This window comes from Chamaea fasciata, unplaced genomic scaffold, assembly GCF_029207755.1.
Source record: "Chamaea fasciata isolate MVZ Bird 193981 ecotype frontalis unplaced genomic scaffold, bChaFas1.0.hap1 SCAF_12, whole genome shotgun sequence".
Taxonomy (NCBI): Eukaryota; Metazoa; Chordata; class Aves; order Passeriformes; family Sylviidae; genus Chamaea; species Chamaea fasciata.
Window position 1 is genome coordinate 23423538 of NW_027094097.1, and position 144179 is coordinate 23567716.

Here is a 144179-nt window from a genome sequence, read left to right on the forward strand (position 1 = left end):
CCATGGCAGAAAAAGAAGTTACTGCAAGCTATTTGAGCTTAGATTATGGCATATTTTTAATATAAACTAATGGGAACTCTACTAGCAATTGCATCAAGGTGCAATTTGCTCAGGATTTCCTATAGGCAAGCTTGTTTCTAGCAGAAGCTGCTGTCTTACACAGTGAGTTTATCTGGCAATTTCCCTGTAATAAAAACGCAGAGGCTTTTTTTTCTAAATTAGCATACAGAAAAAAGAATGCAAAAAATTCCAGGACTGCAGGCTAGTGCTCTGCCATAAGACCTCGAACCCTTCAGATCATGGAAGCAACATGAAGAGCAAGCACCCTGAGTTCTCAGAAGCAATTATGACCCTGGTAACTGCAGATGAAATGAAGCAAAATGTGAAAAATTTATCTTCATGTACATTTTCTACATAACAGAATGGTCTCCATTTATCTTACTTCTTTCACTGATAGACTGATTAGTTAACTGGCTTCAGAAGCAAAATAAAAATGAGCTGACAAATTGTTCTCTTTGACTTTTGCACAGTCCGAGTGTAAATACCAGATTTAACATTTACTCATTTAAAACATCAGATCTGGCTCCAAGTTAAGATGTAAGTATATTACCCCAAGTGTGCTGCCAGTACAGAGAGGAGTTTTACTTTTTACATGTACTTTAAAGGCATTATGAGGATAAATAGGTATCAGCACTTTAATTTTATTCTACATGTGACCCTACTGAATTCAGACACAAGAAAAACACACAAATCCATTTATTGTTCAATTCATTAAAAAACACAGAGGCTTTCAAGGATAATAAAGGAAATCTCAGTGCAGGGCATAGTAGATGTCAAAACACAAGCCCTACTTACTTTGCCCCCAGTTAAAGGTAATCACTCATCTGGATTTTTAAAATAGTTGACCAATCATCACCTGCCTTTATTTTTATGAACAATCTCTTTGAGGACTCCCAGTGTACATCTCTTAATCATATCTTTAGAGAAAGGAGTTCAAATAAATCCCGATTATGTCAACAGAAAAATAAACATCTTTGTCTCATGACAATACCTGGTAAGCAGTGGCTGCATCACTGAATATAGGAATAATTAAAATTAAATTATCAGTGTTTGCCCAAGATGGGTTATAGGGACACATAAAATTCATGGCTATTTTAATTTTTGTGTGTCTAATTTTGAGATGTCTCAAAAGATTTAATCATGCAAACTTTTCAGCCCTTAAAAATTCAGATTTTTCAGAGATAGTCGCAAGTATAAGCACAAAGCTGTTAAAAATCCTTCCAGGTGTATGAAGATCTTTACCTTCTCTTTCAAGTTTTGATATACAGTTGTATAGGCTGATATGTTTAACATTTTGCTCATGCTTCTGGCTCATAATTACATATAATATTAGATATCTAAACATTTTTATTCAGGTGTTGATGAACACTTTCAACTTTATCATTGATCAGTTGAACATCAAAGATGAACACCTCCCTCCATATACACATTCAGCAGGTGTGAATCCTTAGGTTTGGTACTGTCCATGGTTCCAAAAGTCTCTCTAATGCCCACAAACTCCATTTGGGTCTGTGTCATGGTAGATTTTATCTTCATACATGCTGCGTGTCCTGCTGCTTGGTGATATCATCCTTTATTTATCACCCTTAACATCTGTGCTCCCAAAGAGTTAAATCTTCTCAGACTCTATTCCTGGCTTGCTAAGAATCTCTCAAAACAGGAATTTAAAAAAAGATTGCAACCCTATTCCTCCAATCCCTCATGCATTGTCAAAAGAGCTATTAAAAATCTGTTATAGAAATCTACAGGCTCTCCTGGAATGCTCTGGAGCTATGCCGTGAATTTAACTTACAAAGGAGACGTTCCGGTCTGATTGCTCCAGCCTGTGATTTTCTGTACCATAAACTGAAAATTCTGTTTCTGTTTTAGACATTTTAATCTCAACTCCCCATGAGCCCTGGAAACTGGGCTGACCAGACAGATATTTTCCAGGCCTCTGTTCATTTCCTTCCACTGTATTTTGCTTGTCCAACTGCTTCTCTTCTTGATCTCTTGCTATTTTTATTCACTGAAATTCTTTTTCCTGACATTTTTAGTTTCTATCATCTGATATTAAAAAAAACCAAACCAAACAACAACAGTCAAGCCTGTCTCATTCCCTCTTGAACAGTCTGACTTTTAATATTTGTGTGCAGAGCTCTGACTTCCAAATCTGTTCAGAGGGAAACTCTTCCAGAGGCAGCGAGGTCCAGGGGCCATCCCACCAGCCTGGGGAGCAGGACGCTGGAGCTCCCTTCCAGCTGACCTTCCCTGCAAGAGACTGCTAGAAAATTATTTTGTGTTCTTCTGACTCTGCGTGCCTGACTCCCGGATCTTTTTTTTAGAAATCTGTAGGGACCTGCATGGATTGAGGGTTTTTTTCTTTCCAATCAGAATTTTTCCATCATGAGCACAGAGAGCCCATGACCTCACTGGAGTGTTACTGGGCTGAAGCACTGAGGGACCTGTGACATAAACAGAGAGATGCTTTTGCTCTGGAAACAAGCAGATCCCATACCACTTTCCCAGAATCCACTGAATTTGGAACATATTTTTCATAAATGATGTTTATAGAAAAAAATTATACAACATTACCTCTGGAATGAGACACAAAGAAAGCTGTTTCAATAAATACACACACACGCACACACACACAAGTTCAAGATTCTTTTTCCCTTCTTCCCCATCCATTTGTTTTCTCTTTTTCCATTTTTTTTTTTTTTCTATTTTATATTTTAATAAAGCCCTAAGAAAGGCTTTCTTTTCCTCCAGGTCAACTTTTTACTATGGAAATGTTAACACAAGCCTAGAAACTTGATTTGGTAGCAAACAGGTTCTTGCAGAGCTGTGGATTCCTCCTCCTGAGCTGCCAGGCACCCACCACCATGGCCCCAGTCCAGAGGGAAGTGGGGTCTGTCCCTGGCAGGGGGGCTGCTGAATTGGAGATTTGCTGTGGCACCTGCAGCCGGCCACAAGGAGAGGCCAAAACCACACACGTAGATGGGATGGACAAAACCCAAGCAGGTTTTCCTTTTCCCTTCCTGTTCCCCAGGATCTCTGAGCAAGTCCTGGGCTCTGCCAGCAGCAATGCTGATTAAGGCTGACATTCCAAACTGAATACACAGAAGGCTCCCAGAGCCTGTGTTTTCATTATCGAATGTGGGCACTGGCCTTAGCATCAGCTCTCTCCAACTTCCCTGAGAGCTGAACAAACTCATTCCTTTTAAAACCAGATCACTCTGACAGCCAGGGGCTGGTTGTCTAAATGAAAATGCAGTGTTATTTCCCCATATTTGTAGTTTATACATCCAAATTTGTATCTGGAAAGCAATTTATAGTGCAGACACCTTTTGAATTACTTCTACTCATCAGTGATTCAGTAAATGGGACTGTTGATTATAAAATCTGGGTTCTGTTTATCAGACTTTTCCAATGACAGGCCCTAGCTCATTCAAGAACTGGATTAAGGTCACACTCAAAAGTCTTGATCACTAAATTATCCTACCCATAAAGTGAAAATGTTGAATGAAATTAAAAGCACTACAAAACAATAACATAATTTTTAAAGACTATTGTAGCAAAAAATTGGTCAAAGTAAAAATTTGCCATTTTGTAGAAAGTTTGTTTTTTTTTTTCTTAGAATATTCTTCCACCTCAACATATGCACCAGTCTTCTTTAAATACAAGCAGTGAGGAAAATCCTTCCCTTATAAATTCTACATCAAAATATCAATACCATCATAACCTCAAAAGATTAGGGTTTTTTAATTGTTTCACAAAAATAGTGCCATTTTTACTGCCTAAATCTAGTTTTCTATATCAAAATTCCCTTTTTTTTGTGCTGCAATGGAACAATTTTATACTTTTGTCGTGAATATAAAAGAATTATAAATTTAAACAGAACACATATTTAGGAATGAAAGTTTTTTTTAAATAAGATAGTTCAAAATTACCTTTTTAAGGCATTTTTCATATCTGTCAGCATTTTATAAAAGTGATTCTTACTTAAATTGTTACAGTAATTGCTTACAGATTCTTAAGGAAATTCGTAGCCAAGCATTATTTTGACAAGAATGAACAGGAAAAGAGGTGTTCTGATCAGCTTCTCTGAAGACAGCTTTCAAAAGGGTTTTTTACTGTACCAGGAAATGTTTCACAGGGAAAAAGCTCACAGGGAGAAATACATCTTTTTGAAAGTATAGTTAGACTGCAAAATAGTACCCTGGGGCAAAGGCAGAAGTTACAATACTTATGAGGAGCATTCAATGGTTGGATTGGGAAACAAAATATCCTGAAATACCAGAATGATGGAAAACACATTGCTCTCCCCATCTGAGCTCCCTCTTCCTGCCTGAGTTTTCCCCTTGTATATATACATTTCCCTATCTGTCATCTAAATCTGATTGCAATGCTTCATTCTGGTGGGGAATTACAGATGCAGTGAATTATGCAAGGAAGCAAAAAGACAAATATCTGAGCACCTTAATTTCATCTGTACCTCAAAAAAAATATGCTGGTGCACATTTAAAATTCTGATGTAAACAGCTCTTAATGCTTGGAGTATGGTAATGTGCATACAGGTTTAGTGATTTTTAAATGTTTTTAAAATCTTCCAGGAAGTTAAATTTGTAAATCTCTCCAGCTCCAGGTAGCAGACTTATAAAAGAAAAAGATATGGTATTGTTTGAATTTCACTTGACATGTAATTTGGTCTATAATTTAAGACATCAGGTTGTAATTTGCTGCAGGAAGCACCACATAGGCCTGGTGTTTTAACATGTCACCTCAGGAAAAAAGTCATAAAGCACTATGGCTTTTCAAATATTTGGTCATATTTCTTTATAAATATCAGAAATAGTAAGAAAATGTTTTCCATTCCACAGCTATTTGTTTGACATTTCCCACAATGAATATCTTCTATTTTATATTATTACAGCTGGAATCTAACTTGACAATGATATCACCTGAGAGCTTTTCTTCACCCACCCAGGTCCGTACTTAATAGGCAGCTGAGATCATAGAAATTTTTATTATATAATGCAATAGATAATCAAACCCAGTGAAATTACCAGCATTGGAAATTATCTCCACCTTTATAGCAGAGACTCTTGAGGTTAAAAAAAGAATCATAATGCCATGTAATGGAGAAACATAAATTTCAGACACACTAAAAAATGCATATGGATAATGTCTTTAAGGTGCTTTTATATTCATCTAAAATGAAAGCAAACAAAGTAATACATTTTCTAGAGAGGCTGAACATACTAATTTTCCTGAGAATGTTAAATTTATCTCTAACCTGTTTTCTCCAATTGTGCTGGTTGATGTGAATTGGAAAAAAACAAGCAATCCTCTGATCAGCTTTCACAGCACTTTTGTGGTCCCAAGCCAAGAAAGGAAAGGCAGGATTCTCTTCTGCTCCGTTCCCAAAGAAAAAGAGAATACTAAGTATATTAATGTAAAATGTAGAGAATGAACACTCTAAATATAACTATGTTTGTCAAGACCTGGAAAGTCAATGTTGGAAGGAAGCCTGTGTTAACTGGTGGGATGAGGAATGTGTAGGAATTAGCAAAGCACACGAAAGGTTTAACTTCAGAAAGCTTCAGATTGCCTTGCTCCTTTTCTGAGCCAGCGAACCTCTTCAGCTTCACAGCTAAAACCCACCCTAAACTCCCCCTCTCCTTATAAAAGCACATTTAGATTCCTTGTGGCAATCCACCTCCATGATCTTTTGGGTATGAGGAAAACCCTTTTCCTGACAGATCTTCCACCCGGGTCTGAGAGTCCAGCCACAGTTCTTCTACCAGCAGCCCACCAGTTCCTCCCCAGGGCCAGTTTCCAAGGGAAACCTTTTTGGGTCAGGCTGCAGAGCAGGGAAGGCTCTTCCCCCAGAGGGTTCAGGCACTGCCCAGGCTCCCCAGGGAATGGGCACAGCCCCGAGGCTGCCAGAGCTCCAGGAGCCCTTGGACAGCTCTGCCACGGATGCACAGGAGGGATTGTTGGGGTGTCTGGGCAGGGACAGGAGCTGGGTCAATGATCCCTGTAGGTCCCTTCCAACCCAGAAAATTCCGTGATTCCACCATCTGTAATGGTCCAGGCTGGTCCATCCTCTGACACCTTCAGATGCCTTTTACACTTATATTAATTACAAATATTACAAACTTATATACTTCTAAGCTTTAACTTATAAACTAGCATTAGTTTAAAAACCTTAAACTTATAAACTTACATTAGTTTAATGGCATTAAGATGGCTAAACTAATGAGTCACAATGTGAAGAAATACAAGGGATTTTATAAACTTTGGCTTTTTGTGGAGCTCTGTGTGCTGAAGGATTCATGGGCAGTGTGTGTGGTCACAGGGCTGCTCTGGAGGAGCCAGAGTCACCTGGCCTTCAACCACAGAGCCAGTACTGGACAGAACGTGCTTTGCTGTCACTGCCAGCACATCCAAGGTCACACAGCCACCCTCCAGAAGCGTGAAGGACAAGCCATGCCAGGCCATTTGCACTGGAGATGCCTTTAGTCTGCAAAAGAGGTCCAGAAGCAGTTCTGAGCAGCAGCACAACCAGCTAACATCCAAAGGAGTGCTGGGACTCCTCTGCCAGTGCTCACCCTGTGATTTCCCTGCTGAGGTGTGAACGGCACAGGAGTGGATTGGAGTCCTCCTTGAACATTTGGTTCTTCTCAGGAGCAGCTGAACATGCTGTTGACACACTACCAAGGTCAATAATTACTGCTTTTTATAAGTGCTCCCACTCCTAACCTTCTACCTCTAATTTTTTTCCCCATTCTGGCAGTCAAATAGTACACAGATGGAACAAAGAGTGATACCAGCTAATTTTAGTCTTAAGTGGGCATTTTCCCACAGTCTTCAGAATATCTCAGATTTAATAGCCAAGCAAATATGAAATACATTTTAAATTATTTAAATCCTGTCCTAATGAATCAATTTGAAAACTTTTGGGAAGATGGAATTATGCCTTGCTTTCTGAGATGAAAAGATGGCCAATCTGAATGTCTTACATAAAACAAGTTCTTTTCATTTCTTCAAGCTCAGATGGTTGAAATGTAAGTCATTCTACAAGATGTCTCTTGGCCTTAAAGAACTATAAAAGTTCAACATTAATCAGGCAACAGAGTAGTCTTCTTGAGAGGAGTTTGAGAGGACAGCAAGCTGATTATTTTAGAAATTTTCTAATTTCCAAAAGAACTCCATTTTCGCAATGAAAATGAACACAGATGATCAAATATTCTTACATGCATAAAATCCCAGTGAACTGCCAAGAGGATTTTATTCATATAATGCAATGATTTATTGTCTCCCATGTTACATGTGTGCTCTAAAATTGGGGCTGTCATGGCATAAAAGGAAATTTGGGCACCATATATAGGAATTATTTTGTATCTGTGTGCCTATTTTTGCCTGTATGAAAAAGTCACACCAAATATCCAAATCTGGGGCTCAAGCAATTTAGTGCATTCATTTAAAGTAATGTAAATTTTAGAAACCTTTTTCCCCAAACATATGTACGTAAATCCATTCCTCTCCTTAGGAATGACATAATGCCACAGTATAAATCTTTATTCTGGGGAGAACAAATGGCTGGAGAAAGAGATCCAGTCCTGATCAAGTATTTCACAGCAGAATGGCTCTCAGTGACTTGAAAGAGCAACAACATCTGGTGCACATTAAAAGAAAATTGTTCATCCCCAGTCCTGGTAATTCAAGCAAACAAGCAGCACTTTGGTCACTTCTTTACTTTGGTTAAAGACTGGATTTTTAAGCACACCCTACACCCTTCACCCAGACCAGACCTGAGACCCCACAAATAACCACCCCTTCCCAAGATTCTCCAAGCCCAACTGAGTTATTATAAAGCAGCAAGGCTTAGAAAATTCATTTTTGCTGCTCTTATCTAACTGGAATTAAGAAGTCAATCCCAAATTAGCTAATTTCAGTAACAATAACAAAACTTCAAAACAAGTTATTTCAACCGCCTCCCAAAAATTTGAAAAATCACCATTTAACTTTCCTGTATGCTGGAGTCAAATTACATTTCTCTAATAAAATGTGTACTTGGTCCTAAGCATGTACTCCTTATTTATTACCACCTGGGAGCCTCAGGGTCATTACTTTGCTTGTGTGCAATTGGTGTGTGTGATGCACAACATCATTGCATTCTGAGCATGAGACAGCCTGGATCTAAAGTCTTATTTCTTCAAGAGCATGCAATTACGGAGTATGATTAAACTACTTTTAAATTTATTAGAGGACTTATAAAGCCAGCAAGCATTGAAAACATATTACCCCAGCATTCTTTCATAGTGAGCAGTGCTTTTCCCTTTTCTCCCCAGTGCACATCCATATGTACGCAGCAAACGGGTTTTTTTGCTAAAACCCCTAAAAAAAAGTTTTAAAGTATTTTTATTGAGACTGGAATGTTGCTAATGCTGAAATGCCACCACAGATTATTTATTTGTATGAAATTTAATCAGCATCAACCCAAAACTCCCAGGACTCTTATCCATGACTATACTTTTTTAAAAATACTGTGTCAACAGATTCTGATGAACAGAACTTTCTTTTCTCTCTTGGCAGACTTTCATTCACAGCAAAAGATAAGAAAAAAGGAGCTTTATTATAAGTGTTTCAAACTGTGGTTTATACAAACTCTCCTCCTCCCCCCCTCCCGCCCGCCAAATTCTATTTATTGTATTACTAAGTTATAAAGTGAGGAGACTATAAATAAATCTGAATTTTGCTGTTCCGAACTCTCACCTCAGCTTGTTAAAAAGGTGATAGAAGAACAAATGAAGTATTAAGTTGTGTTCCTCTACAATTATTCCTTTGGTCCAATTCATCAGAATAAACATAAAGTAGAATTTAGATCTAATTCCTACATGCCTCTACACCCTCACACTGTATAACAGATCTGATTAATGTGAGCACCCTTTATCAGCCAAAAAAACTTCCCCAAACCCAAGAATATTTGATTCAGCACAGGTTTTCTTATTTTCATAAGCAAGAATATCTACTTTTTAAATTTTCTTTTCTTCAGAGAAATTTTATGGGGAAATAAGAGCAATAACAGAGAAAAAAGGAAATGGAATGTGTATTAATGAGAATGAGACAGTTCTCATTTCCTCAGCGTAGAACTTTCTAAAGCTTAAATTTCCTTCCCTAAATAAGTAAAGTGTTAGTCCTGCCTGGTGCTAACTGCAGAAAGCTTTAAACAGATGCAGAAGATAAAGGCTGATCATCTGTCAAAAGTGGAAGGGTTCATCCACATAATTGTTGACTTCAGAAATCTTCCAACCAGATGGATAATTTCAAGCAGAAATTATTGATCCACTTTGCTACTTAGGCAGGACCTTAAATGCTTGCCTAATTATTCTGAATTACGTCTCTAAAAAGGCAAACAAGATGTAAAAACAGCCTGACGGTGCAAGGCCATGTTTTCTATATCTGGACAGCTCAAATACCACCATCTGTTGCTTTCCCTAAAACAATCCAAAGTAATAAAGAAACTCTGCTTATTCTGATTATGTGCGAGTCACTTTTGGAGGAAATATCAGTAAAATGTGGGCAGTAAAAATGTGCCAGTTATAATGATCCTCCTCTAGAACAACTTCTTTCAAAGTGAAAATGAAACTCATTCATAAGTTCTTGAAATTCAGGGATGCAAATACACAGAGACCAAGAGGTTGATTATACTTGTGGTCAGCCTTCAAACAAAATTAGTTTAAATTAGTCCAAATAATATTTTTTAACCAAAAATGTGTCTTCTAATATAATGTTACATTTTAGCTCAGCCTTTCTAAAATACATAAACATTGTAAGTTTTGCATAATTTTTCAAAGCAAGATATTTATTATGTAATCACTTGGATACAATGGGTTTCTGCTTTGTTCTCCTACCTGGTTTCTACACCACATTTAGAGCTTTAAAGAATTGCTTTAATCACATACATCAACTGCAGGTGTATCGGTTAAATATAATTAAATATGAAGTACACACAGTGTTTCAAATGTCCCTGAAGACTCTCTCCTCAGTCCAGTTTTTCCAGCATTGCTTCTTGATATTAAATAAATATTCCGGGCTTCTGTCTCTTCCTCCAGCATGAATTCTTTCACCAGATGAGGAACATCATAGAAATCCAGACGATCTAAGGCAGCAGTTAGGACAGCAAATTATTTCAGAGCAATTGTGCCCCTGAACTGGAGCTGGATGGGACTGAAGGTACCTCACTGGTTCCTGCTTCTGCATTAATTGTTGATTTTTTTAATCAGTCTGGTTTTTACTCCCAGACTTAATGCTCTCTTTTCCCTTTTGTCTGCTGCTGAACAGGAAGAAACCCACCCTTACTTCACATCTTTTTCTCATTGCAAAGAAGAAAATGCAGAGTCCTTTACCTGGAATTTACTAAGTCCTCCACTGGAGATGGCTATGCCTTTCTCCACTTCCATTTGTCCACTTCCTCCTGCTTTTCCATCTCTTCAGCTGACCCTCTTTTTTTTAAAAGAGCACATATACACACATGCCCAAGTGTCCTGAAGCTGTGTCTGGATCCACTGTGACTCACATAAACCCTTCTCCCATTAAATATATTTCAAATTTTAATTCAACACACTAAAAAGTTCCCTACAACTTACAGAATATATTTTTTACCAGCTAAATATTAGAAGATTATGATGATATGATGTTGTCTCTATACTACTCCTCATCAGAAGTAGAAATGAAAGCCATACTCACTTCAGTTAACCTACTTAATCTGGACATACAAAAAGGATAAATGATTAAAAATTAGTATGTGCACTTTGAGGAGCCTCTTAAAGATGTTACAGTTCCCAAGTTTCTGTCTTGTCTAAAATAGGATTTACAGGATTTTAATAGAATTTAGATGGGTTTAAAATCTCCATATATGAGTTGTACTTTTACTGATTTATTGCACGAACTTCCTGTTGAATTTTTATGTGACACTTGATCACCCCTGGGGGACCTGTTCAGTTCTGATTGGCTAATGGAAATTTCCAATGGAGACAACACAAATGAGTATGAAATTGATTTATTATAATAAGGGAAATTGAAGTCTGAGGTCCTGCTTCTCTTTTTTTCTCTCCCTGCCAACTCAAGACTGTCGAATGAAGAGGTTTTTTGTAATAGTTTGCCAACAAAGAATAAAGAAAATTAAAGGCACATTTCTCACTTACACATTGGAAATTAGATAAATATTGTTTCAAACGTGTTTAACTTCATGTGCACAAGAGAGTTTTTGGAATAGTTTAACACAGTTATAACCACATCACCATGGACCCAGTGGATTGTCTTACATGATTTCTGCCAAAATTCAAAGTCATTATCAATTTAATGAGAAACAGCCTTTGGCAAAATCTTGTGTTCACCTTTGATGACAAATTCTAAAGAGGTGACTTGGGGCACTGCTGTAAATGGAAATGATGGACTGCAGTAAAGGGTGTTTGGTGTCACTCACAGTTGCAGCTTCATGGGCACACAGACCTTCACCCGCAAAATATCAGCCTTGGCTATGCTGAAGCATTTCCAAAGGATTTGTGGTCTCCAGTGCTCCTTGATGGACACACAAAAGCTGGCTCTGGAGATACTTAACTGCTGTGAAATATCTCCCCGCAGCCCCCCGTGGCTAGCTCAGTTTCTTGAGAGGTTTTGGAGGGATATCTCAGGGGACAGGATAAAAGATTCCAAAGAGGCTCTTACCCCAGGATTATTCCAAGGCATCTTCTCTTTGAAGCAACAGCTACTTGCCTCTCATCCCCTTCTGCTTGAGCTGGATTTTTGGGGACAAAAGGTTTCACCCACTTCTGGGGAATCCACCAAGGGCCTGAGGGAGTAGCCACATGCGTATAGCCACGACCCCAGGTCATGAGCTCATAGGGACCTTTGGTTTCCCAAGTTTCTGGATCCCTAATCAAGACTGGTGGACGCTGAGACAATTTGAACTGATTACCACTGTTAAAATGACGTACCACTGGTGGACTCATGTTTTCAAATGAACAGTTCAGAAAGTTGATGGTAAACATGGCTTTGCAGAGCTTCTGCTGTGGAGACATCCATGCAGTTGAACTGCTTTGGCTAGCCAAGACCTGCTTGAGAGTCTTGTGTGCACACTCAACCACAGCTTGACCTGTGAGGGAGTGAGGGATGCCAGTTTTACCTTTCACTCCCCACTGCTGGACAAATTCCAGGAACTCCTTGGACACATATGCTGGGCCGTTATCAGTTTTGATTTCTTTTGGGATCCTCAACACTGAAAAAGCCTGCACTAGACATGCTGCTTGGCATGCACAGACTTTTCTCCTGCATGGGAAGAGGCATAGACTGCGTCTGAATATGTGTCAATGCTTACATGAACATATTTAAGGTGACCAAAACTAGGAATGTGTTTGATGTCTGTCTGCCACACTTCACAACGGCCAAGGCCCCGGGGGTTAACCCCCATGCCCATCGATAGTATGGCCTGGAGCTGGCAGTTGGGACAGGTAGCCACAATGGCTTGAGCCTGGCTCCATGTTAGCTGGAACTGACGGATCAGACCTGGCACATTTTAAAGATATTGTTGGTGACTCAGCTTTGCCTGTTGGAAGATGTCAGGGAGACGTGCTTTTTCAACTGGTGCAGCAAGGGAGTCTGCCTGATGATTCCCCTCTGCAATTTCACCTGGCAAATCAGTGTGTGACCTTACATGCATCACATAGAACAGATCGTCTTGATGAGAAACTAAATAAATTAGCTTTGAAAGCAATCTGAAGAGATGCTCATTCTCTATTTCTTTGAGCATGGCCTGCTCCGCTCTGGACACTACCCCCGCTACATAGGCAGAGTCCATTACCAAATTAATTGGTTCCGAGAACTTCTCAAAAGCTCTTACCACTGCGACCAGCTCAGACACTTGGGGGGATCCCTCCACAAACTCAACATCAGCTTCCCAGTGCTGAGTCTGTGGATTTCTCCAAGTCATCACCGACTTGTGGGAAACCCCGGATGTGTCCGTGAACACCCTGAGAGCCTTGAGTGGTCTCCGACTCCTGTTCTCACGAGGAATGAGGTGGAATTCCTCATTGAACAACTTGTGAGACGTGGCAGGGACCGCTATCTGTCTGCTGTAGCTGTCCAGAGATAATTGGAGACTGGCATTGCCTGCAGCAAATGCTCAAACATCTCTTTGGTCAGTCTCTCAGGAGAGCTCTTTCCCTCCTCAGAAAGTTTGACCGGAAGATGAATACATGTAAAGTCACAACCAGCCAGTTCACACAATCTCACCCTGGCCTTCTGGATCAGCTGAGCCATCAACTCTTGTGGCTCAGTGATGGTCTTGGATCTTTGGTGAGAGAGGAAAACCCACTCTATGATCAAGAGTGATCCATTGGAAAATCAAGCCATGCAAATGTGGCAGCTTTCATAGAACAATGAAATGGAAAGGCACATTTGGCTCACACCGATGACCCTGCCTCTCCAACAAGGCCTTCTGTACATCTTTGATTGCAGTCTTTGCCTCTGGGGTCAGTTCCCTGGGAGAAACCAGCTCCCTCTCCCCCTTCAATAAATTGAACAGGGGGCCTAGATCCTCATTTGTGAGGCCTAGCCAGGGTCTTACCCAATTCAAAGACCCACACAAGGAGTGAAGATCTGCTAGGGTTTTGGGATTGCACTCAATTTCCAATTTCTGTGGAACAATGGTCCTTGCAGTGATTTCCAAACCCAGGTATTTCCAAGGTGGCATCCTTTGAACTTTGTCTTCCTGCAGTTGAAATCCAGCAGAGGCTAAAACCTTAACCTTAGGTCAAGCGTGTGTTGGAGTATAGAGTCATTGGGGGCACACATAAGCACATCATCCCTGTAGTGAAGGATGATGGTGTCCTTTCACTTAGCATGTACCGGGGACAGCAATGAGGCTACATGCTGTTGGCATATGAAAGGGCTTGATTTAAGACCTTGCGGCAAAACTCTCCAGTGATAGCGCTTCATTGGGGCTTCTCGATTAATGGTGAGAAATGAGAATGCACAACGTGGGGCATCTTCTGGGTGCAATGGAATTTGGAAAAAGCAGTCCTTGATATCTAGGACAACCAATTGCCAATCTCAAGGGAGCATTTTTGGAGTAGGCATCCCTGGTTGGAGTGGTCCCATGTCCTCTATAATTTTGTTTATTTCCCGGAGATCATGGAGCAACCTCCACTTGTCCTTCCCCAGTTTCCTTATTACAAAGACTTGGGAATTCCAAGGGTTTGTTGTCTCTTCTAGGTGTCCTTTAGCCAATTGCTCCTCCATGAGCTCCTCAAGTGCCTTGAGCTTCTCTTTACTCAATGGCCACTGTGCTACCCATCTTGGGGTATCATCCAACCACGTTAACTTTTGGGTAGGGTGCTCCTCAGTGGCTATTTTCAAAAATCCTGGGGTGTCTTAGGAATGACCAATTGGACTCCCCACCGGGACATGGTGTCTCTCCCCCACAGGGAGGCCTCATATTTTGCAATGAATGGACGGACACTTGCCAATTTTCTGTCAGGTCCCTCTATTTGAACAATGCTTTTTGAAATTTTTGCTAATGTGAGTCCACCTATGCCCTGAAGTTTGCCTGCTACAGGTTCCAGTTCCCAATGTGATGGCCACATGGTCTTAGGTATAATCATAACATCCACTCTGGTGTCCAGCACCTTCTCCACATGGAGGCGGTCTGACCCACAGGCTAGGTTGCATTCCATAGAAGGTTTATTCTCTCCCACCACCTCCGCCCAGTAGACTTCCGGTAATTTTCCATCTGCTATGACCTCTGCTGGAACAGGAATAGCCTGGGCAAGAATTTGCCCCTCTACCAGCTAAAATGGCAGGTGCATGCAGCGTGCCAACAGCATAAGGCCTGCTACCTTTCACTTAATGATCACGGGAGCTACCTCAATCTCTAAGGGTGTGCCTGCTGTGTCCCCAGTAACAAAATACTCACTCTCCGGTGCCATGTGGTAAACCGTCAGGTCCAGTGGGATGTTTGACAGGTGCACTGTAATGACTGTCCAATCAGTAGACATGAAATGAAAACCTTTGGTAGTCACGAGCCTAAATCGGCCTCGCGGCTGCCAAACCTTGTTAATTGAACATTTGACATTTTTATTTTTCTGCACCCCCACACTGTGTGTCCTGTCCTCCCTCTTCTTTGTAAAGAGAGAGGCATTTGCCAGTGTGGGTCCCGCTATATTTATATCTTTGCGTGTAGTTGTATTAACTGCGGGTACGTGCTGTAAGCTCAGTTTGTTTGTTGAACTTCTTCTGTTTCTGGTTTTGTGGGCAGGCTCTGGCGAAGTGTCCTGGCTTTTTGCAATGGAGGCAGATGATGTGCTGCAGCTGGTCTTGTGACATTGGTTGCCTCCTTGGTCCTGGTACCGCAGCTGCCGCAGGCTGTGGGTGTGCCAGTCCTGGATTCCTTTCAGGTGCACTGAACAGTTCTGTTTTCCTGATACAGGCTTCTATCATCTGTGCGAGACTAGGAAATGGGTCGAGGGGAAGGCTGAGAATAATTCTACGACAGGTCTCATTAGCATTCCTCTGAGCCATCTCCTTGATCAATTCTGCCTGCACCACCAGGTCTTGCACTTGTCTTTCCACTTGTGTTCTCAGATGGTCCACAAACTGCAAGAAATTCTCTGAAGGAAACTGTTTAATGTTAACATAACTGCCCTTGACTACAATTGTTAGTAGCTGATAAAATGTTTTTTCTGCAACATTACAGATCTTATCTAAAACTGATTTGGATAACACTCGAGTTTGCTTTTCTGGACAGTGCCAATCACTTTCACAACGCAGATGCTCATGCGTAATATCATAACCATCATTGTCTTGCTTCGCCAGGAGTTTGGTGAATCTCATGTAATAGTGTTGTCAAAGCTCTTTTCCACCTGATTTTCGACAGATCATATTCTGAAGGAGTTAACAAGCATCTGAATAGGTCTTTTTGCCCTCATTTGAAATAAAAGTTGCCCTCATCATGCCTTTAAAAATTTCACTGGTCGTTCAAATTCTCTCTGTATTTTGCAAATCCTGTTTTTATCTTGATAGGATAACAGCTGATAGGTTCTCGTGTGGTTTCTCCTACCAAGGTAAATGACAAGTGCCACAGAAGATATGCATTCATCAATATTTTTCTGAGTTCTTAAAATTTCTACTGCTCTTCCAGTGCCCAGGGAGGCAGGAGGTATTCCCTCTCTCATCCGCTGGGGTCTGGCAAGAGGCAGCTCCCACCCCCTCTCCTGGGGTCCTGGGGGAGGCTGCTCATGTTCCCTTGCCACGAGGGAATCGCCCCCCTCCCAGCTGGGGCTGCGGGCTGGGAGCTGCCCACCCCCATCTCCACCGGGGCTGGAGGCTGCAAGGGGCACTCCCCCATCCCCGTGGTAGCTCGGAGGGAGGGGGAGGTGCTGGGAGGAAGGATGGGGCGGGACAGCCAAAGGCATGAATGGATTGGGCAAAGGATATGGAGTAGGGGCAGTGATTAGGGGGGAGAAGGGGTTGTGGGGAGAATAAACAAGCACATGGTGTCTGCCATTCTCTCCCACCATGCAGTGCTGTGGGATGTTCAGGAGTCCCAGGCTGGTGTGGTCAGTCTTGGAGTCCTGTTTCTGTTGGGGAGACTCGTTAAGCCCCTCCATTTCAGGGACAGAGGAATTAGGGAAAAGGCAAAGATTATTTGGAGATTTATCTGTGACTGTCTGCTTAGTTCTGCTTGTAACAGCTGCTTGAGAGCTTGCAAGAATATTGGGATAAATAGAGAAGCTTTCTCATCACCATTTTCGACTTTTAAAGTTAATAATTGTCCAATTTTATCCCAAAATGAAACGGAATTCAAATCTTGCAAGGCAGAATCTGGTATCTCAGCTGACAGCCAGCAGACAAAATGTGTTAGTAACTTTTTAGGGATTCTAACATTAACTAAAATATTTTTAAGCTGTTTTAGTACACTCTTTTGGTGAACAGATAACCGTACGCCCATGCTTGGGATGTTTTAAGAGCTATCTGTCCAATATCTACCTCCTGATGCAAAAAAAACCCCACAGCACAACCTTTCCCTGATAGCCGCTCTCAGCCGAGAGAGCAGGGACCCGCAGGGAAACCCCAGAACCGAGAGAGCATCATTGGTCTGCTTCTTGCAGTCTCCGGGGACACTGGGGGGGGTCCAGTCACCGTAATCTGGCTTCTGGGACCTGACCTATGCTGTGTTCACCCCCAAAACGCAGGCTCTGCCAGCTGGGGCAGCCCTGCTTGCAGCAGAGCTCTGGCCAGCAAAAAAAATAACCAAAGAAATCACGTTTTACAAACTGCGCCACTGGTTCCTAGCACACCCCCACAGAACACAGTTTCCATGACCACTGGCAAGACTCCCCATCCAGCTAGGGGCTATTCCCAGGGTAGCCACAATACGAAGGGGATCTCACCTATCTCCCGTGGACCGGGGGTGGTCGTGCAGCAGCATCAGAAGTCCCTGTCTCAGAGCCGACTTGTGTGTGGCATGGAGCAAGCTACTGACCCTTCCCCTACCCCGCAGCCATGTGAAAAGCAGCTGATAAGTGTGAGGGTAGTTGAACCACTCAAAAAGCTTTTTGAGACCCCTTAACAGGGCTCCAGCTATTGCATAGGCTTTTAATATTTCATTAAAACCTACACTGAGCACCAACTGAAATATCGCCCTGCAGCCCCCCCTAGGCTAGCTTAGTTTCTTGAGGGGCTTTGGAGGGATATCTCAGGGGACAGGATAAAAGATTCCAAAAGAGGCTCTTACTCCAGGATTATTCCAAGGTGTTTATTCTCGAAGGGTTCCAGGGGGCAAGAGAAAGAACAAGGAAGTAAAGGGCCTTATCTAGTCTCCTACTCAGGAAAGGATGGCTGGAACTCGGCCAATTAGGTCAAGAAAGGAAGGAAAGTCAAACTACATAGTTACAGGCTCTAGGGGGTCCTGAGGAAAAAGCATTCCCCAGAGAAACACAACACTCCTGCACAGACAGAAACACTTCTCCTTAGATTTATGTGTCACAAAAAATTAGAGGGCTGTGATTTGTCTAAAGAGCAATTATGAACAGGGACTCATTGTCAGCCATACTATGCAATCCAGGGATGAAATATCACTTCCATAATGGATGAAACATCCAGTGTCTCTTCCATGGACCCACAACAAAGGCTGAAAAAAATCTGCTTTCTTGAGTATGAACATTCTCACACTAATGAAGACGCACATATGCAGGAAGTTATGCACCCTGAGACAACTGCTGCAATTTGTGTGTGACAGTCCCAATATATCTTCAAAAATAGTAGAAATACCAATCCTCTGTCAGAGAGGTTTCGGCAGAAATTCCATCAATTTCACAGCATTCACACATACCTTTTAGCTGAAGTGAATTAACAATGTGAAACATTCAATGCCATGGGAAGGGCCAGGCTTCTGTTGTGTGGGGAAGGAGCTGACAAGATGGAGAGAGAATGTTTGCAAGGGCTGGAGGGACAGGATACAGGGAATGGTTCCCAGCGCCAGAGGACAGGGATAGATGGGATATTGGGAAGGAATTGTTCCCTGGGAGGGTGGGGAGGCCCTGAAACAGGATGTTCAGAGAACCTGTTGCTACCCCTGGATCCCGGCAGTGTCCAAGGCCAGGTGGGACACTGGGGCTTGGAGCAGCCTGGGACAATGGAAGGTGTCCCTGCCCACGGCAGGGGTGGCACTGGATGGGTTTTAAGGTCTGTTCCAACCCAAACCATTCTGTGGTTCTGTGTTACTTGGCCCAGAAAACTTTAACTTCAGTGATCAGGCACATCCATGACCCACAAGCCCAAGCTACTAAAGCATTAACTGAGTTTACTCTGAATTGTTGATGTAATTTTAAGAAAAACTCCTGTTTATTCAAGAAAACCAAAAGGAAAAAAATAGAACTTGCATGAAGAGCCATCCTGTGAAATCGGCATTTGATTTATCCTATTTATGTTTTCCTTTGGTTTAATTCCACTGACTTGATCATGAGTAGGTACAATTGTAAAGATCATACAGATCCCATCCACCCAAATTCTCTCCGTGCATATTGGGAATGATGAATAAGGTCTACAACATAAAATAGCTTTGCTGATAAGTAATCTTGCACATATTTTCTTGTAATTAATTCCCTTTCCTACAGTTTTAACAGAAACTTGCTGTTTGTTAAGTTTTGAACAGCAGCTCCATCAGTGGATGCAATATTTATGCTTCTTGCAACCATGTCCTGAAATCAATACTGCCACTTCTAAACACAAAAGACCTGTATTAAAAGAGAGATAAGAATGTGAGTAAAAAACCCCTCAGAACACAGCCCTTGATCTCTTTGGTGGGTTTTCAAAGGGTTTCAAATCCTCTCTTGAAACATTCACCAAAGTTGGGCCAGAAGAAATTGAAGTAATTTAGATCCAATCTCTCTTCCAAGAATGAAATGAGCAGAAGTTTTATTAAAAGGAAATGAAGAGGAAATTGAACTTTCATATTTCATGGTGCAATTGTGATGACAGAAAACAATATTCATTGATAGAAAGTTTAGAAGATAGTTATTTATATGTCTGTGCTGCTCTGCTGGGGGAGTTTTTTTCACAGTGAAGGGCAGATAATTTTTAAGGATGGAGTGGATCTGTAGCAGAGTTATCTGTTGGATAATCCACTAGTATTCTGAATACAAGACTTTTCCATGCTTAAGGTGAGGAAGGAAAAACTTTAATTAAAATGTGTACTTCATGAAAAATTTCAACAAGAGATGCTTATGGGTAATGGAAATTTCACCTGCATAAAAGTTGCATAGACCTTTAGTTCTCTGACATGGAAAAACTAAGTCTCTTGAACTGAAACCTTGGGGCTGACGAATATTCGGAACATAATGGAAATACCATCATTCTGCCCAGCAGAACAGCCATGAGGACAAATAGAAAACTCAGCCAGGCACAGGTGGGAATCACAAGTTAGCACAGAGGAAAAAGAGAGATGTACATTTAGTTCCTAAAGGAGATGGTTCCACAATTCATCATGGGAGGGGAAGCAATGGCTTGAGAAGATGATTCTTGTTCAGGGGCTGCTCATCATGATTTTTGAACTCACAGTTGTCACCTCCCTTTCCACCCCTTCCACAGTAAACTGCTGTGAACAACTTTTCTTGGACACTATAGTGGGTGTTTAGGCCCAACTTTTCACAAATGTCCAGTAATTTTGATCCTCTCCAATTCAGGCTACTGAAGCAGTACTTAAATGCAACACATCAAGGTAAGTGATTATTAAAAAGTGGCTTGGGTGACTCAGTCTGGGCCTTTTTGAACCCAACGTCTGAAAAGATTGGGCCTCCTAGAGGGAAATGTAAGCTACTATTTTTTTCCTCTAACTGCAATGGAGCACAGCCTAAAAATGTTCATCTATGATAGGCGAAAGGGATGAAATTTCATTCTCACACTTTCTGCAATGCAAACATAGGTAAAGCTCTCAGTTTAGAAAAAAAAAAGAATTAGTTTTAAAGTTTCCCAGTGCGGAAAAAAGTTCAAAGCTAAACCTTTTCCATAAAATATTGCCTAAGAAAATTAGTCAAAATATTCTTTGATGAGAAAAGAGACAAATCTATCCTGACTCACACGATTCAAAAGAAAATAATGTGCTTTCCCTAATACACATCTATAACACCATTACAGCTGACAGAGAAAAGGCAAAAAATATATATGTAATCAAGATTTACCATTGCAAACTAATGTTCTTAATGCTTCCATTTTAAGTGTGTACCTTGAAAATGTTCTTTCTAGTTAGCAGAAGAATTTGCAAATACATTAAATACTTTTAATACACCTATGATGAAAAAAATAACCCTTGACTTCAAGGCTGTTCCAGCTCATACAATAAACAGACGGTGGTGCCTGAGAGTTGATGGTGAGTGGTGGAAAGGAAGAATTGAATTTTGATTTTTGTTATAAAAATATAGACAAAAATGCTGCATGATGTTACTAACTTTCCCCGAGACAACTGTGAGTTAATTACATCTATAGTCACTACGAAAATGTTGGAAACACTGTCTCATATATTTGTCTATTTAGTAGTTGGGTTTGGATAAGTGGAGGGCATCAAGAATCACAGCAAAAAATAACATTAAGGCAAGACTTGCAGAGGAGTGTGGGAGTTGAACTAGTTGGGATGGACAAGGGCCTGGCCTCAACTGATTGCCCAAGAGGCATCAACTTCCATGGCCATGGGAAATGGGAGCATAGGCAGGGAAACTTGTGTTCGTTCAGGTTATGGTGAGAAGAAAGGGATCATGGGAATTGTTATGCAGATTAGGCTGTTGCAAATAAAGTTATGTGCTAATAATTGGTCAGTTGCTTTTCTGTATATGATTACGTTGTTTTTCACAGGTTCCATGTTCTGTTACCAAGGTTATATAATGTTCTGTTCCCTGTAATATTTATCTTCTGTTGGCTGCCCACCTCAGGGCTTCATCCCCTGGTGCTACGCGGTATGGCCTTAATAAATTGCTTGTCGGACAACCACAGTCATACCTGCACCTTGTACTTCACTGGTAGCCGTGGCAGGCCCACAGTGACGGTTGTCTTGGTTAAAGCCAGTAGCCTATCTTTATGGCTGGATCACGGTAAAACCATTGACCCTGTTCACCCAAATCAGGGGGAACCCTGTTCCTCAAGTTGGGTTGATCAGACCATGACAGAGGAGGCCATGCAGGAAGATGGGAGAATGATAGCAGCTGAAAATCACCTGGCTGACACCAATTAATAAAAATACAACCAAAATTCAGTGACAGAGAAATGAACCTACAGAAGCACTTCTATATTATTTTTAAACTAATGAAAAGAGCAAGAATAGATTTTCCAGGTCTTCCAAATACAGAAGAACCTTGGGTGCATCATCATTCAGACATTTTTAAAACATCAGGTTGTACGGGTCAATTGCAGTTTTCCCAGGCATCTGAAAATATTCCAGAATGGAATGGATTTCGACATTTTGTTCTGTAGCATCACTGTGAACACAACCAGCTTATTAAATTTTTCAAAATTATTTTTATCCACATGCAAACGTCTCACTCACACTATGTTTATTTAGTAGTGAGGTTCATTATTTTCCCATTGAATCCTTATGAAATATTGTCTTTCATGGGTAGAGGCACAAGAGGGAATTTAAAGGAGATGAAGGAATTGGGACCCGACTGAGGATAACTGGGTGATAAACACTTGTCCTGTGGTGGTTGGACAGAGAAAAAATTTCTGATGCTCACAGACTCTAAAATAGCGGGACTCTTTCCCAAGTCTCTTTTGCATGCAAAGATTCCAGAATAATCACATACATAAAGTCAGAGTCAGAAAGCAAAAAAATAAAAATGCTCAATAAACAAAGTTTTAATCACTCCCTCTGATCTGGAGAAAGAGGCCCCATTCTAAACTCCCTTAATATGAAATTAATTCCAAGCATGAAGAATGTCTCTGATATCTCAGTCACCGTTTTTCAGTTTGTAAATTATGAGGTGCTCACACGTCTCTGGGGACTGAGTTTTTAATCATACAGATGTCCATTATAAATCCTCTGTTTACTTCAGAGTATAATAGGTGAACTCACAGCATCTTTGTGCTACAATAAATCTGCAGGCTCAGACAGAATGCTCATGATTACCTTTTAAATTCTTTCAAGGTCATTCTACATGATTTCATGCTACATAACATCCTTTCTCAGTCCATTTCACACTGAGAAAAGATCATGGTAAACATTGATTTTTCCCTGCTGGTATTCCTGAATTCCATCACATCACCTCACCACATGCACACTCTGATACAGCACATTTTAGTAATTTGATTCTAAACTCTTCTGTAGAAACTGAAAATTCAAAAAGCCAAACATGCTAAGAAATAAAAGAACCTTATTTGGTGCAATTATCTGAAGATTAGATTGAAAAAAATAAGAAGAAATGGGTGTTTCTTCCAGTGGGAAAAGCATTACTGGAAGTAGGTAAATGCACAAAAAGCCACTCTTCATATTGCTGAGGAATTCAAATGTTCAAACAAATAGCCAAATTTAGATGGAATGTTTGTTTGACATGTTTCTAGTAGCAAATGCTCTTCATTAATTATTCAGCATCAAAAAAAAGACATGAATGCCTGAAAGTGCACAGAGATCCAGCCCTGCATGTGGCTCCTCCAGCATTCTGGCATGAAAGGAGTGCAGAAGGTGCTAATAATACTCCTCTCAAGAGAAAGAGATAGGATTCTTGCAAGAAATATTCACAGGCACAGACAAAAATTAGCTGCTTGATTTCTACTGAATCTTATTGCCTCAGGTGACTCATTATCTGAATGACTGCCTGTCTATGCAGAGATTTAAGATTAATGGATTAAATTCCCTAAATTCTTGGTGAATTTATTAGTTAATAAGATGCTGCTATTTGCCATTTGATTAAAAATTGTTAAGAGTTCATTTTATCCTTTTATAAAGACCAGAATTATCTTCTTTTTGTGCAAATACCCATTTCTGCCTGCCTTGGGAATAACAGGAACAACGTCCCTCCTGTGATTTTCCTAATGTGCTACTGCCATTCCTCATTGAAAAAGTGCAACTGTTTCTGTCATGCAATGAGGGAATCACAGAGATGGATATTCTCATCTCATATCCTGAGTGGAAAGGACCAACCAGGATCATTGATCCAGCTCCTGTCCCTGCCCAGACCCCACAGCAAAACCCCTGTGCATCCCTGGAGCAGTATCCTGGCTCCTGGAGCTCTCGCAGCCTCAGGGCCATGCCCATTCCCTGGGAAGCCTGGGCTCAGTACGCTCTGGGGGGAGGAGAATCTTTCCCTGCAGAACCTTTCCCTGCTCTGCAGCCTAAGCCTGCCCTGGCCCAGCTCCAGCCACTCCCTGGGTGCTGTCCCTGGCCCAGAGCAGAGCTCGGAGCTGCCCCTGCAGCCCTGGGGAGCTCTGCCCTCAGCTCCTCTGTTCCAGCTGAACCAGTCCAGTGCCCTCAGCTGCTCCTCCAGGCCCTTCACCATCTTCATGGCCTCTTTTGGAAACTCTCAAATGGCTTAATGTCTTTTATTTTACCTCATGGTGCCCAGAGCTGCCCCAGCAATGCGGGTGAGGCTGCCCCAGCCCAGAGGCACCATCCCTCCCTGGCCCAGCTGGCATTGCTGGGCCTCATCCTCCAGGACGGGGATGTCCCTCTTGGCTCCAGGGCACTGCTGACTCAGATCCACCTGGCCATCTACCAGGACCCCTGGGTCCCTTCCCATGGCCACTCTCCAGCCTCTCATCCCCAGTCTGTCCATACATCCATGTTACCCCATCCCAGGTGCAGAATCCAGCACTTGCCATTGCTGTATGTCATACCACTGGTGATTCACAGTCCTCTCATTTGCCAAGGTCTCTCTGCAGGGCCTCCCTGTCTTCCAATCAACAACTCCTCTCAATCTAGTATCATCTGCTAACTTACTCGATATTCCTTCAAGTTGTAAAAATGGTTTGCTAAAACTGAAATGGTTTCACTTTCCATGCGACTACCTTAGGAATGGGGCTTTACCCCTAGTGTTGTACTACTCACATGCTGTTTTTTACTCACTTCTTGCCATACTCAAGCAAAACTGATACCAGACCTGTTTGTGGAATATCTCTGTGTGAGGGAAGACACATTTCTTCTCACTATCCCATGAAACCAATCTTTCCACAGGGTATTTCTCAGCTTCAATGACAAGTTTAGGAACTCTCAGAGCTGGCACTTGCTTTGTAGATCATTGTGTTTAGTAGCAACCAACAGATTTAGATAAACCCTTTTTAGAACCATTTATGCTTTCAGGCGCCACAGTCTCTTACGGCAATAAATTAAACTTAACAACATGCTGTGGAAAAGGTAGTTCCTTTTATCTGCTTGAACCAGGAGATGTATTTGGGATAGTATATAAGCCTGGGACAGTCTTCATCTGTTATTTAAGAACCGATTAACAGTAGCTTTCAAATATATCAGAAAACAGTATTTTAACTAAATGACAGACAGAATTCAAGTCTTTGGCGATGAACAAAAAGCAATTCCAGCACCCCAGAGCAAACATTTGACTCCATAACTTGCATTTTCTCTCCTTCAGCACAGGGATGTGCTCTGAATAAAAAACAGTGCATTTTCTATTGATTTCCAGAGCCAAAAAATTCTTTTCTAGAGTTCTAAGTTGAAGACTGCCCTCCAGAGCAGACAGATGTGGGCCTCGGATACACAATGAGAGCATGGAATGGCAACTCTGCCAACCACTAAAATCCAACTGAGCTTATCACAGCTTCAGAGAGCTGAAGTCTGAGGGGCTCCAGGTGCTGGTGACAACAGCACCCAGTGGGTGACATCTTCAAAGGGGACTGTAGAGTTCCAGTGCAATGCCATGAATTTGACTGCAGCCACCCCTGCTGATCCGTGTCTTCTCCTGCCTGGATCCGCCAGAAACCTCTGTGTTAGTCACACTGCTCCAAAATTAATACAGAAACATTTATAAAGAAGACATTTTTAGCACTGGACAATCTTCTCCAGTTGTTTTTCACATGTTAAAGTGGATTAAAGAAACTGCAGCAGAGGTTTTATAGAGTGGAAATTTATATTCTCAGGATGATGGGGGAAGTTTTGGGAACCCATTGCCCAGTTTATTATCTGGATACATCAAGTACCCATTTTTAAAACAATGAATATTTGAGTTAAAACTATGACTTGGTTTGGAAAGACAGGTGTCTGCTAAGGAGGGCAGGAACCTCCCTTGGAATGGAGAATGCAAACCCTCTCCCTCCGAATTATTATAATTTCGAAATTAAGGGAGTCTCAGGCAAAGATAGGAGGATAGGAATAGCACTTCTTTACTAGTATGTATAACAAGGCAAACAAACAACAGTAACTATGGCATTAACAACAAAAGCAGACCTAGGAACCTCGTGGCAGCCTTCTCGTCCGAGATGGGAAGGGATGGAGGAGAGACTTTGCTCCACAAAACCCCGAGGCAGTCTCACCCCGGTGCCCCTGCAGGCCTCTGAGGAGCACTAAGCTGGAACGGCAGGAATGAGCAGAAATCACGAGCTGGTGGATGAGATGTACCAGAAGCTCTGTGGTGGTAGCTGGAACTGCAGGACGTCCCGGCAGGGCAGGGCGTGTGGGGCTACAGCGTAGAAAGATCCAGAGCAGTGCTGAAGAAAGCGGCGGGGGCAGGACAGCGGCGGCCCAGCTCGCAGCAGGGCAGCAAAACAAAGGCAAGCTCAGGACTCCTGAGCACACGAGCAGATGGTCCCCGGGACTGGACCCCAGTGGTGACAGTGTATTCTCCCTGCAGTAAGCAACAGCTTGACCATGCTCCTTCTGATGCCGAGAACGAGAGAGCAGCTGCCCCGAGCCCCGTCCTTTTTACCTGTCCCCCGCAAAACTCACGGTATCTTCCCCCTCCAAGAGAAACTCCCAGAGACAAAAGAAGTGTAGCCCAATGCCACACTCCTCTCCTGACTTTGGCCACTTCTTTTGTTTTTTCTTAAGTACCCATAAGTACCCAGCAATTAAAATTTCCAAGCAACTTATGGGAAAAAATTCTGTTAGTAAATAAGAGAGAAATCTAACCCCCAACAAACTATGTCTGAAAATGTGCAGGACCATTCAAATGAGCCAAGGTTCATTTAGAATCATAGAATCTTAGAATGGTTTGGGTTGGAACGGACATTGAAGATCATCTGGTTCCATCCCCTGCCATGGCAGGGACACCTTCCACTGTCCCAGGCTGCTCCAAGCCCCAATGTCCAACCTGGCCTTGGACACTGCCAGGGATCCAGTGGTAGCCACAGCTTCTCTGGGCACCCTGTTCCAGGGCCTCCCCACTCTCCCAGGGAACAACTCCTTCCCAATATCCCATCTAAATTTCCCCTCTGGCAGTTTGAACCCGTTCTGCCTTGTCCTGTCACTCCAATTCCTGAAGAATTGTCCCTCGCCAATTTCTCTGTAGCACCTTCTGATACTGAAAATCTGCCATCAGGTCTTCACTTTACCTTCTCTTCCCTAGGCTGAACAGCCCCTGTGCTGTCAGCCTGTCAAAAAAAAAATTGGAAATCAAGAGTGGTTTCAATCTGGTAACTGATGTGATCCATTATGTCTTTACTGGGAATATTTCTTAGAGTCCTGCCTGGGTTAAAGCATTTGCAGGACCAGGACACTCACTGAGTGATCAGAGATCACAACTGATGACAAACACTACCCCTGGATGTGTAGAGTATGAACTAGGTAATTTATAGTTATTCCTTTGGCATTTTTTATTTCCTTGACTTTGGTCCTGGAAGGGAGGGATGCTTTGCAAGTCCAAAAATCAGATTATCTTTTCTGAGCCCTTTCAACTTCCTAGAGCTGAAATTACAGCAGGGACTTCAGCTCCTGTAGAAAATAAAGAGATGCACAATAAATGTACAGAGAATTCTATATTGAATATATTATTATTTTCTACATTCCAAGTCAATTTTAGAAATATACTCCTACTGTGCCAGGGACACATTCCATACCCTACACTGAAATTCAGTGTTGGAATACGTGCATTTTGAGGTAGAGTCCTGAACACACAAACAAACAGACACCACTATTCCTCTCAGGGTGGAAGCTTTCATTCTTCATCCTATCAAATCTCCCACTCCTGTTAATTATCTTAATCTGATTTGCACTCTGGCACAAAACTACTGCACACAGAGCCCACCAAATAGCCCAGATTCTGCCTGAATAAAGACATCTTTGTGAAAGATCTGTCTGGAACCACAGAAACCACTGATGAAGGAATTTGTGATGTAGGTCCTGTGTTAACACACAAGCACATCCCTGGCATTGGGAAGAGGGGCAAGAACGGTTAAACCCAATTACTCCAACACAAGAAAGATTTATGAAGCAGAAGTGCTGCAAACTTCGGATGAGAGACCCCACATGGCAGTGGAAAAACAATTCCCTCCTAGCCAGGAACCTATCCCAAACCGGAAAGGATCCTGCTTGAGCTGCAGGACAAAGAGTGAGACAATTACTGCTGAAAAGTGGAATTCAACCATTGCTGAGAGCTACAGTTGGAGAAGCAGGTCCTGGGGTCCTTTGAAAGGAGGCTGGGAAGAGATAATGCAACAGATAAGGAGGGAGAGGCGTTCACTGACGCATCAATTCATGTTCTGCTACTATGCAATTTTCTCCCCAGTTTTGAAAAGTCCTTCCTGGAGGTGAGCGATTCAGAATCTCAAATTTTATGCACTGGAGGGCAAACCATGACGTTGTAAAGATGGGGGCTACAAAATTAAACCCTGTCCTAACAACTTTAACTCAGTTAAACCTTTCATAATAATAAGGAGCTCTGAAAGTTTTAAGGGCTAAAAAAATTGAATGGTTCCCAGGAGGATTAATTCAACAAATAGAAAATAATAAGATCTACAGCCCTGGGGAAATTCAGCAAGTTTCCTGTGTTCATAGACTGAACAGGCCCCTTTACAGAGCACACAAAGTATAGGATGTAATTTTCTAAACCTACAATGAAATTCAAAGTGAAAACTAACAACATTAAAAACCATGAAGTTCCTGGTAAGGAACTTCATACCTTGCAAAGAAGCAGATGAAACTCTAAATGATTTTGAGAAGGCAAGTAAAAATGTTCTTCTGAAGGCCATCCTTAGCCATGAACAGATGTAACACCCCCACATCCCCTGGTGATTTCTGCCAAATTTCTGGAAGACAAGCGATTCAAATCATTGCCAGAGAACTCTGGTGACGTATGAGTGCTTGCAGAAAATACATCAACCCCTTGAGCAATTATTTCACTTCAGTGCAGTCTCTGTTCCAGTCTCCCACCAAGGCTGGTCTCTCAAGTGCTTACCAGAAAACACTCCACCGTTTGGAATATTTATTTCTCTCAGTAATCTCTTGCTTTGAAGTAAGTATCTGTGGATTGCTTTCTGCAGAGCCCAGTTCAAGGAGCAGATCCCAGTGATTCTCTGACTACAAGACTGAGCACTACTAGTAATAAATCTTTGCTTCCCCTCCAGACCATATTCATGGCATCAGCATGAGCAACATCTGATATAACTACAAATGCCCAAGGAAGCAGCTGTGGCCAATTATCAGTATTATCATTTCTTAAACAGTTTTGCAGTGATATAGTGAAGGGTTTTCTGTGACTTAACAAGTTTTTTTTCTAACTTCCAAAGCAAGCGAGGTGCAAGGACAGAAATTTTATCTCTATTGATGCTTCAGACAGCATAAAATTTGAGAATATTGAAGTCAGGCAACAAGATAGAGCACTGAAACGTGCAGCTGTAAAATTCAGCTCCACTTGATGGACTTTATAGCATTGCCCATGTTTGTGGGGCTGCAGTGCAGCTGCAGAGCCTGTTTGGATCCTTGCTTATTTTATTTCTCAGAGTTAAGACAATTGTAACATTATATAAATGACATCTCTTTGGCTCTTAAATCACTTGGCTGTCTATAATGGCTCTAATAAATGTTTCCTATTCCGCTGTTACAAAAAACAGCCTGGGCAGTTTTAGCCATTTGGCCATGGCACCCACTGGCCCATGATTCATGACACACTTGTTATTTATTTGCAGAGGCTACAAGGCAAATGTGCTAGATGAGAATAGTTCTTTAATGTAAAGCATTAAATTATAAGCTCACACTCAGGATTTTACTGCCAATAGTAGTAAATGGATGCCCAAGATAACACCGGGGCTGTTACTATTTAAAAATAAGATGTTTGATATTAAACTTTTCTATTTTACAGCAGATTTCCAATCCTGCTCCTTTTCTTTCAGTGCTTTAGTCTATATCCTTCCCATGCAAGTTTGCATGGATGCTGGGAACAACATTCACTTCATTATACAGATACATGTCAGATCATATTCTTTCATATTTTTTCTTTTTTTTGTAATTTCAGGGCTTCTAGCTCAGGTGTTGCAATGGCTCCTGTTAATGCAACATTTGTAATTGTTACAGTTTTGAAAGATCTCACCCAGAGGGTAGCACTGCTATCTTTCTGTAGTGCATGGACTGCAGCTGAGGCACAACGACGGTAATGCTCCAATTTTTAGGCAGCCTTGCTCATCCTCTAGTTCAAGGGCTAAACCAGCTTTGGAATATTTTTCCTGAGGACTGACAGATGTCTTCAGATTGTTCAGGAACATCCCCTGAACTACAAGACCTCCCATCCCACTTAATGATGTACTGCTCCACCCAAATTGTCCCAGAGCAAAGAGCTGACCCAAGGGTTCCCAGCTCATGAATCACAGCAAAAGGAGCACATCCATTCCCATCTTATAAAGACCTCAAATCATTTTGCCATCAGTGTGACTTTTATACTATTTAAGTAGGGAAAAAAAACAGTTTGTCAAGTAATTCAAGCAAATCAGAATCCAGTAGTGTAGAAAGAAGTGCTATAATTAAGCTAACAAACAAAAAAACCCAAACATCCTAAATCCTGTAAGACAACATGTCAAATCCTTATGAGACACCATAAATCAGGGCTTTTCTTTATTGCTCAGGTGAGAAGGAAACCATTAAATAAAACACTTGAAATATTAATGAGATCATTTGATAGAACATCACAAAACTCTTCACTTTGTCTTTTCAAAATTACTTTTCAAGGTACAGAATTTAAAAAAACCCAACAAAGACCCCAACACCTCAAAACTGGCAAGTGATCAATTTGTTTAATAATTTCATTTATTATCTTACTCATTTGTTAAAAAACCCCACAGCAGAGACATTGTACAGCAGTATGTTTATAAACTCAGTTATCTGCTCTTGTTATCACCTAACATTTATCACCACAGGGCTCGAACTTTCCAAGTGTGATTCTGTGCAATATATGCATATTAACAGGAAACCTGAAACATTAAAACAATGCCATTATCTTCCAAAGCCTGTCAGCTGAACAAGATAAATCTGATTTTTTTTTTCTCCTTGAAAGAAGCTGCAACAAAAATGTAAGTTTTCAGGTTTCTGTTGGGGAATAAACTACTGCAGAAATTTCAATTCTTTCCGTTTGTTTTATATTTGAAGTAAAGCTGCCGAATGTGGAAACAAGACTGGTTTGGCTGTGTTGATGCAGTTATTACAGAAGTTTTCTACTGTTAGCTGGATGTGTGATGACACTTGGAAATACAGCCAAAATCTGACCTTAGTTAAGGAAAAAAAACCCCACAACCCCAGCTATTACAGACTTCTCCCTGCAAAAGGCTCATTTTCTTTATTATCAGTTCTAGTAATTCAGTGAGCTGTAGCAACCTGAGAAAGATTTGAAGGAATGTGAGAATTTTCTGCAAGGCCAAGATTTAAAATTCCCTGGAAGAGGAGCACCGTGGAATCCAATCCTTGGGGAATAATTACTTTTTCAGTGAAGAACAAGCCACAGAGATAAATGGAGGCAAACACAGAATTTATTCTGCATGAAGACTGAAATGGAGTCTCAATATCTAAATTTAACTGCACCAACTTGTTCCTAGCCCTCTTATCCCAGTCTAGTGATAAACCAAGGGATGCTCCACAGGAATGCACCACTGCAGGGTGTGCCACACCATGGGGTTTGGGGAGCAAGAGGTGGAGGCACTCAGAATAATCCCAGAACCACAAACAGATGAGGAAACCAGAAAAATTTGGAGTCCTGGCCATGATACAAATCTGGCCAAAGACAGAGTGCTGCAATCCCTGCCGGCAGGGACAGGGAGAGGAGGGCACTGCAGGCCATAAAGTAGGAAAACCCCAAAGCACAGGCAATGGAGAGTGATCAGTGCTGTGGACACTCCTGCCACTGCCACAGTGAAAGATCTAAAGTGCATCAGGGTTCACCTTGCTGGGGCTTCACTGCTCTTGCAGATTAACTCACCCTGAGCTTGGGGCTGAATTTCCCAACTGAACCCTAAATAAAATGTTCTTTAGCCACTATTACAGGGTACAGGTAAATGGAAGAAAATACCAGCGTAGCAAACACAAGCAAACTCCAATATTTACCCCAGAGGAGTTGTTAAAGTCATCATTTCAGTCATCACAGACCAGCAGCAGTTTGGAAAACAATCCCCTTGGTGGATGGGCTGGAGGAACAGAGAGCTGATACAAATTCCCCATAGGAAGTTCTCAGGTATGCAAGATTCTAAATATTAACTAAAACCTGGCCACTTTACCAAGAATAGCTCCTGAAATTTGATCAATAGCTTTTTTTTCTAATACTTCTTCAAAATGCATAGGAAGTTTTGATTCCTTTATTTCTAATTATAGAAAATTTAATTCTGTTGTTTTATTTTGTCAGGACACAAAACAAAGAAACAAACCATTACTTAGAGTATTTTATCTTCTTATTTATTTTCAAAAGAGATGGAAAGGTGTTTTCAATATTCAGAATAGCTATGAGTAAGATTAGGTTAAATCTGAATCATGGTTTGATTTCATTCCTCCAGCAGTTCTCATAAAGATCCATCAAAATTACCACTCACTGGTAATCACATTACTGAAATCCATATCTAATAACGTTTCTGCTGCAAATAGCGGAGAAATGAAGTTAGAAAGCAGTTGATCTTGTAGTACATCATCCAAATTGAATGTTGGAAACCTTGTGGGAATCTGGGCATTCTGGCCAAATTCTGCCTAATTTTGCAAACTTCTCTATTTGCAAATCAAGTGTAAAACAATCTTAGATTTAGGATCACAGCCAGAGTTAAATGTAAGGATGAAAATCTAATACATGTGGTTTATAAATCTTTTATTTATTTGTCTGTTACTTTTTTAAATTTCTATGGTCTCGGTGTGGCTGGAGACAGAGTGGAGATCCTGCTGCTGCACTCTCCATCATACAACCCTGTCAGTAGTGGTGTGGTTTTGGTTTTATCAGTTCTATGTATGTATTTGTTCCTTGCTTTTATGCGGTTTTATATAGGTAGTAGTGGTTTGTTCCATGTACCCCCATGTTTAGCCCTTCATGGTTTACCCCGGTTATTGCTATCAGTCAATCATAATTATGGGTCCAGTCCATCACTTTGAAGCCTCACCCTGTGTCTAGAAAGTTCCAGTGAGGGCATTGAGTGATTGGGCAGGATTCCTGTTATTCCCTCCCTTGCCTCCTTGATTTGCTCTAATATTTGTCCTTTATGTACAGAGTCACTCCCTTCAGATTGGTCCCACTCTGTACCCTTCCCCTTGCTCCTCCCCTGCTTTTAAGGTGTTGCACAGAGAGGATCCCTGCTCTTTTGGGCAGCTCTCTGGTGGTGAGGTGGTCCCGCAAGGACATCAATAAACCCCAGCTGAAGTTCACCCATTAGAGTCCTTCCTTTTCTTCCTCATCTCTGCTCACACTTCTGCGGGACTGTCCTGGGTTAAAGTATATTCTATCACCATCTTCAAGAACCGTTGAAACCAGGTGAGGCAGTGCTCCCTGCCTCCTCCACTCTGGCTTGTCTTCTGTTAATGGGCCCATCAGCACCTTTGCTACACAGCTCACAGATAACCCCCTCCTGGACTACCTCCTGTTAATGGGCCCATCAGGCCTTATCACATGACTCACCATCCCATTGTGAGATGCTCCGCCCAGAGGGAGGAACCAAGCATTCCAGCCTGGATATAAGCTGAGACTCTGAACACCAGAGGGGCGCTTATCCACTGGATTCCCAGAGGACCCGAGCTACCAGACCTTTCTACAGGATCACTGCTTCAGGAAGACCACCTCATCTGGACTGCTTCCATCACTACACTCAGGTTGTATTCTGACTCTGTCAGTGGTCTTTTGTATTATTGCATCTATTTTATTTTACTTTCTTTCCTTTTTTGCTATTAAATTGTATCTCTGACTAGGAGCCTCTCATTTGTTTTGCCTTCAAACTACTACATTTTTTGGCGCCCAACGTGCGGCACAAGGCACTGAGAAAAGTCAGAATTACAATTTTGTATTGAAGAAGACACCTGTTCGCTATGATGCTCAATGTGCTTACATGTGTCTTTTATCTATCTCTCTATATTTTTCCACAACTGGGGTACTATCTGCCAGTCTTAATGCTCCTGCGTAGACCAGGGTATGGTACTAAAATTGCTTTAGTGGTCTATTATGTCCATTGCTTGATAAACTCCGAGGCAATGAACATTATTCAGAATATACACCCACTTTTGTTTTCTTGTTCTGGTCTAGGATGCTACATCTGGGGCCTCAACAATCTCACCCAGCCGCTGTGGGGAGGGGTGAAGAATGATTTTTTCCAGCTTTTCAGGCATGACACAGCAGTTTTTGAAAATATGGAATACCCTCTGGATGCCAAGGACAGCATGATGTTGTTGTTAGTCCTGCTTTGTGTTCTCTGCACGGCCCGCACCAAGCTTACACTACCTAGTGTGATACAGCGTGTTCTGGAGGAAGAGGGAAAAAGAAGCAGAGCAACAATATCAGTGTCTACACAGAGTGTCACAGAGGCGAAAGGAACTAAAGGCAAGGCAACAGTGTCCTCATCTACACAGACCCTCACAGAGGAGAAAGGGACTAAGGGTGCCATCAGCATCTCCACACAAACCATCACCGAACCGGAACAGCCTAAACCTGTAGCAGTTGCCCCCGTTCAGAAGAAGAAATCAAGGACCAAATCAGTCAGCACAGTGACTGATGAAGGTGCAGCAGGACCTTCACAATCAGCAGAAGAGACAGAGCCAGAAATCATCACTCGCTCTCTATATCTGGGTGAGCTGCGTGACCTGTGAAGGGAATTCACCCGCCAGACCAATGAGTCCATCCTGACCTGGCTGCTCCGCATATGGGACGCTGCAGCCAATGACACCATTCTGGATGGAAGTGAGGCCAGGCAACTGGGATCGCTGTCCCGGGATGTGGTCATTGACCAGGGGATTGGGAAAAGCCAAGAACCTCTCAGCCTCTGGCAGTGACTGCTAACAAGTGTGAAGGATAGATACCTTTATAAAGAAGACCTCCAAGTGCACCAAGGAAAATGGAACACAATAGAACAAGGTATCTGATGCCTGAGGGAATTGGCTGTGTTGGAGATCATTTTTTCAGAAGATGAGAGATTTCCTAAAAACCCAGATGGTGTCCAGTGCACATCACGGATGTGGTTGAGATTTGCACGGCTTGGACCCGAGATGTACTCACGTTACCTGGCAACACTGCAATGGAGGGAAGGTGAGGACAGGGTAGGTGTCTTGGCTAATAAACTAAGAATTTACGAGGACACTGTCACTGCTCCAGTTCGTACCCATGTCTCATCTGTGGAAACAAGACTGGCTGGGCAAGTCCGGAACTTGATTGAAGAAGGCCATCAGAAACTGAAAAAAGAACTTAAGGAAGAAATTTACCATATCCCACCAGAGCCAATGAGAGTCTCTGCCATTAGGAGCAGGCGCTCCCCAGCCAGGGAGAGAGGATACACACCCCGAGGTAACCTCTGGTCTTTTCTTCGGGAGCATGGAGAAGACATGAGGAAGTGGGATGGAAAACCCACCTCCTCCTTAGCAGCCCGGGTACGTGAACTGAAAAGAGAAACACCTACTACAAAGAGCCCATCTAGAATCAATGTTGCTCCGGTCTCTCGTGCACAGAACTCCAGACAGTACAGGAATGATGATATGACTGATCCTCTTGAAGGAACCTCAGAAACATATTTACAAGAAGAGAGCAATGTATGCCATTGGAATACAGGAATAGGGGGGCCCTGCCTCTAGCCAGGTATAGGAAAGGGACAATCGGATCTACTGGACTGTGTGGATTCGATGGCCTGGAACATCTGACCCACAAAGATATACGGCTCTGGTTGATACCGGTGCTCAGTGTACTCTGATGCCATCAAGGTATGTGGGAGCGGAATCCATTTCCATTTCTGGGGTGACAGGAGGATCCCAGGAGCTGACTGTACTGGAAGCTGAAGTAAGTCTAACTGGGAACGAATGGCAGAAACACCCCATTGTGACTGGTCCAGAGGCCCCATGCATTTTGGGCATAGACTATCTCAGAAATGGGTATTTCAAAGACCCAAAAGGATACCGCTGGGTTTTTGGCATAGCTGCCCTAGAGACAGAAGGCATCAGACAACTGAGTACCTTGCCTGGACTCTCAGACGACCCCTCTGCTGTGGGACTACTGAAGGTTGAAGAACAACAGGTGCCGATCACCCGAGCAACAGTGCACCGTCGGCAATATCGCACCGACAGAGACTCTGTGGTCCCCATCCATAAGATGATTCGTGAGCTGGAGAGCCAAGGGGTGGTAAGCAAGGCTCGTTCACCCTTTAATAGCCCTATATGGCCCGTGCGCAAGTCCAGTGGAGAATGGAGACTGACAGTGGATTACCGTGGCCTGAATGAAGTCACACCACCACTGAGCGCTGCCGTACCAGACATGTTGGAGCTTCAGTATGAGCTGGAATCCAAGGCAGCAAAATGGTATGCGACCATTGATATTGCAAATGCCTTTTTCTCCATTCCTCGGGCAGCAGAATGCAGGCCTCAGTTTGCCTTCACCTGGAGGGGCGTGCAGTACACCTGGAACCGACTGCCCCAGGGGTGGAAGCACAGTCCCACCATTTGCCATGGACTGACCCAGGCTGCACTGGAAAAGGGTGAGGCTCCAGAACACCTGCAATACATTGACGACATTATCGTGTGGGGAAACACGGCAACAGAAGTCTTTGAGAAGGGAGAGAAGATCGTTCAGATTCTCCTGAAGGCCGGCTTCGCCATCAAGAGGAGCAAAGTCAAGGGACCTGCTCGAGAGATCCAGTTTCTGGGAGTGAAGTGGCAAGATGGACGGCGTCAGATTCCCACTGAAGTCATCAATAAGATCACTGCAATGTCTCCACCGACCAACAAGAAGGAAACACAAGCTTTCCTAGGTGCCATAGGCTTCTGGAGGATGCACATTCCCGAGTATAGCCAAATCGTGAGCCCTCTCTACCTGGTTACCCGCAAGAAGAACGATTTCCACTGGGGCCCAGAACAGCAGCAAGCTTTCGCCCAGATCAAGCAGGAAATCGCTCACGCAGTAGCCCTTGGCCCAGTCAAGAGGGGATCAGAGGTGAAGAATGTGCTTTACTCCGCAGCCGGGAGCCATGGTCTGTCATGGAGCCTTTGGCAGAAGGTGCCGGGTGAGACTCGGGGACGACCACTGGGACTCTGGAGCTGAAGCTACAGAGGATTCGAAGCCAACTACACTCCCACAGAGAAGGAAATCTTAGCTGCCTATGAAGGAGTCCAAGCTGCCTCAGAGGTGATTGGTACTGAAGCACAGCTGCTTCTGGCACCTCGACTACCGGTGCTGGGGTGGATGTTCAAGGGAAAGGTTCCTACCACACATCACGCCACCAACACCACGTGGAGCAAATGGATCGCCCTGATCACGCAGTGCGCCCGTATTGGAAACCTGAATCACCCTGGGATTCTGGAAATTATAACAAACTGGCCTGAAGGTGAGACCTTTGGATTATCCTCTGAAGAAGAGGAGGAGCAAGTGACACGGGCCGAGGAAGCCCCACCATATAACGAGCTACCGGAGAGTGAGAGACGATATGCCCTTTTCTCTGACGGTTCCTGCCGAATTGTAGGTGCTAACCAGAAATGGAAAGCTGCTGTATGGAGCCTCACACGACGAGCTGCACAAGCTACCGAGGGAGAAGGTGGATCGAGTCAGGTCGCAGAGCTTAAAGCCGTCCAGCTGGCTTTGGATATTGCTGAACGAGAGAAGTGGCCAAGGTTCTATCTCTACACTGACTCGTGGATGGTAGCTAATGCTCTGTGGGGATGGCTGGACCGCTGGAGAAAGGCCAACTGGCAGCGCAGAGGGAAACCCATCTGGGCTGCTGAGATTTGGCAGGACATCGCCACCCGAGTAGAAAGGCTGACCGTGAAGGTTCGACACGTGGATGCGCACGTACCCAAGAGTCGGGCTAATGAAGAACATCATAACAACGAGCGGGTGGATCGAGCTGCCAAGGTGAAAGTATCTCAGGTTGATCTAGACTGGCAGCACAAAGGAGAATTATTCCTAGCTCGTTGGGCTCATGATGCCTCTGGTCATCAAGGGAGAGATGCAACATATCGATGGGCTCGTGACCGAGGGGTGGACATTACTATGGACAGCATCTCCCAGGCTATCCATGACTGTGAGACCTGTGCTGCAATCAAACAGGCCAAGCGAGTGAAGCCTCTGTGGTATGGTGGACGATGGTCAAAGTATAGGTATGGGGAAGCCTGGCAAATTGACTACATCACCCTTCCCCAAACCCGCCAAGGCAAGCACTACGTGCTCACCATGGTGGAAGCAACCACTGGATGGCTGGAGACCTACCTTGTGCCTCATGCTACTGCCCGGAACACCATCTTGGGCCTGGAAAAGCAGGTCCTGTGGAGACATGGCACCCCTGAGAGAATTGAGTCAGACAACGGGACTCATTTCAAGAATGGCCTCATAAGCACTTGGGCCAGAGAACACGGAATCGAATGGATATACCATATCCCATACCATGCACCAGCTGCTGGGAAGGTGGAACGCTGCAATGGACTGCTTAAAACTACCCTTAAGGCACTTGGTGGAGGGACCTTCAAAAATTGGGAACTGAACTTAGCGAAGGCCACCTGGATGGTCAATACCCGAGGGTCCATCAATCGAGCTGGTCCTGCCCAATCTGAATCCTTGCATACAGTGGATGGAGATAGGGTCCCTGTGGTACACATGAGAGGTATGTTAGGAAAGACTGTTTGGATTAATCCCACCTCGGGCAAGGGCAAACCCATCCGTGGGGTTGTCTTTGCTCAAGGACCTGGTTACACTTGGTGGGTGATGCAAAAGGATGGGGAAACCCACTGTGTACCACATGGAGACCTTACTTTAAGTGAGAACTGTGTGCAGGATTTCATTATATATATATGTGTGTGTGTGTGTAGTTTAAGGAAGGTATTGATTTGGGATGATGTAGATGGTAATAGAATAAGGGGTGGATAATGTCCTGGGTTGAAGTATATTCTATCACCATCTTCATGAACTGTTGAAACCAGGTGAGGCAGTGCTCTCTGCCTCCTCCTCTCTGGCTTGTCTTCTGTTAATGGGCCCATCAGGCCTTATCACATGACTCACCATCCCATTGTGAGATGCTCCGCCCAGAGGGAGAAACCAAGCATTCCAGCCTGGATATAAGCTGAGACTCTGAACACCAGAGGGGCGCTTATCCACTGGATTCCCAGAGGACCCGAGCTACCAGACCTTTCTACAGGATCACTGCTTCAGGAAGACCACCTCATCTGGACTGCTTCCATCACTACGCTCAGGTTGTATTCTGACTCTGTCAGTGGTCTTTTGTATTATTGCATCTATTTTATTTTACTTTCTTTCCTTTTTTGCTATTAAATTGTATCTCTGACTTGGAGCCTCTCATTTGTTTTGCCTTCAAACTACTACAGGGACAAAGACCCACAGGATCGGGGAAGTATCCCAGGATACTGAACTGTACCTCTTCTGCGGCCGTTGTCAGGGCTGGCCAGGCAAAGCGCGACACAGGTCCTGAGACACCGTGACCACCACACCTCTCCACGGCATATCAGGGACAGTATTTTGGAACAAGGTGGACTCACTTCACTGGAGTAATGTACTACATTGAGAAATTCCATATAGAGTTGATAATAGGAGATGTACAAATTAGGTGATCAGTGAAGGAAAGTGGCAAGTTTGTATGTGATACAGGCATCTGCCTTCCTTCCCTTCTCTCTCATTTGAAATTAAGGTCAAAGATATCAAGTAAATTGGTGGAAAAATTGTATTCTGACCAATCTCTTGTTTTGATCACTTGGAGTCTAAATTACTCACTAAATTACATGTGGTATCCTTACAGAAATGAAAAAAAGTGTAATGCTCTGTGTGCTTTTCTGAATGAATAATCTGTACAACAGTTAATTCCCCTTGCATATATTGAAATAAATTCAAATGATAAACGAGTACCTCAGATTCTTCATCTGTCTGAGAATTAAGTCTGTGTGACCTGTCCATGGCTTATGTTTTAGTACAGCTCTGCAGGTGAGATTCAGATCATGTTCTGCATTTTGATATAGAATCAAAAATGAGAAATTAAAGGGTCCCATTTGTTCCCTCCCTCATCTGTCGCTGCCTGACCATATGTGTGACAGCTTGGAAGGGAAATTCTCTGCTCATTTCATATCTTACACCTATTATTTAAAAATCATTACTCCCTACCTTGAGATCTAAGGGGAAAATGTTCATAAACCAGGATTCAGATCCACATCCAGAGTCCTGCAAGTGTAACACATAAATAATTTTATTTCTTGTTGCTTCCTTGGCAAATTCTGCATGAGTTTTCCCAATAATCCCATGGTTATACCCAAATATTCTCAGTCATGCTGCTGACAGGGGGTTGCACAGGGATAAGAGGGAGCATGGAAAAGTTCCGTGAGTGGAAGTTCATCAGCCATGACATTATTGAGGGGAGGCAGAGGAGGAATCTTGCTCTGTCTGATGCAGGACTAACAGCAGCAAAGTACAATTGTTCAGCTCATGACAAACAAAGCCAGAACCAAGTGAATCCACCCAGGAACTGCTCTGCCTCCCTGTCTTTCCTTACAGCAGTTCTGGGCTCTCAGGTGTCACTTCAAGCCATCAATACAACCCTTCTTTATCACAAAACCCACGCATAGTGATAAAGCCTATCTTCTGCTTGCAACTGCAGGGCTCACTTAATGAATACTTGTCTTGCACAGTTCAGGAGAAAGCCTTTGTGATCATTCACACAATGCAATTTATTTTATTTATTTCACTAGAAAAGGTAGTATTATTATCTGAACAGTTGTTCCATGCGGTTATTAATTAAAATCCAAAGCCACTTCAGTAATGTTAAGTTTCAAATGTTTCCTTCACTGCTTTACAAAGAGAGCAGGTTCTGATTGTCCATACGAATGTGGATATATCCATAAGGCCAGAGTATTAGATGAATACATAATATGGCAAGGACCCTTCCAAATCTCTGAATTAAAAACAAAACAAAAAAAAAGCCAACTTCACTGATAAACTTTAAATTTAATCTCCACAATTACAATAGGAACCCCAGTGGAATAATTAATTCTTTGCAGAGTATATTTCCCATTTTGCCTATAAGACAAGTTGTCCAATAAAATTATGACAAAAAATACACTTGTTGCATAAAGAAAACTCACAGGACTGAAATCTCAGATTATTAGAGAATTAAACAGCCATTTTCTGTGATTTCTCTGCCCACAAGAGCAGCAAAACTGAACATCTGAATGCTCCACAAAAGAAAACAAAATTGAAGTCTATCCTGGTATGATCACTCATTAGAAGCAATAAATAACTACAATTTACATCTTTTATTGCCCGGTGTCCTATAAATCCAGTAGAAACTCTGGGAACCATTCCATGAGTTTTATTTTGCTACAGGTAGAGCAGTAGGCAAGACCTGCACTCCTTTACCACAGGGAAGGGATCCCTTTACTACTATAGCTGCACAATCACATGTGCTGTCCCCTCCCTCCTCTCTTTCCCAAACCTTCAAGCAGATTAATTGTTTGAACTATATTTTCCATGATACTTGCCTTTTCGGGCACCCACAATAATGTTAGTTCTGAAAAAATCCATGACCTCAGTAAAAAAAATATGCAGGAAACAATCTTAGGATCACAACCCTCCAGGCCAAGCACCAGGGACATCAGTTGCCCTATGAGCAGAATCACAGAATCACAGAATCACAGAATCACAGAATCACAGAATCACAGAATCACAGAATCACAGAATCACAGAATCACAGAATCACAGAATCACAGAATCACAGAATCACAGAATGTGTAGGTTGGAAGAAACCTTCAAGATTATCAAGTCCAACCCAGCCCTAACACCTCAACTAGATCATGGCATCGAATGCCACATCCAGTCTTTTCTTAAACAAGTCCAGGGATGACGACTCCACCACCTCCCCAGGCAGACTATTCCAGTACTTTACCACTCTTTCCGTGAAAAACTTCTTCATGATATCCAACCTATACTTCCCTTGACACAGCCTAAGACTGTGTCCTCTCATTCTGTCAGTTGCTGCCTGGAGAAAGAGACCAACCCCCACCTGATTACAGCCACCTTTCAGGCAGTTGTAGAGAGTGATAAGGTCACCTCTGAGTCTCCTTTTCTCCAGGCTAAACAACCCCAGCTCCCTCAGTTGTTCTTAATATGGCTTGTGTTCCAAGCCCCTCTCCAGCCTTGTTGCCTCCTCTGTACACGCTCAAGCACCTCAACATCCTTCCTAAACCGAGGGGCCCAGAACTGGACACAGCACTCAAGGTGTGGCCTCACCAGTGCTGAGTACAGGGGAAGAATGACCTCCCTGCTCCTGCTGGCCACGCCATTCCTGATACAGGTCAGAAGCCATTTGCCCTCTTGGCCACCCGGACACACTGCTGGCTCATGTTCAGCTGGCTACTGACCAGAACCCCCAGGTCCCTTTCTGCCTGGGCACTGTCCAGTCACTCCACCCCCAGCCTATAACACTGCAGGGGGTTATTGTGGCCAAGCTGCAGGACCCGGCACTAGGACTTATTAAACTTCATCTTGTTAGACTCTGCCCATCCATCGAACCATTTCAGGTCTCTCTGCAGAGACATCCTATCTTCCAACAGATCTACACACACTCCCAGCTTAGTGTCATCCACAAATTTACTAATGAAAGATTCAATACCCTCATCCACGTCATCGATAAAAATATTGAACAGAACTGGTCCCAGCACAGACCCCTGAGGAACACCACTGGTGTCCCAGCACCATTCACCACCACTCTCTGGACCTGGCCATCCAGCCAGTTCTGAACCCAGCAAAGAGTGCTCCTGTCCAAGCCCTGGGCTGCCAGCTTTTCCAGGAGTATGCTGTGGGAGACAGTGTCAAAGGCCTTGCTGAAGTCCAAATAGACAACATCCACAGCCTTTCCTGCATCCACCAGGTGGGTCACTTGGTCATAAAAGGAGATCAGGTTGGTCAAACATGACCTGCCTCTCCTAAACCCATGCTGGCTGGGCCTGAGACCCTGGCCATCCTGGAAATTCTGTGTGATGACACTCAGTCTAAACTGTTCCATTATCTTGCCAGTACTGAGGTCAGGCTGACTGGTCTGTAATTACTGGGATCCTCCCTCCCATCCTTTTTGTGAATGGGTGTCATATTGGCCAACTTCCAGTCATCTGGAACCTTGCTAGTGAGCCAAGACTGATGGTAAATGATGGAGAGTGGCTTTGCAAGCTCATCTGCCAGCTCCCTCATCACCCTGGGATGGATCCCATCTGGGCCCATAGATTTATGAGTATCCAAGCATCTCAGCAGTTCTCTGACTGCTTCCTCTTCGATAATGGGGGGACCATTCTGTTCCCTGATACCATCAGCAACCTAAGAGAACTGTTGTCTTGAAGACAAGTTGTCTTCCCACTGAAAACTGAGAGAAGGCATTAAGCCTTCTCCTCATCTGCAATTACTAAGTTCCCTCCCTCATCCAATAGAGAACAAACACTGGCCTTACCTTTCCTTTTACCATTAATATATTTGTAGAAACATTTTTTATTATCCTTTTCAGAAGTAACCATTTTAAGTTCAAACTGAGCTTTGGCCTCCCTAATTTTTTTCCTACATGCTCTAGCACCCCCCTTAAATACTTCCTGAGAGACCAGACCCTCCTTCCAAAAATGATAGATCCTCTTTTTATTCCTAATTCCTCCAAAACCTCCTTGCCCATCCAGGCTGGACATTTACCTTGTCGACTCATCTTTCAGCACACAGGGACAGTCTGTTCCTGTGCCCTCGAAATCTCTGTTTTGAGGCATTCCCACCTTTCCTGGACTCCTTTGTTTTTAAGGGCTGCTTCCCAAGGAACTTCCTAAATAAGTTTCCTAAATAGGCCAAATCTGCCTTCTGGAAGTCGAATGTAAAAGTCTTAATGATGTTCCTCCTGATTTCACCAAATATTGAGAACCCTATAATTTCATGATCACACTGCCCGAGTCGTCCTCCAACCACTACATCTGCCACCAGCCCATTTCTATTTGTAAACAACAGATCTAACATAGTTCCCCCCATGGTGGGCTCACAAAAAGTTGTCCTCCATGCACTCTAAACATTTCCTGGGCTGCCTCTTTTCTCCTGTATTAAGTTCCCAGCAGATGTCTGGCAGGTTGAAGTCACCTACAAGAACAAGGGCTGATGATCCTGAAACATTCTCCAGCTGCTTATAGAATAAGTTGTCCACCTCTTCCTCCTGGTTGGGGGGACAATAACAGACTCCCAGTAGGATGTCAGCCTTGGCTTTCCCCTTAATTCTCACCCATAGGCATTCAACTCCATCTTCATTAGTTTTAATACTTATGGCGTCAAAAGCCTTATTAATATAAAGGGCAACCACTCCACCTCTTTTCCCTTTCCTGTCTCTTCTGAAGAGCTTGTGGCCATCGGGTGCAGTGCTCCAGCTACGTGAGTCATCCCACCACATTTCTGTGATGGGGACTACATCATAGCTATGCTGTTGCACCATGGCCTCCAGCTCTTTCTGTTTGTTACCCATGCTGGATGCATTGGTATACATGCACTTCTAGAAGGTGCTGGAAGATATTGCAGTTCAGCACTGAGGAATTCTCAGTGTGGCTGATATGACATTCCCCAAGTATTTGTCTTTTTACTTACTTCAGAGCCTCCAAGGAACAAGTATCCCCACAGACATCAATAGTAGAACAAGTCAAGTGATTCAACAACTGCTCCTTGAAGGAGAAATGAGTTTGTGGCCAACTCGTTCCTTAAAGGCCAATTCCTGATGTATAAAAAATCACAGCATAAAGAACTGTGGCCATTTGTCTCCTCGTGCTTCTGCCATAGAGCAGCCAAGACTGTCCTTTCAACATTTTAGAAACGGTTTGCCAAATCATTGTGCTGTCAGTAAATGGAAACCTTCATTTTCAGGTGTTGCAAATACTGTGAAGAGAAAGCTGCAGAGTGCACTGAAATTCAGGGTGACACCAGAGGGACTGCACAGCACAGTTTTCCACACATCCTAGGGAAAAACTAAGGAACTGTCTCTTCAGTCCAGGAGGAATGATTCAAAAGTACTTCTTTACTCTTAGGAAACAAATACACAAAAATAAAAGCTGATTTTGTTCTGCCTGCGAGTAGATGTAATATGGTTGCCTTGTAGATGCTTGCAAAAATCAAATTATGTCATAGGAAAACAAATTAAAACATTCCCACTTTGCCACAGGAATCAGCTGGATTTTGTCTAGGGTTTGACTGACAGACATGTCAACATGTTATTTTTTCATTACATCATGAACAAGTAGACGTTTTCTTGCCCAAAGAGGGAACTGTCCCATTACCTCAGCTTCAGTGGTATTTCAGTCCCTCCATTGCCTCATTTTGTGGGAACCTTTCTCATATCTCTTGAGAAATCATTTGTGTCACACAAAAATGATAACAAGTTTATGAGAAACACTTGGTTCACGCATAAATATCTTTGAAGTTTATATTATTTAAAACAGCACCATTGGGTTATTTGTTAATTGTAAACTTGCTGCAACAGAGTATGAAATACATTTCAACAGGTCTCCAGTATAGGATAATTTCTTTTCTGTAAAAAACATTGTGATGATGATGATAATAATACTAATAATTGTAACTGTAATAATAAAATTCCATCTATTATGGAATTCAGCTGCCCATGTTCAAGTCAGACAGGCCACTTGCAAGCTCTGTCCTGTAACATTGGTGGATATAATTTTCAAGGAATAAAGCTGGGTTTCCATTTCATCCCTCCTTTCCCTCAAACGCATTTTAAATTCTGCCCTCAAAAGAGACATGAAGTCCTGGGAACAAAATCAGAATCTGTAGAATTAGGGAAAAAACCCTAACAGAGGGTGGATAGGAGCACAAGACATGCACTAATCCTCTACTATCCCCCCAAACAGCCGACAGTTATGTCTTTCCCAGGAGACAGTTCTCAGCTTTGCGCTAAACTGTCCATAAATTTGGAGACCCCATAAGTCCCTGGGGATTCTCTCCCAGTGACAGCCTGCTCAGCCATTAGAGCAGTTTTCTTGCTGTGTCTGACCTAAGCTGTGTTCGTAAATGCATTATTCCCATCCTCTCCAGGGTGGATGTGATGGAGTAATGAACACACACCGACTCTTTTACAATAAGTTTTGGAATAATAAAACTGAAGCTCTCCTGTGTTTAGTGCTCTTCCCCTTAGGCTAAACAACCTTAATTCATTGATATTTTTATTCAAAAGTTGCTCTAATATCTTTTGAAGCTGTTTTGGGAGCTTTCTTCAAATGGGCCACGACTACTTGTCCTCCTTGAAGTGCCGTGGCCCAGACAGGATACTTTCCTCCAGTTTGCTTTCCCTCATCCTAAAGAGAGGTAAAATATTGCTTCCCATCTCACTCTGAGTCCACAGAACTGCAGGAATTTATAGCTCAGTGCAGATGAAACAGGAAATAAACAGATGAAATAAGTGCTCTGCCATTACAGCCTTACCCACTGCTTTGCTGAGATGTCTCTCTTTGATTCCAAGGATCAAAAGGTATCTTCTTTTTCTCAGATCTAGAATTGTTTGGAATTTGTCGGAAAACGTCTTTTTCTCACCTTGATAGAAAATGAATGACACTTTTTTCTTTTTCCTAATTCTTCTCAAAAAGGAAATGAAAATCCTTTGGAATAATACATTTTATTTACACCTTAGTAGATCCTTCTGAAAAATCCTCTCAACTAAAAGAATCACTTTTCTATTTCCTCCTTTTGCCTATTATTTTATATGAAACACTTATTTTGCCCACAAATATAAAATCACTACTTTTTTATTCCTAATAACACTAGAACTGTTACAAATATTTTAAAAGCAATTTAGTACAATTTGCTGTCCACAGAAAGGTTACAAGATATGTTGCACTTAAAACCTATGCCATGAATTCCACAAGCTATTAAAACAGCTTGAATAGATCTTTGACTAGATTTTCAAAAAAAAAAAAGCACATTAACAAAAAAATTTATTTTATTTATTGCCTATTTCCTAGGCAATTTATGTCCATAGTCTTTGAGGCTTAGCAATTATTTAAAAGTGTACATAAAACCAAGCAAACAAAAAAACAAAAACAAACAGAAACAAAGACAAACAAAAAAAAAGGTGTCTCAGGAATCATTATAGTGACTTGAATATACTTTATGCCAGGTTAATTGACTTCACACATCATCTGGATATCAACTCAGAGGAATCAGAAAATATAGTTGAAGAAATATTAATTATTCTGCAGTTACATTGTTGGTATTATCCTGTAAAATACCTACATTCATCCCAGATGTCAAAGTTCTCTAAAAAACCACCAGTATGAGGTCTTGAGCTGATCCAAAATGCTGATCCCTGCTCCAGAGAGATGCAACCAAAAAATCGTCATTTTGTAATTTAAAAAGAAACAAACAAACAATCAAAAACAAACAAACAAAAAACACCAAGAAAGGTACGACATTAAAAATCTGTGAAAAATCAGAATATGGATCTTACAGGCTAATGCTGTGCATTACTTATGGCACTCTTGGATATCCCTGCTGGTGAGCAGGGACAGTGGTGAGTTACTGGGAAACTGGAAGGACTCCACAGCTGCTGGTCCTCATTTCATGTGCCATAATCAAGGATGAAAATTTTAGCCTGAAACCGCACTGAGGTTTCCCACTACTTCTCTGGGTTTGATTTTTTTTGAGGTCACAAGAGCTGCCACTCTCCTCATGTGACATCAGCCAGAAAAATAAACACTAAATGGAGTGTGGTGCAGATATTTTAATTTCTAGCTTTTGCAATAACAATGCTGTACCAACATTGCAGGACTTTGGAGACAGTTTGAAGCCCAGGAACAGTAAATGGGTGCCAGGTCAAATGTTTTAAAATATCTCATTTTATACCAAAACCCAGCTTTGCGTGCAAAACATTATTTTTTTTTCCTCAGTGCCTTCAGTGAACAGTGCCCAGAGCAGGAACTTCCACAGCACAGAGCCCATTCCCAGCACAGATCCTTCACCAAAGAGTGGCTGCACAGCCAGGACATTTTGGCAATAAATCCACTGAGTCCACCATGTGGAGAGATGTTGGCTCCCTTCTCACACCTGTGTGTAGGGAATATTGCACACAATGAGATTTGTGCTTTTCCATATCTTCACCTAGAGCAGGCCATGCTTTTAGACAGGACATCCTGGGCTAAATTAGATGTAACTTAATCAGAAGTAACTTAATCCTGCCTGTTCTCTCACCACCTGGGGAGTCTAAACTGCCTCATGGGAACTCACAGAGTCCCAGGTTGGGTCAGGCTGGAGGGGCCCACATCCCAGAGCACAGGGCACAGCAGTGTGTGCACAGGGCTCTGCAATATCCCCAGGGAGGAGACTCCACAGACTCCGTGCACAATCTGCTCAGGGCTGGGCACTGCCCAGGGCAGAAGTTGTGCCTCCTGTGCAGGGGCAGCTCCGGGGCTCAGCCCTGCCCGTGGCTCTGGGGCCATTGCTGGGCCTGGAGCAGAGCCTGGGCCTGCTCTGCCCCTCCCTGCACCCAGGGACACACAGGGACACACAGAGACACTCAGGGACACACAGGGACAGACAGGGACAGATAGGGACACACAGGGACACCCAGGGACACACAGGGACACCCAGGACACCCAGGGACACCCAGGGACAGACAGGGACAGATAGGGACACACAGGGACACCCAGGGACACCCAGGGACACCCAGGACACACAGGGACACACAGGGACACACAGGGACACAGTGGCACACAGGGACACCCAGGGCTGAGGGTCCCTCTCAGCGGGGACTCCTCTCCAGGCTGAGCAGCCCCAGCTCCCTCAGCCTCTCCTGGGCACGGGGATGCTCCAGGCCCTTCCTCAGCTCCAGGAGCTCCTGTCCCTGCTGTGCTGAGGATCCAGAGCTGGACACAGCACTCCAGAGGTGCCTCCAGGGCTGGGCACAGGGGCAGGATCTCTCCCTGACCTGCTGCCAAGGCTCTTCCCCGTGCCCCCAGGGCACCCTTGGCCTCCTTGGCCCCAGGACACTCTGCTGGTTCAGGGACAGCTCCGTGTCCCCCAGCAGCCCCAGGACACTCTGCTGGCTCAGGGACAGCTCCGTGTCCCCCAGCACCCCCAGGACACTCTGCTGGCTCAGGGACAGCTCCGTGTCCCCCAGCACCCCCAGGACACTCTGCTGGCTCAGGGACAGCTCCGTGTCCCCCAGCACCCCCAGGACACTCTGCTGGCTCAGGGACAGCTCCACGTCCCCCAGCACCCCCAGGACACTCTGCTGGCTCAGGGACAGCTCCGTGTCCCCCAGCATGCCCAGGTCTTTCTCTGCAGAACTGCTCCAGCAGGTTCCCCCAGTCTTTGCTGGTGCTGAGATTGTCCCTCCCCAAACTCCCCCAGATTTAAATTATAAATCAGCGGAGTCCAATACAAGATATTTGATGAGGATTGAGAAGATGATAACTGGAAATGGTGCTTCAAATCTACTCTGAGTGAGGTCACAAGGAAAGTATTTCTCCAAATTTTCCAGAAGATATTACCTTGCTTTTGAGGGCTCACCTGAAGATGAGAGACATTCAATTTGAGTGTTGTTGCTTTTAATCAAAGGTTGTCAATCACATGGTATTATTTCAACCAAAATTAAACAGATGCTCGCCTGTGTCAGCTCGCTGGTAATGAACAAGTGTTCCATATATTGCTTTATTTGCATTTACGTCCAAGTTTTCACAAAAATACCCTGGGGTTTTAGGATTTTTACCAACACGCAGGTATCGCTTCCAAAGTGCATCATGTCCTAAGACTTTTTGTAGTTAATATACTGCTGACAATAAACTGAAAGATTTTTTTTCTGTAAGTTGAGAGTAAAAAGGCAATATTAAAAAAAATAATACAGAAAGAACCTTTATAAAAGTTCATAGAAGGTGAAAACAAAACAATCATTTGCTATGGGCTTTTTGTTGAGAGAGAAGAATTTGCATTTAAATTAATATATTTCACTTGTTTCTTCTGTTCAGTGTTCGACTGTGTACAAACAAAATATTACAAACCTCCCAATGGTCTCATTAACTTTTGTTTAGTTATCCTATGATGAAATTATCTGTAATTTAAATAACAGACAACAAGTCCTACCCTTTGTTTAAATCTGCTTCAGCTCCTCAGGTATCTGAAATTTTTCAGCTCAAATGTGTTAATTAAAATGTTTTTTCTCTTACACTAGCATCTGTTTCCAATTAAGTGATCACTACTTAAAAAGTCAACAACAAAAATCATGTTTTTACTAGAGCAAGAATAAAATAACCCACTGTATAACTATGAAAAATAAAAGTGCTCACATTGCAATTATCTGAAAGGCTGAATTAGGCTGGAGACTGCAGTTATTAAAGGAAGTCATGCAGAAATGTGCCCTTTAGCACAAAACTTATTCTAAATTCTATCATCCAAACATAGAATTTTTTGGGCTGGGAAGGACCTTAAAGCCCATCCAGTGCCACCCCTGCCATGGGCAGGGACACCTTCCACTGTCCCAGGCTGCTCCAAGCCCCAGTGTCTCACCTGGCCTTGGACACTGCCAGTGATCCAGGGGCAGCCACAGCTTCTCTGGGCACCCTGTGCCAGGGCCTGCCCACCCTGCTAGGGAGCAACTCCTTCCCAATATCCCATCTAAACCTCCCCTCTTTCACTGTGAAGCCATTCCTCCTTGTCCTGGCACTCCAGGTCCTTGCAAAAAGTCCCTTGTAAAAAGTCCCTTTATCCTTTTAAGTGATTATTTTGCCACATGAATCTTTACATTTCAAATGAGACAGGTTTAGGTATATCCTGAAATTTCATATTTTTATCTTGTTAACCCGCAGGCTTTTATCAAATAAGATCAGCCAACTTCACTGACCACCTCTGCAAAAAAAACTCTGTTTGAAATGGGTGCTCTTTCACAGCTCTTTCCTGTTTTCCCTTCATTCCCCCAACCCTCAGGTCATTTTCTGCACATTCAGAAATCTATGCAATGTGACCGTGGAAGATCAGGATGAATGGGGGGGACAACGGGATCTCCTTTGAGCTGGGATTGTCTGCTGGAGCTAAACCTGACCTAGGGCTGTATGTGGTTATTTCACGTCAGCTACTCCACTGTTGGAGTAATGCGGGATTTCTTTGGCTTGGTTTTAATGGATCCCTTTTCGCCCAACAAGCAAAAGCTTCATCAAGGTGAGAGCCACTTTAATTATTAAAATATTACTATTAATCTTTTATTATTGCTATTATTTGTTGTACTAGGGTAGGCTCAGGTTGGAATCAGGAGGAATTTTTGGATGGAAAGGGTGGTCAGGCCTTAGGAGGGGCTGGCCAGGAAGGTTTGAAGTCCCCATCCCTGTAGGTGTCCCAGCAAGGACTTGACAATCAGAGCTCTGGGCTGGGGACAAGGTGGGTATTGGACACAGCTTGGACTCCATGCTTTTGGAAGCCTCTTCCAACCTCTTAAGATTCTATGATTCTATTAATCTAAGATTAGATTATTCTATTAATCTATGATCCTAAGATTCTATTAATCTTCCAGCTTCTTAATTTTGTATGATTTTATAAAATTAAATATTCTATTATTATATTATCAAGTTGGAAATTAATAAAATTAGCAATATGGAACACAAGATTGTGGAGCAATACCCAGGGACATAACCATGCAAATTTACCTTCACATATTTGAATATTGGTCCAGATTTACTCTGTGAAATGGGAGAGTGGAACATTTTTGCTACCACCAGGTAAATGGCCTCTCGGAGTGCCTAACACCTCTCAGCACTGAGTAAACACAATGTAAGCAAAGTGTTCATCTGCAGTAGTGCCCCAATCCCTTGACTGTGTGCCTAAGCACAGGCAGGGGTGTGATGAGCCCTTGGACACATTTACTCCAGCTCTGAGAAGCAAAGGAGGAGGGAAGATGTAGAGTGTTGAGAGGCTGAATGTGACTGATTGCTTCAGCAAACAAGGGGCTGTGCTTGGGCAGGCTGGGAACAGTTTTCCATCGGCAGAAATGCCAAAAGGAAGTTCCAGTGCAAATCATGCTGATATATTTTGTGGATAATCACTGGAGGATTCTGCCTTGAGTGATGCCAGATCTGAATCCAGCCTCACTTCATCATCCCTGACGCTGGGATGGGATCAGCACTGGTCCTTCCTAACCCCTGGCCTCCCTGGTATGCTCAGAGCAGGATCCATGCCATCTCATGGGTTCAAACAGCAGGGCTCTGTTTGTGCTCTGACCCCCAGTGCTGCTGCAGTCTAAACATGAAATGAAAACAACAACATAACCACAGGAAGGTGCAGGGCAGTTAAATGAAGTAAAGACCTAATACATGCCATATTTTAGCAATTCCTCCCAGCCATCAGTTCAGAAAAGGTCATTTCATCAGGAGTGGTTTGATTATTTGGTTATAATAGACAAAGCTTGAGTTTAGTTTACCCCCCAGGATAAAAAACATAGGTCAGCTTTTCATATGCAAAAACAAACAAACAAAAAAAAAAGTAGGTATTTAAAAATCGTTATGATATGTTAGACCATAAATAGCAGAATCCTAAGCACAGTTAAGTAGGTGAGAAATCAGTTACTGAGAGGAAGTAGGAAGTAAAACATCATGAAGTGATTTAACCTGTCTCTAATTAATGGAAATTCTGCATCTGTTTAATTCACATTATACAATTTATGACTTCTTGACTGTTTCTCTTTCCTCCTTCTTTCAACTTTGAAGTTGCACCTCGTTTGCAGCCTGGTACATTGCCAGCTAAAATAACTCAATAATTCTCATCTGAAAATAAGGCCAAGTGATAAGGTTATTCTTACCCTTTTGATAAGCTTCTATAGAAATCTATTATGTCTATAAATCCAAACAGAGCTTCCTCTTTATTTTGGCTTTTTTTGAACTCAGACTATTGGTCAGAAACAAAGCTCTTGCTTTTTTTTATTGCTAAACAGCAGTAGATGTTCTCCTGCTGCTGAAAAAAATAAAACATAACTGAAATTTAAAATATAACTGAAAACTGCCTTTCTCCTTTAATGTCTGAAATTCTTAGTGGCTGCTTTGAGCTGACATTACCTTGCCACCAACCATGCTTTACTTGGAAGTAGAAGAAAATCTTTTCCTTTTTTTTAACTTGTAAAGAAATTTATAATTATTTAACTGTAATTTCCTGCAAATCCCAATCACCTATAGTACCATCATTAGGGCTAAATATTCCTGCTCTATCTAAAGTGTTTTACTTTGAATCCCAGGGAGAGCAAATGTGATATGATGCAATTAATGATGTTCTGAAATCCTCTCTTTTACAAAAACAATTCCTGGACCTCCTGTGAAGCAGTTAAAATTAGTTACTGACAGAAAGGAATAACTCCAGACTGACAAGTCCAGCTTATCCAGTCACAAGGTGAAAGGACTTAAATTATTCTGTAATCCTCACGAGAGGAATCTCCAACCCAGCTACTTCAAATTTCACATTATTTGTATTTTTATATTTATTATAAATGAGGAAAACAAGGTATCTGACCCTGATCTGAGTTATCAGGCAGAAACGTGAAAACTCAGGCCTCGAAGTCATGTGCCCATGGTGCATCTGCAGCTGAACTGACAGGGAGGGAGATCCTCTCAGAGCAGTGCATGGGAAGCTTATTCCCTCTGATTTTTTATTTTTCTGAAATTTATTTACTCTATAATTTCCTTTTTTGAATACCTTAGAGACTTGCTGGATTGAGATAGAGACAAGGGAGTTCAGTTTTACAGAAATATTTACAAGTCTAGTCCCAGCTTCTTTTCAATTAATAGAGTTTTCCTAAATTCCACAGATGGAATACACGTGCCTATCTAACACACTGCTGCATGCAATAGTTTGATAATTCCAGTCTAAGAATAAAGATTAAGAATGAAATACCACTAAAAATATTATTGAAACACTGAAATACCATATTCAAGCCTATTTCTTTAATAAATAGTTGAAAGTGCAGTGCTTTCTCAGGGCAGGCAAAAGAACCACAGCAATCAATACTAAGTTTGGTAGGAAAAAAACCCCAAAAATTGTTATCCTTTTCTTTCAGCACAAGGCAGACAGACAGATATCTTAACAGTTCAATTAAATTTTAAAAATATCACCAGCCACCTTCAAATATTAAGAAAATACACTTTGAAATAAGCTTTAGTACAAAAGCTTGAGTGTGATAGGAATACAATTGTGCAAATGATACTTCAGTAATAATACAGGAGGCATCTGTTGTTTCAGGGCAGCCCTGAATGCTGGAAACAGTAATGGATCAGTGGAATTAATTGCTGGTCAGAAGGTTTAGGACAAAGAAGATCACGTCTGAAAAAAAACCTTGCTAATCACACAACGATTGTTCCTTCTTCCCCTTAAAGCCATTTAAAGTCCACAGCTCTTGCATGATGTGGAATTCAGAAAGACAATCCAGATTATCATTTACATGATGTGCTTCAGAGATCTAACAATAATCACAGGGTTTCAGTGCAGCAAATGCAAGAGTCTCTTGTTGCAGCCATTAGAGGAATTTCACCCTGGTAGTGTTTCAGCAAATTGCACTAATCTAAGTAATTTTCATCAGTGCAGGCTACCAGAGGGGACAGGGCTGGGGTAGGCATTAGGAATTTCCAGTTGCTTCATGGGACTTAGTTAAAGCTTATTTAAGGGAGATATCTGAAAGAAATCATATATGCTGGTTTACAGAAGGAACAGAGCCGTGTCTAAACAACAGCAAACCAAGGTAACTCTTATGAGTGGGGTTATTCCCAAATCCACCTGTGCTGAGCATACCATGGCCTCCTGCTCTGGTACCAGCCCAAGGGCACACCAGGCATCACCTGAAACACCCCAATGTTGCTGTGGGCTATCAGCAGTGCTGCCTCCAGGACATCTAGGAGACATCAGCTCCATCTGGAGTAATTCCATGTTTCATTGGCTGGTGGAGACCTCATTAAGTAAATACGGGAATACATTCAAAAGGGATTTTTACAACTCTTCTCCCTCCTCCCCTACATAAACACTGCCAAAGTGCCAAGTCATTGAGTGGGGTGATTCTCAACACATCTTCATGAAAAAGTAGCAACATTAACAAATATTAAGTCTTTTTTTCTTTTCATTGCTCTGTACATTTCTGTTATACTCTGACCAACACAAAGGCCTGCACGTGTTTTTTCAGAAATCACTTGATTTGGGAAGGAAACTTTACATCCTGTCTCACTTCCTGTACTTTGGTTTTCTAACAACAGCTTTTCTGTTTCCATTGCTAGTGTTTTGGCTCAGTTAGTGTAGCAAAGACAACTGAATAAATGAAAGAAGAAAAATAAAACACCATCACACCCATCCAGTGGAAGGGATCTGTGCTTCAGGCTCTTTGGGAACTTCTAGACAATGTCACTTCACACTCTGACTCATTCTGTGCTTTAATTCCCATCTGGCACCTGCTGCTCCAGAGGAGTCAGGGGTAGTGAGATTACCAGGTAGGATTTACTTCCCCTAGAACTGCCCATGGCAATTCCTCCACTTTGGGGAAGATTATCTCTTTTAAAGCAACAGAGCCCAAACACTTCCCTCTAATAGCTCTACACAGCAAATTTCTATTATTAAATATTTAACTTGAAACTCCTGAGAAAGTCCAGCAGGTCATGGAACCATGTTACAGCTGTGTCTTGTTATGCCTGGCAGAGCATAGCCCAGTTAAATGTAGAGGCTCCTGAGCCTGTCAGGGGAACTGCTAGGGCAATGCCCTGGAAGAATCTACCATAGGCTTTGAGAATGCCTCACTGCTTAGAGTGTGACAAAAAGGTTTCCCCCATGGTCCTCTGCAGCACTATGTTAATTAACTCACTTTTGCTTTTCCCACTGGCCCGTTGGCCTTGCCCACCTCTATTGTTCATATATATCCCTAGTTCTAGATTTCTCTTTTCCGTGTTTCCCCATTGGTTGTGGTATCACTGATTGTCCACCCTCATGTTCCCTATATGTCATTGCCCTTTGCCCTGCCCTTGTACTGCCCCTATGCCCGCAGACCATTGGCCTCTGACCCCATACTTAACCCTAAGCACTCCATTGATTTCTCATCTTTTGACACTGGAATCCTTCATCACTGGACTAATAAGCCTCGCTGGAACTCTATACAGGAGACCCTTCCTGTCTGTCTTCGCTGAGCTATCTGTGGTGTGTGTGTGTTGACTTGAGTGACTGCTTGTGTGCCCACCTGAGCTGCTGCTTGAGGAGAGATGCTTTTTGGGGAGAGTAGCAGCATCTCACCATCCATTCCTTGCTGCTACAGTTAAACAAGTGCTTATATACATATACACACACATTTATGGAATATTTTATGGATGGCAACAACTAAAAATCACACATTTAAACCTGAATGTATAAGATACAGTTTCTTTAAGTAAGTATTTCAATAATCTCAGTAACTATAACTTGTATTCAAAACCTTTGGACTCTGCTGCTCCTGCTAGCAATTTTTAGGGATCTGAAAATTTGTTTAATGAGCAGTGCAACACAAAAAACCAAAGCCATTCAACTGAGACTTGTGAGTAAAGCTGTTGTCTTTCATGAACACTTTGCCTCAGAAACTGAAAGCCAGAGAACAAATATGTTTATTTAAACTGGCTTAAACTAAAATAGAGTGACTTCCCTGGAAAAATCTGGTGAATCAATTCCGTTATTTAGGCAGACCCCAGCAGATGGCATCAGCTAGCCTGCAAAGTCACACATCTCCTGGAGCATGAAACTCCAGCGTGAGGAGGCACAGATTAACAAACCACAGAACTCTTCCTCCTGTAAGAAGAAAGCTGGGAATGAAGGACAATTCCTGGCACCTATGGTTTCGAGAAAAAGAACTGGATCACTGTGACAGAATAGCTGTGAGCTACACTCAAGATCTTATTTTTATTAATGGACATTTTAAAGTATGAGCCTTATTGCAAGGGGGGATATTTCTCCCAGTGTGAGATGTATCCCAGATACTTTATCCCATAGCTGGCACAAATGAGAGCCAATTTTATGCAATTTTTAATGCAACTATAATGTAAATAATGCTGGTTATTAGTAGCACTTTTGTAGATCAACTGGAGATCAAAAAAATTATATAGTGAATAAGTCCAGAATATTAAAAATTAGTCTGCCTCTCATAGTTGGAATATAAAAATGTTTATGATAACTAGTTGATTTTAGGTTTTAAAAATATACAAATTAAAATGAACCAAGAGCTGATTTTCCTTAGCTATTAAGAGATCTTTTTTTTTATACCCATGCAACAAAGTGAAAGCAACAAAGGGAAATTCTCTACCATATGTTTTTTGTTGAATAGCTTTCTATCCTATGCTAGTTTTCAAAATTGTGGGGTTCTCCTCCTGCACTTTGGATTAGTTAAAATACTTCTAGCACTGAATAAGTTGTCATGCTAATAGAATTTGTTCTCTTTTTTGTAATTAACTCCCCAGATTCTGAGCTCATTGTTAACATCTATAGAATGATACACCAGAAATCTGGATTTCTTTAATTTAACCACTCTTGAATAAATTCTATTTATACCTGTGCAAATAATGAAAAGGTACCTAGAGGCAGCTTTCAGTTTTGTCCCTTCTTTACTAATTTTCTCAAGAGCCTAAGACTTTTTAATGAAAAATCAAAGTCAGATATACTGAAAAATAAAATGTGTTGTTCACAGCATATGTAACTTTCATTAATGACTTTTGCTTTTCCCTTTAAAGAGTGGGATTTAGTAATTTGCTTAAGAAGAAGCTGAACATGAACCACAGGAGTGATGCTGTCAATGAACAGATTTTATATAAATTATTGGAAACAAAGCAGCACTGAGGTCACCAAGTCAGGACCAGGCCCAGCTGAGCTGGGCTGTCAAATTCAGTGATGTGGTTGATAAGAGTGGATTTTAAGCACTGACAGGGAGTGAAGTCAGGTTGGAGCTGATTCTCTTGCACTAACGAGCACTCATACTGAGCTGCTCCCTTAACTCCCTTTTCCTACCAGACTGGAGAAGCATTTCCCCAAAAATATTGCACACACCAGAGCTTGCTGGTGCTTGCTGGAATTAAAGCAGCCCTGGCGCCTCAGCTGCCCAGAGGGGGAGGAAGGTCCCTGTGCAAAGGGTCCCTGTGCACATTTCCCACCAAAGCCCTGGTATGCCCTTCTCCCAGTGCTGCTTGGCTGGACACCCTTCCCAGCACGACAGCTTCTCCTGGGGCAGGTACTGACCCTCCTTCAGTGGAAATGGGAATGCAAAAGTTTCACAAACCCCTGGTACCATCCCTACTCCTTTATCTCCCTGGAACTTTGGGGGCCTGGAGTAGAAGATGGTAAATCAGAGGAGTAAAGCTGTATTGAACAAATTGCCTTGAGTTATTTAATTCCCTTTCCTGAAGGGAGTGCATTCAGGACTCCCTCCTAGGCACCTGCTAAGTGGGTCTAAGTTTTAAAGGGTTTTTTCTCACAATAAAAGGAGAGAATAAAATGTGCAAGATAAAACAAATGTTAGGATGTGTCTGCTTTTTGTCCATGCATCCTGCACCAACTGATATCTTATTTTAATACACCACCATGCTATGGAAACTTTCCTTTTATAGCTGAACTCAATGATATCATAATGTTGAGGGAAATGAGATATTCTGAATCTACAGTGTTACCTTTATTTTTGGAACTAGCTGAACTAGCATGAACACTTACCACTACGTGATAACATTTTTCTTTTGTTGATTTATTTTAAGTGTGGTAAAGCAAAATTATCAGATTTCATGTTCCCACTTACTGAGTTTTAAAGCCTCTTACATTCAGAACTTTCATAGCACCTTACACATAAACACATAAATATTTACTTTTCCCTCTTGCAACATGATCTACACTTGCTCTTACTCCAGTTGTCATATAATAAATGAGTATCCTTAGAACTATTTTAATTTTATTTACTGTTATAATTAACTCCATCTTTTAACTTTAATCAAAACATTTTGAATGCAGTCCAGTGGCTGACTGACTGTTTTGATTTATTTTGCTGGAGACAAGCTGAGATACTTTGGTAGCAGGAAGGCAGGGGTTTTATTTCACTGTCAGTTCAGAAAATTAGCAAATTTGCTCAAAGAGGAGAAAAACCATGACAGAATCAGAAGCATAGATTTTCCATTCATGCCATGACTTCACTCACAAGAATTACCAAGCCCACAGGCTGCTAAAAGCAGACAGGGATGTGGCCGGTAGCTACTCCAGTTGTTGGTGGGCAAAAGTTTTGCATCAAATGCATTTTTCAAATAATCTTCCATGACAGTGCTTGCTCCCCTCTCCAGGATGTGTTGTGGAGTGTTGTGTCATGGGGTATGGGCTGGGCATACAGGGTGATTTCAAAGCCTTCTGACACCAAGATTCCATATCTCTGCAGCCACAGAAATAGTCTAATCATCCTAACAGTAACCCTGGGGTGGGAAGCTGCTGTAGGACCTTTTGACAGATATGTCTGTCCCCTGGGTGTTTATTGGAAATGGAGATTGTTTTCCAGCACACTGTGGGCATCTCATGTGCAGAGAGAGGGACATTGTTGAGCTGGGAGTGTCCCTGACTTCATTCACAAGCAGCAGCTGGAATATTATACTTTTTCTCCAGGTGTTTCTTCATGACATAGATATGGTTTTTCAGCTGACAGGAAACCTTTTATAAGTTCAAAACAGAACCAGCAGCTACAATAATGTTTCAGAGCAAAAGAGTAGCCATAGACACGTGCTTTTCTTTCACAGTTCAAAAAACAATATTACAAAGAACACTATTTCTTTTGAACCTATCTCAGCTGTCAGATTTTGCTCTGCTGTGCACAAGCACTACTCAAAGTGGAGTTATTTTACAGATGTGTGTAACTGCTTCTTGTAAATGACTGTAATTTTTTTTCCAGAGAATTCATTTTAGTTCCACTGATCATCCTCCATTTTTCTATCCCTTCCTACTGACATGTCAAGATAATTCCTTATAACAGTCATTAAAGCATAAGAGATTATAGAAAAAAAATCTTCTTGCTATTTTACTTCCAAAATTGGTAAATATCTGGTTAAAGATAAGATATTGATCCACATGAGTTTTAGCATCAGGCACTCAACTTGAATTTAGGAACTACAGATTCTTCATTTTCCTTTCACTTTTAGAAACACTTTAAACATACAGAACACAGAAGCAGAAGAAGAAACAGGCTTTTATTATGGGATAGTTGGGATTCTTCACGGAATCATTTTGAAGGATGACAGGTTGCCCATAGCCTGGGCAAAAATTAAATCTACTCCATGTGTTTCAAGTGTTACTAAACAACAAAAAATGACAGGAATCTTCTCATTCCAAAGGGCTCAAATAGGAAAAGCAGCTTCTGATCAAACCTAAACATCAAGGTGGAATATTTAATTTCAAAAAGTAATTATGGTACAGAAAAAGAAATTACCGTGATCATTACTGTGATGTTCTTCAATAAGAATGTAGGCATGTATTCTTGTTAATTCATTTATATAAAGCATTTTCCTGCAAGAGTTTTTATTATCATTGGAAAAAATAACTCACTTCCTGTTGCTTTCCATCGCTTTGTGCCTTAGATAGACACAGAATTTATCTCCTTCTCATAACCTCACGAGGTATCAAGAGTCTTTAACATTCATACCCAAACCCTTGGATTTGAATTTTTTCACATCTATTCAACTTTGAACGTTTAGGATGAAACTTCTTATACTGTTTTCAGTCTTTGGCTGGAGTGTTTTATGGAATTATACAGCAAAAACCACACAATTTGTCACCTGGATCATTCCTTGAAAGAGTTACCTAGAATCAATTTATATTTAAATCTCTTTCTTTCCATATCCATAAGAAATGCTTCAAAATTTCAGAAGTCGGCAAAACAGTCTATATAATTGAAGTAAAAATTTCCATTTCTTTCTAATTTTAGACTGAGATTTTATTGCTCCCTATTTGAAACATTTATATGCAATGAATACATCAGCTTTTTAGTAGGCTGAGCTGTATTATTTCATTTCAGGCAAACACAAAAGTGTAAAGTGTTTCTGTCTTGTAAGCCCTCACTTACATTTAAAGAGTAATTTTAAGATAATAGGATTTTGAGGGCAGAATTTAGTCATGGCCTAGCTGTTTGCCAAGGAATGTCCTGTCTCCTAAGCAGGCAGAGCTCCTGCTCCTTGGTAGGAATGTTATTGAATCCACTAAAGATGACCACAGAAGTCACAATGGGAACATTTGAGGTGACACTGAAATGTAGCAGAGAGGTCAGAAACACAGTCATAAATGGAAATATATGATGCCCATGAAATTAAGGTGATATGACTCAGTTAATAAACTACTTCAATGCTGAAGGGCTATTTCTGTGGAAACATCTCTTTTATTGGCAGTTGGTAACTTCCCAGCACCTTTTCCATTCCTTTGTTTCACTTACAACTAAGATGATTTCTGAAAATGAACATGAAATTAAACAAATAATGGGCAGTAACCAAACATTATTTCAATCCTCTAATAGCTGGTATATATTCAAGAGCACTGTTGTTTCATCTGCCTTGAATATCCAAAATATTGTGCATATTAGCAAGACTTGCCTGGGCTGCTCGGTATGGACATTCCTTGTGGAGTCATTGATGGTCAGAGCAGCACTGGGCTGGGAGTTAATCAGATTTGGAGGAATGCAGTGAGTATCTCCCTGCTAACTGACATCTCTTGAGTGCCTGTTAACTGCCTCTTTTCATTGTCTGCCTCTAGACAGGATCCAGCCCCTGAGCTCAAACTCCTGCTGGAGGTGGCTGGGGAAAACTGCAAAATGGCTGGAATAGCCAGTTCTACACCTTGGCATAGTCAAGGCAAAGCTTAGAAAAGATTTTAAAATCTCCTCTCATATTCAAGTGTCTTTGTCAGCACCGCTAACCTCTGTCAAGTTAAAGTTGTAAGGTTAGTTCAGTTCACCGTTTGTAATGGGTCACAAATTTTCTTTGCAGAGAAAAGGAAGAGGAGCTCCCATCATCCATTCTGCCTTCAGCTGAGGGCTCTGGTTCTTAAAATCTGCTTTACTGCTTCTCCCTCCCTCCTGCCTTCAAATGAGACTTCATTTAATGAAAAAATATTCAACCAATTCATTAAATCTACTATTGAAAGTACTTTAACAAATGTCAGGGAAGTTGCAACTTTATTTCCATTAGTTCTTAAATTCCATATAGTCTAGAGACAAGTAACCTAAATAATATTTATGTTCCTCAAACATAACCACAAAAACACAAAACACTGCCAGGAAGAGTTGGAGATTGCTGAGGATGAGCTTAATGGGGGAGCCATTGAAGCCAACAGACCCTTCAAACACCATAGATCTGGACTTTGGTTTTGGTTTTATGGTCATAAAATAGTTTGGATTGGAAGAGACTTTGATGACCATCCAATTCCAACAATATATCATTGTTCCAAAAAAAATATTTTTGTAGTTTAATAGGGTTGCTTTGGAAATCTGCAGTAGTTTGGTAGAAATTTGTCACATCCTGTATATTTTGAAAGAAATAGGCTAAAAAAATTGATATTTTTTTCAGGAAACTTTGCTTTTGCAGACAATTTTGAATTCATCCTGGGTAAGTATTCCTGCTCCATCCCACATTTCATCTTAACCACATTAAAATGAAGGATTAACTTTTCCACTGTCTATCAATAACAGATCCATGGAATAAAAGTGAAATTGTGACCGAGACCCAGTATTTGAATTCCTCTGCAACTGCTAAATCAATATTTGCTTATCCAGCCCAAAACTCATGAGTTCAATATTAAAAAACCATTATTACTATATTTACACTCCATCAGAGCTACAGGAACTTTATAGAGCCATGTCCCCATGCTTCTCTATGAATTTTTTAATCCCAAATTGTATTTAACTCCAGTTTAGATAAAGTGAAAACTAATCAAAAGATATGCCTGGTTCTGGAATGAGTAAATTCAATCTTACTTAAATCCTCAAGATATTCCATTCCTTACAGTGAAAATAGTATCCCATCAATAATTTAAATAATTTTGTGAACCTTACGTTCAGTTGTGACTGTCTATAGCACTTTTGATAGATTTCCATGATAAATCGTAAGCTGAATTTTACTCACAGGAATTGATTGCTTCAGCCATCGTTTCATCAGGCAAATGCAGCATTAGCACTTGAACGCTGCAAGGAGAAAATGCAAGCAACAGTCTGGCTATCCAAGGAAATTACTGTGTTTCTATTTTACCGTGTACAGAATTATCACAGCTTTATTAACAGAAAACTCTTTTTCTTCTCTATAGATTTGTCAATTGATAGATTCTTTTAATAATATTTAAGGTATTTATCTTGTGTACTGTAAAAATATTAATGTGTTGCTAATGCTTAGAAATCAGTCTCATTCAGGAGAACAAACTGAAAAGCTATGGGGTAAAAACATAATTATGTGAAATCTATTGGAACATTTTCCTTTCAGTGAACATATAACATAAAATCATAAAATTACAGAATATTTGGGGGTGGAAGGGACCCTAGAGACCATCTCATTCCAACCCCATGGGCAAGGGCACCATCCCTAGACCAGGTCATTAGGAGTTCCCTCTTTATGCTTTTACGTAAATGTCTAAAGGAGTCTTTTTTGTTCTTTTTCATGTGCATGTTTTAATCCAGCTTGGAAAAGTGAACATGCTAGCAAAATGAAGAGATTATGTCTGAGTATAAAGAAGCAGTTAAACTAATACCTTGTGTATGTTTGGAGTAAAGAGCAAGCAACAGTGAAGTTCCACTTGAGAAAGGAAATCAAATCAGCCTTCTCAGGAGATAAAAGCAATTCAAACCAGATATTTCATTTAGTAGAAGCTCAATACCTTAGACTAACTTATCCTAAGGAAAACCCTTTTCATTAAGGATTATCTGTCTCTTTTGCAGAGACATTATTGAAGAGTAATGAATTTAAAAGTCCTTGTAAGCATCAAACTAAGAATTCTGGTGCTAAGACAGGACAGCTGATGCCTTCCCTTGGATCCCATGGCTGTCATATGCATCTAATTCTGAGCAGATGAGCTTGTTTTCAATGGAGAACTCTTCTCTGAATGGTGAACTTGAAAAGGAAGGTTGCTTCCAGGCAAGAAGAAAAGTGAAAGTAAATACAATTAGTGAGTTGCTGTCAATTTTCACAAAAGCTCTGAACTCAAAAAAACTTTAAAAGAAACTGAGGTCAAACATTTATCAATCACTTTCCTATTTTGCTCAGGAGAAAAAAAAAAAGCATAGATTTTTCTGTATTAGAGTTGATATTTTCCTTTTGATTCCATTTCAAAAACATATGGTGGAACAGCTTTCCTGTTTCTTCCCAATTTATTTACCATGGAAGTGCACTGAGCACCAGTATGAGGCAATATCTGACAGCTGGGGGGTGAAACCCTCCAGTTTCATCCATTCAGGATCACACTTCCACTGAAACCCCCTGGATGCTTCCAGAGAAAACCTCCTCCACAGGCTGTGTTATCCTTGGGAAGGGTAATTCAGTGTTCCTGGGTAGGGAGGAGTGGATGGAGGTGGTTTTCCAGCAGTGACCATGGAAATGAAGCCCTGAAATCAGGAACCACCCCCCTGGGGATTGTCCCAAACCAGAAAGACATGTCACAAACTGGGGCAGCATCCCAAGAAATCAGGTACAACTGCTGGGATGTTTCCTTGGGAATTCTGGAAGATGGAAATAGAAAATGACTCTGCAGAGGCAGCAGAGCAGATGTTGATTTACTGCCATGGCCTATTCATGATAAATAAAAAACAGAAGCAAGGAAGAAAAACCTATTGGTAAACATAAATTCATTATTTAAAAAATAAAAAATAATAATGATAATAAAAAAATAAAATAAATTTTAAAAAGGAAATCCTGGCAGGATATCATGTAATAAGAATCACCCTCAAACTAGAATGATTCAAAAAACTACATGTTGCTTAATATAATTTGTATTTATCTAAAAGCAAAAATAATAGAAATATTGTTTCTGTCCTTTTAAGTTTCTAAATACTGAAAAATTTCACCTGCCAAAAGTCAGGAGAAGGAGAGACAATCCATCCTCAGCTGAACTCTCTCATTTTTCTGGCATCAAGTTAATGCCCTGAATTGCCTGAGAATTTTCTCAGAGGCTTAATATTATTTATATTTAGTCCATAAAATTCTCAAAAATCCAAATGTTTAAGGTAATGCTCTATTGACCCTAACCTTTAATATCTACAGATATTCAGTATTGATTTCAGAAAGTCCAAACGATCTCTTTCCCCCTACTCCCTGATGTCAAAAGAGAGAATCAGTTATTGCTTCTCTTGGTCAAATTCAGCCTCATTTTCTTTCTCCTTTGTAGAAACATGTAATATATAGCAGTATTTAAAATTATATCATTGTATTAATGAAGTTTAAGGGCATCCAACCTTCCCAACAGAGTAAAAGACTGAAATTGTATTTTTACTATTTGTGGGAAATCCGTGGCGGGACAAATGTGGCACTCAATATGAGTGATCGGCAAATCTTGTTTATTGTTAATTCACACAATACTTTTATAATAACACTAATAAGCTCATGCATATTGCAAAAGTTAAGCTCAGGATTGGTGCTCAAACTAAAAGTCAGCTACGCCTCTTTCTACATTTCTTTGTGGTTACATAGTTTGAGTAAGATTTTGTTTTACCGTGCTTCTCCCTCATATCTTTCAGCTACAAGGTCTTGTTATCGTATCCCAGCTGTGCTCAAGGACATGCGAACCTTGCTGCCTTGCTGGTTCTCATGAGAGTGCCTGTGTGCTCAGCAAAGCTCTCTTATGTCTACGTGGCCTTTTGCAGCTAGCCAGTTATCAATCACACTCTCCACACTTCCCTTGTTTTTCTGTTGGACAAGAAGGGTGGTATTAAATGCAGTATCCACCATCCTTTGCATCATTTTTTGTAAGCACAAACAACAACATGGTAAAATCAATATAGCTAAAAAAAATATAACTATACCAACTATTGTAGCAAATTTGACAATAGAACATAACCATGCACCCAAACCCAATGATTTTAGCCAGCCATCCAAACCTAACCCTGTTTTACTCGTAAGTTATTTGTAAGCTGACCACGCTCTGCCAATTAAGCGTGAATTGATGTGGAATGGTCAGAAATATTCATACAACACATTCCCTTGGTATCATAGCTGGATATGGTAGTCCCGGTTGTAATGCTCCCATAGGCTCCATTTGCTGGCTGACGGCCTTCAAATCATGTAGCAGTCTGTATTTACCAGATTTCTTTTTGATGACAAAAATAGGTGTATTCCAAGGGCTTGTTGACAATTGTAAATGTCCTTTTTCATATTGTTCACGCACCAGCAAATGGGCTTGCTCTAGGCTTTCCCATTTTAAAGGCCACTGCTTAATCCATACTGGTTCAGTTGAAGTCCAAGTAAGTGGGATTGGGAAAGTTCAAGCAATGGCCATCATGGTAAAGGGTGCTCGTTGGTCAACATCACTCCCAGCTGGGCTAGGACATCACGGCCAATAAGACACTGCACAGTGGGAGGCAAAGCAACAATTGAGAACACAGTTTGCGCCAATTTTTTATCCAGCTTTACCAATAGTAATGGCGATTTTTGTGCCAAAGTCAATCCACTGACCCCTGTAACTGTGGATGTACTTGACTGCAGTGGCCAATGTTGCGGCCAATATTCCGGAGCAATTATGCTAGTGTCCGCACCGGTATGCAAAAGACCTTCAAGTTTTTTCTGCTCCCCTTGGTATTCTATGGATACCGTACGCCTTGGCCAATCATGTAGGCTCATAGTTAGCAGGGTAAGTCCTCCAGAGGAGCCAAAGCCTTGGTCACCTCTTGATTGAGCATGGTGTGGAGGTAAAGCCTTGGTAATTTGTGGCAAAGGTACTAGCTGAGCTATACGTTGTCTTTTTTCAATTTGAATTGGGGTAGTATTAGTGTGTGCCATGATACAGATCTCCCCTGTATAACCAGCGTCTATTACTCCAGGATAAAACAAACAGTCCCATCACTGTAGCAGATGAGCGACCCAATAACAGGGCTCCCATGGCTTGTCCTTTTATTATTATAGGTCCTTTTATTCCCGTTGGTATCTTTGCCGGTTGGGTAGTCAGTAAAGTTATCCTTACTGCAGCTGCCAGGTCCAAGCCGAGGCTTCCTGGGGTCACTGGCCGGAGGGTTGTTGCATGTTGTTGGTGGCAGCAGCTACTTGTGTTGGAGCGCAGCGGCTGGAGGGTGCGCTGGTCTTCCTGTTTCCCGAGCGACGTCGGCTCATGTGTGTCCGATCGGCAGTTTTGGCATCAGATATTGTTTGCCTGGCAGTCTTGCCGTATGTGACCAGCTCCTCCACATCGATAGCAACGCATCCCGCCACTAGTGGTTGGACGCGGCGTGCTGGTTACCGTTGCTTGTAAAGGTGCAAGAGCGGCGAGTACCTGCTGTGTTGTAGCCTCTGCCTGTTTTTTCAACCCTATTCCAATTTCTCTCGAAGCATCAACTACCAAAGCCTGACACCCCGTGGGCATGTTGGACATTCGCTCCAGAGCTTCTTCTATAGACCAATTAGCCCCTAGAGTATTTAGTACATTCTTTGTAGCCTGATCGCTATTTTGCAGCACACACTGTTTTAATATGTACCTTTCATAAACTCAAGAACTCCTGCTTGGTTAATTGCATTAGCTACTTTATCTATAAATGGTCCAAAAGCCTCATCCCTTCCTTGCTTTATTCCCATATATGCAGGGATTCCACCTGGCTCTTTAATTCTGTCTAATGCCTGCCGCACCAGGCGCATCACTTCACGACACTTAAAAGGACCAAGAGTTGCCTGTGCTTCTGTTCTCAAAAAATTACCAAGCCCCATTAATTCCTCCAGAGTTACGCCCTGCAATGGATCACCGGGTCCCCTGTTCACTGCTACACTTTCCTGACAAGAGTGCCTGCCAATGTGCATTAAATAACAGCTGTTGATGTTGTGTTAGAATAAGCTTAACTATAGAGCGACAATCATTCGGCAGCAATACCTGAGTAGTCCAAATGTAATCCAGCATCTGCCTTACAGGCTCACTAGTAACCCCGTATTTACTTGTAGTATCTCGTAACTGAGACAAAATTTTCCAATCAAGAGCAGTTATTGTCACATTCAGCCCACCCCCTGCCATTGGTGTAAATACCACCGGACAGGCGATTTCCCTTGCCACCTCTGCGACTTCAGAATCCCCTGAGTCCATAAGGTGTTTTGCTACAGCTGCCCAGGCTTCTCGTCGCTCCCTTGCAATGGCCCCCGCTAGGTCACTTTCAGCCCCAGGGATCGGCTCATTGCTTTGGGCGGGGGGTTCCAGCACTGGGTCAGACGGTGCCGATGCTGTGGCAGACGAAGAGGCTGAGCCAGCGGAATAGGGTGCCATTACCGGTGGCAGTTGAACTGAGGACACGGCAGGGGGCAATGGGCAGTCAAACCAACTATTATAATTTTTATTTTTATCCTGAGCCTGCTGAGCCTGAGTTGCCGCCCTTTTCTCTGCCTGATACTGTAACAACTCATTGTGCGCCACCCGCCACAATTTCCCTAATTTCTTAGCAGTTTTATAATTATCTAAAGCTGTCTCCCATAACTTATCCCCGAACTTACGCCATTCTGAAAATTCATGAACTGTGTGGGGATTTTGAAACATACCCTGAGCATACCCATATGCTAACAACCCAGGAAGTTCCTTTTGCAAATCAATTCCCTTAATCCTATGCTGTTGCAAAAAAGAAATAAATAAATCATATGCTGCTTGCCTTTCCATGATAAATGAACATCAGTGCTGTTGTAGCTTTACGAGGTCTGGCAGCACGTATCGGCTAGGCTCTCCGATGAGGTCACCTAGGGCACGGCACCCTCCTTTTTCTTTTCTTGGTGCTTTTCACCGTCCCCGCTGCTAAAAGGACCCGAACTCTACATCGTCCCACCGTGGTGTTCTATCACGTCGGGGTCACCATTTGTGGGAAATCCGCGGCGGGACAAATGTGGCACTCAATATGAGTGATCGGCAAACCTCGTTTATTGTTAATTCACACAATGCTTTTATAATAACACTAATAAGCTCATGCATATTGCAAAAGTTAAGCTCAGGATTGGTGCTCAAACTAAAAGTCAGCTACACCTCTTTCTACATTTCTTTGTAGTTACATAGTTTGAGTAAGTTTTTGTTTTACCGTGCTTCTCCCTCATATCTTTCAGCTACAAGGTCTTGTTATCGTATCCCAGCTGTGCTCAAGGACATGCGAACCTTGCTGCCTTGCTGGTTCTCATGAGAGTGCCTGTGTGCTCAGCAAAGCTCTCTCATGTCTACGTGACCTTTTGCAGCTAGCCAGTTATCAATCACACTCTCCACAACTATTGGCCTCATTTAGTGAGACATAAACTTCCAGGAATGAGGTGATATGGTGATAAAAGTGTCCCTGCAACTTTTGGGCTGTTTTACTCCTGGATGATGAAAACTCTGTGGAATAAGGCAGAGGTAACCTGTGCTTTTGGAAACTCTGCAGTGAGGTTGGGTAAATACCGGGAAGCAACACATAAAAAATAACTTACTCAGAGGAACTTCTTGGTGCCTTCATTCTTAAATTATTAGTTCAGATTTTTACTGGGCAGGCATTTGACACTTTCTTGTTTTTGTTTAAAAATTAAGGTTCTAAGAATTTTAATCTTAGACCAAGCTTGGTGTTCTGCCTGGGCCAAAAATCCTTCAGTCTATAATTTTGATGGGAATAATCAGATTTTACTCAAACATGTGCAGAGGAAAAAAGGTCACATAAAAACCCCAAAAATCCCTCCTCAGTTAAAGGGCTGCTACTGTTCCTCATTGGATCTGGAGAAGGGCTCATTCTCAATTCTGATATAAACTTCCAAAATTTCAAAAGCTTTAGTACAATATAAATTGAAGTTATTAACTCAGCAGTAAAAATAACATTTATACATCCAAATATCAATATCATTTGTTTAGTTCTTTCTCAACATTTGATAGAAACACCTTATTGCTACAGTCTGAGGACTCAAATTTGTAATTGTGGTTTAAAACATAGGTTAGAACCAGACCACACAAAAGCACCTGTGGTATGTAAATATACGAAAAAAAGTAAAGAAGTAATGCATTCTATTTTTTTTATTATTTTATTCCATGATTTGTGGTTCCATCCTTTCCCAATATCAAAATTGTGTTGGAAAAACCTCACAGAATCATTGAAATTGAAAAAGAGCTAGAAGGCTGAGTCCAAGGTGCCTGATGCCCACCTTGCCCCTAGCCCAGAACACTGAGTGCCACCTCCAGGCCTTCCTGGGATACTTCCAGGGATGGTGACTCCAAACATCCCTGGGAAGCCCTTCCCAAGGCCTGACCACCCTTTCCATGGAGAAATTCCTCCTGATGTCCAACCTGAGCCTCCCCTGACACAACCTGAGGCCATTTCCCCTTGTCCTGTCACTTGCAGTCTGGGAGAAATGTCCAGTCGCAACCACCACATTATATGTTTAAATGAGTTGGTGATTTCCTCTATCATCTGTTAAAATGTTTTGTTTTGTTTTTTTTTTTTTTTTTTTAAATAAGATTCTATTTTGCTTGTTGAGCCCATTGTGACACTCAGATTCACAAATTCTTTCCCTAAGCAGAAAACACTGCCTGGCATTGGTGTTCCTAAAAGTTATTTCTCACACTTCAGTATTAACCCCCTGTATGATTTGAGCAATAGTCAATGACAGCATTCTGGTCATGTGGCTGCAGTTGGAACAGGCCAGCAGCTTAAGAGTTAATGGAAGAGGCCCAGATTAATGTTGCTCCTCTCTCTTGGGCTGCATGAAGCTTTTTTGGAATGTTATTCAAACACTAACCCTGTTCTCAGCTCATTTTTTCAAGCAAAGCCTGCAGTACTTGAACCTGTCTGCTTCAAGCCTTGATTAATGTCATCAGCTGCTGCTCTCCCTCTCTCCTCATAGCTTCCAGATGGAACGCTGAAGATTATTCTGCATCACTTAATTGGAGTTTATAATTAAAAAGTGGTGAGTGCTATGGACTCCATTTTGCCCCTTTGATCCCAACACAGACAAACAAGTTTGTCTAATCAGTAATTCCCCCATGTCCCCTCTCAGAGCCTGCCTGAAACTCATATGCCTCTCATCTTGCTGTATATGTTCTTTTTGCCTCATTCCCGAAAACTCTGGAGACAAATGTTGGTCATACATATTTTTCCCTTTCAAAAAAAAGTCATCCTACATATGGAAGTGCAGCTCTTTCTATGTTCTCCTATGCTGCCTCCCACAACATGCAGCAAAATAGCAACGTGTGCCCAAACCATACATATGGCTACTGGAAAGTCAGATCCAGGACTTTGGGAAGTTCAGCTAAGGATAGTTTTGAGAAGTGACTTTCTGCATCATTTTTGGAGGGGAGCCAAACTGAGCAAAGGCAACTATACTTCTGCTTCTGTTTGTAGGAGCGAAGTGTGTGTGCACATGCAGGAATGGGCATAAAAGTTTGCACCATGCTTTTAAAGCAACAACTTCTAAATTTCCCGATGTAACCAGTACCCCTGCAGGCAGAAGTAACATAGGAACAGCACAATATGCATCAATTCTAACAAATGGGTGGTTCAGGCCCCTCTTTCTTTCTGAGCTTGCAATGCACACCACAAAACTCTTGAGAATGTTCTAATACATGTAAAGTGTTCAGTAAAAATGGCCCACAATGACTGAAATGTCCTCTGTCAGAAAAAGAGACAACAATATGAAAAGTACCATCACTGGCCTTCAGTGTTGTGTAGCAAAAAGGCTGCTGGACTGGAGTCTGGCTTATTGGCATAAATCACTCTGGCTCTAACAGAAATTGTTCCCTGGGAGGGTGGCCAGGCCCTGGCACAGGGTTCCCAGAGAAGCTGTGGCTGCCCCTGGATCCCTGGCAGTGTCCAAGGCCAGGTTGGACATTGGGGCTTGGAGCAGCCTGGGACAGTGGAAGGTGTCCCTGCCTGCATTACTAGAGTTTCTTCCCAATATCCCAAATATGGCACTATGAGGCACTTTTCCTTTTGTTAAGCAGGCCCATGATTTAGGTGCTGCATTTTTGATCATGTCATATTTCTTATGGAAGCATCTCCTCCTTGCCCCCCTTTAATTTGCCTCATACTAATTCTTCTCTTCTACAGCAAGTTTTATTATTCATGAAAGAGGATGAAGAAGCAAGAGCTGAAGTGTTTAATGTCATGTGGAGCTGGAGGAGCTATGGGAAGGCTGGACAAGGATCTGTAACTACAGAAGAAACACTAGGTAATCCCTTGCAGGCCAACAAGAAGCCTGGGCTCTCTTCAAGACTTTAGGGTTGAGCACACAACTGTATCCATCAGTTCACATTCCTTTCACAGTGCCAGAAGACTGCAATGGAAAATCGAATCCATGGATTTTCCTGAAAAAAGTTTGGTCCTGGAAAAGCTTTCCTGTGTTGTACAAATTAATAGAAGAAGCAGATGAAGTCTGGAGAAATGCTCAGCAACGCTGTCCCCACAGGCTCTCCACACATCAGTGAAATATTGCCCCAAAATAGATTTATCTGTACCTACTTAGGGCTAAAACAGATATTATTGCCATCACAATACTGAAAAAGTAATTTGAAACTGCTGAAATGTAACAGTTTACAAAGAAAGTTTTTCAGTTTTTGACTATAATATTTAGTGTTGTCCAACTGTAATGATGAGATATTTGAGATTCAAGTCTGTGTGTGCAATTATCTAAATCCATAAATTATAATCCAAGAAGGTAATAAAACCAGTCATTTTGAAGAGCAACCAACAGAGCCCATAATTTTTTGCCGCTGCTGTGCTCAGGATGAGTAGCACACAAAAGTCAAAATGCTGGCTGACCAGGGATGATGCCCATCACCACCGAGACCAAAGCAAATTATTTGACAAAACAAGGCCATTTTCATGTTAGACTTGTGGGTTTTTTTGCCAAAAAAACCAAAACCAAAACCATAACCAAAACCAAAAACAAAAACAAAACAACTCTCCTGGCAACTGGTAAAGAAGGGGAAACTAGAAACAGGGAATGACTCCCTTGGATAGAGTCAGATCTGGATAGAAGCAGATTTCTTCTGAAATTACTGTTATTTCAGCATTTTATATTTTTCTATGAACATCTCTGATTGATAATTTGACTCAGCAATATAACCTATACTTAGAACTAAGAATGTTTCTTTGTAATTAGGCCTTTTCTTTCCAGTTTAGACCAGAGTTATGATGAAGGCACTTATTTTTTTATTTATTGCCTTTTACTCTTCAGTTCTCACATGATTTTTATTTTGTAAATGTCGACGTCTGTAAAATGGAGTTTTATAAGGAAAAGAGGGTGGAAGAAGAAGGCTGGAAGTGTGTCTGTATTTCATGTGTCTGTCACCCAAAGCTGAAAAGCAACGGCTGCATTTTTTTGGGGACCCCCCCTATTTTTGTGAGGGACAGGAACATACTGTAGTGCTGTGGTTGTTCTTTGTGAATGATAGCACCCAAACAACCTAATTAACAGTTTAGTCAAAAATAGGTTCCTAGGCCACAGTTAAGGCATATTAAGAAACCAAGTGTGCCCCTCTTTTTTCCTCCAGACCAGCCAAATCAATGGGTTTGGGGCACAGAACTCCTCTGAAAGTCATGCGGGAAATAGTGTCAGTGCTTATTAAATTCAATCTAAAATCAGATATCTGATTATAATATTCTAGAATCATTGAAGAGAATCATGGAATGGTTTGGGTCTGAAGCACCTTAAAGTTCATCTCATTCTACCCCTGCCATTCCCATGGACACCTTCCACTGTCCCAGGCTGCTCCAAGCCCCAGTGTCCAACCTGGCCTTGGACACTGCCAGGGATCCAGGGGCAGCCACAGCTTCTCTGGGAACCCTGTGCCAGGGCCTGGCCACCCTCCCAGAGAATAATTCCTTCCCAATATCCCATTCAACCCTGCCCTCTGGCAGTGGGAGCCATTCCCTGTGTCCTGTCCCTCCAGCCCCTGGCAATTGTCTCTCTCCATCTATGCTGGTTTTGCACTGATTGACACTTAGTGAGGAGGGAAGAAGCCAATCACAGAAGTGATTTTCTAAGAGAAGCCGTTAGCAGCTTCCTCTGTGCCTGACAAAACCAATCAGTGACTAGTTTAGAATACTGACACACTGTTAAACCACTAGAAAAGCTGGACACGCCTCCATGAACACACGTGTAAAAAATCAAACAAACCCTGGGAAAACTCTTTTTTCTTCTGGTCTGGGAACTGATAACAGGCCTGGCACAGCCTCCTCCATGTGGCTGGCCTGGGCTTAGTGGGCCCTGCCGAGGGGTTGGGCTCCTTCCCGGGGAGCCCACCAGGCCCTGTACGAGCCGGGCCCCAGCGGCTGCCAGGCAGGGGGAGGGGACGGCCAAGAGTCCCTGCCCTGGCCAGGCCAGGCCCCAGTGGCTGTTAACATCTTCACGCTGGGCTGGTTCCCTCCTCCACAGTTCTGTCAAGCCGACCCGTAGCTGGAATTAAATGCAGTGGGGGCCTGAGACCAGCCATGGGGCCAGAGTGGCTGTGGCCATTCTTGCTGGGCCCCTGAGATCCTGGCACAGCCCTCAGCAAGGCCTGAAATTCATCGTCGTGACTGCTTCGGCCACCACTGACCATCTTTGAGGAGAATAAGAGTTCCCAAAGACCAGTTTTATTGTTAAATGTATTCGGAGTTAATAGTTCATTGTTAAGTGCTAATGTCCTTAATAAAGTTTTGGTGCTGTACCTACCTTCCCCTTCCTGTATCCACTTCCTCCTTCCTGCCGGGTAACACTTTCTGCTGCTTCCCATAAGGACGTGCACACACTATCACATGCACAGGAGGAGTCTCCAGCATCAGATAAAGCCCAATGACAACGAGCCAAAATAAAATTGAAAACTAAGAATAACAACTTCAAACCAGCAGGGCCACAAGGAATTCTACACCAACCAAACATAAGCTCCGCCTCCTCGCCATGAGTCGAACAGAACACGGCCAGACAGACACCCCTAGACTGTGAGCCATCCAGTGTCTTCTTGGGGACTCCTGCGAGGACAGAAGCCCCAGATCTGCTGTGAGACGGAGCCGATCTCCTCCTCTGTGCCGTCCAGGGAACAGCAGTGGTGTGCACACGCCCCTCGAACCCCCTACCCAGGCTGTTTCTAATAAAGGCTTTAAAAAGGAGAAAAGTCTCCTGCCCTGTTTTTAACAATCTTGACCATCTACAGGCCCCAGGAAAGATATTAACTCTTTTATTGCACAGATGAAACTTACATAGCATTGATCTTCTCAAGTGAGAGAAAAGGACAGAATGAAGACATGTAAAGAGACAACATGAAGACACCAAGGTCATTAAAGAAGGAGTTAAGTTTCAGATGGAAAGAGAATGAGGAGATGCCTTGGTCTTAGGCTACAATTCCTTTGCAAGACCATGGTGATGGACTGTTGATAGACTAGAATATCCCTTTAATTCACGAAAACAATATGGGGAGGTGAAGTGTTCAATTTGCAGATATGAACAACAGCATTTGTGCTAAAGCAAGTAAATGTTGAAGTAGATGTGATTGCATGAGAGGCTTGAACAGAGAGGAAGATGAGTGATGAAGACCATTTGCCCCCAGGGAAGAGGAAGACCTCTGTTCCCAGAGATGAAGATGACTTCAGAGACAGATGAAGAGAACCTTTGCTTTGAACAGCTCATCCTTGAAATAGTACCCTATAAGTTTGACATGACCCATGAATAAAGCTGTGGGAAGGCTGCGTGAGATGGGAGGGACTTCACAAATGGTGATTTCCAGGCAGCTGCTATTTGTGAGAATTAAAGCCACAACATATTCTTGCGGAGAAGTCTCCGTAACACGGGAAAAGAGACTCCTCTCCCTAAGAGAACTGATGAAAGACTATTTTAGAGGTGGTCAACTGACCTAAGTCCCAGATTTTGTCTTTGTATGTTGTTAGTGGGAAAGAAAAGAAGGTTGTGGGGGGAGGAGAAAGGTTCTGAAGGTTTTATTCTGATTCTTATTAATTTTTTTCTTTTTCTTGTGGTTTTGTAAATAAAACTTTCTCTATACCCTTTAAAGTTTGAGCCTGCTTTGCTCTTCTCCTAATCCTATCTTGCAGCAGAAAGAGTAAATAATTCTAGTGGGCACTCAACCCACCACATTATTTGGTGCGTTGGCCAGGAAATGAAAAATTGACAAACTAAAACCACTCCGCCTGGTTTCAGCCTGAAGCTACCTTATCATCTTTTATGTCATATACTCTTTGTCTCTTTTTAGAGTGTATGAGATAAAATTTTTAAATAAATGTTGCTTGCTAGCTCATTAAAGTTGCTCAGAATGCCAGACAACTGTGGATCAATCATTCCTCATTATACACAGATCTAAATTTCAAATGTCCATATGCAAAAGGTGAGAGCGCATATTGAATCTCACACCATTTAGTAGCTATGATTAAACCTGAAAAATCTCACTATAAATAAATGTTTTTTTCCACCCAGCTCACAGACACAGGATTTCACACACAGAACTTCAGTTAAATGGCACATAATGCATTTCACAAAGTGATATGCAGCAACATTTAAATAACAATCAAATAATTAATAAATTGATGAATTAGATTGAAGGAAATACGTATTACTTACATTTAAATTTGAAGGGACAAGGGCTTAAGAGGGATTGTGATGTGAACTGTGAGGTGTTTCAAGGTGGTGGACTCTTCACCCCCAGAACCTTGGACCACTGGTTTCTAAATTGTTGCCTATTGCAATCATATCTTTATTGTGACTCCCAAAATTAAAATAAGCAGCACTTTCTTTTTGTCACATTTTGACCCCTTTCATAACAGCTGGGACCCAAAATATGGTAACTGTTGCCTTGGCTACAAGTCCAGCAAAGAGGCGATTTTAAATGCCTTTTTAAATTCTAGGAAAGGCAACAGAAAACATTCCTGTAGAATTTATAAGATTTTCTGAGACTTTTCCAGAAGGGAGATTCAAGAAGATTTTTGTATCATTTTTCTCTTCAAAATGGTTTTGAGCTGCTAACAAGCAGGTCTTACCCAGCTGAACAGAACATCTGGCACCTCACTGTAGGCTGTGATAGAGAACCAGACTGAAACAGATGTGGCCACTTATCTGCATCAACACTCCTGCTGTAGCCAGGGTTCCTTAGGCAGTGAGGGAAACACCACATAGAATTTCTGAGAAATTCTGAAAAGCTACATGGAGCTAGCAGAGATTTAAAGATTTTGGTATCTGAGGAATAAAAAAATCCAAACATTGATTGTTATTGATGGAATTGTCCTGTCCTCAGCACAGCAGTATTTCATAGAAGTGCTAGAAATATAATTACTTTGCTCATTATAATACGATGTGCATAAATATTTTATTTAAAATCCCTCAGTAATGTTTCTGCATAATTAAAGTTCTTAATGCTTAAATACCCTTTTTGCAAAATCATACAAAGCCAGCCTACGATAGTGTGGTCCTGTTGGTTTTGAGAATTAGGAGAAAACACTACAAGGCAAAACGTGATTTTTTAACAGACTGTGGTGTAATGAGTTTCTGTGAGAAAGCCTTCCATTGTCTAACTTATTTTAAACAGCACTGCTATTTATGGAATAAGAATAGAAATTCTTACATGAGTCAATGGCAGCTTTTAAATTATCATAATGCATGACATGCTTTTTCTACTATTTGTGTTTTTAAACTGTTACATTGCTCCAGAGAAACAAATAGGCCCAACGCCTTGACCTAACTACTCCTTATATGAAAATCACACTGGAAAAATGCAGTTTTTGTAAACCCCAGAGATTAAATACAAGATTTAGGTAAATTTTATTTTGCTACTTAGGGATGAGTTTCTTACCACTAATATGTCTAAAAAATACACCTTTTATCACCTGCCAAGACAATAACTTTGTTATGATCTAAGGTCCTGAATGCACGAGGAATAAAATATGGAAAACACACATTTTTTGCCTCTTTTGATCACTATTTCTTCTTACTTTTGGTAAATAATCTTTTTCTTCTCTACTGGGAAGTGCCGAACAGTAGAGAGAAGGAACCAGAATGGACTCTCCTCACTGGCAACAAAACCTGGTATTTCCTTTCAGCTAGAAAAACTACAGGAACACCCTGCTTTATACGTTTTCGGACCATCCTGCTATAAAAGTCACAGTAAATAGTAGCAATTCTCATAGATTAAGGTAATTTCAGAAAATAAACACCCTCACTGATAATTTTGATCACACAGCATTCTGGGTTACTTTCCTTGCAGCACAACAAGATCTGACCATTCCCCAAGGAATTAAATTGAGAAGTTGTGCTAATATGGGCAATGAAGAGAGTGAGAGCCTGTGAGATCCCTCTTGGTCCCTCAGCATGGTCTTAAATAGAATCTTTGTTTTGGAAGGAAAGAGGAAATATCCTGAGCCAAGCTTTTCTGTTGCAACAGTTCCTTTCCATCTTGGTTGGTCCTCATTTCCTGTTGTTAAAGGGAATTTGAAGAAAATACAGATTTGGGATGAGGGTGGTCAGATACCCCAAAGGAATCTGTGAGCAATGTGCATAAATCCACTCAGAGTTTAACATTCCTGGGAGTTGGATAATTCTTTTCAGTAGATTGCTGACATTGGCAGGAAAGCATCAGTTCACTGGTGAAAAAGAAGAAAAGAGCAAGGTCCCTTGACTGGGGAAGCAGCCCAGTCCAACTCTGTCTCCATCAGGTGTCTGCACAAAAGGCTGAACCATTTTATCAGTTAATCCATAAATAAATCACTGTGATAAAATGGCCATCCCACTGCAGCTCGGGAGCATTCCTCCACATTTTCCCCTTGTATCCAGGCAACAGGAACAGCAGGGCCAGCTGGAAAAAGGTGGGATGTCCGGGTAGCGGTCCAGGCACATTTTCACTGATGAGGGCAGAGAGGGCAGAGGGCAAAGATAGGGTATTGATTAATATTTGAATCCATTAGCATATTTAAATAGTTCAGCTTCTTGTTTGAGATGCTGAACTACAATCCAACTAATGTATAAAGACACACTGAGAACATGTTTTAGGTGAAGAATTAATTGTAACATTCCATCTTCTTGCTATATGTATTTAATCTTTCCCTTTGCTCTTCTGCTCACCAGCCCTCCTGATTTGTATTCCTATTAAATATTGACTTTGTGCTAAGTTCAGCCCCCTGTGTTAGCCAAGACTGTAGGACCAGATGGCAGAAATTTAGGTACATACTATCCAGCTGTTAGCAAAAGTATTTTGGTTTCCTACACATTATGGAATATTAATTATAGACAGATTAGATAGAACAAGGAGCGTAGCAATTTTTCAAGCATGATTGCAGTGAAAAATAGTGACAGGTATCTCCTTCCATGAAGAAAATACAGAATAATGTCTCTATTTTATCACAGATAATTCAAAATCAATGGAAACTTGGTTTGATACCCAGAGATCCTTTGGAAAATTACAGTATCAGGCTCGATATTGTATAACAAAGTACAAATATCCCAGTTAGCAAAGACACTGGCAGTGTCACATGTCAGCAAATAAAATAGATCCATTTAAAATATTTAGTTCATGTAATGTAGATGCCAGTTTTATTTAATTCAGTAAGTTGTCAGAACAGTTCTCCAGAATGGAAACATTTTTTTTCTCATTTTGAGAAGAACTTGTATGTAAAAAAGGCCGGAACAAAGCACTTGTAATAAGAAGCCAGCAAATTGTTTTAGGTTGATATTAAATAACTTTATTTCATATAAAATATAATTTTATATATAAATAATAACCTTCAATCATATTAATAAATGCAAATGTCAGAAGTTACCTCGATTCCTTTGGAAACAAAATAAGGGAAGTACTTGAATAAGTACTGAATTAACTGGGGGGGACCATTTCCTGCCATGCCTGTGGAATGAGAGGGATCTCCAAAAATCCCCTCACCTCAGCAGCAGCTCAGCTCAGCAGGGAGTAAACTCCAGAGCTCTTAGGGAGTTGTATCTCCTCCTTTGAGTCATTCCCTCTCCATATATGGATCACTACTAAATAATTGAAAATGTATTTTATTCTTATTTCATCCAGTGGGTTAAAACATTTTGGTGGATTAGGGAGTAATTTCCTTAACCTGGCTGTGGCATCAGGTTCTAATGGTTCTGGCAATCTGACTGAATGACAGAAAAACACACTTCAGATGAAATCATGCCTGTGGCTACAGAAAACAGTCAGGAGGTTTAAGATTTAGTTGGGAAAATGAAACCATCTAATCAAGAAGTGCTGAAGCAACATAAGTACAAAAAGGGCTGCTCATACCGTAGGAATTGTACTGCTCCATTGCTTATGTCACAAAAGTTTTAACTATGCATCCTTTGGACTCATCCGTCAGAGGTTCATCCTAATGAACTCTTTGTGGCTGTACTTTCAGCAGAGCGCAGGTGACCCAAGCCTGCAGTTCAAGCCCAAAACAAGGGGTTTATAAACAGAAAGCTGCAGACAAAATACAGGAAAGAAGCTCAGATATCCTTAGACAAAAACTCAGAAGAACAATGGTGACATGAATTACTCTTAATAGAAACGTGTTGAAATTATCAGCCAAAAAAAAAAGGGGGATTGACAGTAAAAATGGGACTTGGTCCAGATTTATATTTTCAATAGTTTAACTTTTTGAGCGGAGCTGGAATTGTTCTTTCTCACTCACGAGACCATGCAGGGCAGCAAGTTGCTCTACCCAGTGCAAAGGTGTTGCACCCAGGTCAGGGCAGCCCCCAGGATCCATCCAGGCTGGGGTTGAGCAGCTGGAGCAGCCCTGGGAGAAGGCCCTGGGGGAGCTGTGGGGCAGGGCTGGCCCTGCCCCGGCCATGTGCACTGAGACCCCAAAACCCCGTGCCCTGGGCTGAGCCCCAGTGTGGGCAGCAGGGGAGGGGGATTCTGCCCTGTCACATGTGGTTGTAGCTTGGAGACAGATTCAGGACTCAAGTCACCGATGATCATGAGACAAACAGCAAAGGTTTATTATGTCCACCTCCTTTTATAGGGGCTTCAAAATTCCCAGCCTCAGACAACTGACTGGTTGGGATTTCTTCACCACCCAGCTCCCTGACCAGTGATATGTCGGCATTCAGGTTTGAATGGGAATGGCGAAGGTCCCCTGTGTGAATTCAAATCTGTCCTATCAGTGCTTACCCAGGGACTTGTTCTAGAAAGAACCAGGCTTAGCCAAGCTGGATTTTCTGTTATGGCCAGATTTATTTGTCCAGCTCCAGGCCAACTGAGCTGTGACACTGCCCCTCTGCCTCCTGACGTGAGACCCCACCTGCAGAGCTGCCCCAGCCCTGTGCCCAGCACAGCAAGGACCTGGAGCTGCTGGAGAGAGCCCAGAGGAGACACCAGCATGAGCAGAGGGATGGAGCAGCTCTGCTGGGAGGAAAGGCTGGGAGACCTGGGATTGTTCACCTGGAGAGGAGAAGCTTTGGGGTGCTCTCAGTGTAACCTTGCAGAGCCTGAGGGAGCTGCAGTAAAGATGGAGAGAGGCAATTGCCAAGGGCTGGAGGGACAGGACACAAGGAATGGCTCCCACTGCCAGAGGGCAGGGATAGATGGGGTATGGGGAAGGAATTGTTCCTTGGGAGGGTGGGCAGGCCCTGGCACAGGGTGCCCAGAGAAGCTGTGGCTGCCCCTGGATCCCTGGCAGTGTCCAAGGCCAGGTTGGACACTAGGGCTTGGGGCAGCCTGGGACAGTGGAAGGTGTCCCTATCCATGGCAGGGGTGGGACTGGATAAGCTTTAAGGTCTCTTCCCCTTGAATAATTCTATGAATTCATGGAGTGAGAATTTGTAGTCCCATTGTCCTTTCAGTAAAGTGTCGGGGCTGGATTTAATTCTTTAAGTTCACCTGCTTATTGCCATTTATTTCATAATGTTCTCTGCCTGGCCTCTTGTTGGTGATGCAGACTGGCATGGGTGTCCTCTAATTCCTGCATCACACCTGCCAGACCCTTGCTGAAGTATTGGATGTCACAGGACCTCAGCATGGCACTAAACACCAATGACTCAGCTACTAATCCCTAAGTCTCTTGGTTTTCAGTCATCGAGATTCTCAATTTACTGAAGTTAATAGATGCAATGTAAAAGTTCAAACAGCACTGAACAACTTGGACAACAATTACAGGGAAAAAAAAGAATACCAAACAGAAGGAGAATCAAAGGAACTTCTTCAATGAGTATTTCCAAAATCTAAAGCTCCAGTTACATAACTTTTAAACATTAACTGAAGAAATAAAAGAGTAAAAAGTGTAATCACATGTGGGTAATTTCTGAATAGAAGCACAGTTAATTTCAGCAATATAGTCCATAGAAACAGTAAAGAAATCTCAGTTGAATTATCAGATAAGACATTACTTGTCTGAACACTTTATGTATTTGCAGCCTGTTCTTTATGTTCAGTGACAGAAAGTATGAATTAGTTTCATTCCTTTCTTGTCACACTATTTGCTTAGAATTTAAATGAAGAAAATAATCATTGTCAGTCATATGAATTGAGTGTATCATTATGTACAAGCAGGCTTTAAACAGCAAAATATGATCATGTCAAAAGAGGTTGCTTACCTACCAATTTTGTGAAAGTCATGATTTGAATATCCTCTGCCTGATATCCCAAGAATGCATCTCATCTTACACTTTGGATCCCATAATTTCCCTTGTGAGTCTCACAAATGGAGGGGAAAAAGGCTCAGAAAGTTTTCTTTCACATTTCCTATTTTAAAAAATCAACATTTAAAATTTATTTGTCCACACTCCTACATTCAATTCAGCATCAAAATATGTTCCAAGTGTTGCCTATTTACAAGCTTTTTTTGAAGTCAAGAGAAGTGCAAGAGTTCTTCTGTGGACATTTTTTGGATTTTAAGTACTTTTTATTTTAACGGCAGACTTTCACTCAGTAAATTTTCTCCCCAAACAGAGCTCTAAAATAAATTGGTTCCTGAGGATCAATTCCTCCTGTCGTCTGTTCTGCAACAGCATCAGGGATAAGTTCCTTCCAAAACAATTCTAACATCCTTTTCTTCTTCAGTAAGACTTTGAATCACATATAATTGATAATATTTCTAATGTAAAGAGAAGATTCTGAAAAGCTTGAGCTGGTGCCAGTGGCTTCCTTTGCCTGGATAAAATGTCCAGCAGTTTGTTAGCAGTGTCTGACCCAACAAAACTTGGTTTATTTCTATTTAACAGCCTCTAACTTTTCCAGACTTTTTCAATAGTTTGTGTAAAATAACCTAACACAAGCTTAAGTCAACCTGGGGGAAAAATGTTGGGAAAATGGGAGAAAAAAATCCCTCAACTCAAGGAATGTAAATTATTTTGCAATTTTTGTTAAACCAAGAATTGGCACAAAGTCTTACTCATAAGGAAGAAATATGAAGAATCATCTCCAAGGCTCCTGACCTGGTGTTGCTTTACACTGTACACACCATTAAACAAAATGTCCCATTTTGGCTGTGCTAGGTTCACACACCCTGGGAGGGGGAGTGAGAGAAAAGGTAGGGGAGGGAGAGAAAGCCCTTGGTGGTATTTTAAAAGAAACACATGACAAGGTAGTTTTCTGTCTAGATTTTTGCCTTGGTTTTTGTTTCTATTCCCAGCCAGGATCAGCCCTGTCCCGGGCCAGGGAGTCCCTGAGACCCCTCGGTGTTCCCCCAGCTGGAGTGAGACACAGATACTTCCCTGGTTTTCAGGAGCCTGTAGGTCTGGCTCAGCTCCAGAGCAGGATTCCAGTTCTGCACAAATCCATTTAATCTCCTGGCAGCAGAAGCTGCTGTGTAAAACAGCTGACACAGCTCACACCATTGCAACTGTTTCTGGGAGGCATTCCTTGATGTCTGCCTGAGATAGTATTTGAAACCTGGTGCACCCAGACAAGAAGTTTCCCTTGCACACTGCCTTCCCATAAAGTAACCTCAGATAAAACAGAAAAGCCTTAAGCTTACGTGGCTACATAGAGAAAGTCACAGCCTGCTAATTAAGAGTCTAATTAGACACTACTGACTCTCATGCCCTTTCTGAAACTCTGGTATCAAAGACACACCAGAAACTTCTGAGTATGACAGAAATGGAATCACCTCTCTCATTCTGAAAGTATTAACTACTTGTGGTAGGGGGTTGTACTGTGCTGAAAGGTATGTGCAAGCAAAGGCAGAATTGGAAGTAATCACTCCATAAAAAATTTCACACACTGTATTTCCCTTAGATTAAACACATGAAGTCTCCCAAGCTGAACAAAAAGAAGCAAAATGTCAAGCTATTATGTTAACATTTTCCAACCTCAGGTCTTTATCAGCTCTCTGAGACAAAGACCAAATCGAGCTTTCATGTCTGAACACGGAGAGTAGGATGCAGGTAGTGCGGCACTACTGTCAGACATTTGGATCATTGCTCACCAAGCAGAGAGAAAAATGTCAGCTGAGATGTTCATACGGAATTTGACATTTGGGTAAGTGAATATAACCTTCAAATCTGGCTTTCTTTTTGCAGCAAAAAAATACAACAGTGATGGAGACAGGCAAAGCAGAATTTGAAATAATCATAGCACAACATCTTATGAGTCCAGATCCTGCCTACAGGGTTTAATCTGACGCCTTGTTCCAGCAGCTGTGTGTCACCTCAGAAATTAACTAAAAAAATCAAATAGAGAGCAGCACTGTGTATTTTTCAACTCCAGCCTAGTGAGGTTGTGAACTCTAAGCAGGTTCTGCCAGGGACTGCTGTGCCTGCAGTTACAACCTACAAATGTAGGACATGCAGAACATGGAGCACTTGCTCTCTGCCTCAACATTTGTTAGAGGAAACCCAGCATACCCCAGAGGAGGTGCCTCTCCCCCTGCCACTCTGTGACAAATCTGAGTCTTCAATTAAAGTTGGAAGCTGGTAAGATGAGCATCACCCTCTATAATTCACCCTCAAAATGATGTTATTGAGTTCAGAATGAGAGGTGGAAATAAAGGTGGAAAACATCCCCCATTGTGATTCCTCAAATCTGAAGCATCAGCCTGCATTTCCCCTAAGCTTTGCTACCCCAAACAACTCACCAGAGGTTAAAAATGGACAGGAAAAAAAAAAAAAAAAAGAGATAAAACAAAAAGGAGGGAGTGCAGAAATCAACACTGACTCTGGCTTTGGAAGAGACCTCTGAAAATACCCCACACAACACAGAGGCAGATGACTCATATTTGATTTGCTTCTGTCATTTAGGTAGTTGCAATTCCATTTTCTCAAAATAATTGGTATCATATCATTAATGGTGCTTAAAGCTAAGAGTCAAAAAATCAAACATTGGAGTTAAATTTCAGCTAGTTTGTCCAAAAAAAGCCCCTTTTGACAACATTTTATTCAAAGGTTTCCCATTGACACAATTATTCTAGGATATGCATTTTAATTACTCCATTTTTAATATTTCATCAGGATTTTCCAGATATATTTTTCCCTGATATAATTTTGAAAAAGTCCTATGATCATAGAATCTCAGAGTGGTTTGGGCTGGAAAGGAATTTAAAGCTCATCCAGTGCCACTCCTGCCACAGGCAGGTACACCTTCCACTGTCCCAGGCTGCTCCAAACCTTGCCCAACCTTGGTAGCAGAGATAATATCATAGACATAAACCGATATGACCTAGTTTTATTCCCCAAAAGAAGATTTAAGAGATGGTATTGAAGTCAAGTAAGGAAAAAATACCAATCAAGGCTCGTTCTTTGAGAATAAGGGTGAAACAGCCCATGTTGTTGTAGAGCTCCACAGCCTGCAAGAAGAACCCTCCAAGGGCTGAATTTTTCAGGTGCTGGACACCAAGAAGGTTTGGACAATCTTGCTCACTTTTGAAATGTCTGTTTTCTAAATGAGAACCAAGCTTTTGAAATTCATATCCTAAGTTCTCAATGGAGGCAAGCAATTTCAAAAGTATGTGTTTTTCCATAGCTTTTCTCCACAGCAGCAGCATAACTTCTGTTAAAGACTCACTCTCTGGAAAATATGGTGTTGCTTTTAGTATAATTCTCAAATTAAAAAAAAAAAAAAAAAACAACTTAAAAAGAAAAAAAACAACACCAAGGAATTTGACTGTTGACAGTAAATTTTGCTATAGAACTTCAAACACCATCATGTAAATCTCCATATACCATGCTACCAAAATAACTTCTCCTTCAAAAGGATCCACAACCAAAAGACTAAATCAAGCAACCACCTCTTCTCACACATGAGATGTCTGGTCTCAGTTCAGCAATTACATAAAAGTACAGAATCTAACAATAAATAACCCAAAATTTCTCTCCTACCAGACACAAGAGTTTTTAATATCAGGGCACAGGAAGGATATGAAAAACTCATCAAGAACAGATCTCCTCTTTAGCAAACCAGGAAAACATTGGATCTTACAAAGTAAACATGAACAGAACAATGAATCATAGGTCTGTATTATGAGTTGTGCACATGTCAAAGGTTAAAGAGACTTAGATTCTCAGTGATTTTAAATCTTAATGGGTCCAAATATTTTAAGCAATTTACCTCATCTGAATAAAGACTGGCTTAGTAATGAACAAGGCATTCATAAGCAATGTTAAACTCCCTGCTCAACAGGAGCTGCAGTTGCACTCAATATATCGATTTGTAGGCCAGATAAAAGGTGTGTCTGGTGTAACCTCTCTGAGGTTACAGCACAGCAGAACGTTTGCATCCCAAGCTTCTGTCAGCAAGCCAAATACCTTTGATTACATAACAACCCGCCCAGCATCTTTGGGCAGATTTTTTATCCTGCAGCACCTCCTTGAAATTGAACGGAAATTGCCTACTGAGGGCCTCACTGAAGGTTGACATGGTGTTCTCGCACTCCCTCTTTCTGACCCATCATATTTCCAGCTCCTTGTGTCATTCAGTTAATTTCCTCAAAAAGTTAAAAAAAAAACAAATCGAAAAAAACCCCCACCAAAACAAAACCAAGAAACCTTTTCATTTCAGTAATACCTAAATGAAACAGTGAGAATGACAAGCGCTAGATTTCCTCTTTTCATTTGGATTATGTTTTACTGCACTTTCTCTTGGTGGAGGTGAGCTTTAAATAGAATTTGCATTTCTTTACCTCTCTTTCCAAATTTTTTCATTCCCTATCCCTTAAGTAATATTGTGCTGTGTCCCTGTAATAGTGTAATAGTGTACCCTTAAGAAAAACTGTATATTTAACAAAAAAAAAGTTTTCATTGCATACCGCTAAAAGAAATAAACAGCTACTATTTAGTGCAGCTTTTGCAGTAATTGTGTGGGAAAATACTGGGAATGTTAGAAGGTGACTGGGTAATAAATGACTCTCTGTACCATCATAGAATCATTTTGGTTGGAAAAGGCCTTTAAGATCGTCAAGTTCCACTGATAACCCATCACAGCCACCACTGACCCCTGTCACATTTATTTGAATAGTAGGAACAAAATCAAATACACATCTGCCATCCAGTGCCAAGTAAAAGAGGTGTCAGTGATTGGGGGGTTGGATTAGAAAACCTTTGCAGGTCCCTTCCAACCCCAACCATTCCATGACTTTATTACACATGCACACTGGGTGCTCTGAGTGAGGTCAGGGCAGAGCATCATAAAAATCCAAAGTATTTCCAGCAGTGAGATATTAATTCTTAGAGAAAATGGCATTAAAAGCACAGTATTTTGTGGTTTTTAATGAACATTATCTCCAGATTAATCAAAAAGCTTTCTGAGAAATTCTCAGTAAAACCTAGCTAGAGACTCAGACCACAGAAGATAGCATCTGTAAAATTAAATCCATGCAAAGAGTTTGAGATGAGGTGTGAAGTCATTTGGAGTATTCTCATTTTCCCCTTTATATGCCAGAGAACACACAGCAAAGAAGTTCAGATGCGCTTCAAATAAAGTCTAATTACTTCTAGACTAGAATAAAGGTATTAAAATATGTTCAAGGATTATTAAGAAAGGAACATTCAAGCAGATATCAGTATTAGCTATAAATCATGAATTTCAGCTGAAAAAGACATCAAAGCAAAATTTCCCTCCCTTAAATAATAAAACATAATTCTGAACGTTTATAAAATACTGGGGTTACAACAAATTTAAGCTTGTTCTGGAAGACACACTGAATTCTCTAGACCTCACTAGAGGTCACTATTAGTTTTGAATCATTCAAGTCTGCTGACTTCTAAATCTTCTTCAGAATGTTCTAAATGTGAGAACTTGCCTCCATGAAATATATTCATGTTAAATAAGGGTACTTGGAATAGATGAGTGTCTTTCTGTGAAAAATAAGTCCAGAAGTACAGGTCAAAAAACCTGGTTAGGAGAGCGTTTTAAAATTGAATTTATCATGGTCCTTCCAGCCACAGATTCATTCCGGTGACACCAGCAATAAAGCATATTGAGATGACATGCCCCCAAGAACAGCCAAGCTTATCTCAACACTCATTCAAGTCACAACCCACCAGAAAAGGGAAAGAAAATCAAGTAGAATGTCTGGACCTTGAGATATTCAGGCATTGACTCATCAGGAGTCCATAAGGCAACAGAACAAGAAGTGATGATTGATATTTGAGGGGAAAAAAATTAAAAAGAGAAACAAAACTGGTTAAAAAATAAAGGCTTTTTGGATGTTTTCTGGACCTTTTCTAATATCTATTGACATTCTGACCTACATTAAAGTCATTTGTATGAGGGATTTGCTGCAGAGCTGTCACTGCTTCTGCCCCCACACCAAATTTCTGGCACTGAAGACGCCTCTTCATTGTTTCCATTTTCAGCACGCAGTTAGTGACAGTGAAGACTAAGCAAAAAAACCTTCCAAAACTATTTTCCTTTTCTAGATGCAAACAAAAGACCATAATGAGTCTGATCAAAAAGTCAGGGACGTGCAGTGTCTCCAGTCCTTGATGCACCCAGAAGGAGGCAGAGCTGCTGAAAGGGCTGGAAAGGATGTCCTGTGAAGAGCTGAGGACTACAAGCATGTTAAATTTGGGAGAAAGGAGGATAAGGGTGACATCACTTCCCTCTACAGAGGAAGAAACACTGTATCTACTGATGGGACATGGGAGTAGCTTAAAGCCCTTCCAGATGAGGTTTTACCACACATTAAGGAAGCATTTCTTTTCAGAGAGGATGACAAAGATGTGACGGTTTCAAGTCAAAACCGGGCGGAAATACCAATTCGTGTAGTAGTTTCAGATTCACCAACTTCTGTTTCCCAGCCAATGCATCATTTTTTGTAGTGGTTTGAGTGCCCACTTGTCATGGGTTGATACAGTTTGGGTTTTTTTGGTTAACAGAATATCACTCTGCTAGCACCTTAAAATTCTCTGGAAAGGACAGGGACCTATTAGGGGGCAGGTTTTAGATTGACACGCAGTTCTGACCATTCAGAAAACAAAATGCGACTTTTGGTAATACCCATATAAACTGACACTGGGGTTGAGACTTCTTCTTTCCCCCCCTGTCTGGCAACCAGGTAGCGTCGTGTGCAGCCAAGGAGGGCCGCGGTGGGGATCAGGGCCAGCTGTTGGCAGGGCCATGCCCTGGCCCCCCTGGCTGCTGGCACCCCTAGCCCAGGGGGAGGATAGGATCTCCCCCCACCCTACTCTGGGCCTTGCAGAGCAGCTGCAAGCAGCTCACACCTTCGGATCGAGGGGAACAAGAAAAGGCACCTACTAGCTCTCCACCGGCATGACTTTGAAACCTTTGCGGCTGCTGCAGCAGAGATGACATGACCACGGCAGGCCTGGGGAAGCTTTAACTCTTTCCTGACACAGATTGAGACTTTCTTAAACTCTAACCCTTTTCAGATATGAGTGAAAAGGTCAAATTGGAGACAAGTAAAGGGACAATATGGAGATCTCAAAGTCAGTAAAGGAAGAGTGACTTTTAAAGTGATAGAGATGACAAGCTGCCTTGGTTCTAGGCTGAAAATCTCCTATGGATTATGGCAACAGACTGTAATATGCTAGAATAACCTTTTAAATCATGGACAATATAAATTGGGGAGATGATTTGTGGATTTGAGCAAAGGTATCTGTGATGAACTGAGCGAATATTGAATTAGCAGCTGTGATTTTTGTGACCCCATGAGAGGTTGAACAGAGAGAGATGAGAAGAAGCCCTCTACCAGTGAAGAAGTGAGAAGACATCTCTGTTCCCTGAGTTGGAAAAGATCCTTTGCCTTTGAAACAGTTAATTTTTAAAAGGTACCACCCCAATCTGTGAGTCTATGGCCCAGACCTAGTCATGGGAAAGGCTACATGATATGGGAAATTCCACAACTGCAGAATCTCCTGGGCGGGCTGCTTTTATGTGAGTTGGAAGCCACAAGCAGACTGTTTCTCTTGTGGAAAGTTCCCAAACAACAGGAGAGACTTCTCTCTCTCAAAGACTGAACGAAAGACTGTTTCATAAGTGGTACTGACCTGGAGTTCTAAGTTTTCCCTCTTTACATTGTTTGTAGAAAAAAAAACAGTTTGTGGTGAGAGAAAGGGTTGGTTTAAAAAATCATTTGTGGTTTTTTTTTTTCTTTTCTTATTTTCTTATCTTAGTGTATGTTAATAAAATCTATCTGTTTAACTTTTAAGTTGAGCCTGGTTTTGCCTTTTTCTCCCAAAATCCTATCTCCCAGTTAGCAAACAAATTCAGCAAATGTAAAACCACCACACCACTAGAATTATTCATTTTTCTGCTGTGAGTTAGGACTAGGAGAAGAGCAAAGCAGGCCCAAAATTTTAAAAGGGTATAAAGACAGGTGTTTAACAAAACTACAATTGAGAAAAAATTAACTGTTGGGTTTTGTTTTTTTGGTTTTTTTGTTTGTTTTTGTTTTGTTTTTTTTTTTTTTCTGCCAGAGTTGAGATTAAATGCTCAAGAGACAGTGTTTCATGTTTGGACTCAGATGTTTATTAAATCTTATCTATATTACAGTCTCACAAGCTGTGAGCACTTCTAGCTAATAAAGTAAAAATGGAGCCATCTCTTTCCCTTTACAAGGTCTTTTAAACACACTGGACAATAAAGAAATGACACCTATTTTATTTTTACTTTTAACCCAATAACCAACCACCTGTGGCCCACAATGTGGATTTTTCTATCCAATTACAAAATACCACCCTAACCCATGAAGAAGAAGGTGAAAAAGAAGGACTCAGCCTCCACCCTAAAACCTCAATCTTGCCTTATATATATATATTACTATATTCTATATTTCCACCATGTAATATTATACACTTCTATTCAAACTACACACCCACAATCCCAGGGCTACCATTCAACTTTGGAAGCCTTTTCCAAGGCCTCAGGTCAAATGCAGTGTTTTCTTGAGGGTCAGTGCCTGTCAGCACAGAAAGTCTAAAATTCTCAGTGCCCAGGGTTCCAACAATTAGTAAGAATCAGAATAAAACTTTCAAATCACTTCCCCTCCCCCACATCTTTCCTTTCCCTTCTCACGGACAATGTATAGAGACAAAACTTGAAACTCTAGGTCAGTCTACCACCTATAAAATAGTCTTTCATCAGTTCATTTAGAGACAGAAGTCTCTTTTGGTCTGCCACAGAAACTTCCCCACAAGAAAGAACAGTTCTCTTGTGGCTTGTAATTCTCGCAAAAGCAGCCACACAGGAATCTGCATTTGTGAAGTCCCTCCCATATCCAAACCTTCCCACAGCTGCCTAATGGGCCATGTAAACTCACTAAAGATGAGTGGCTCAAAAACAAAGGTTTATTCATCTCTAAGAACAGAGATATTTTCTCTTTCTGGGGGCAAATCTTTGTGTCATCTCTCTCTTTCTCTTTCAAGCTTCTCAAAAGATCACAGCTACTTATTTCAAGATTCACTTAGTCCACTACAAATACTTTTGCCTATATCTGCAATCTGAACACTCTTTTCATCTCCCCAGTACATATTTCCACAACTTAAAAGGGATATTCTAGTATATTAGAGTCCACTACCATGGCTTTACCAAAGAATTTTAGCCTAAGACTAGGCATCTTCTTGTTCTCTTTTCACTTAAGACACAATTCTTCCTTTGCTGACTTTGATGTCTTCATATTGTCTCTCTACATGTCTTCAATCTGTGTCTTTCTCTCACGTAGAGAGAGGATTAGTGTTTTGCAAGATTGACTCTGCAAGGAAAGAGTTAAATCTCTCCCAGGTCTGCAGAAGGCCATACAGCCTTTTCTGGACAGTGGCTGAAGGTGGTCTAGCTGCAGGCCACACTGCAAGGCTACAGAGCCGCCCTTGGTCTTAGCTGCTCCATCTCTCGCATGCTGGGTCCCTCCCCCAGCAAGTGATCTTAGTAGCGTTGGCTGGAGCGCACTGTGGGGACAGAATGGCTGGGATCTCACAGCAACATGCCCGTGGCTGAGGCTTCCCTTCCTTCTGCAGCTGCCGGGGGCAGGGCCTAGCCCAGCCCTGCCAGGCCTCCCAGGGACACGATGTGGGGGCAGCTTAGTGGCAGGATGTTAACAGCCGCCGGAAGGCTGGCCTGGCCAGGATGGGGATGGGGTCCTCTCTCCTCCCCTGCCCCTGCCCCGGCCCCGGCCCTGGCCCTGGCATTCACCGGGCCCAGCCCTAACCTAGGGCCCGATGGGCTCCCCGGGAAGGGGCCTGGCCAAGGCAGGGCTCGGCCAGCCCGGCCCCCGCGGCAAGGAGGGAGCTGGGCCCGCATGTTACCTCTTCCAAACCGGAAGAAAAGAGAGTTTTTCCCGGGATTTCTCTGATTTTAACTTGTATGTTCACAGAGACGTGTCACCTTTTTAGTGGCTTCACAGATGTCAATATTCAAATCTAATCACTGATTGATTTTGCTATAACTTTTTTGGAAAAATCACTTCCATGCAAAACCAGCGCACAAGCACTGGAAGGGCTTCTTAGAGAGGTGGTTGAGGCCACAGATCTGTCAGGGTTTAGGAGCCATTTGGACAATACCCTTGAGAAGCTTTAACTTGGTCAGCCCTGAACTGCTCAGGCAGCTGGGGTAAGTGATGGTCGTGCTCCCCCAGCAAGGAAATAATTTGTTTGATTCTACTGAAGGTCAAAGGTGGAGGTGTGAAGATAAAGGAAAATCTATATATTTTGACTGGAGTCAAAATTAAAGTCCAGTTTTTGCTGTACAAAGAACATCAAGACTCCGTATGGGCTTAGAATTCAGAGTTCACAAAACAGAAACAAAATTCTGGACATGATTTTGAACACTGAGCAAATTCTCTGCCTGGGGAGGACAGATTGTCAGTAGTTAAAGTATAAACCAGGTCAGAGATGCAGATCCCACTGCCAGCTGCATTGTTTGGCACCAAAGATGTCATATGAGCATGTTTTGGGTGCTGCAGAGGGAGCAGTAGGTGCTCCCTAAAACTGTAAGATTCCCTTAGATAATTTAGATTCTGTCCCCTTCAAGGCCTTTCTGGCTGGGTGGCTTCCTGGGATAATTTTTGTTATTGTTTGTGTAAAATTTTGCCTCGTTTATATGAGATTAAGGACTTCTAGGAATCAGAAGGTATGAATATGTATATTTATCTTCCCTATATTTTCTGCTCTTATAATGATCAATCCTCCATCTATTGGCAATATTTGTCACATTTCTTACGTCCCCTTGCAGCACAAGCATCACCCTCATTTGATCACCTGGAGATGCGAACAACCTTCCCACCAATTAAAAAAAAAAAAAAAAAAAAAAAAAAAAAAAAAAAAAAAGGCAGCAAAAATCTCACAACCATCATTGTAGGAATCTGGGAATCTTCTGCACCTTTCCTGAGTCAGCATCAAGGAATTGCAAATTCTCCATGAATTACAACAATTCCCAAGCTGAGTCCACAGGTGACTTAATGCCACTGCACAAGATGAATCCAGAGATCTCAACATCCTCTCTCCATTTCCACACTGTTCATCCTCCCAGAAACTGTGCTTCTTTTATCTTTTTCCCCATTTAACCCTACAATAAGAATATATGACTATTAAAGTGCTGGTTTGTGTGGCTGGAAAGTAAAACCCTGCCCAGTTGTTATGTCTGTCATCAATTAGTGTGAGCTCTATGAGCAAGGAGCCCCTTTAAGGGAGATCAAAGGAAAAGATTCAGCCAGATGTGCTCAGTTTGCACAACTGTTTCATGTGCCTCTGGTCTCAGAAAACACATGCTTAAAAATCAGAAATCTAAGAATTAATTCCACTTTCACAATAGTGGAAAATTAGTCCCTCCTTACAAAGACAGAGAAGATACACCCTGAATAAACAAAACCTATGAATGGATATCTCAGCCATTCACAGGTTCTTTGTGCAGTAAACCCAGAAAAGAAGGAAATTTAGAGACTAAGAACTGATGAAGAACAGGGAGACAAAACATGCAGCCAAACTAAAAATATTCTGCCACAAACCCCTCCTGACTGCAGAAAATATAATCCCATAACCAGAGATTTCCAAATCTCATGACTGGCATAAAGACATTACATTTCTATTGAAGAACAGAGTCTGTAGCAGAGCATTCTTTGTATACAACAGTTTCAGCAAATACAATTGCATATGCATTCAACAAATGCTAATGCCATTCTAAGAAGAATTAAAGCCAGACAGTGTGGGGAACACAAAGGTCAATCAGAGTCACATTAAAAACATTCTGTTCCCTCTTTTAGCCATTCAGCAGCCAAAGGAGATCATTGTGCTTTGGAATGAAAAGGGAATATTTGGGGGGCGATCATTTCTTCTTGCCATAGAGAGAGCTGGTAGTCAGAAAAAAAAGTCTGTTTAATGGTTTTATTTGCAGGAAAATGCAAGTGAGAGAACAGCTGTGCTAAACCACTGTTTGTCCTTGTTCTTAAACAAAGCATAATCACTAAACATGATGGATGCAGAGAGAAAATAACCAAATTTAGGTCTGGTTCGAGCCTTCACTCATTTCCAAGTCATTTTCTTGCTTCATGTCTGTTCATTTGAGGCTTCTGCTGCTAACAGAATTGTAATTTCTTTCACAATACATCAATTTTTTTTTCACTTCAACAAATTTGAGGGCTGACATTACTTTAGCACTTATTTTACCCTGTAGTCTCATCTCTGGCTCCTAGTTAACCCTTGTTCTGTAAGAGAGAAGAAGTCCATCATGTTTCATCTATTTTTACTGTTCTTGAGTTTGAGTAAGGTTACCTTGTTTCAATATTTTTTTAATTATAGTATTGAAATTACAGTGACAGTAGTTGCACAAATAGACACATCAAGATCAATAGTCAATTTGATCTGGAGAAGCTTTCTTCTTTTGTACCATGTCAGATAAAAGAGAATATCCATGGTTACTGCTATTAATATTTATACCACTCTCCAAGAGGAAAGAAAAATGCTAGACAACGGAGCTGGACAGCATTAAAAAGAGGTACCTGAAAATGGGACTGAGCCTAATTTTTCCTTTTGCCTATGCCCCAGGGAGCTGAGAAGGGATGGTAGAGTAAAGCTGGTTCATCCAAATACAGAATACCCAATACTTGGTGTTCAAATGTCTTCTTTCACTGCTCTCCTTCTGAAGGACAGAAGATCCAGGAGTTCTGCAAGGGCACAAGGATTTGAGGATACTGAGGGCAAATGCCCAACCCACCTGAAACACAGGTTTCCTCTCTCCTATGCTCAGAGATTTGCTTCATATCAGTGAGTAAATGTGCTTTGTCATGTGAATTTGGGCTGAAGTGCAGGATGAGCCCCCCACTCACAGGGACACAGCTCGGGGACCCTGAATGTCCACATGGGATGGGGAGAGGAGTGAAAGGCAGGGTAATCCCTCAGCTCCATGTGTTTGGTCTCTGGCTCTGGACGAGCTCTTCCACTGAGGACAGAGGGTCCATTCCCCCAAAACTTTAGGGGGTGCTTCCGTGGAGTCCTGCCCTGAGTTTCCCTCTTCACTGGGCTGGGATGGTGACATGAAGCACACACAAGCACAAACTGGCCCCACAGCACCCAGAGGTGTTCACTGACCTGCCTGGATTAGAGCTGCCACTGCTTAGGGTACCCGGAAGCCATATTTGTCCTTCTCTGGTCACAGAGAATCATTAAGGTTGGAAAAGACCTTCAGTATCATCCAATCCAACCGATGACTGATCCCTCTGATCACCCAGCCCAGAGCTCTGAGTGCCATCTCCAGGCCTCCCCTGAACAGCTCCAGGGATGGGCACTCCAAACCTCCCTGGGCAGGCCCTGCCAAAGCCTGACCACCCTTTCCATGGAGAAATTCCTCCTGGAGTCCAACCTGAGCCTCCCTTGGCCCAGCCTGAGGCTGTTCCCTTCTCCTCCTATTCCTGTTCCCTGAAAGCAGAGCCCGACCTCCCTGGCTGTGCCCTCCTGTTAGGGAGTTGTGCAGAGCCAGAAGGTCCCCATGAGCTTCCTTTTTTCCAGACCAACAGATTTCACCCAGGAAATCTGCCAAGTCGATTTTACCACACTGTCAATACCTCAATCAGAACGGGGCAACTGAAGACTGGCACAAATTCAAACAAATGTCCTGAAGCCAAAGCTGTTGCTGCACCCTGGCCAGGAGTCAGTGCTGTGCAACAGGTGGGGGCTCGAAAAGAGGCGGAAAACAAAGATTTTAATGTTAATTCACCTCTAGGAGTGATTTGGTTTTTAATATGAAACCAGTGTTTTAAGGAATGCTGTGCCCCAGTGGGGACAGCTGTGCTGACGGTATGAGTGGCACCAGACAGCTGAAGTGCGTACACCTACCCTAATGCCATGTGCTAGGAACAGGCCAGGCAACCTTGGAAACTCTCCTTTCAGTGGGTGGATCTTAGCAATAATCATAAAAAAAACAAGCACAAGGGTTCTTGTGCTCAGAATCTGATGGTGGTTATTTATCCATCCTTATGCTGGTTGTTTATCCATCCTTCAACACAACCTTCCATAATTGCCTAGAGTGTTTTACAGAGGCAGTTACAACAGCACCACTGCTGCTCCCCCTTGGAAAGACTGCAGGATAAACAGCTCTGGGTTTAGCAACACAGCTCAGCAATGGAGAGCTTTATCCTGAAAAGTCCTGGTTCTGTGGGAGCTGCACTGCCAGTGGGATTCACTGCTTTTGCCTCAGTCAGTGCTGTGAGCACAGAGCACAGATAATACATTTTCCATGCACATATGCAGTACACATGTGACAGGCAGCTAAGGCAAAAATGGCTTGGCTTATTTACAAATATTTCTCAAGGCCAGAATATAAATAAATCATTTACAGCAGATACCTGCCTGTCTCCTTCCTCCCCAAAATCTCTTCTTGCATTAATAAAAGCGTTATTCTCAGTATGGGTTGATTCTTTCTCCAAGAGCTGATTCTAATAAGAGATATTAGGGTGGAGAAACTTGTCTACGTAGTCCCACTGCCGCTCTCCAGTGACTCCTGAGTTAGGCTGAAATGTATTGTTAGCTTGCTTTCTGGGAAAATACTTGCAGAACTTTGAATAGCGGGGCCACTCACATCTGACAAAGATGTGCAAAGCTGAGGAGGAACAGGAGTGAGTGACAAACGATAAAGGCAGGGGCAGGAAAGGAGACAAGCAGCAAAAAGGTATCAGTGTTAGGGGACACACTCAAGGCTGGTGACAGACAGAGGTTTGTGTCTGTGGCTGGGGAGAGGAATAACAGGAGGGTGGGAGGGGAAGGGAAAGGCAGAAAAAGTGAGCAGTGCTGGCTCTGGCTGTTCTCCAGGGTTGCTGTCCCCAGGCCCCATCACCCCACTGCCAACAAAGGGTCAGGGAGGAAATAAAATCAGGCTTTGGGGAGACTATTTTGTGGTTTCAGATTTATAAAGATCACAGGATCACAAGAAATAATTGGCATTGTGGCATCTAATAAATCTGACAGCACATAGCAGTACTGGGCATGATCCTGATAAATATGATCCCACTGAAGGATGATTTTTAGTTGTCAATTAGACACTGCTCAGCTACAGCAGTGGGGAACAGAGAACATTTGTTTTCTCATCTTTGTAACTGACGTGTCAAACTTCAAACTTCAGACAACTTTATTAATTAATTAGTCTGCTTTGCACTTTTAATAATCCTAGTTCTACTGTCATTTCTTATTCACGTTTTGTCCTGTATGTTGCCTGGAAAAATCACAGCAAATTTGGGCTCATGGGCACCAACTGTTGCTGCTTAACAATTAAAATTTGAACAACTTTCAGATTTGGGGAAAAGAAGTCAGTGATTTTTGTAGCAGTTCTTCAAAAAATTGTGGTGGATTTTTTATCAGTTTTTTGGAAAATACATGAATATTTATTTAATCAGCTCCTCTGATCATTGAATACCATTTCTTTGCCCCCCAGAAGGTGTTTATTCCTAGTTTACAGGATAAGAAAAGAAGGGACCCTCAAAGTTGATGCATACATTCCAGTTTCAATGGAAACTCCTTCCTAATTTCTACTTATTATTAAACTTTACCTAAATCTTTATTATTCCAAATATATTACATTAGAAAAACAATACATAAACTATATAGATTTCCCTTAATCAAGAATCAAACCCTTCAAGCCTTATTTCAATCTCCCTGATTATATCAATCAAACTCCATTAAATTTTGAACTCAGCAATTCATTTGCTTACATGAAATTCTTAAATAATCACCCAGTTCATTATATGTGGCCTAGGTATCTCTGGAAACATCAGCATCCATTTCAAAACCCTTTTCTTTTTGGATAGTATTTGACTTGATTTTTTGAATAGATTTTGGCTGTCAAAAGCCACATGTAAATTGATCAGATCCATGTTTTTCCCAATGAAAATGCACTATTTCTAAGTGCATCATCCATTTGGAAAAGTACTCAGAAATATGTGTTTTGACTTGACTTAAAAAAAATCACTTGTCACATGGGCAAAGCTTGGCTAATACTTGTTTATTTTAAATTACCTGTAATGACTTCACTCTATCCCATTTAAGTTGGCACTGTGCGGGTAGCTGCAAATAATTTTCTTTTTGTTTTCATGGGAGCTTGAGAAAATTAATCTTAATTATTTTAAATGGACTGTGCTGACTGTATAATGTGCTAGTGCTTGAACAAAACACCTACACACCAGATTGCACAGAATAAAAGTTGCCACTCTTTTTAGACCCAGAGCTGGAGCATTTGGAGAAAAGAGAAAGAACACTGCAGAGGTGAAAATCACCAAATCTCTACATTTAGAAAGTGTAGGAAAGGGATCAAAGCTGTGGGAGTACCTGATGTGCAGCATTAACTCTGTTAGTCCGGGCAAAAATTCTTCATGGTAAAGGAAAAGTCATCAGGCAGCAATTTATGACATATGCAGAAGAGAGGAGAACCTGATTGCAACCAAATCTATAGTAAGTTAATGCATTTGTTTACAAAATATTTGAATTGTGTTATGGTGCACACTCTTCAGCTCTCTTCAAGCAGTCTGCAAAACCATTATAATTCTTCTCCTAATAATAACTGTTATATGTTTTTTGCAGAACCTTTCTAGGTCCTCAGAAACAATAGTCCTGCTTTTCAAAGGAAACACCACCAATATATGCTGAAATAATTAACCCACATTCTTTATGTTATCAGACCCCCATGTACGTTTTAAAATCAGGTTAATGATGGTACATTCTATTCTGAGAGTGCTCATAAATTTGTCCTGCTGCTTGCTTGATGTTGCTCCCCAGAGTTCTCTGGGAAATTATAAATCTCATATCCATAATCGGCATTACCATTTTAAAAGGTGATTTATTTTGCAATTTCCAGTGCTAGTGATGAGAGACACGGGCTCTGAATTGGCTCTGTTGCTTCCCTTTCTCCTTCAGGTGATCCTAATGAGCACTTCCTGCTTAGAAAGGATCATGAAATCAAGGAAACACAGGAATTTATGCATAGGAAGACTTTATATTGTGTGAGTTGCCTTAGAGGCCTTAGTTGCCCTGGCACAGGGTGCCCAGAGAAGCTGTGGCTGCCCCTGGATCCCTGGCAGTGTCCAAGGCCAGGTTGGGGCTTGGGGCAGCCTGGGACAGTGGAAGGTGTTCCTGCCCATGGCAGAGGTGGGGCTGGATGGGATTTAAATCCCTTCCCACCCAAACCATTCAATGATTATTAATGTACTGAAAAATTCACATTGCTTTTTTTCAATACTCTAACAATTAACTACCTGTTTGTAATTCTACAATTTGGCCTTTACAGCACCAGGAGCCACAGCAGCTTCCCCCTGCCATGTTCCCAGTTGGGCTGGGCTGACACAGCACAGTCCTTATATCAGATGGAACAGAGCACAGCCAGGGGGATTTTCAGTCCCCACATTTCTGTGCTCGTGGTTTCTCTCATGCCTGTCAGCAGGCACCACAAACTAACCTTTCTGGCTCTTAATTCAACTGGCCTGGATACAAACACTCATAGCAGAAAGAAAGCAAAACCACAGAAGTTTGCTTAGATTAATGCTCATAAAGGGATATAAAAACAGAAAAGCAGGTGGTATTTTTATTTGACTTTGAGAATATCCAGAATGTGAAAATACGAAACAGAATAAGATTCCTTTGAAGTTTATAAAAAATAGATGACATATTTCTCTGTTGACTGTAGCAAAGAATATTGAGCTGACAAAAAAAGAATTGGACATGTTCAGACAAGGCCAGCTCAGTAATTTCCTCCTGTGAACTCATGAACCTCCTGGAGCTGGGCTCCTCACCTCTTAAAACATTCTGACACTTTTAAAGGCAAAGAAGAACTGCTACAAAACACATGAAAAAGAATAAAATCTGTTCATTCCTTACAGATGGTAGTGGTGGGATAACTCAATTTGAGTTATTTAAAAGCATTTTGGAATTTGAGAAACCAGGGACACTGCAGAAACGTCCTTTTTTTTCACATAAATGTATCACATCTCAGGAAGTCTTCTTAATTTATGATTTGGTTAATATTGATTAGACCTCTTGTACCAAAATCAGTTCAATGGGAAGAAGAAAAGCTACTGCTTTGCTACTTTTTAATATAATTTATATAATGTATTTCAAATATTCTTATGCTAAGGAATTGTAAAGAGAAATCAGGAGATATCCAGCGATAAAAGCCACCGCTGTGAAATGTAACAAACTACAGAGATATTGTTAAATGCTTTTAGCTTGTTATATTAAAACCAGTAAATTGAACCATGGATTTTAGAGTTGTCCCCACATTACCTTGTACTTTATCTCAATGGATAGGGAGCTGAAATCAAAACATGTTTCAGTAACAATTTCCTTTTGCTTGAGGAATTTCCAACTGAATCCATCCATCCTGATGCTGACATAAATCTGATCTTTCCTCTATGACTAAATATGCACCAGCAAGACTTTTTCTGATTCCTTTCCAGAGAAAATTCTGCCTTTTTGTGTGTGTTAGGAAATGTGTTTATCTTGACCTTCTTCTGGTAAAATCTATAAAAACCAGAGCTGAAGCTATGTCATCTGAAATCTCTTGCCTGTGCAATGGTCTGCAGGAAATATAAGAATTAAAACCTTTTCACTTACACAGAAAATATATTTGGATGAAATTGCAAAACCAAAAATCAGATACTGGAAAAAAAAATTAAGAAATGATACTGCAAGCCCAGAATCAGCTTGATGGAGATGTAGAAGTGAACACTGATGTCATGGGTTTTGTAAAGAGCATGTTATTCTATTCCATCTGGGTGGAGCAGAATTGCTTATCTTTGCCCAAATGAGTCAGTGTCACTTATCAGATGGTGGAGTGCTACTTATCTCTCTTCATTGTTTCACTATTTCCATGGGAATGTCTTCTGCTAATGGACCATTAAGAGCTCGTCAATGACATGACACATTACACTGCACTATTGTAAGCTGCTCCACGCAGGGAGGAGGAGCCAAACCATCTTAACCTAGATAAAAAGGAGCCACAGTCCCAGTAGGTATCCAATTTTTCCACCGGATCCCTGGAGGAAGACTGGAGCCATCTCACCATTACTGGACCCCTTTTCTTCAACGGGACCATCTCTACTCCAACAGAACCACATCCGCCACTCCAGGAGGGCTTACTTTGGACTGCTTCCAACACCCTGACCAACAGGGTGTCAGGTTGTATTTCTGACTCTGTCAGGGGTTTTCTAGGATTTCTTGTTTGTTCATTTGTTTGCTTATTCTTCTGTACTACAACATCTGTATTTTTATATCCCTAGTAAAGAACTGCTATACCTATTCCCAAAATCTTTGCCTGACAGCCTTTTAATTGCAAATTTATGATAATTTGGAAAAGGGGGGGGGAAGGGCTTACATTTTAAGGGAGACTCCAGCCCTCCCTGGCAGATACCTGTCTATCTAAACCAAGACAACTGATCACTACATTGAATTAAAGTTGAACATTGGAATTACAACTTTACAGACAGAAATATTAGGGAACCTTAAATGTCCTAGAACAAATTTCACTTTCTGTAAGGTTTCTTTAAAGATAACAGTTTAAAATGCTCTGTTGAAATATTACTGAGGTTTCTGTGAAGATAATTCCTCTGAAGAAGGGCAATGTTCTGGTAGTTCAGAAGCAAGTTTTTTTTACAAGTTGTTCATAAAATTATCCACAATAATATCAAAAAACTTGTGCATTGTTCAGACATTGAGGAAGTTTTAATTTATCCCTATTTTTTGCAAAATATTACTAAATACAAAGCCTTGCCATATGGACCAGTTTTATACCTCTAATCCTTTTTAGCTTATATGCTTGAGGAATAGGATCATGTAATGGGGATTTTCATAGGTGCTCCTGAACCACTCCCATTAGCCAAGGATCCCAGGGATCAGCAACTGAATTCTGGACAATTTAAATGCAACATTAGTAAATAGATTGAAACAAGACAGCACAGGCTGGAGTACTGAGATTTCCCTTGTGATCAAAAAAAACCAAAACCAAAAACCAAAAATTAAGCACTTCTCTTATTTTCTTTCAGAATTTGTCTTCAATACCATTTGGGGTTCTTGCATTTTAATCAAATAATTGAAAAAATCTTATTATGATTCTGACTTTTACTTAGTTGTGTTCATTAAAAATTTTCCATTTTTCAAATCCATTATAGCTGTTAAGTACAATACATCTTAATCAGTTGCAAAGGGACCCAACAACAACAGCATTTGAAAGCCTAAGTAAAAAAAAAATTGAAGTCAACTCTCTGCCTATATGAAACTTTGGGGGTTTTTCCAAAATTTCTAGTGCTCAGGCAATGCTTTGTATGCCACTAAACTGGACCGAAGGGCACCAACTTTAGTATAAACCACTAAAAATTTGCTGTCAGACTGAGCCATTAAAATCAGTTGCTCATTCATAATTCAAGGCTGGATTAATAACTTTGCTATAGAAAAGAGATTTTTCGAAGACACATTTCCACCACTTACCGTTTCATACAATTCTACATGGCACTTCAGTCTGGCATTTGTCATGCAAAATCACAGACTTGGGAAAAGATGCCAGAGACTGGAGTCTTGTTTCCACTGCCTTCTCCATGTTTGCTTTTCCATATTCTTATGTAGTCTAGAAATTATGAGCCTTGGCTGTTATAAATGTGAAAATGGTAAAAGTCACAGGAAGTGTAGAGTAATTTTTTATGAGTTCACTATTCCCCCTCCTAATATATGAATACCATTAAAAAAAAAAAAAGAAAAAAGAAAGAGATAAATCAATTTCTATAATTTGAAATGTTATTGTTATTTTTAAGAACAGAACAGCAAAGCACAGCACAAATATAAGTTGACGACTCAAGATTGCAGGAGATATTAACATTAGGCTCTAAAATATGCTTTTAAGGATTGCCAGATCTTTAAGAAAATCATTCATCTCAGCTCCAAAATGTTAATATATTCCGCACAAAGTTCATTGGTGACATAATTTGCTAACTCTCCTTCTCCTCTTTCTCACTCACTGATTTGGTACTTCAGTTTTACTGAGAGGAAAAGCAGCACTGCCTGAAATCCAGCACAACTGGAATTAGTGAAAAGCCAGGTCTCATGCTGCTCATGTTTTCTTTTAGCCTTTTTATAACCATCTGATATTGGTACTGCTTTGTGTTTTATTTTCCTCTGGTAATTAGAAACAGTAGCAGTCAGGTTGTTGTTAATTAGAAACGGTGACAATGAGGTGGCTTAGCTTCTTCTTTGTAATAGTGGAAAGTCTTCCCAACTTTTGTGATAAATTTCCCTTCTCTGTGAGGGTGAGGAAGCCCTGGCACAGGGTGCCCAGAGAAGCTGTGGCTGTCCCTCAACCCCTGGAAGTGTTCAAGTCCAGGTTGGACATGGGGCTTGGAGCAGCCTGGGATAGTGGAAGGTGTCCCTGCCATGGAAGGGGTGGCACTAGATGGGCTTTATGGTCCCTCCCAACCCAAACCATTCTCTGTTTCTGTGATTCTATTCATGATGAGTTTTTTCTGTACAGTCAATTGAATTCATATTCTCATTAAGTCATTCTCTCTCTCCCCGCCCCTATCCCCATTCTTTAATTTTTGTACTTTTTTTTTCAATTTTTGTTTCTTTTGAAAGCTCTTCAGGATTTTTTTTTGAAACTCAACATGGCAAAAGTTAAATTCTAAACACTTCAAAGCCCTGGCTGACTCAGGTCACCAACTCAAACAGCTTGGTCCAAAGTCTGCAAAGTTACGTATTAGTACAGAAATTATAATTATATGGTTGTCTTAGGTTGCAATGCAAGATGAAACTGGAAGTATGTATTCTATCACTTACCACCTGTTGAAACCAGGTAGAGCAGTTCTTTATGTCTTCCACGACTCATAACTCATGGAGGGGGGGAGATCCTCTGTTACAAGGCCAGCTGTTAAAACCAGGTGGGGCAGTTTTCTTTATCTCTTCCAAGACCCATCCTCCCTCCAAGGGATATGTGCTGTTAATGGGTCATTAAGTCTCACTGCATGACTGATGAAATTACATCATCCCATTGTGAGATGCTCCACCCAGGGGGAGGAGCCAAGCATTCCTACCTAGATAAAAATCTGAGATTTAACCCACCAGAAGCAGCCTGCTTCCACTGAATTCCCAGAAGAAGACTGGACCCATCTACACCACCACTGGACCTTCAGAGTCAAACTACACCCTTCTACAGGATCATCTCTACTCCAACAGAACCACATCTGTCACTCCAGGAGGACTTGATTGGACTGCTACGAGCACCCTGGCCAACAGGGTGTCAGGTTGTATTCTGACTGTCAGTGGTTTTTTGTACTACTGCATTTTTATTTTTATTCTCCTAGTAAAGAACTGTTATTCCTATTCCCATATCTTTGCCTGAGAGCCCCTTATTTTCAAAATTATAATAATTCAGAGCAAGGGAGTTTACATTTTCCATTTCAAGGGAGGCTCCTGCCTTCCTTAACAGACACCTGTCTTTTCAAACCAAGACAATGGTTTAATCAATAGGTTGTTCTGGATTTCACCAGAGGAACCATAAAAACATCTCCCTCTGAATTTTGTACCATCCTGACACTAGAGGGTTTATTTAGATCCTGAAAGTATTTACAAATTTCAGACATTTAATGACATCAGACCTACTTACTATCTTTTAACTGCTGAATGTGATCAAAATAAATGATAGTTTCAGAAAGAAAAACCATTATTTTCTTGCAGGATTTAATCTCCTTAATCAGAAAATCACTGGGGAGTTCCAGCAGCCCAGAAGAAGATCTGGGGCTGAAGGGAGGTCATGGGGATGGCCTCAAGATGGTGGGAAACAGACCTCAACCTTTCCAGATCCAGAGTCAGGAACGAGTTGTAGACACAATTTCTCCTCTTATCATTGTCTCCACTGATTTTTGCCCCATATAAAGCTTGTTTGGTATTGAACTTCTCTTATATCCTCCATAGGGTTCAATAGTAAATGGAAAAATATTAAAGAATTCCACTAAAAGTTGACAAGTTCACCTCTTCCCCCACAGTTTGTGTCATGGATTTTTTCCAATCTGCAAGTCAGTGGCAAAGCCCAGAGTGATGAGCAGCTGAAGGTCCAGGCTAGTCATGTACCAGCTGGCTCCTTCTTCTGTAAGGCGGTGCCATAACTGACAATTATCCAGTTAAGAACTAGATGTTCACATTGATTTTGTTTTCTTAGTAAGCACCAGATCCTATATGTATTTTTAATTCCAAATAGATGTTGAGTCCAAAATTACATTCATTTAATTTCCATTGATTTCTACTCTTCTTTATCTAATGGACAGCTCAGAATGGTTCTGGTTATTTTTCGAGGACCTATTTAGATGGAAAAATGGAATTCAGCTGATTTTCTCCCTTGACTGCCAAGTGCAGGTTCCACAGAATTTTTTCCCTGCAGTGTGTAGTAGGAAGTGCACATAAACAATCGACTTGGAGTAGGCTGAGAAATTTTGCCATCTGGCAAACAACTCACCCACAACCATTCTCTGCTGGATTTCACTACATAAAGATACAGTGTTCCAAAATAAATAACTCATCCCTTAGAATTAACTATCCCTGGGAAAAGTGCTTCAAATTATTTCTCCCGTAAGTAAATTACGAACATTTTGCCCAGAAATCAATATCTGATTATTTGTGCACACGCACATTCATCTTCTATGCCTCTGGAAATAGGGATGATATTTTGGGAGAAGAAAAAGATGTCAACAGGTTTCCTAGGACTAAATAACAACATTAAGAAAGCCCCAGTGATTCCTGTGACATCTGGCATAGCCAAAGTGCCTCTCAGAGCACAGGGGGGCTACATGGGCTGAAGGAATTTGGGGCAAAAGGGACAGAACTACTCGAAGTTTACTGAGCAGAGCAATGTAACAGCTCCTGCTTGCAGGGAAACAGCAAGGACCTGGTTTAGAACCCTGAAATGAGGGCATAAATCAGAGGAGAGACCTGTTCAAGCCAACACAAGGCAATATCTTGGTACAATCTTTGCATTTATTATGCTAAACACACAAAATAGTTGTGTCACCTGAAGACATTCCTGCATTTGGTTTGAGCAGATGCAGCCAATTCCATGATGAAATCCAAGCGCTCTAAAGTGTCACTGACTTTGATATTTCCAACCTACACTGATTTGTTTTGATAGAAATCTGTTTACTCTGCCTCAATAATATTCTTTATGGCCATGCTCAGGCTGAAACCCCTAATTTAAAGTGGCATTACATTAAGGTCTAATTCAAAGTGGTGCCATTAAAGACCAGAGCTGTACAGTCTAAAAAAAGCTTGTTTGACAGAGGTTTACTGATGGGTGACCCTACCTCAGCTCAATTAGGAAAGAAAATTGATCGAGTTTAAAAATGAAATTGGCTTTCATGGCTCTGCATGATACAAACAAAAGAAATTGTGTGGTTAATTCACAGGGTACTGTGGATACCAGCTGAACCATCCAAAGAGGAAAATTTGGAAATACTTTTATTTTATGCTTGACCTTGTTGGATTTGTGCCATCTCAACCTTTTGTAGTCTTTATCCCTCCCCTTTGGCTGATCCTGGTTGTTGCATTTTCTGCCTATGAAAAAATGTCCAAATAATACCTATGACATTTTTCTTCATAATTTGCAATTTATTACCTCTTCCTTAAAAGTGTTTCAAGCTAATATAGCATTTAAATTAACAATTATTATCCATCTCGATGACTTGTATATAATTTAAAAACACATGAAAATTGATGTATTTTTAAACAGAGATATCCAATTAAGCATGAAAAAAATGTTTAATTAGTTTTAAATTATTAATGAAAGCTACAGTAACCTAGAAGCTGAAAATTTCCTAAAACTAGAGAAGATCCCTAAATTCTATACTCATCAGTGTAACTATAAGCTCCTGGAATTTTAAATTTTTATCCTTGTGGTTGCCTTTGATTGCTCTTACAGTTTAACCCAAATGGGTAAATTCAAATTATGAGGTTTAGAAAAATCAGATCCAAGTGAAGAAGCTGGAATTCATTACTGATGCTACTTTTTCAGGTTTGGGATTTGTTTTTGAGTCCATGTAGAGCACAGACTCTGTGAACAATAATAACTTACACGTGAATTAACCATTTTGCCCCTGGTCAGAATGGTTAATTTTTCCAAAATCCTGAAAGATCCATGATCCTGCTACATTTCCTGACTCCAGACTGCCAAGGACATGGGCGTTTTCGATAATAAAAAGCTCTTCTTTTGGTATTTGCCGCATCTGATGCAATTACAGAAAAATTATGGAAACATAACACAGCAGAAATAAATCAGATAAAAGAACCACGTGAGAGTGTGGAGAGCTCTGATGAAACAGCAGCACAACACATGGCTGACAAAACTTTTGTCACACAGGAATGTGAAGGTGTCTGATCCAAACCTTGATAAACCATTGCCTGTCAGGTCTTTGGGAACAAAAATTTTATGAGCTGGGAGCCGCTCTCTGTGCTTCCTGTGTGTGTCCTGACCTCTGGTGAGTGGAATGAGCAATCCCCTTTGTGACACACAGAATCTGGGAATAAAGATCTGTATCCAGACCGATTCCTGTCAAAATAACAGGAGCCGTGCAGTCACAGGAATATTTAACTGCCCTCCAGCAGCATGGGCTTGTTTTTAAAATCAAGGTTTTCAAAACCTTTGAGGAGTATCTTACACACACCATGTGAGTAGAATCATTACATCCTTTGAAGAAGAGTATATGAGAAATTAAAAATTAGACCAGAAGTACAAATAAATAATTAGAAGTGTATAGTAGAGAGGTTATGTAATAACTATCAGAATGTCTGGTTTTACAGGCTAGATGCACTTACCTTTGAGGGTTTTTTTGTTAGATTCATTCTGTGATGAATAATGAATCAAGTACAATTACAATCTTCCTGGTAGAGTTCAAAATGTTGCTGATGTCTATCTTTTAATTCTTCTTCACAGTCACAGAGGAAGATTTTAACTGCCAGTATCAGACATATTTTTATTCACCTGCAAATATCAACATTTTATGAGCTCCTTGTTTTCTGTGCGAAACTACCACAATTTGATGAACCATATTCTAAAACAGGATAAAAGTGTGAATGTAGTCCTTGAACGTCTTACATGTTCAGAATATATAGCATCAAATGCATATTCAAATACTTTAAATACTAATTTGTTCATTAAATTGCCATTAAAAAAGAATAATTTAAAAATAAATCTTTACAAACTTGTTTTCTAGTTGTCTCTGTTATCTCCCAGACACCACTTCAGCTATATAAATTGCCAAGTAGTTCAGTTTGGGTTAGAATCTCTGGGCTCAGTATTTTTCTCCAAAACATCACTATTTAAAATAATTAGTCCTCTGGTCAATTATCCTTCATGCAGTTTCAGTTATATTAGAAAGAATCATTAATATACTCTCAGATTACTTATTTTCTCCAAAATTTGTCTCAATCTTTTGCAACAAAAGAACATTTCCATTCCATTTCAAGAATGCTTAAGAAAAACAGCAGGTTCCTGATCCTCTTTTTATATAAAATATCCAAAGTTCTTCAGAAGAAAAACACAAGTTTAGCAGAAAAGAAAAAAAAGTTATTTAAACCACTGCCCTAATAGAGAACTGAGACATTCCTGCCCCTCGTTCTACTCTGACTTGAGTGCCTGCAAAGCTCCCTAATATATTCTCACTCCTCTTCTCCCACCCTCAGTTCTGCAAGGGTTTGTTTCTGAATTCTTAAATATGCTACTCCAGAGGTGCTGCCACAGCTGCTGATGGGCCCAGCCTTGGCCAGGGGTGGGTCTGTGTTGGAGCTCGGTGGAATTGGCTCTGTCAGACATGGGAAAAGATTCTGGAGGTTTCACTCAAAAAAAGAGCCACAAAAGCCACACCTGTATCTCCCCTCCCGTGTATACTCTCTCCCCCCCTCCAAATAAATCCCTTGTCACACCAACCCAATACAACCCTTGTGATTCATGTGATAGTTTAATTTTTTACATTCCCGAGAAGAAAATGCTTCATAGCCACCACAACTCTAAACTTCCTCCATCTATTTCCTAGATCAACACAGCAAAATCCATTACAGAAAGCTGCCAGAACATTGCTCCTGGGTCTTTGAACATGCCTAAGGAGGAGTGGCAGTGCCATGAGTGCTGGCTACTGGAGAGCTGTTTCTTGGGGGCAGGTTGCTTCCTTCTCCAAGTCAAACACCTTCTAAAATACATCATTCTGCCAGTACAGAATAGAATTGGATTTCTGACACTCCTGAAATATTCAGTCATGGATGTCTTTATGTGGATGTCTTGTTCTTCTGGAAGACACCTATCTCCTATTTATTATTGCTCTATGAACAGATGAAGTGGACAGTCATTTTTCTGTTGTATCCTATTCAGTTGGAAGATATTTAAAATAGCCCATTATTTTTAAATGGACATTTCTCTCACCAAAGTGGAAGTGTTCTTACAGAGATTACTGGAAATATTAATGTTCTACCTCAGTAAAGTACAAAACCTATAAAGCTACCTGGAACCTGTGAGCAAAAAGAATTTCATCTCCCAGCTTTGTGACCTACTGAACATCAAAATTAGTGTTCATCCATGTGTGGCATAATGCTGAAGTCTTTGGGAAAAAAATAATTATGTGATTTAATAGCACATGTGATGTGGAGAAGGGCTTTGTAAAAGTATCCTTTAAGTATTACTCTTATTGATGTCTGTAGTGCCCAGAAATGGATGCTCAAGAACTTTCTGAACACATATTTTTATCCTCAAAGGGACTCCTTGCTGATACCTTGGATGAAGAAGACATCTAAAGAATTAAATCTAATTACTGTATTTCAAACAAAAATCGTTTAAAATAAATTATTTCTATTGAGCTATTTTTGGCTGTGGTTTTAGAAATATCTGCAGTGAAGGACAGGTCCATTCTAAGTGTCCAGTTTTGGGATTTTTATCCTCTTTTCTGTTAGAGCCAGGATTAAATGCTCGAGAAACGGATTTTCACGTTTGGACTCAGATGTTTATTGATTCTTATGTATAGCACAGTCTCACAAGTTGCGAATTCTAGCTAACAAAGTAAAAATGGAGCTGCCTCTATCTCTTTACAAGGTCAAGTAAGAACAAACTGTCTAATTATGAAAGGACACCTGATTTTTTTTTTTAACTCAATAACCAACCACCTGTGGTCCGCAATGTGGATTTTTCCATCCAATTAGAAAATACCACCCAAACCCATGAAGAAGAAGGTGAAAAAGAAGGACTTAGCATCCGCTGTAAATCCTCCATCTTCCTTTATATATATTACCATACTCTAAAACCTTAAACTCTAAGTTTTCCACCATGTGCTATTACACACTTCTATTCAAACTACACACCCATAAAATCCCAGTGCTGTCACTCAATTTTGGAAGCCTTTTCCACGACCTCAGGTCAAATGTAGTGTTTTCTTAAGGGTCAGTGCCTGTTAGCACAGAAAGCCTAAAATTCTCAGTGCCCAGGGTTCCAACATCCAGTGAGTAGACAAATTGCTTAAATACAGCCTTGTTAATAATGTAAGCAACCATGTCCATTCCAAACAGACTGGTGAGTAGTAGTAAACTAAGAAAAGGCTCTCAGGCCAAGAATTCTTCAGGAAGGTAATGGTTGAGGGAATTCTCATACATCTGCCTTTTGTGCAGGGGTTCCTTTCTAAGCAGGATGAGGCTGCAGGCACCAAATTCCTGTCTCAGTTCAACAGATGCAGCTCTTTCTGGCTTTAGCTTTTCCCCAGTTGGTCTGGTGATGACAAAATACCATGATCAACACTTCCTGAATCCCAAAGGACTGGCAACAGATGAGTTTGCAGGAAATATAAGTTGATAATTAATGCTCTCCAGATTCCCCAATTAATGCAAAGCAGTGAACCGTTACAGTGTTAAATATCTTAACTTTGTCCTTTGACAATCTGAGAGGAGTTTATTTCAAACAAGGGAGATGATTAACTAATGTTGCAAAGAATATTGGGATTATCAGCAACAGCAGTTCTGAGGAAAGCAGTTCAATCAGTATATAGTTTGCCACTTGATTTCCTAATCGTTTATTCCAACAGCGAAGACTGGACCATGTTGTAACATATGCAGTTAATTCTCAGTGGCCTGTTTTCCTATTGGACCATTGCCTGCTTGTTCAGCTGCTAGCAGGCAGCAGAGGAATAAACAGAGAAAAAAATATTGTATCCCGAATAAAACAGAGAATCCTAAGAGAGACTTTGCCTGCAGCCAAAGGCTGGGCACCCTTAGTGTGTTTAGATACCAATGAACAGGGGAAAAATGTATTTATATGCATGCAAATGCTCGATTAAACTTCACATCCATTATTGCATTATCCACACTAGAAATACCTAACCTTAATTCTGAGTATATTGGGACTAAGTGGGTCTTCTGGCTGTAAGTTAGTGTTAAAAGATAACCTGTTGGAAACTTTCAGAGCAGAACAGTACAAAATATACTATTTTTGATCTTCTGCATACCTGTGCTATGACAACATATTCATCTGTTGAGCCAAGGGAGTTGAATTTCAGAAAACAGCAATGAGAACCAGTGCCAGTTAAGCCTGACCTTTGAAAGAAGGTACTTGGCCTTTCATCTTCAAGACTATATTTTGAAAGGCAATTAAAAGAAAAAAAAAAGGAAAGAATGTCACTTACATGACAGCTGTTGAGGAGGACATAAACAAACATTTGCCTTTGACAGCAGAAATTTAGAGTTTAACATTTGAAGACTTATTAACAATGAGAAGTGAAAGGTCTGTCTGTGTGCTCTGCATCACTGGGATATCAGAAACAGCTTTTAAAGGAACTTAATTGGAAAGAGATACATTTATCTATCAGATGGCACAACAGTGGCATTCCTAATTCACTGGATTTGGGACATGAAATCACATGACTGTTTAAAAAAACTTGACTTATTTTGAATTAAATAATAGAGAATAAATAGGTTAAAACTCAGGTAATGGAGATAACAGTGTTTGAGAGCAAAGCCCTCCAGGATAGAGCATTCACTATCTTTTCTAGAGTAGCACTCCAGAACTTTCACTACTTCCCTTCAGACTACACAACAACTTAAAGGACAACAACTGCCTGATTGTGCTCAAATTGGCAGTTTTGTTCAAGAAAATACTATTTGATCTGCCTGTTGGAAAGAAGGCAATGGACCTCGTGTTTGCAAAGTCTACAGGCAAACGCTACGAGTTGGCAGAAGAAAGCTGAGGAAATCATTCCATGTAGATAATCACTGAATTCCAGGATGGTTTGGGCTGGAAGGAAGATTAAAGGTTATCTTGTTTCATCCCCTGCCATGCCCATGGACACCTTCCACTGTCCCAGGCTGCTCCAAGCCCCAGTGTCCACCAACCTGGCCTTGGACAATGCCAGGGATCCAGGGGCAGCCACAGCTTCTCTGGGCACCCTGTGCCAGGGCTTCCCCAACCTCCCAGGAACAATTGCTTCCCAATATCCCATCTAACCCTGCCCTTTGGCAGTGGGAAAATGCTACACTAGATCTCATCCTAAAATCCCATTTAAGAAGATTGCCTCATTTTACTAAAGACATCAGAACAGAAGCAAAGGTGAAAGATAATAATCTCTTTTCTCTTGCTCTCCTCTCTCCACCCTGAAAAAAGCAAACAGTTCTTTATGGATTTAACCCTTTTGTAGCTGTATTTCTAAGATATTGGTACAAATGCCGAAGTTTTAGGTTGGCATGGCTCAATTAACTTCTGTGACAGATACTGAGCCTGAACTGCTGCCAGATCGGTTGTTGTTGCACCATGCTCTGCAGTTTTGTACTTCTAATCAGTATTCAACAACGGGAGATTCCTGTATTTTCTCACTGGATGGTATGGGTGGGACCATAAAGAAAGCAATTCTGTGTTCTTGAAAGCAACAGGAATATACACTACAACACATAACGGATTCAGTTAGCAATTCAAAGGAACTTCACAAATGGACTCACCCATTTCCAGCAGCAGGTCTGCAGCTGCACCAGGATGCCCAGTGAAACCTAATCCCATATTCCTGGAGGAAATAAAAAAGACTCTGATGACACTAGCACACCACATGTCTAGATCCTCTGACCCCAATTTGGCCAAGATATAATTGGGAACAAGTGGTGCTGGACAGAAGGCAGCTGGGCTTGGAGACTGGCAGATGTTTCACAGTGTGAGAGAAGCAGTTTGGCAGAGGAGCAGAACTTACCCCACAGCTTAGTGCTCCATTGCTGGCATTTTTAGAAGCGCTATCTACTTCTAGCAGCTCCAAGAAATATCCTGGAAAATAACAAAGCAAGCCTTACATTTGTTTAGTTTCTCAGCCATCTTCCCCCAAACTGTACACATAAGAATACTGAGGTAGAAAGTGCTTTTATATTGATTATTTATATTTGACAGCTGGAGTGTTAAAACAGAATTCTGAGTAAATTAAAGCAATAACAAAATTACACAGGACAGCTGTTTCAGCTTATTTCCACAGAGCAATGTTCTTTAGAAGAGCTAATGAATCTAATGGAATCAAACAGACACTGCCAAAGCAACAATAAGTGATTTAAAATGTAGGGGAAAGTCTCATACAAACAGCCTCACCAAGCACTAAATGAAGTAACATGAAACTCATGGGGCTTCTTACTTTTAACAAAAAATCAAATAGATCTCTGGTAATTTATTACAGTGGTGGCCACAAGCTCTCTCCAGTACAGGACCTGTCAGAATTTCTATTATCCTTCTCATTACTGAACTGTTTGCAACTTGCCTAATTATAAATGTGCTCGAGGCTGCAGCTTGCTTTCGCTTTCTGCCTGGTTAATCCCCATTTCCCATTTCATTCAAATTTTGAAATTATTTTTTTGTTTCTTTATGCAAAATAATAAAGAGAGATTTGTTCAGCTATGGGAATTCTTCAATTTTTCTGTAAATGTTGCCAATAAAAGCTGACATGTGGGAAGCGTTTCACTGTAAATCATTCAAATGGGGCAAATTTGGTTTCTTTGCTGAGGGAGGAGGTGTTGCCCCTCCTCAGCCAGCTCTGAGGTGGCAATTTGGGCAATAACCTGGGGTGTGCTCTTACGGGGGCTGAATGTTCTATAGCACTCCTGGGTTATTTTCATTCCTTTCAGGGGGCATGGGGTGCAGGGAACCCCCTGTCAGGATGGATTTAAGAGGGACCAAACTTCCCAATGCCTTAGGAAAGCCCCTGGCAGAGCCAGTACAGCCATACCGTGGGTAGTACCGATTTCACAACAAAATAAACCTCATGAAGCTCTCAATGAGACTCTCAAGATTCTAAAAGCGCTTCAAAGTTTTTCCCAACGACCTTCCACATTCTGCCTTCCCCGGATGTGAAGCTCTGACTCCTCAGCGGCTTCAAAGGGCTGCCAAAGCACTTTGTGTCAGTCTCCTACGTAGAATTCCTGCAAGAGGGATGAACTGTGCCCTCATCTTCCTCAAAGGAGGCCAAAGCCTTTTGGTGTGGAGCCATTCGTGCCTGTCAGGGACAGGAGTGGAAAAAGGAAACACTATCAAATAAGAAGTCATATTTAAAGTTCCTGTGTGAATTTCTTCCCAATGGAGGGCTGCAGATCTTCCTTAGGAATGGCTGGAGCTCCTGCTCTCCATTTCTGATGAGCGCACACAGCAGGATCCTCACCTTTGCACTATGCCCTCTCAGGCCGTGCTCTGCAACTCAGTTTACTGCACTGGGTGTCCCAGCAGAGCAAATTCTGTGACAAAAGAGAGAGATTTGATATTTTTACTCATCATTCCATCAGATAAATCACTCATTTCCCCATAGTTCAAGGTTTTTCCTTCTGATTAATATCCAGTGTAAGAAACAACAATCTCTTCTTCTGTTACTGAAGCGCTTTTGTGACAGTCTTTAAAGCAAGTTTTTTTTCATATTTCACATATATTTAATAATTACAAGTATACATCAGTGACCAAACATCAATTCAGTTAGAGCAAATTATTTCAAATGTAAGAGATTAAATTTAAAGGTAGCTTTTCCTTTTTAGCTTGACATTTTAGTCAGATTTAACTCCTAGCATTTACATTTCATGGGCAGAATTTATAGTATTTAATTTAGTCTGCTCAAGCACAAACTAACTGCATCTCAGCACAAAATATGCTTTCATGCCTTGCATTTTTATTACCTTTTTCATCAGAAAGACTCATCGTTGTATTTTTTACAAATAAGTTTCATTCATTTTTCAAAGAAAAGCTGCTAACAAATTAGTTTCATTCATTTTTTCCAAATGAAGCTGCTGTTTTGCTCAGATTCAGACACAAAATCAAGCAGTTCTGTGAGCTGACACTCACAGAGCCAAGAAACCTCTGCAGTGGCTGAGATTACACAGAGTATATCAAAAAGGCAGAAGTGCTGCCCCGCGGACTTTTGAATCATATTGGCAATTTTGACTATAATTAATAAATAATAATCTCAGCATATGCTCCAAGTTGCAGCCCTGAGCAAACACATGTAAAAGATAAGTTTAGTTACCATGTAAATAAAGGGAAATTATGTACACGTCTTTAAGTGATTTTGTAAGCAAGGTTTGGAAGGCTGATTAATATCTAAATAGCTAAACCCAGCAACATATTAATCAGATGTCAATTACTTACTAAAATAGTTGCATTTATAATGTTAATTGAAATTAACTTGCTATAATGATTTATTAATCCTAGTTTTCAAACTCTTTAATTATCTTACTTGTAGAAAGACCACACTTGTTATTCAAGTGGTTCCATTATATTAACATCTGGAATACGACTGCTGAGAGAATTTATTCAAGAACTATGTAATTCATAAAGCCCATATACTTTTATCATAAAGCCAGACTGATACAGCATCTTAATTTCATTTCTCTTTAAAGGTAGGAAGTGACCAAATACTCTGTGTTTAGAATATTAATCCATACTGAATTCCCACAGAATTATGGGAATTATCAGAAGCCTGGCTGTTTCTGATGCTATGAAATAACCTGGTCTTTTTAAACACTGAACCTTGATCTGGTCATGATAAAATTATAAATTCTGATTTGTTAAAAAAAAAAAACAGTCATGGGAGGTCACCTGAATAGAAGAATGTTTTAGTACATGCTAAGCAAAGTCCACATTTAATTATTTAAATAAATTGTTTTGACTTTTCTATTACAGCCTAAATTCTGATATTGCAATGCGTAACTGACATGCACAACAGATAATCATGATTTAGATAAATGGACATAATATTAAAAAAAAAAGACTGAAATTTTAATAGACTAACCATTTACCCTGAAAGAAAAGTTTCAAACCTCTTAAATCCAAATCAGAAACAATTTTTAGGGATTCCACATTTGAAATAATGGACCTTGAGTTTGTCCCTGGCTGAGTTTAAGTTTATTTTTTTCCAAGTGTAACTTAATTTTGATGAATTTTTGTAGTCATACAAACTGGGAGAGGGTATTCCAAATGCTTCCTCATCAGTGGGAGCCTGGCCTCAGAAATCCCAGGAAACACCTGCTAAACAACCATGTTCTCGTCCGTAGCAGAAAGACCAAATTATCTCATTAAATGCCCTCACAATGATCCTGCCCTTAAAATTCATGACTAGAGCTGAGCACAGCTGCAACATCAACAACCTCAAGAGTGACACCTGCAGATTCTTGGCTGATCAGATCTGTCCATCCTCCTCCAAAAAGTTTGCCTCTGTAGAAAGCAAGCATTTATGCTTTAAGGTCTGATGAAAAACTAATGGACTTCCAGTGCCTGAAGGAGCTGCAGGAAAGATGGAGAGAGACAATTGCCAAGGGCTGGAGGGACAGGACAAGGGAGAATGACTCTCGCTGCCAGAGGGCAGGGTTAGATGGGATATTGGGAAGAAATTGCTCCCTGGGAGGGTGGGGAGGCCCTGGCACAGGGTGCCCGGAGAAGCTGTGGCTGCCCCTTGGTCCCTGGCTGTGTCCAAGGCCAAGCTGGACACTGGGGCTTGGAGCAGCCCGGGACAGTGGAGGGTGTCCCTATCCATGGCAGGGGTGGCACTGGATGGGCTTTTTGGTCCCTTTCAACCCAACCCAAACCATCCAATAATTCTATGATTTTATGACTCCCTTTTAATTTTAAAGGGGTCTAGATGTGGCTCTTAATCAAAAGGGCTCTAAAAATCTGTGCAGTGGACACCTTCTTACTTAGCAAGTACAGTTCATTAGCAACTAATTAGTGAAGAAGAAATGGATGATAGAAAATGTTAAAAGTTGGTTAAAATTATATAAACCCTGGGAAGAAGAGAATCTCCAATCAAAGCTGATGAATGAATTGGGTGATCCTGCCCCTGTGCCTAGCCCTGGAGGCACCTCTGGCACGCTGTGTCCAGCTCTGGATCCTCAGCACAGCAGGGACAGGCAACTCCTGGAGTCAGGCCAGCAGAGGAAGGGAAGACAGGACTTGTTATTGCATGTCAGCTATAGCAAAATCATCTCCAATTCAACAATGAACAGGGGGAACAAAGAATCAGCAGCCTACTAGAGTTTATTGATTAATAGTGGAATACTTAATGAATGCTCTCGGCACTCTGCTGACATTAGACCATACTTCTCTTTTCTTTCGTTTCTTTTTTTTCCCACAGAGCAACAACAGAGGAGCACAATTTTCATAAATCAGCTTCACTTTGGTTTCAGTAACCAAAAGGATAATTGTAATTAGCTGTAAGAGAATTAGGCAACTTAAAACAGCTGCCATCACCTGTTGGAACCTTGAAGGAGCTGTATTTATCTCATGGAAGGCTTTGGGCTGGAAGGGGCCATAAAGCCCGTCCAGTTCCACCCCTGCCATCGGTAGGGACACCTTCCACTGTCCCAGGCTGCTCCAAGCCCCAGTGTCCAACCTGGCCTTGGACTCTACCAGGGATCCAGGGGCAGCCACAGCTTCTCTGGGCACCCTGTGCCAGGGCCTCCCCACCCTTAGCTGTAGAAAATGTAGCTGTCTTCTTTGTATCCCATCTATCTTCTCTCTTTCAGTTTAGAAGATATCATCAAAAAAGTTTAAGGGGAGAGAATTTTTTTTGCCTGTGACATATTACAAAGTCCTTCTTATTCTGAAGAGCAGGTTTTATTTTAAAATTTGAAACTGACTTAAATTAATAATCAACTTATTCTGCTTTATGACTTCAATATTTCTTCTTATGTAAATCTAAATTCCCATAAAAAAATCATGGCTCATATCATCCTCCCTGTAAATGTTGATATTTTCACCTGAAGTGGCGTAGTCACTAGAAAAATCTATTCCGCTCAGACGCATTATGTCTAAAAATATATTAATGATGAATGCAGCACTGCAATAAATATTTCAAGAAATCTCAGTGTAACTGTGGATACAAGTGTACTCAGAGCACTAAAATTCCAAGAAACTGCTGAGAAACCAGAAGATTTACATATATTTGCAATGTGCTGTCTCCTTACTAATGTGCTTTCCTTCTTTCACCGTTAAAGCTCACAGAAAAATTCTGCTTTTCAATTCTGTTTGCTTTCTAAGGAATACAAAACATTACTGTTAAAACTCAGTCACTGTTAGAATGATGCTCAACACACTGTCTAAGTTTAAAAAATGTGATTTCTCCTGACACAGCCTGGCACTGAAACCAGCTGTAGGTTCCGTTTTTGGCTTTATACCCGTGGAAAGACCAAAGGTTATCCAACCATGCTAATAAAGGAGATTTCTCATCCTGACTGTGCAGCTGAACATTAAATATTGTCTCTTAGGAGGAAGATCTCTTGAACACATGAGCAGGCTGTGCCCTGCTGGGATGAAGCTGAAGCTGATGGATAGAGGGTTAGGGTTGTAGAAGCGTGGGACAGACAGAGTCCTGTCAAATCCACCACAGCTCTTGCAATGAATTAGGGGCCTAAACAAAACTGAGATGATTGAGGATACATGTGTGTAGTGGGAAAGAAAAAAACTAAATGTGACTGTAAAGGAATTCACCATCTTAAGCCAAGACTACCAGAGGGGGAGACAGAAAGAGGGGGAAATCTTCAAAGAGCAGTGGGCAGAGCTCAGCAGTAAGTGTGGAATGCAAGGAGTAGAATACCCAAAGCTGAGGGTGGATTTGACCACACCAACAGCAGCTAAAAAAGAAGGAGAGGTGTAATTCTTGCACTTGCACACTTCATTTTCAACATCCTGGAAAGAGATGCTCAGAAAAACTCTTGTTGTTGTTATTATTATCTTTATGGTTAAAAGTAGCATTTTAATAAAATCATTAATTGGGATGGCAGAAATTGAAGTGAGACGGGAAATTTGTGAATTTAGAACTTCAACTTTCAAGACAAACTTGCCCCAAAGATTTGTGAAAAGAACAAAGCACAACTGTACTTTATAAACATGAATTCTTTTTATGACGACTGCACTTCTATTAATTGAAGACTAGATCCAGTATTCTCCAGTGTTCAGCTTATTTATTGCAATTCTTTTTGCATTTGCCCTCATTCATTATACTAAACATCAAGTGTATGCAGTGGGATTTTTAAATTGCTTCAGCCCAAGAGCAATCATTATATAAAGATGTCCTCAGGGTGCTGAAATATATACAGCACCTCTTTATATATACAGGAGATGCAAACAGAAACTGTCTCATGTAAAATCTGATTTATTTTAGTTCAAGAAGGAAAAAAATGTGACCTCTGGATATCAATATTAAACAAGGGCCACTGGCAGATATATAAAATCACATAATTATGGAATCTCAGACTGGTTTGAGTTGGAAGGGACCTTAAAGCTAATCCAGCCCCACCCCTGCCATGGCAGGGACACCTTCCACTATCCCAGGCTGCTACAAGCCCCAGTGTCCAACCTGGCCTTGGACACTGCCAGGGATCCAGGGGCAGCCACAGCTTCTCTGGACACCCTGTGCCAGGGCCTCCCCACCCTCCCAGAGAACAATTCCTTCCCAATATCCCATCTAACCCTGTCCTCTGGCACTGGGAGCCATTCCTTGTGTCCTGTCCCTCCAGCCCTTGGCAATTGTCTCTCTCCATCTTTGCTGCAGCTCCTTCAGGCCCCACAAGGCCACACTGAGATCACCCCAAAGCTTCTCCTCTCCAGGTGAACAATCCCAGGTCTCCCAGCCTTTCCTCCCAGCAGAGCTGCTCCATCCCTCTGCTCATGCTGGTGTCTCCTCTGGGCTCCCTCCAGCAGCTCCAGGTCCTTGCTGTGCTGGCTCAGGGCTGGGGCAGCTCTGCAGGTGAGGTCTCACCTGAACAGAGTAAACAGGATGAGGGGAGGGGAGGGGAGGGGAGGGGAGGGGAGAGAAGAGAAGAGAAGAGAAGAGAAGAGAAGAGAAGAGAAGAGAAGAGAAGAGAAGAGAAGAGAAGAGAAGAGAAGAGAAGAGAAGAGAAGAGAAGAGAAGAGAAGAGAAGAGAAGAGAAGAGAAGAGAAGAGAATTGTGGATATCTGAGCTTCTTATCAGAGTGTGAGTGACACCTGTACCAAGTAGCAGCATTTTTCCCCAGCCCAAATCAGATGATCAAAAGTAGATTCAAAGGACAACAGTTTAATGGTGAAAACAGGAGGTTTGTGCATGTGCTGGATTTCCTTTCCAGCTCAGCTCCTCCAGGGTCTCTTCACGTTCACACCCTGTCCAGAGTGTGTTCCACCTTCTGGAATACTCCCATGTCAGTGGGATGCATTCAGTTTTGTCTCTGTCCCCACAAATCCACTGCAAATTTAGAAGCATTTTACTGATACAAAAATTTAGAATTATTCCAGAGCATTTTTTATGAAATACAGATTATACAATGACCTAAAACTTTGGGAAGTTCTTTCTTTTATATTACTCCTTGTAATTTTTTTTTTTTATTTTACTTCAAAATTCTCACATGTCTATATTCATCCAAGCTGACACAGAGCATGCAAATGATCTGGAGAATGCTCCTCTTTGCACTTTGCCAGCTACAGTTCTCAGCAATGTATAAATGAGATGCAAAGAATAAAACCTCTTTGTGAAATAGAAAAAAAATTTGTGCACAATTTTATAGACAGTCAGTATTTTCTCTTCAGCATTTTGAGAAATTCCACAAAAGAATCTGATTTAAAGGGTTCTCAAGGCAGTTTTTAGAAGATTTTAAAATCAGTAACATCATTAAAAATATATATCTACATATAATTTTGTATTCATTATAGGGCATACATGTTCAAGGTACACAAAAGTGAAACACAAAGCAACTAAAATTTATTAGTCTGTCATCTCCACTGATATTAAATTCACAATGATAAGAACTAAACAAACAGAAGGTTTGTCTTCATGTGTGGTGGAAAGTTCAAACTCAGAAAAGTCTGGAAAAAATCTGGAAAATTATCAGAAAATTTGTCTGTTAAAAAAAATTACAAATACAATTTTTCTGCGGATTACTGGAAGAGATAATGCAGCTCTGAATTATGTTCACACACAGAACTTCACAGGGCAAATTCTGTCCCTGTCGAGAGTCTCAGGAAAACTTTGGAGAGGAGCTTGGAACCTGAATCTGGGAGAAGGTCTGGAGAAAGCAGCATTGATCCTCATGTATTTGTATGTGGGAGAGGGATAGATCAGATCAAAATCAAGTACATATCTAAACCACCTGCAGATCACATATTTTTGATGTTCTTTCTAGGTTTCTGCTTGCTCCCATGGCAAATGTGTGGAAAGGTAGAATGTGTCTAGAAGGGATAGAAGGACCAAGGAGATGAGATGCAAGAGCACAGACTCACCCAAAAAAATGTATCTAAACCTTGCAGTGCTCAGACCATGTCAGGAAAATGGGAACCCTTAAAGGATGCTGAACAATGTGAGGCAGTAGCATATCCAGGAATACATTGTTCTGTTTTCAGATTTATTAAAATCAACTTATTTTTTTGGGAAGAGTATTCACGATGTGACTAATCTGTATTATGACTACTGGTTTATATATATATATTTTTTTATATAGGACAGCTGGGAGTATGGAGAGTGATGGATAAAAATAATATAAATTACAAATAATATTGACAATTATGGGATAAGTTTCCCAATGAGTTTTGATGTCTGTGGTTCATGGCACAGCCTTCAAACACTAATTTATGATAGATTCAAAGCCCAGAGCTCATCTATCATTAATATTTTTTGTGGAACTGGCAATTACTAATATGTGCATAGTGCCATCTTACTTTATCAAAATGTCCTCTTAAAATTAGGCTGTCTGAAATTCCTGATGTGTAAATTAAGCATCTAATTTATCTTGCCTGGTCTTCCTGGCTGGCTTGATCAGTCCTTTATTGTTAAGCAGGCAGAAAGGGAATGTCAAATGTAAAACATCAATCTCTCCAAAAATCTATGAAATGCAGCAATAACAGCCAAGCAGAAGGTCAGAGGTCACCACCCTCAGTGAGAAGAATGAGAATGTTCCCAGCCTGAAATTGTCTTAATTTATGCAGTTTCCAGGAAGCTTTTGTTTCTCTCTTTCTTCTAAGATGTACCATCCTATATCATGTTCCACGACAAGGTTACTGAACCTGCTGTTATTTGCACTACTGATGTGCTCAAGGAAGAGAACTGCCAGAACATTCCACACCTTTGCTCTCAGATGGGGCTACCAGATCCTGAAGGGGAAATTAAAGCAAGTTAAGTTCCCTGGCTGACATCTCCATCATCAAGACGTGTGGCTCCTAACTGGACAGAAAGATTAGACTGAGCACACAGCAAGAGTGGAAGGCAACAGAGACATGATAGAAGAGTAAAAATTATTTTCCTCCTTAAATCTGTGGCCAGCTTGTTTCTCCAAATTCTTCTTTAAGGAGGGAGTATCTCTGAAAGGAGACAAACCTCCCTGGGGTTATATTTTGCAAACAGAACCTACCAAACCCCCTTGCTAGAGTAACTGCTTCCACAGGGAAAGATCTGTTTGGTCAAACTAAAGAGGCATCACTGCCATTTTAAGTTAAAAAGATTTTGCTGTCCTTGCAGGTTTGGTATCAAATCTAAACAAAAAGTAAACCATAGTATTGGGTGTTGCTCCCTGCAATGCCACTGCAATCACTTCTCACAAACCACTTGTGAACACAATTCCAACAGGTGCAATTGCAGGAGATAACGACTTGCGTAGCTATTCAAACTTGGTAAAACAATCAGCTCTAATAACTCATCAAGAACATTTAATATAGAGGGCATTTCTTTACTGCTTTCAACATTGTTGATATTTAATGACCATAAATAGATGAAAATGCTTTATATTCAGCTCCTTTCCCTGTGGAATTGAAAGTAGGTTAGAGATAAAAGTTTAGCAAATGTGGGAAATCAAGGCACAGAAAATTCTCAAAACCTTGTGCCTACAGGCTCAGACTTAACAACGAATACAGGGTTTGACTTGAGACCTTGGAAAAGTCTTCCAGATTTAGAGACAAGAGGCAAGAATGTGGATTTGTAGTTTAAGCAGAAACATGTTAAGCTAGGTAGTGGAAAGCTTTCAAGTTTAAAGTTTAAGATGTAGAAGTAATTATAAAGGTAGTAAGAAGTTTTAAGGTGTAGTACTGTAGGTTTTTGTGTCGTTATATGATTGGTTAAGGAAACCCGCACTGCGGCAAATTAAATAATTAAATAATAACTGCAAACAAAATAATTAACGATCGGGTTAAAGACACGAACAATCTTTGTGGCAGTAGTTTATTGGCTAATAAATCTTTTAATGGCTTTGTAACTAGAAATCTTGTGCCTACTGACTACTGACAACTGATGTGAAGACATTCTCACCCTTCTAGGAAACTGAAGAAGATAAGAGCAATAAATCATGTTTTAACACATCCCTCAATAGTCCTGTCTCTCTTGCGTGATCCTGATAAGCAAACAGTTTCTGAGGAATATTTTTGATCAATGTTGACCCTGACCTGGCACTTGGATAGAATTAAGAGAAAAATGTGCATATTTGCCATGCTTAAAGGCTGTATTATCTTGTCATATTGCTTCAAGAATATTTTCTGCTTTCCTTTTCCCTCTGTCATAACCTCCACTGTGGCATTATCTTTCTTTTCCTAAGAATAAGATGATTTACAATGTACATTTCCATTTATGAACCTATCCAAAATACATGAAAGCTCTCTGGAACCAGTAGTTCTGGCTGAGAAGAACAAAGGGAAGCTGGCACAGAGGAAAGCTGGCACTGTGCCCTCCTCAAAATCTGGTCATTTATTTAGAAGTTGAAACAAAAATTGTTGGGCCCTCAGCTCTCTTGAGAGGTTTAGATCTGTAGTGCTTTCACATTCACCAAAATTCTGTTTTGTCAGATTCAGTGTAGTTGTTTGAGTGTCTACTCTTCTTTCCCTCTGGGAGATAAGATTTGAGAGAAAAAGGCAAAGCAGGCCCAACTTAAAAGTAAACATAGATTTTTATTAACATACACACTAAAAGAAGAAAAGGAGAGGGGAAAAAATGAAACCTTCAAAATCCTTCTCTTCCCCTCCACAAGTGTTCGTTTTTCCACAAACAACATAGAGACAAAACCTGTGGTTTTCAGTCAGTTTCACCATTTGAATATAGTCTTTCATCAATTCTTTAGGAGAGGAGTCTCAGTTTACTGTGGAATTTTCCCCCACTGACAACCTAGAACAGTTCTCTTGTGGGTCTGAACTCACACAGAAACAGCCACCTGGGGAAATCTGCTTCCATGTGGTGTCCTCCCATTAGCAGTTTCCCAACCTGCTTACGGGTCATGGGAACTCAGGAATCTGGGGTATCACCTTTTAAAAATGAGCAACTCTAAAGGCAAAGAATTCTTCATCTCAAGGAACAGAGACATCTTCTCACTTCTTCACTGGTGCAGGGGGCTTCTCATCTCTCTCTGTTCAGGTATCTCATGGGACCGCAAAAATCACAGACTAATGCACTATTACTCAGTCCCTCACAAACACCTTTGCCCCAAAATTTATAAATAAACAGTCATCTTCCCAAATGTGTATTTTTTTCCCCATGATTTAAAGGATAACTTACCTATAGAGTTAATTTCCATGGCTCAATAAGAAGTCCAGTCAGGCAGCTCCTTCATCCTTCCTCTAATTAGTCTTTAACTTGCACTTTCCATCTGACTGTTATGCTGGGTCTTCTCTATGTTCTCTCTCTTTTTCCCCTCTCTCTCTGGGAAGAGTTAAGTCTTGAAAGCTTCATGTGGCCAGGAAAGGGTAAAATCTACCCAGGCCTGCGGTGGTCGTGTGATCTCTGCCAGCTGTGGAAACTCAAAGCCCTGCCTACGGAGGATGCTGGTGGATGCCTTCTTCTCCACCCCTTGATCTCATGGCGTGGGCCCACTTTGAGTTCCCCTCTGGGGCCCAGGGCAGGGGGAAAGAAGGATCCTATCCTCCCCTGGGCCAGCAGCGCCAGCACCCAGGGCCAGGGCATGACCCTGCCACAGCCTGGCTCCAATCTCTGCCACGGCCCCTGGCACAGAGCCGGCACTGCCGAACTTCAGCACTGCTGCCAGCAGCCGGGGGAAACGGGGCTCAGCCGGCCTGGACCACTCCCCTGCAGGCAGCAGCTCCCAGAGGCCTGGCCGGGCCCAGACACCCTGGGGCAGCGGGGCCTAAGCCGGGCCTTCCTCAGCTGCCCACAGTGTTACCTGGTAGCCAGCTGGGAGAAAGAGAGAGACTTGAACACAATCTCAGCTTTATATGGGTATTACCAAAAGTCGCATTCCATTTTCTCAGTGGTCAAACAGCATGCAAATAGCCTAAAACTGGCCCCTGGTAGGTCTCTGTCCTTTCCAAACAATCCTAGGGTCCTGAAAGGGCAATATTCCATATTCCTCTTTAACCAAAAAACCAAACTGTGTTAACCTATGACAAGATCTTTCCCAACACTTCCCATGAAACCTTCCCATAAATCATTCGGAGCTGTTCCTTTACCTACATTAGAAAGTTATTGGCAGTAATGACTCCTGAAAACAATAGATCAGACAGCAAAGAGAAAGATTCTACAGATCCTAAAAATTGGGATGGAGAAAAACTGTCCCTGTCTTCCAAAATTACTGGCTCAGGACACTTGATTTTTAGGCTTCCTACATCAAGGCCTTTCAAAGAGGATGATATTCCCAGGGACTGGAAACAATGACTTCAAGGATTCTCAATTTACAGCAACAATATCACAGTCTGAGCTGAATGGCTTCATTTATATCACCTTCTCTCTTACCTTTATTCTAGATATGAGTCTAATTATGTTTAGCTTGGTTTAATAAGCTATATTTCTGCCTGGGGAGGATTCTTAATTTATTCCTCAGTCTTCAGAACTGACTACTTTATCTAGCAAGACCCTTTTGAAAGAAACAAAATTAAAGCTGCTTTAATTAAGTGCTTTCTATGGGAGAAGTGCAAACACACACAAACAGCCCAAATAAAAAAAAAAAAAAAACATATTAATTATTGCATGGATAAAAGTGCTCTCTATGAGGATGGTGAGGCACTTCCATGTTGTCCAGAGAAGCTGTAGCTGTCCCTGTATCCCTGGAAGTGTTCCAGTCTAGGTTGGACAGGGCTTGGAGCAAGCTGGGATAGTGGAAATTGTTGAAACTAAATGATCTTTAAGGTTCCTTCTAACCCAAACCCTCTGGGATTCTGTGATTTTGCTGCCATTCTATCTGAGAGCAAAGACTAGACCAAGATGATCACAATGTGTGGCGGATGCTAACCCAGCCATACATTATCCAGCCACAAGGAAAAGATGACATATTATGTTAGATGTTGTTGGTTGGAGACAGAAATGAAACAAACTCACCACAGGACCTCAACAAACAGCTATGAGTTAAATATGGTTGCTCCTTTTATAGGGAGTTTGAATCTCCCTGGTTTAGATAGTTGATTGGTTGGGATCTCTCTCCACCCAGATCTCTGGCCATTGGTGTGTCTGCATCTAAGCTTGAACTGGGCTGGCTGAGAGTCTTTGCCTGAGTCCTAACACTGTTCACTCATGGACCTGCCCATTGAACCAGGAGAGCCAAACTGGGTTTCCCATCATAGCCAGATTTATCTGTCCAACTACAGACTAGCTGTACTCCGACACTGACATACGGCACAGGAGATCAAGCAAAGTTCATCAGAAATCCAGCTAGAATTCTCCTAGATATTGGTGACATGGGTGTTTCACTGGGAGTGATCACAGCATAAAGATAAACAAAGTATCTTAAATGCTTCAATGATTTTCAGCTCTGTATGGATCTGTAAGCCAGACAAATACATAGCTGGATAAAAAGCTATGTACAATATAATGTAGTTTAGAGCTAAAAGAGCTGCAAACATAGAACCCTCCAGTTTGAAGTGTCTATATATCATGTACATCACAGAGGAGGACAGAAGATCAAGGCAATGGGCTGAGTTACAGGAACAATGCTCAGAAGTTACTATAGAAAGACTTACCTTAAACCATATTTGTGTGCATCAAAAAAAATCAATTCCTTCTGTTCACCTGTTTTATGTTATTTTCCAAATGTTTTAGTGAAAGGCTTCAAGCTGAGAACTCCAGAGAACTGCAGCCTTAATAACTCCTAAGAGCATCACTACATTTTCAGCATGAATTTCAACATAGCCAAGACTTGTCCAGTCGGCAAGCTTCTCCCCAGTTTTAGGCAGTCATTGATTGATACCAAACTGCAAAGTTCCTTGATCCCCTTTCAGCTGTTTTCTGTCAGGAAAATTTGAAACAGAAAGAAAGGAAAGAGTAAGACTGTATTTGAAAACACTTTCATTTCCTCACTTTCATGTCTGACTGTGCTCTGTGCATTAAACAACATTCCAAAATGGTTTAGTCTCTCATTCTCTGATGAAAGAGGTCCTTATGTAGTTTTATATTTTTGTTCTGTATGAGGGACCTTTATTTTTGTTTTATCTGTCACAATATACAAAACAAAGACAAAGAACATAAAGAACAAAAAGCAAGAATTGCAAAGCTCATTACAACCAGCTGCACTGTCTTTCTTGCACAAAATACATTTAAAAAGATATGGCTTTGAGATAAATATACCTTATAGATGTTTTCAGTGCCCCATTATACCAAAAGAACACAAGGTAGATTACAAACATGACAGGACTTAAAAACTAAATCTTTTGACAAGCCTGACTTGCACATAACTGTGAGATTAGCAAAAAGTTAAAAAAATGTTTTTCAATTATCTTTATTTTTTAGTTTTCTAAGCACTGACTGTCATGGCGGACACAGTCCCGTCCTCAGGTAATCAGCTCGTGTGCTCCCTCAGTCTGCCAGGTCTCCAGGTTCTTCACAAGGACCAGTGGGCGTGCTATAAACGAGGCCGTAGATCTGATATTGGTAAAAAAAATGGCCAATTGTTTATTGAAACAAAATGACTCCTGGAACAACAAAAAAGCTGGGCTAGTCCCAAACTCTTTACAACAAGCCAGAGTACCAAGGTATGTATAATACTATACTGGCCTCCCCCCTTTAGGAAACACTGTCCTTCAGGGAAAAGGTGCTCCCCCAGACCATCAGTCTCTTTTCAGTGGATTTAGGATCCTTGAGGTGATTGGCTCATTCTCTAGGGTGTTACTTGTCCTTAGCAAGAGCTCTTCTGGACCCATCATTCCCTCCCGCCTTCGAATGATTGGCCAACTGTGTTCACCAATTATGACCTGGAGTAATGGTCTGATCCAGAGTCTTCTGTGGAGGAAGAAAGACACCCCCCCCCCCCCCCCCCCGCTTTCCCCTTTCTTTCTCTCTCTGGCATTAGCATTAGAAAGCATTGTCAATACTGTAACCTCTTCACTCATACAATCATACACATTTTCTAACTATTCAGAACTTGCAGTGACAACTATACAGAACTTGCAGTGACAACCCATACAAAGTTGCGAATGGAAATGAACTTATAAGATACATACATATACCCCCACAACTAACAAAGGTCTAACTTTAAACATTTATGACAGGCACTCCTTCTATCTGTACTTTCCATTTTGTTGAAAGTGTCTCAAGACTGGCGGGTTTAAATCTTCAAATGAACAGTTCAACATGTTAATAGTGAAGAGTGCTCTGCTCAGCTGGATTGATAGACTCTCGACTTGGGGCTCTTCCCTCTGTTGTTCCAGGACCCTTTTTAGTGTCTGGTGGATCCTTTTGATCACGGCTTGGCCTTTTGGGGAGTAGGGGATGCCCTTTTTATGTTCTACTCCCCACTGCTGCAGGAATTCCCCAAAGGCCTTGGAGGCATAGGTGGGCCCGTTGTCTGTTTTGATGACCTTGGGGATCCCCAGGATGGAGAAGGCCTGCACAAGGTGTTTTTGGGCATCAGTTGACTTCTCCCCTGCGTAGGTGGAAGCATATACTGCCCCGGAGAAAAAGGCACACCTTTTTTTGCCACATCTCACAGCTATTGAGACCCATAGGGTTTATTCCAGAACCTAGGGATGGGATGGCATGCCTTTGGCAGTTTGGACATGTAGCCACAATTGCCTTGGCTTGATCCCTCCTCAGATAGTACTGACGGATCAGCCCAGGCACGTTTTGGTGAAATCACTGGTGACTTAACTTGGCTTGTTGGAAAACGTTTGGAAGGTTGGCCATTTCAGCCAGAGCCACAAGGGCATCTGCCCTCCTGTTACCTTCAGCTATGAACCCAGACAGGTCTGTATGTAACCGGAACGTGCATCATGTAGAAGGGTTGCTCTCAGTGGGAGACTAGATACACTAATTTCAAGAGCAACTCAAAGAGGCGTGTGTTAGAGACCTCCTTTAAGATAAAGTTCTCTGCCCTGGATACTAGTCCTGCTACATAAGCCAAACCAGTCACCAAATTAAAGGGTTCGGGAAACCTTTCAAAAGCTCTGATGACTGCAGCCAACTCAGCAACTTGAGAGGAACCTTCCACCTCTTCAACATCAGCCTCCCACTGCTGAGTCTGAGGATCCCTCCAAGTCACCACTGACTTGTGAGATGCTCCGGATGTGTCTGTGAATACGGTCAGGGCTTTCAAAAGCTTCTGACTTCGGTTTTCTTTCAGCACTAACTTGAATTCCACATTGAATAATTTGTGGGCTGGACGATGAATCCGAATTTCGGCTGTGTAGCTATCCAGGGCGAATTGGAATGCCTCATTCTCCTGAAGCAAAAGCTCCAATGCTTCCTTTGTTAATGGACCTGTACTGAGTTTGATCGGCAGGTGGATGCACACAAAGTTGTACCCTGCCAGTTCCCCTATCCTGGCCTTCCTGATTAGCTGCACCACCAGCTCTTGTGGCTTTGTTATAGTCTTGGACTGGTGGTGACTTAGGAACACCCATTCTACGATCCCTCTGGTCCTTGTCCTTCCTGCTACCCTCATCCCACCGGAATTATCATCCCATGGAGGTGTGGCAGTCTCCCAAGCAAAATGAACTTAAATGGAAGATCTGGCAGACACCGATGTTCCTGCCTTGATGTCAGCATTGCCTGAACTTTCTCCAAGGCTAGTTTTTCTTCTTGGGTCAACATTCTGGGAGAACTCAGCTACTCCTCCCCCCTCAACAAATTGAAAAGGGGGGCTGGGTTTTCTGTGGTGATACCCAGCCAAGGCCTGACCCAATTCAAAGACCCACGCAGCTGGTGGAGGTCTTCAGCTTGTCCCATATAGCCAATCTATGTGGAACAGTGATTCTGCGGTTCATCTCCAGGCCCAGATACCTCCAAGGGGGCGTTCATTTAATCTTCTCCTTCTGGAGATCAAATCCTGCAGCAACCAAAGCATCAACTGTCAGTGCAAGCATGTAAGAAAGCATGTTGTTGTTGGGCGCACAAATGAAGGCATAATCCATATAATGCAGGATAATGGCCTCCCCAGCTTGGGCACGCACTGGGGACAGCAGGGAGGTACATACCACTGGCAGATAGTGGGAGAGTTCTTCATACCCTGGGGAAGAATGCTCCAGTGGTATTGCCTCCTGGAACCTCCTCGATTGATGACAGGAATCGGGAAAGCGAAACATCTAAGGAAATCTGAAAAAATCAATATTTGATATCAATTACAACCAAATTCCAGTTGTGGGGAGCATTGATGGGGAAGGCATCCCTGGCTGAAGAGATCCAATGTCTTCAATCACACTGGTAATTTGGCAGAGATCGTGAAGGAGCCGCCACTTGTCCTTCTCCGACTTCTTGATAACGAAAACTGGGGAATTCCAAGGGCTGGTGGTCTCAAAAATATTGTCTTTAGCTAGTTGCTCCCCTACAAGCTCCTCAAGCACCTGTAATTTTTCTTGACTCAGTGGCCACTGCTCTACCCATACTGGCGAATCTGTTTTCCAATTCAGCTTTTGGGTAGGGCGCTTCTCAGTGGCCACTCTGAAAAATCCTGTGGCGTTTTTGGAATGTCAATCTTCACCCCCCATTGTGACGTGAGGTCTCTTCTCCAGAGGGTTTCCTTATAATTTTAAACAAACAGGAGTAAGCTCACCAATTGCCCATCCAGCCTTTCCATCTGTACAGTGCTCTTCGACTGTTGGCCAGTTGAACACCCCTGAACTGTCCCAGACACATGTTGCAGCTCCCAATGTGATGGCCATTTCCCAGAGGGAAGGATTGTCGTGTCTGCCCCTGTGTCTAAAAGGCCCTCAAGGTACTGGTATTCACCATCCTGACGGACCCCACACCCTATCATGGGCTTGTCCTCACCCATTACTTCTGCCCAATATACACTTGGTGACATCTCCCAGGTCTTTCTGTATTGTTCTGGCATTGGAAGGGCCTGGGCAGGAAGAGGGGCAGATAGACACAATGCAACGTGAGGACGAATTGCTCCGGATCCGATGGAATGAGTCCTGGGAGAACCTCAGCCTCACATGGGGTATGTTTTGTTTTGTTTCCCCAACTACAGCATGCTTACATCCAATCCGGTAGAAGTTCCCAAGACAAGTCAGGTCTGCAGAGACTCAATGCCAGTCTTGAGCCTTTAAAATTAGACTCTCTGTGAGTTCTAGCCTGAAAGATTCATAAAAGTCTCTGGTGATTAGTAATTCCAGTGGCCTTTGTGACTTTTTATCAACTGGGTCTCTGTCGTTCCTTCCCATCTCTGTCTGCCCCATTTTTATCAGCATGTGAGGCAGACCCATGCTCTCCTCCTAGTTTTTTCATTCCTTGGCAGCATCCCGCTGCTCCTGTCCTTTGGGGGCAGAGCTGTGCGCCCCTTAGTTCCTGGGTTTCTTTTTCAGTATGAACAGTTCTTTGCCATGTGTCCCCTCCCTCTGCAGTTAAAACATATCATTGGGCTCCATGGTTGTGTGTCAGGTGCTGCTGCGACCGCAACTTTTTGAAGTCCTTTACTGGAGTCTGCAGGTCTTCGAACATTGGCACATTTCATGTAGGCCTCTACCATTAAGTCTAGAGTTGGCGGTGGGTCGAGCAGGAGACTTTGAATTATCTTCCAGCAGTCCTCATTGGCATTTGTCTGGGTGACTGCAGTAATGACATCCAACTGAGCTATCCTGTTCTCCACCTGACTCTCAACTGCCATGTGGAGGCATTCCATGAACCCTACAAAAGACTCAGAAGGAGCCTACTTTATGGAGACAAAACTAAGTGTTGGAACTGCAGAGGGCAGGGTAATAAAAGCTTTCTCAGCAGTCTGTTTGATCTCTTCCAGAACAAGCATAGGAATCCCTTCTGCCTGCTTGCTAGCTTCAGCACATTCTCACTCGCTGCACAAGTGGTTAAAGGTGATGGCCTGATTGTGCATATCAACTGCGCACTGTGGATTCTGCCAAAGCTGAGGAAGGATGTCACGCAGCAGTCTTTTCCATGCTCTTTCCCATAGGAGATACTCGGTGGCAACCAAGAGGCATGAAAACAAATCCCGAAGATCATGCGGGACCAACACATTTGAAGAGAAAGCAGCCATTAAGAGGCCTTTAAAATATTTGCTTTCTCACCCGAACTCTTTCTGAGCTTTGAAGAGTTCCTTTTTATTCCAATGGGAGAAAGGCTCCCACTGGGGGTATTGGTGCCCCCCCACCACATTGTAACACAACTGGGGCAGCAGTGAGAATGGCCCTCTGTTCCTGATTCTGAACCTCAACCTTGTCACTCCCAGTTTCTACACCGTGGGAACCAGAAGGAGGGGTGTGGGAACTGAAAGTAGGAAGAGGGGGATGGGCACTGGAGGCCTGGGAGGAATTGGGGGCAGTGTAACAACCAGAGGAGGTGGAGTTTGAGGATGACATCGTGGGAAAAGGCATGGTAATCGAAGGAGGAGACACCGCAGAAGAGGAGGAACTGAGGGAGGAGTTAGGGGACAGGATGGGTTCAGAGGTGTGGGGTCGAAAGGGATTCTGAGATGAAGAAGCCCAAGAGGGAGACCCATTCTGAGTCTTCTGGGGGCCATTTTGAGAACTTTCCCAGAGGTCTAAGAACCGAACCGAGGGCTTCAAAACTAGGGAAAACAGGTTCTGGGAAGGGTCCCAAGCGACCGGTGCCCGGCCCCCTGGGCAAGGGTACCAAGAGGGCTAAGGGGAGCCAGGCAATCGGTAGTTCTCCTGTGCTCTTTCACAGTTTGCTCCCCACAGACCTCCTGGCTTGGGGGATAATGACTTGGGCCTGAGGGAAGGGGAAACTTGGGAAGATTGCCTTGGCCCTTCTTTCATTCTCTTACTTTCAGTCAGTGCATTCCAAATCACAAGGCTTAGATGAATCAATTTATCCCATGAAGTGTCCACTTTACCGGCCAATTCATTAAATTCACAACCAATCTGATCCCAAAAGGGGATGGTCTGCACCTCAGTTAGGGACACTTGGGGAAAATGAAAGAACAGCCAACAAATCAATCTCTTTAACAAACCCTTTGAGAACACTTTCCCCCCACCCTCTAGGAAGCCCCCAACTGGGTAATAAACTCCTCTCTGCTGTGCAGTCAGTTTAGCACCGATAGCTGGTTAACCAGCACAAACAGCACAGCAAAAATCCACCCCCTGATGTGGTCAAAGGCAAAAAAATGAACAGAATATAAGGGTCCAGGAACCAGCAACTGCAGACAGGGCTAACACATAGACCCTGCACAACAGGCAGCCACAACTCTCTCTCCCTCACTCCGGGTAGAATCACACGCCCTTCTCACACAGCTGTACAGCACACACAACACAAAATCCTCTGAGTGCCTCACAGCAACTCACCAATCTGGTCCTGGACAAGCCACATCAGAGGTCCTCTGCCTGGAAGCAGCCCTCCTGGTGCTGTGAAGGGTTATTGCATCCACTCTCAGAGTGCAACTGGACAGAAGTCAGTCTGCTACTACTGAGGCAGCTGATGGCCAAGACTTCTCACTCCACAAATCCGAGGAGCACAGTCCTTCCATACATGGGATCCAGTGACCAAAGGGGGGCCCACATTGGGCGCCAAGCTGACGCAGTGCCTTCCAACCCCTTTAGCCCAGTCCAGCTCAGTCACTGACACTGCGCACAGCGGGGGACACTCCCCAGGAGCAGGATGACCCGGGGGGGGGGGGGGGGGGCTTAGAGCAGAAGCTCTAGCACGGAAGGCTGTTAAGGTTCAAGGTGGAGATAAAGGATGAGAGGAGGGTCTTCAGTGTTGTAAATCCAAGAGGCTTTTATTCCTCAGGAGGGGAGGTGAACAAGGGAAGACACAGTGACCAAAGACCCTGGGTTGGGGCATACACAGACTTTTAAACAGGGGTAGTCCTGCAGATGGGAACAAGTATATAACCAATAAGGAAAAAGTCGGGGAGGATACAAGAGTTTGATAGCCATTATAGGGGCCTATGGGGAGACACCTGGGGAGAGCACAACTTGTCACTACCAATCACCCGTCCAAGACGATGGAACATTCTAGGGAAAGGGGTAAGTATGTCAGGGATTGACAGGGAGGGTAAGAGGTACACTTACAGGATTGACACAGAACAATCAAGAACAAGGGGTAGAGTCAGGCAAGACTGACAATTCAATGGGGAGGAATCAACCAGGGAAAATCATTGTAACAGGGGGACAGCAGAATAAACCACAACACATAGCTCTGGCTCCGCAATCCCAGGACCATGTCAGTCGGGACCAAGGTGGCGATAACTAAAAGGACAGGTACGATGGAATTGTCTGGAAAGTTAAAGGGTTTAATGACAAAAACAACAAACAGGAGAAGCCGAACAACAGTATGGGACTAATTCCAAAGACCCAGGACAGGGTAGACAGGATATACATATAGGGTCGATTGAGGGGCAGAGTTGAGGGTAAGGGTCCATCCAGAAACAATAATTCAGAATATGTAAAACTCTGCACCAACTGACAACCAATCATGAAGTTAGAACTGAGGAACCTTCTAGAACCGCAACTTTGTATGAACAGAACTATTACCGTGATATTTCCTAGGAGTCAAAGCTGCTTGAATCATGCTCATCCTAAGTTGAGTATCGGTTAGGTTAACTACAGACCAGGTTCCCACAGTTTCAAACCGATGCCGTCAGGCAGCTTGACTCCCACAACTGATGGCCTCAATATTTTGAAACGTTTTAGTCTCAGAGGCAAAGGTAGCACAAAGGCCTACAAAGCTGTAGAGGCTCCTTCCAAGTCGCAAGAAAGAAGTCTCCACTAATGGATGGCAAATAACTGCCAGACTTTGGGAGGGGCTAGGGTTACCTGATGCAACACCAAAGATATAAAAGGTGGAGCAGCCTCTGAAGTTGCAACACAAGATGTAATCAGAAGTATGTATTCCATCACCATTTGTAGAAATCAGGTGGAGCAGTTCTTTATCTCTTCTCCGGGGTGCAGGGGGAGATATCCTCTGTTAATGGGTCATTAAGTCTCACTGCATGACTGATGAAAACACATCATCCCATTGTCAGATGCTCCACCCAGGGGGAGGAGCAAAGCATTCCTACCTGGATAAAAATCTGAGATTCAGAACACCAGAGCAGCCCGCTTCCTTGGATTCCCAGAAGAAGACTGGACTACCACTGGACCTTCAGAGGAAAACTACACAATCATTACTTCAGAATCCTACAGAATCATTGCTTCAACAGAACCACATCTGTCACTCCAGCAGTACTGCAATCAACATTTAATTAGACTACTACCAACAGCCTAACCAACAGGGTGTCAGGTTATATTCTAATTCTCTCAGTGGGGTGGGTTTTTTGGTTGTTGTTTTTGGTTTGGGGTTTTTTTTTTTACTACTGCAATTTTGTTTTTATTTTCCTAATAAAGAGCTGCTATTCCTAGTCCCATATCATTATTTAAGATCCCCTTAATTTCAAAATTCAGAATAATTCAGAAGAAAAGGGTTTACATTTTCCATTTCAAGGGAAGCTCCTGCCTTCCTTAGCAGACACCTGTCTTTTCAAACCAAGACAAGCAGCCATTTCATGAGCAAGCACATGGCGGTTTAGTCCCATGCTCCCAGAGGTGTAATTTTTTCTTATTCAGACTTTTGTTGCTTTTTGTTAAGGTTTAATAAACCTTTGAAATTTTAAAAGTGAGAGTAGTTTCTCACAAGTACATAAAGTTGTGTTATCACATCTTTTTCCCATCATACTTAAAAAAAGGTGGGGAAAACCAACTAAAATCCATCAACAAGTGAGAGACTTGTCTGTGGCAAGTGCAGTTTCTCAGTGCCCCTTCCTGGCTCACTCTGCATGGTTGCCTTTTGCATGCTGGGTTCTCTCTCAGGAGATTGTCTCAGAGGTTTGAAATGAGAGAGGTGTTCTGCCCCTTATCCTGACCTGGCACTCCAGGCAGCCAGGGATGGAGGCAGATGGAATCTGAGTTCTGAGTTCTATCTCCTGTGTTCCTTATTCACTGTGCTCCCTCAGAAATTCATCTCACAGAGGTTTTAAATGCCCTGCCTCACTATTAGCAAATCTGTACCACACTGCAACTGTTCTCACTTTCTGAAAGGGCCTGAGGTCCTGCACCCTCTGACAACACACCATACGGAGTTATTTTCTCTCCCTTGCCTAGTTAAGAGGTTATTGATTGCCACTCACACGCTGTAATGGATGGCTTTCCACTGCTCACATTTGCATTCCTTCTGTATTTTAGCCTCTACTTCTTCCCTTCCCACTGATACTGTTGTAATTTTCAATGTGTGTACTGGTGTGAAGGTCAATACACTTTGTTGGACACTGCCTCAGTGATTTATTTTCACATCTCCTTAACTAAATCCTCTCAGTGCAGAGTTTTTTCAACCAATTGCTAGCAAACTACCATCCCCAATTCCTGACAGCTTTGTTGTTGTGTTATTGCTGTTTGGTGAGTACATTCTCTCAGAATTCACCCATTTGTTTCACTGCTGGTTTTCAAAATTAAGTGCCTGTTAGCCATCATTTCTTTCTGGAGATATTCTTCTAACTTTTGGCATGAGCTTAAAATTTCCTCTTGCCTTAGAATTTACCAGATTTCCCCGTGTGGGACTTCCCTCCTGCATGATTAATGCTGGTGAATGAAACCACTCCTATTTATCATCTCACAAAAAAATTCTGTAATCTCTCTTTGGGTCACTAAATTGGCCAATATATGTCATGATGTGAGCTGTACCATGGAATTAAAACAAAAATCTAAGTAACAACAGAAAAGCAAAGATAACATGCAATAAGAATACACTGCAGTGATCTACCAGCTGAGACACCCTCCAGGGTTCAAGTTTTACACCACACACAGACTAAAAAATGCAGAAGATATAGTCCAGAACTGATACAGAAAACCTGCACAAAGACTTTGCTGCCCAAGAGATAAACAGGGGGGGTAGAATCCTAGAGATGGAGGCCTTGGGCTGCCCATGCAGGTGAGTTTTGAAATTTTCTGTATTTATCTACCTTTAATATTATCTTGATCCTTTGTTAAAAACTGTCCAAAATACCCTTGTTTCATTTAAAGCAAGGTGATTAGCTTCTTTCAAATTTAAAGGTCTATTATTCCACAAGTTAAAGTGCAACCAAGGATATCAGTGTAATTTTTTTAAGAGCTTTACAGTCCATATCTCACAGTTTAGCTGTTTGCAGTCACACAGGAAGCAGTTAGTGCATTAACTTTCTTAAACCAGAATTTCAATGATGTTTTATTACTTTCAGCAGACACACCAAATTGATTAAATTCACAAGCTGCAGAAATGGTTTCTGACAGCTGGGAGCTACACACTGCAAGGAGAAAGGTTTGTTAGGAATGAACTCTAAAGCAATACAAACTGATAGCAAAAGGCTTTTAGCTAATCTAGAGACGAGGGAGTTAAGATTTTTCTTCATTAGAAAGCATGAATAAGCTGCTTGAACTTTTCATATTAAAGGAGCTCTCTGCCTTTCAGGCTTTGGCAGCTTGGCCAGTGTGGAGCACTTTTAAATGTGTAAGTTAAAGACTCCACAAGAACACACAAGCAATTGTTTTTTTCATTAATAAGTTGCAGGATAAATCAGAGCCTGCTTCACTTCATCTCTGTGTAATCACTGAGACACTGTGGACAGACTCTCTAAATAAAATACAGTTTATACTCCATTGCTAAACTACCAGCAACAGGTAACTATTGACTGGAAAGATGTCACTTCCTAAGAGAAGTAAACCAAATCTCACTGTCACCAGAACAATGATCCCAGGAGAAAAGAGCAGACTGATTGTATCTATAAATTGGGCATAATTGTGTCAGTCTGGAGGGACTGAATGACTGTGCAGTGATGTCAAACACGCATCATCAGTTAATGATGCCTCAGAATGCTCTTGCATAGCCTGGTGTGCAAACCAGCACAACTGGAATTTGTGCTGACTGAAAAAACCTAAATCTTAAAATCAGCCTTAAACTGATTCAAATTATTTTTCTCCCAAGGTGTTTTCCTATAATCAAACAGCATCTTGTTGTTTTCTTTAAACATTGTTATATCAACGTAATTCTTGGTATAACAGAAGTCAAACATTTAGAGTGCAAAGACTCTGGTTACTTAATTTTTTAGTCCTCTTTGGCTGTTATCATGGAAAGAGCTCCAGGTAAACAATACAGACCATGTGATTAACATTAACATGAAATATTTTATAGAGATTTTTTGCAGCAAGTACTTAGAGATTCTGGGTTCAGCATTTACCATAATTGCCATTATCACTTACATGCAGCTTTTCCCCACAGGACTTACAGAGAATGGTTTTATCTTGTTTAAACCTAATAGGCAAAAATTAGGTGCTCAAAGATAGAAATTCCATGAAAATTCACTAGGTGGGCAAACAATATAATGCAAACCAAAAGCAATATTTAAAACAAAACAAAATGCCAATGAAAAAATACCAGGTAGTCAGCAAAGATGCTTTTTCTACTTACCGGTAATTTTAAAAGTAATGAACCGTTCAGCTTAAGTGTTTTAGAAACTTTAAACTTTCATAATCCTGCTTTAGAAAGAAAAAAATATACATACATAATTTTCTTCCACTCCTGACATCATACACTTTGGAAGAAAAATATTATTTTCCTGGTCTACATTAAAAAGAAACCATTCATGGATAGTGAATGGTAGCAGCTCTGATTGCCTGCAGATTGAAGAGCAGCTCCCATCACCCCCAGCTCCCAGGGCTCCCATCAGCCAGAGAAGTGCCAGTTTAGCATCAAACCCAGACTCAAAACTCAAATCTTTGTCCAATCTGGAACTACTTACAAACTACATTTTTGTCTGTTTAACAGTGTTTGAAACTCACAGCAAATCTCAAATCACTGCATTTACAAAGGGGGAAAACTGATTTGCTTTTCAGCAAGAGAAAAAAATAATTCAGTCTGTGGTGTAACAGAATTGGGGATTTTGCTTTGCAAAGTTGAGGGCATGAGATTACAATGTATAAAGACATTCTGTTTAATATTTTCCTCAACCTGAATATAGATATGTTATTTCCCACATATGCTCCTAAGGGAAGTATGACCTCAGAATTCCCTGAGGCAAGCCCACAGGACAGGACAGAGCTGGATCACCAGGTGGGAAGTTTGTTCTCTCAGGATTTGTACTGATGGCTGCAGAGGTGGTTTTAATCCCAAGGGTTGTGTGCAGCAACCCTTATTTCACTATTTTAATAGTATGGCCCAGAACATTCCAAAACCATGCTAAATTAGGATAAAATAATGAGGTGATATATGCTTGACTGACAGTGAGTCAAAGAGAACTTCTGCACCCTTTAAAAAACAGAAAGGAATGCAAAATGTTTTAAATGTACATAAAATATTGGTAAAGAAATATAAAGGTAACCAAAAAGCAGATTCTGATGCCAGAAGTGCTTTTTTTTTTGATAGTTCTTAAGCATAATGGGGTAAATCTGAAAACCCAGAACTGATAAAAATATCTAATGAACTTTAGCTGGGATTCAGCAGCTTTAATTTGCATGTCAAAGTTCCATGGATACATCAGATGTACCAACAAAATACTCTGAGGGCATCATGTACAACAACATAACCAGATTCCTTTTGCCTTTTTTCCCCCCTTTTTAATTTAATTTAATTTGTTCACTTCATGTTTCTCTGTGGATATCACCAAACCATCCCACTTTGCAACCAGTAAATGATGACTCAGAGTTTACAACAGCTGATTGCAGTTTTTCTGCAAATGTAAAAGCAGAAAAAGAGGGGATCTGTAGAAAAATAACAATTATCTTCATAAAAGCAAACTGCTCACCATAGAGACACAAAAGCTTCCTTGCCAGAATATGAGTGCATTACAAATTTTAAACAATATCACTGACTTGAAATAGTGTTGTTGGAATCAGCCATTATGGAGCAGAGACCCAAATCATTTTATGTGACCTTTAGCTGGACATGATAATTGCTGTAGCAGCCTGGTGTTAACTGGAGCCTCACTTAATTAGCAGCAGTATTACAAAGGCCTAGGACTAAATGATGTGTTAAAAACATTGCAGCTTGCAGGAATGGTCACACATTTCTTGTTTTGCATTTTATCTGGGCAATATTCCTCATTCCCACCATTTTATCAGTTCAGCCCATGCTGCCATTATGTGGAAGGATTATCTCTGATTTTATTAGGAACAAAACACCCAGCTATCTGCATTCTTCCAAAAAGTGAATGGGACTCAAACCTTATTCTTTCAAAATAGGAAAACAAACAATCCCTGAGTGACTTCAAGAAAATTATGGCTCTAGTCATCATTTTTCTTGACCCTCTTTCAAGCTTTGTTTCACCAAGTAACACCACATTTGTAAAGACTAAGATGGGGAGAAATGTTCTGCCCAGACCGGTGAGGTCTAGGCAGACTAGATCAACATGATTACAAAGACTGGGCAGTTGTGTTTGGTTGACACGAGACAAATTAAAAGGCGATGATAACAATGTCATTCTGCCCAGACCTTGCCATTCCCTTCAAATTGAAGTGAAAGGTCAGTGATGAAAGGTGTCTGAAAAATTCATGAACTCCCTGGAAAATGTCCTTGTAGGAAACCTTGAGAAGTCAAGGAGCAGGGAAAGCAAATTAACTCAAGAGTCAATTCTTTGGACTGCCTCTTACTTGATTTCTTGAGGTCCCAAATTAGACCAAGGTCACAACAATTTCACTGCTGATACAAAAACCTACCAGGATACTTTCCCTCTGCTTTTTCCTACCAAAAAGCAGGGAGAGTTAAAAGATGACCTAAACTGTAAAACACCAGTGGTCTCCTGAATCCTGTCACCACATCACAGGTGAGGTTAGAGCCCTCTAAAGAGTCCCAGGGAGTGGTTAATAACGAGATGTTGGGCATTCATGCTTGAAATTGTGGGTCATTTTTGATTAAATATCTTGCAGAGGAAATAAGGCATGGCATCCTCACAGTGAGTTTCTAGTGCAGTATGAAAGTGCATAAAAGCTAAACTTGTTAGAGGTGATCTACAGAGTTAAGAGGAAATGACAGGGGAAAACCAGCTCGGCCAAAGTGAGACTTAACTCAGACTGCTCTTCAAAATTCAGAAAGGACATTTCATCCAGAAAGTTAAGCTAAGCCTCCTGTAAAATGCTATTTTAATTTAGGCTTCCATGTGCAGTTAAGGTCTAAAAAGAGAAAAAAAAAAAAAGTTTATTTATTTCTGGAGCTACTAGAAGGTGCACATTTAAAAATGCAGGAATTTTAAAAATCTCTAGCTGCTACATGCACAGAAGTCCTGAGGATGTTTTGTGAGCAGAGCTGGTTCTTTACCTTTCTAGACTTTTTTCACAGAAATATTTTGAGAGAAAGAAAGATTTCATTACAAAGGCACCAAATACCAGGTGCTTCCCAGCCTCATTTCCTGACATTATTCATAATTCCTGAATGACCCAAATAAATCAATTCATTACTTGGCATAAAATCTTTATTTACTTCTGTGTTCTCTCTACCCTGTCCAGCAAATATGTTGTCTCTGATCATCACTTTTTGCACATAAAATGTTAATCCCAGTTAGAACCAGTAGGCACCATAGCACACACCCATAGCAGACATATCCTTTGACGTAGCACAATATTCATAATATAAAGGAGAATAATGTGAGGTTTTTTTGTCTGAATACACAGAAACTTCAGCATTTAAGATCAATAAAGGCTGACCAGAAGGCTGGCAGAGTTTCTGCAGTAAGCCAGGGCATGGAAGATCAACAAATGATAATAAAATAACTTGCTTCCAATTTTTGACTAAGAACATTATTCCTTCCACCTTGTGTTGAATGCAGATAAACAAAGGGATGAAAAGTACTTTTCAGTATTGCACAGTCAAAGCATTTACAATTCAAGAAAAAAAATTATTAAATTGGTTCAAATGTAATAAATTGTGTGCTAGTTTTAGAGTCTTGATGTATCTATTGCTTTTTTTTCCCCTGCTGTTGTAAGAACATGGGCATAATTTCTCCTAAAAACTAATTTTAAGAGGAGGAAAAGAAGCAAAAAATGCTGCATCTGTCCAAGATTCTTACCTGGCACAGGACTAGAAGTTGAAGGAAAAAAAACAAATTCCACTATTAACTTGAGTAGCATTCAATCCAAAAGTGAAAGCCTTTGCTATTGCAGAGGGGCACTTGTACACATAAAAAAAAAGGAAAAAACACAGTTAATAATGCAATTAATAAAAAATAACTGATATCTGCTCCAAGTCTGTGAAGTCTTCCAAGTGTTTTGTTCCCTTCCTTTTCTGTGTGATTTAAACTTCACCTCTTCCTCCATCCCCCACAGGTGTGTGCTGGGGAGGAAGGGTTT

The 144179-nt window shown here is 41.5% G+C and overlaps 1 pseudogene; it reads right to left on the bottom strand.

The window, feature by feature from the left end:
* Window positions 1-12625: 12625 nt before the first annotated feature.
* LOC136295686 (uncharacterized) lies at window positions 12626-66560 on the bottom strand (annotated as a pseudogene).
* Window positions 66561-144179: the final 77619 nt, after the last annotated feature.